A 144,179-nucleotide genomic window follows, 5' to 3' on the forward strand; every position below is an offset into this window, starting at 1 on the left:
TAAGTTAGCTCTGACAACAACCCATGATATTAGAAAAGCGTACCTAATGAACTGACTGGTGAGTGTATATCATTATAGTTGATTGATAGTGAAATGGATTTTTCAAAACATCACCATCATCAATTTTTGCCCATTATTTTTTTCTTAAAAAAAAAGAAATTCTTTAATTACAAGAGAGAAGTAAAATAGCCACTGGTGAATCTACTAAAGGGAGGTGATAAGAAAGAAAATCTGCCATGTTTGGTGAAGAAATCAACTTCTATTCCAACCTAATTATCAAGCTTCTGAAGTCTGAGTTAATCAAATTATCTTCCTTATTTGTGTTTCCAGTATTAGTGGGACAGAACCACATAGAGGAACTTTCTACAAAAAAGAAGAGGAAGACGGTGTAAAGAGTCTTTTTGCACTTGTAAAAAACGCTTATTTAAGTGTAAAACAAATTGTTACAGGCTTTCACACGGACCAAAGTGGATTTTGTCACCTATTGTCACATTTTTCAAGAATCTCTTCTTGGCTGATAGAGAAAGGGAATAGAAATTTAAAGATAAAACCCAATAAACAAACAAACCCTAAAGAACAAAGTGAAAAAGAAAGCTGCTTCAGCATACCTGCTGGATTTAAGGGAATGAAAAAAGTCAGAATCTGTCCTCTCAACTTACTCTTAATTAATTTCCTGGATATCAATCAAGTGATATTAATTTTAGTTTAATAAAAAAGAACAAAAAAACCCCCAAAACAATTAAGTCTAGTGTGATTCCTTCTCCGTGTTGCAGTACTCTGTTATTGTGTATTAAAGCGCACTCCTGTGCTCTGTTCTACTAAACTATTCCTGACTAAGTGGCAGCAGAAATGGGTTTACAAATCATCTGTAAATGTCACAGATAATTGTTTGCACTTCTCACATCTGTGATGATGCTAGGTTTGTGTTTTTCATTTAACTGCGCATTTCTATGTCAGCACTCATTATGTCCCCAGCCCTGATTGCCGACAGAATTGACGGCTTCCTCTTCTGCAATGAACGCGTAAACAGAGACGTGGCCGTTTATGTAAAATGCATACATCTAACGTGAGTTCCCAGTATGGAAGTGAACACAGCTGCATTTCATACATGTCTGTGTAAATATTTTAGTGGGAAAATGGGAACACGTCATGTGTGTGTGTGTGTGTGTGTGTGTGTGAATACATTAGTAATTAATGTAAGGCTGCACCAGCATATGCGTGAGGTGATCTGTTTACTGTGACAGTGATTAATGTACATGTTCAGTCGTAAGTGGCGCGTATGAGCTTTTATGCATATGAAAGGATTGGATTGAGTTATGATCCGCATACTCTACAGGCGTTTTCTCTCAGAAGATGATCCTAATATGGCTGACCTGTATACAAGATTATATAATTCTGCTCTTGAGTGAGCTAACAGCTCTACGCTCACATTTCCTGTGCCAAAAACTTGAGTACTCTCACATTCTCAAAGTTCTGATTCTTCTGGTGCAAATAATGAAAAGTGTAGGCCCAGACAGAAGAAGAAAAAAATCAGTCACAAGAAAACAGCATAATATTCATGCTCATTATGTAAATGAGGAGAAAATATATATCTTAAAACCAAAAGAAAAGAACCCTTTCATTGCCCGTGCAACACCCACACATGCACAAAGGCACACGCACTTACACATGCTGTTAAAAATATATCATGCTAGGAGTAGCAAAGAGAGAAAAAACCTCTCCCCATGGACGAGCTTGAATACTGAGAGCATTTCCACTCATGTACATCCACAAACCTCCATTATAATAGTCTTTTAACAAGACTTGAGAAAGCACTCACCCATAAATATGTCGTCTCCATCCTGCTGTGTTGCTGAGCTTAAAGTCTTTTGGATCTATGGTGTGCCTCTGACAAAAAAAGTAGGCCAAGGACAAGCACTGGTCATCTAAACAGGCTAAACCCAGGCAGAACATCCAGATCATGGGGCTGCTGCGTTGGACACTCGCCAGATCTACTTGTAGTCACAGGGAGATGGAATATTTTCATGGGGTCATCTTTATTCAAGCTAAAGGATATTGCTCATGCAATATAGTGGAGTGTTTTTTTCCTGAATAATAATATTCTTATTGTAATGTCAAATATTTCACATTCAAAAATCTATAAAGAGGCTCTTTTAAACATTAATATCAGTTAAGTAATGTAAGTTATATTCCAGTGTGAAACACAAGACTACATTTGCTGGATTTTCTCTTGCCAAATTTCTTTTCTCTGTCCAAAAAATTCAGCTGATTTAAAAACCGACACCCTGGCTGTCAAAGACAGGAGACACCTACAAGTGGATCAAGACTCACTTGGGGAAGTGTCACTTTTTGGGCTTATTTGTGGGCATCATTATGACTGCTGGGCCTGTCTGCTCTCACTTTTACTGCAACTTCCCTGAAATAAACTATCTGTACCCCAGTTGACATGTACAATGCGCCATGTGTGCTTCCTCGGGAAGCAGGCTGCAGTTTGGATTCTGGGATTTTTGCATGTCCCAAGGCAGATGTTCAACAATTTGCCTGATGTATGCAGCATTTGCTTCTGATGGAAACTGTCACACTCAGATTGCTACTGCATGGTCTGAGTAGGTACACGACAGCAGGTTTTAGGGTTCAGGTACTTTACAGCTTTCAAGCTTCAACAGAGGTGAAAATGAAAGCATAAGTATATATTTCTGCGCTCACGGGAAGCAGATATAATTCTACCTGGTTTTATTACAAAAATTTCATTATGCAAACTATATTTTTCAAAAGCTAGTGGCTTTATAAAACACAGTATACCTCATGTTTTTTTGCTGGTTATGACATTTTGAAAAAGCCAAATAAAAGACTTAATGAATAATGATTTGAAAAAGGTGCTTCCTGTGGCAAAGAATCACATAATGTCTTTGAGATCCAAGTTTCAAGATTTAAGTCAGTCTTCTTTGTTAGGATGTACAGCATCTGCCAAACACATAGAAAGTAAATATCATGACTACAGCTTCCAGAATGGAAAAAAATTAAGCCAGTACAGACAGAAGTGCCTTAAACTTCCATTTGATCTAACGGCCACCAGAGGGCAGTAGCTGTGGTTACACAAAGACTTCCTGTTTTATAGCAGCTTATGGAAAAACAGCTTCGTAAATACTTTCTTGGTGAGTTTCTCAATCATTCATTTTGGTTCTTATAGAAAAAAAATGTCTATTTTATAAACATCAGTCATGCTGTTTCAAAAATACAGGATTATCTGAAGTATTCTCATTGGCTAACCACTTGTGATTGACAAGTTGACAACTAGAAAGCATGCAGTTTCAAGGTCAGACGCACCCTCCTCATCATATCTAGTTTTTTAAAAACCAACACGGTCCTGGAGGAAACACTGGAAGACATCACAATAGCTATGTCCACCGTTTATGTCGATGATCAAACATCAATTTAATTTGAGCAATACTTCTAAATTCTGATTGGTGCACAAATACCCTTAAAGTGAGCCTAGTACGCATTTTCCTTATTTCTCTATATCAGGGGTCTCCAACTCTCAATCCTGAAAAGCTACTGATGCAGCTGTACTCCAACACAGCTGAATTACCTCTTCAGCATGCCATCAAGTTCGGCAAAGACTTGGTAACAAGCCATTCATTTGATTCAGGTGTGCTGGAACAAGGAGCTCTTGAGGACTGGCGTTGGAGACCCCTTCTTTATATATACATTTACAATGATGGATGCTCAGATTATGTTTCAGCCAGAGGTTTCTTCCTGTTAAAAGGGAATTTTTACTTCCCACTGTCACCAAGTTTGATTGTTTTTGGCTTTCTCTTCATTATCACCTTACGAGATGAGGCAACTGTTGTTGTGATTCTGCGCTATGTAAATAAAACCGAACAAGGTCTGGTATAAGACAAATAAGGATTAACATGAAATGTGACAGATGCAAAGCTACTCTAGTATAGTCCAGCAATAAAGATCTAATGAAAAAGTTAGAAATGAGCATAACAGGTCCTCTGTAAGCTCACCAGTAATTAAACACCATTAAATAAAACTTTTGTAAAACTTTGGCTGAAGAGGTGTTCATGTAGGTCACCAGTGGTCAGAGTCAGCTTATTGTAGAAATGAGTTTCACAGCCTTTAACAGTGACAATTTAAGGAAAACACTGCTGCTAATTATGTGGACACACTGTACCATAGTCTTTGTACTGCTGAGGGTACAGTATAATGAAATGCACACTATAATTTGCCATACTAACAGAGAATTGTTTGTTCTACCGCTCAGTCTGTCTCACACTGCCTACATGTACCAGCATGCCTCACACTTTAGTGAGGAGTCAGCTGTGATTCACCATACTTTTCTCATTTTTTAAAAAACTTTAATTCATTAACGTTGCTTGCCATATTTCGGGATGTATAATTAAGTGATGTGGACGTGTGTGCGTGATTCTAATTCCTCATTGTGTTAAGTTGAGTTGTGTTGGTGAGAAAACACTTCATTGTGATCTTGTTGATTTACTTACTCAGCCTAAGTAGTTCAAGAGAAACACTCTTGATCATCATTGCTTACTTAGCACAGCTCATAGTGCCACTGAGTGGCAGAAGGGCTCTCATCTCCTCTTTATTGCATTTTCTCAAATGTGGATCCACTACTTTGACAGCACGTTATATAATTTCCTATAATTTTCTCTCGTGCAGATAGGCAGAGGAGCTGTCTGACCATCAAAACCGCTCTGTGATACCACCAGGCGGAATGAAAATGAAACTCAAACCGTCCCTGTAGTCCTTGAGACATCAGTGGATGGCGGAAGTAAACCAGGCTGCTACAGAGAACATTGGCACACTGTTGTGGGCGTTATACGCATGCCAGCACCATGACTAATACATGAAAATAAGGCTGAAAAATCACTGAAAGAATTTATCATTTATCATACGTTTCAGGGTCTTTGCTCCTCTGGATGTGAAATACGCCCAGCAGATAACAAACAAAACAATTAGACGTGCATTCACAATTTGAAGGCAGATAGACAGCTCAGTAAACACACAGCACATTTCAAATACCTCACAACAACACTGCTGTATGATTAGCCAACTCACTTCCACTTGTCAGTGCATGCCGTCTGCTTAGCGGCCAGCCTGGTTAAATGGCATTTGGCACACCGATAAAGCAAAACCACACACACGTCGAATAAGGCACTTCCCTGACTAACACTAACGTAGCTTGCTAGCTTGCAGTAACCTTTCCTTGCTGATAATTCCCACCAACCCACAGCGTGTTAATTAATAAGCAGCTGGGGAATTCTAGGGGTGCTAATGCATTCACTTGTCCACTGCACCATGTAATGATATAGCTCACATTCACCCCCCTTGGCATATGAGCCTGAGTAACAGAGCTGGTGGTGGGAGTAAAACCCTGATGTTAAGCTGAAAAATACTGTACACATGACAGTAGAAAGTGACTGGGATTATAGAGCCTTGTGGGAAAAAATGAATTTAGGTTTGATGTGGGAAGCTCGGAAGCATTAATTATACCCACAAAGTTAGGATAGATAGATAGATAGATAGATAGATAGATAGATAGATAGATAGATAGATAGATAGATAGATAGATAGATAGATAGATAGATAGATAGATAGATAGACAGATAGACAGATCAGATGATAGATATTAGAGTTGTTCTTCAATCTGGATAATAAATTACAGTTAAAGGGTCATTAAAATGTTACCTAACACCCAGTTGTGTTTGATTTTAAAAAGTGGTGGTGTCTGATTACGCGGAGTTGTACACCCTCTGCTGGTAAAATTCTGTAGTACTACTACCTCAAGTAGATGTTACATATTAGTATTATTCTTTTCATGTTTTAAGCATATAATACTGCTCATTTGAGAGAAACAAACACATGTTTTTGAAAAAAATTACTTAAAATGCTGATATGGTGTCACATTATCAAGGGCTGGAGTTACAAAGACAAATAGCCCTCATGGTACACATTTGAACAGGTAAATAAATAATAAATAAATCATCTGATTCTGCTGTTACAGTTTTAGGGTCCTTGTGTTGAGCATGCTGGTTCTCCACATCGCACTATAATGGCTTTTTAGAGCAATTAATCAGAATAGAGTGATGCGAATGGCTTTTCCCTGAAAAAGTGTCCTGGTGGAAGAAGTGCCTATTTGAGCCTAAAAACACAGTGATATTTGAAGTGTTTGCTCTGATTGTGTCAGTGGGCGGGACCAAAATCAGTAAAGAAAGAAAGAAAGAACAGTACAATTTACTGTACCCTGCAGAAGAAATCCCATTTTATTTCTTATTTTACCCTTAGTTATCAGTTGGCTGCTCGTGCCCGTGTGAAAGTTGCAGTCAGATTTTATGCTTGGACTGTCTGTGTGCAGAAATAGAAAACAGTCTCCCTTTCAAAGCCCCCAGCAGTTGACAGCAGGACAAATGGGGGATGTCAGAGTCTGGGCTTTGAGAGCTCTGACATTCCTTCTTGTGCCCACTACCACCTGCCATGGCTTTGACTGCCAGTCGGTCACCTGTATGGTCATTCAAGGTCTTGGCCAAGCTTCTGACGGAGCAGTCATTGAAGGATGAATGTCCGTGCCTCCTAGGAAGAGCCCAAATTGCTCAGACACGTTTTTCGCGCCAACACTTGAAATTCGGTCACTCGAAAAATAGTTGTGTCCAGCTAAGGAGCTTCCCAAGGCCTTCGGGGACTCAGTTGCAGCTCTGTATTGGAGCACTTATCATCAATCAGCTCATCTGTGAAAGCTTTAAAGAGACTGCTGGAAGACAGACATTGTTGTGATATTTTGGAGGGGCAAAACTGAGAACTCAAATGTCTTTTCGGTTCAAAAACGAGTTAAGATTCATGCATGTGCATTCATGCATGCACAACTGGTGATGAAATTTCCCATGGCATACCATTAACACCCATGAATGAAAACAAATTAACACAACAACTGATCTCGCTTGACCTGACATTTTGTCTCAGGTACATACAAGTAAAGTTGCCGATGTGCCTCCGGGCATTTTAAAACACCCTGTGCGTTATAATCAGGGGAGAGAAGTACTTTTCAACATAACAGAAGGGCTAAAGTCGTCACTATCTCATAACATTTTTGAGTCACTACTTTGCTCCGCTTGTGGCAAATAGAGGTGAGATGAAATATGAATCACAAAGCAGAGAGTTGAGGGAGAATCTGTGGAGACCAGTGGCACGTTATTCTTATATCTCAGCTACAAGGCTGACACAGAGAGGGGCCCTTGAGAGCTGAAAGACAAGTGAAGAAGCCTATTAATCATTTATACCACTTGGACTGTGTTCTCGAAAAGACAGCATTGTGGTAACTCATTTATGTTACCTCAATTGCCTTTGTGAGGCAAAAAAGAGACATGTACTAGGCAGAGGTTTAATATGTTGTCTCTCGTTGGAGTTTCCTGCAGATTCGAGGTGAGAGTAAGAAGAAATTTGAAGGATGATAATAGTGTTTGATTTTCCTTTACTGCTACATTATTTTTGCTTTGGAATGACTAATACTCTACAAGCAGTGCTTGTTTTGGAAAGCCTGTGCCGCATCAGTGATCCCCACAGTTCTATCCAAACATGTAAATCTTAACAGCATGGTGTAGCACAGCACTGTCTATGCATGCGTTGTGAGTGCACAAATATTTCCCCGCTTGTTCTGTCAAAGAAGAACAACTGCAGTGCTAGCGGCACTCCAGCAAGCGAGGCTAAATCGTGCCGGTTAAAGGGTTAAACCAGAGGATCAATCTACTGATTTTAGACATTCATCTTTTTCCCCTTTTGTTTGATTTCGTTTTTTCTTCTCTCTGGAATCCTTAACCTCAAATGTTGCGTCACTCATGGAAGACTTGGTGCTTGCAAAGAGCAAAGAGATACAGTATTTGCCTTGCCTCACACATGCAGCACAACCTGAATAGGTGCCGTTTTACAGTTTCTGCTGAATCTAGTAACACCAAGCCAGAATCAGAGAGAAGCCCCGACCAAAAGGGAGTGAGAAAAGAAAAAAAAAAGCCACACTTGTTGTGATGTGAAGAGTCTTACTTTGTGTCGCATCTGGCTTATCTCTGATCATATCTTGTGAGTTTCAGTAAGACATGTAATACTAATGTTGTCAGTGACATACTGGACTACTGAAAAAAGTTATTTTAGGCCCAGTAATTGACAAATTAAGACCAAAGACCAAATAACCAAAAGAAGAAGAGAAGAACAGCTAACAAAGAGATTTTATCGTCTGTACTTGTCAACAATCTGCCTGCAGCCAGTTTTGAAGATAAGAGGCAAGAAGCTTTCTGCAGTGCAAACTTACTGTGCATTACAAAATGATGCAAGCTTTGGGTAGCTTGTAAGTTATTTTAATTTTAATGGCCATTCGTTCTCTCTCCCAGAAACATGAAAAACATCACAAAAAGACCAGACAAAGAGATTGTCTTTGCTGCTGTTTTTTTTTATAGCAGAAAATCTGTGAAGTATGGGGAAATGGCAAAAGAAAAAGCCAATGACGACCACAACTTGTGTGAAATTTGTCTAATACATCTGATGTTACAGTGTGCAACTATTAAGAGGGCAAACTAGGTCACACTATGGCTGGAAATGAAGTGCATTTCTATCACATTGCAACAGCGGCAATGAACAGCGCACATTCATAAATACTATATGATTTCCCAATAACTTGGAGTGATGCTACTGATTAAGAGACAAAGTGTGACTGAGTGTTCAAGTGGGCCTCACATCCATGCATGGATGGTAGGCTGGCATTCACAGATGGACCATGGCACAATCTAGATTTTCAAGTAGCTTTACACACCAGACATAAAACAAATCTAATGTGGATTTCCCACATGATGACACAGAACAATGATGTTCTGTGGTGGCACTCTGCTAAGATGGCGGTGTGGTGCAGCATGACCTTGTTGACTAGTTTAAACCAGCAGCTCATGCTTGACACTGAAAAGGTTCAGCAGCCGTATTACACACAAAGGACTTCAATCTTTGCTGCACTTGTAAGAAGAAAAAAGGGTTCATATACGTGGTGCACTCACCGGTCAGTCTGTTCGGCTGCTCCTCAAAAGCAAATGTCTAATCAGCCGTTCATGTGGCAGAAAGCCGGTGGATTTAAGAATGTAGACATGGTCAAGAGGATCCGCTCAAGTGCAAATCAATCATTGGGATAGGGTGGAACGTCTATTTAAGTGACTTTGAACATGGCATAGTTGTTGCTGCCACTTGGGCTGGTTTGATTATTTCACAAATTGCAGAGCTATTATGATTTTCACACACAACCAACTCAAGGAGGGGCCCAAAAAAGAAAGTGCTAAGTGCTAAATGGCAGAGAAGAATGGCCAGACTGGTTGAAGGTGATTGAGAAACAACAATAACTTAAATAACCAGTTATTACAACTGAGGTTAAGAATACCTCTGAATGCACAACAAGACTTTTTCAAACATGAACTCTGGAAAATTCATGAAAAACCATTAAGAACATGACGGTGGCATGATGCAAGATGACTGCTAGCTGTGAAAAGTCTGTCAATTGTCGCAGTTGGATATCACTCAGACTTTGAACTGAAGTCGGGAACAGGAAAGTTAAAGATAGTTTAATTCGAATTTGATTGTGCCGTTTATTTGCATTTTGGTGTTGGGTAGGGTAATGCCCAGGAAAAGCTCAAAGCTGCAGTGTGTGTGAAGCAGATGAGCTAGCAGCAGAAGACAACGCCTATATTTGCTACTCCTTTCACCACAGGCCACATGAAGAATGGACCAATGTTATCTTGTGCGATGTCTCTCGCTTTCTGCACCGACATTTATATGGCAGGGTCAAACTCTGGCGCAAGCAACAAGAAAGTGTGGATCCATCTTTGCTAATATGTCATGTTAAAAAGCCTTAACAGCTCAGACTTGTTTTTGAACATGACAATGACTTTACTGTTCTATACCTGTTCTATAAGCGGTAGAGCAGGAAGTTTTCATGGCTGAGGTGCTACCAGCAAAAATGCCACAACATGATAATATCACCTCAGTATAGACCGAAACATTCTGAGGAATGTTTACCACACCCTTTTGAATCTATGCCACAGAGCATTGAGGCACAGCAATTCTGAGGACACAAGGAGTGTGAGTGTGAGTGGTGAATGACGAAGGGCCATGCTGAAAATATTTCATAAATGTTGGTGCCACTTAAATGCTTTGTTAGCGTTAGCATTTTGAAATATCTACGGCTAACTAAAACTGAATTTTACCAAAGTGGTTTGTAGCGCTTGCAGATTGTTCAGTTTACAGTTGACGTAAACAAAGTAATGAGAAAGATTGCTGAGATGATGAGCCATTAACCTGTTTCTACTAAGATGGGTTTAAATGGAATGGATTGGGAAGGTAATAATATTTTTAATTGGACCACAACTAATTCAAAATCAGTTTGCACATTGTAAGTTGAGATACAAGCCATAATGAGTTGTCTAGACTGTCTGTAAAATGAATAGCCCGTGGTCCATTCATTTAGTGGAATGTATTAATGGGAGAGCAAAAGATGCAAGGACAAGACTTGTGAGTGGACTTGCACAGTAACGTTTCTTAAAGCACACAAAGAAGCGTGGGAAATACTGATGTGTTTCTATGTGTTTCTAGAGCGATAATAGCCTACCATGCCATATTTCTAGTTGCACATCCTGAGTCCAAACTTGTAGGATCAGTTGTCGGTTAACTGATTACCAAAAGCTGGTTTGTTGAAGCTCGCAGTGGCATCATTGTCTGACTACACGGCTGTATGTAAGGCCAAGCAGGCTCTCAGAGGTCATGTGCAAATGAAGTGAAAGCTAAGGCTTAACTTGTATTTGAATATGGGGAAAAGCACAAGAGACAAATAAATAAATTAATGAATAACCAAATAATTGTCAAGTCGCAGAGCTGCTGTGTGAGGTTTGCCCTGACCTGCCATTGTGAGATTATACACATGTATACTCCTATTTTACCTCCAGATATGGATTTTACTTGTAAGAATTCAGAAGGATCCCAAAAATCTAATAGAGAAGTGATTTGTAGTACAATATTTTATTTTTATTTTACATTTATTTTATTAATTCCAGACTTTTGTAAAAAAAAAAAATAAATAAAAAATCTGTGGATTTTCTCTGGAAATTGATGAGGACTCATTAGAAATGAACAAAGGTATTTAGGGGCTCAGCAGATGTATTTATCTTATTTAGTTGTAAAAATTGGTCAAATTTCTTAAATATTGCTATTAACAAGGCTAAGTTAAGAGGTTTGGGAATAAAAAAAAAACAGTTCCAGGCTATTCATAATCCTCAGGGAAGCTCTAACAAACCAAATATTTTTATTTATTTATTTATTGCATTTTCATGTATTTATATATTTATTTATTTTTTTAAAAGATTTTCACTATTGTAATATATATATAATATATATAAATTTGCTATTTTCTTGTCATGAGGTATTCATTTAATATCAGCCATATTTTCAATCATTTTTTCCACACCGTCCTTGATTTCTTTTTAAATTCACTTTTAAATAGCATAGCTTAATTTGTTAATAAACCGGCACAATAAGGGAAAATAGGCATGCAATTGTACTGCAATTTAAATTTCATTTTTAGATGCATTGCACAAAATTTTAAGTTAAAAGCATGTGTTTTAGCAAGCTTTACAAAATAACTGCTTTGCCCTCAGTCCCTTCACTTAATGCCTGATACTGTATTAATAGCACAAATAGGCAGATAACTACAAATAAACTAAGCACGTTTCTCATTAAATTTCTAATGGTGTCAACAACCCGTTGCCATAAAGGCAAGTCCGGTAAAATATGCAAAGCACTTAAGAGCTACCACAGAAACACAATGTTCTCGATGGTGAATCCTTCCTGCACGTGGTGCCGGCTGAGCCATCGTGTTAATAACGCGAAGTATCCTAAATACTGTTCCGGGAAAGGCGTTCACCGCACTGATGTGCAATTTTTTTCTGTATGTGATCTAAGATTGTGATCATTCTGATTTTGAACGAGTATTAAAGGCATTTTTTGGTTTTCGTAATTCGTTGTCGGATTGCAACCGATCGCATTAAGGCCGGTAGTGGTGTTCCTACACTGTTCCTGGTTAATGTAGGTCAAAGCAGTGACGGAAGGGTGTCCTCCGTTGAACCCGCGGTATTAATCCACATCGCAGTCCTGCAGATGGCGCGCACAGTCAACTGAGAGTGCCCTGGGTGCTCACCGCGGTGCTCGCACAACAATATCCGTAAGGAGCCTACCCAGCTTCCGAGATGGCGATTGTCTGAAGCAGCACCTCTGTCTCTCCTGTACAGCTGGAGGGTTTTGCACGCAAAGTTCAAGAGTACAGCTTTGCTTAAAGAGAGTTTTTATTTATTTATTTATTCGTTTGAACATCCCTCTTTCACCCAGCAGCTCAGCTCGGGACGCAGGACGGTTTGTCACATGGGGCTAACCTTAGTTGACCTCTTTGTCAAGTAAAAAGCTTGTCTTTCAAGAAGCAGGGAAGCTTACACTGAACACTCCGTCCACTGCACACCCTAATCACACACATACATATTTTATTTAAAGTATCTGTTATACACTACCTTCTACGTGGTTCATTATTCCGATGTGAACTACAGACAAGAGTGTGCGCACACACGCACACCTGTCACTGTCTAGACAGGGAGGGGGGCATTAAGGCGGTGGGTGCGGGGAGGTTGGGGGTGGGGGGGGGGATCCCACATGACCCATTACTGCTTTTTTTTCTAAGGCAGCCAGAATATATCTCAAGGCACTGGATAATGACAAAAAAATCAACAACAACAAAAGGGGAAAAGCAGCGGCTCAACCAAATCTGATTGGCCGGCTGAACCGACACCGTTTTTTCCCCCTGCTCGCAAACCCGAGGTCAGCTCGGGACGTTAAAAAATAAATAAATGAGAAAATAGAAATGCGTAGAAAGTAGAAGACACGGCAGACAATCTAGCTTGTTGGCTCTGGAAGTGAGCGACGGCGCCGGCGTCCAATGGGAGGCGTCGGCGCAGCTGGCTCGCGGTACAGGCAGAGGCGGCGTCCAATCAGAAGTTCAGACGCGTGATGGACGTGTAACCGACAATTCCCCCTGTCCTTCTTCATCCCAAAGTGGGGGATTGATTTCGGAGTTCATTCACATTTGCGAGCGCAGAGATTTTAAAACTGTTGGCGCTGAAAGCCACGTAATAAAAATGAGTGAATTACATAAAAAAGAAGAAGAAGAAGAAGAAGTGGGGGGATTTATGGGTTCAGGAAGAGATTCGCCTGCTTTTTATCGTCACTGCGAGCCTGTTTAACCCTCATCCTTTTACAGGCACCGCTCACTTTCACAGCCCGACTTCCACTTATATAAACTGCCGTGCTGCTGCTTAGGCAGTGGCAAATGAGTAGGTTGAGCGCTATTAGCCCGCTACAACTACTATTACTACAACTCCTACCACTTCCAGAGAGCCATAATGGAGCCGGTTTGACCGTCCCACCGCGCTCCCTGCGATTGGGGCGCAATAATGTTGACGGATTTCTGATCCAACCCAAGACAGTGCACTGTTCTTCCAATAGCAGCTTTAAGTGAAAAGGCGTGCCTGCCCGTTCACTCCCCCCCCCTCCCTCCTCCTCCTCCTCCACCACCCCTCAAAGTACTCGATGTATAGTTAAAAAATGGGAGGGCACACTTGAACCGAGCTGCTCTATGAAGGTAGGCTGCAGCGTGTGTTTATTGATGAGATGAAAAGAAGATGGAAGTGAGAAATGAAACAAAGTAAGGGAACATATTAAAAGAAGAAGGAAAAAAAAGACATCAACTCAGCGCGCTTCGTCAGGGGGGGGAACGCCGTGGAAACGCTGTCGCCACTTTTTTTTTCTTCTTGTGAACGAGCTTCGAAGTGCAGGTAAGAAATTGAGAGAAAAGTAGGAAAAGGGATGGGTCTTTACAACATCTCTGCCGCTATTATTAGAGAGAGAGGGAGCGGGAGAGAGAGAGAAGGGGGGGAATACAAGGAATTTCCTCTATCGGGGATTAAAACATGCTCGCTGACTTTCGGGTGAAATGCATGAAAATGCCACTCACTTCCCATGTAGTTGTGGCTGGCTTTACCAGCCCCCCCAGAAATCTCCGCAAACATTGGAAACTTCATTCTTTGGAGGGTCACGAACGTTCAATAAACGTGATGCCAGCGTCCGAAATGTAGCCTAATGAAACGAGCCCCTTGCGTTAGATTAGAGGAGGAAGGGGTGGTGGTGGTAGGGTAGGTAGGTAGGTAGGGGTGAGGGTATTCAGTTTTGGCTGCCAGGGGGTTTTGTTGTCCATCTATATTCGACTACCAAAAAACGCGCTGCCCTGGCGTGACGCAAGTTTGCCATCTGTCATTATTCTGACTGTGCCCCCTTTACTTTTAGATTTACCCATGAGCCGGACAGTGGAGAGGTGGTGGTGGTTGTGGTGGGGGGGACACTTGAGAACAATACTACTCCGGTCAAAGTGTGTTCACAGGTCTGTTTCTCTCAATCAGCGAAAGCCTGAGCGATGCTCGCGGGCTGCCTGCTCACATTTTACACACTGTGAGCCCGGAACAACTGTGGCAGGCGACGTGCGCATTTGGCTTTTAGGTCAGTTATTTGAGTCAGAGGAAACACGTTTCCTTATTGCATTTTTTTCCTTCTTCTTCTCCTTCCTACCGCTCTTATATACTCTCACTAGAAAACTGTCTTAAATGCATTTCAGTTTGTTAAACTTACCGGGAGAGGTGTTTTTGGTTTTTTTTTTTTGGTTTTTTTTTTTGGTTTTTTTGTGCACGCGTGAAATCTATCCTTGGAGCGAAGCGGCTCACACTGAGACAGATGTCTAGCCTACATTTTTTTGTGAATTAATATCATTACGCCGTTGCATTTATGAGATGGGGTTACGTTCAGATGTGCTCAGCAGGCGAGGGGAGGCTGGCTAATATTGTGTCTGTAGGTAAAGCAATACTGCAGGTCCAGTTTCTGGGATAAATAAGAACTGGATCTGGTGGGACTCTTTTGGTCTGGATTTTGGTGCCATGTTTCTCCCAAAAATAAAAGCTCACTTTAAACTGTCGCAATCGCTCCCTCCCCCCACGTTTTAAATTCATACCCTACAGTAGATTAAAAAAAATGTTTACCATGTGAGGCTGGCCTAGATACGAAGCCATGCTCTGGTGTAATTAAAGTTGCAAGAGAGGCTCTCTGTGTTCCTTTTGAGACATTTTGTTGCAAAATATTAATGGGCAACTCGTGATTCCTTCGCTCTTCCTTGTTACATGGCAGCACAGCGGCGCTTCGCCTCTTGATTAAAGTCAAAATATGTGTATTGTTTGCGCAATTAAAAAAAAATTAAATATATATATATATAGATGCGTGCATATGTGTGTATATAGATTAATATACGCGGATGAATTTACTGAAAGGGCCACAGAGAGTTCATCCCGAGCAACATGTCAGTTCTCTCTCCGTGCTCGATCGCGCGCGTGCACGCGCGCGCGCGTGACTGAGAGATGGACAGGGGCAGAGAGCGTGCGTGTATGCGTGTGTGTGCGTGTGTGTGCGTGCATGCGTGTGTGTGTGTGGCAAACAGATGTTGTCCCAAAGCGCTCGGCTTTGTCAGATAAAGAGAGTAATACGGCGTGTCCTTGTGTCTAACGCGAGCGCCGCTGATAGGTTTCTATAATACAGCACGTTCCTTGTCTGATTAATAGCCACACACCCGGCTGGAGCCCGGGAGTTGTTCCCAGGTATAAAGCTTTGCGTCAACGCATTAGTCATGTCACAGAGGTTGGTGTTGGTTTGGTCAGTGAATAGCCCCAAACAAGAGACCGGTCCCGGGTTTGACAGGCACGAGAGAAACGCCGCGTCCACGTCCTTAAAGCGCAGACTCGATCTGTGGATGTGCACCTGTGTGTGTGTGTGTCAGAGCGTGTGTAGGTTTTTTTCTTTCTTTCTCTCTTCCTTTTTTTTAAAATTTTTTTTACGATTCTGCGTTTGCCTCTGGTTTTTTTTTTTTTTTCACTTTTGTTGTGATCACTTCCTCCTGCCCGCCTTCATTCAGAATATGCCTCCACAACGTAAACGACTTGCTTGTCTATAGGCTCGGTTACGTAATTGGTGGCAGCACTGGATCGTTTGTTTTCTGAATGGACACATTTGGAAAACACGGAGCTGAGCGTGCAGCATGTTTGTAGGAGAAATGCAACATTTCCTTCACCCCCTCCACACACCCACCCACCCCACCCTCCTCCCTTCTCCTTGATGTGAGACTTCAGCCAGGCATAATTGCAATTCTGTCCCATGAATTAGAGCACGCTGATTTGACAGGTTGCATGTGGGTGAGGAAATAATGAGAAAGTAAAAATTATATTGTCACAATGTGTACACTGAATCGAACGCCCTTCATCTGAAAAGAAACTCAAAAATTATAGTAACCCCCCCCCCAAAAAAAAGGCGTAGCACCTGCATTTGTGGACATTTTATTGTTTTGATGAATTGGAGGGTACTTGTCTTGGCTGTAAGTGAGCTCTCGCCATGGCTTGATGTCAAAAACTCTTGTTTTATCACCACAGAGGTGTACAGGAGCTGCTGAGCGAGGGTAAGCCATTATGTGCTTTGGGAGTGTTTGTAGTCCGTGGATCAGGTGCCCGGTTTCATCTCAGTTAAGTCAGGAACGGGTATTTACATGTATAAATTCCACACACATTAATATTCACAGGGTTTGAGCCATTGCCATTTGCCCACTTTCTGTGTCACGGCTCAAACCCACCCATGACTAATGAATATTTAAGAGTACGTCTGCACATCAAGGAAAGTGGTTATTGTGTGAGGAAACCCAGCAGATAAACTGTACACCTATACTCACATGGAAGAAAGAGGCTGTGTGTGAGTGTGTGTGTGGAAGGGGTGGGGGGTGATCAGTTAATCCACATGCGGCAATCAATCCCAATTTTCTTTTGGCTTCAGCATCCTTCACTCGTCCGCTGTAGCTTGTCACCGTCTCTTCACATTTGCCAGTTTATTATTATTGACCAGAAAACTGGCGCAATGTGTGCCCAGCATTCAGTTTTGAAGTGTTTTTGACTGATTTAGTCACGCTTTCACACATTTTCTCCCACCTGATTATTTGGGTTTACTCAAGTGAAAATGTGTAAGGGTACCATGCTGTACTAATGTAATAAGTGCTTCTTTGTAAGACACATATAACCAGGAAAAAAAAAAACAATCATCTTGTACTGTACATGGACGCAGATGGTAGGTCAGATTTCCAAAAAATAAAAAATAAAAAAAGAAATAAGTGAAATAAGGCACTGATGCCCAAAAAGACAAGATAGAGACATCTTTCTGAAGCCTCCGCAGTGCTTCATTGGTTGTTGGTATTCCCACGCCATTCAGCTATCTTCACCAGGCTGTTACCAGGTAAGCGTGGTGGTCCCGAACTTACATGATTATATTTATAAATATTTGAAAGGATCATATTGTTGCAGTGCAGTTGCCCTGAAATGTTTTTTTTGGCCTTGGGAGCTACACTATGTAGTGAAACGGACTGGAGAGGTGTGGGAGGGCGTGTAGCGCTGGTCATGAGAGGAATTCACCTCACTCGTTCTGCCATGTGTACTCTGTATTTATAATTTTATTTTGGAAAGTCTACATTTGGCTGAAAATTCTGGCATGTGCTGGCAATACAACGGCAAAGAAACGAACCAAATAAAATTCCTCCTCGCGGTAATGGCGAGCCTTTACAGATGAAGTAAAATCAATAACTAAAATTTCAAGTCAGGTCTTTACCATCGTATGACAGCAGACTTGCACTTGAGTCCATTGTGGCACTTTGTCTGGCTCAGTTGAACATATTTGGCAGCCATTTTGGGAATGCAGCAGAGATCCATCGATATAACAAGCCACTTTGTGGATTGCATCCAGAATGTCACAGTGCTTGTTAACTGCTTGGCCTTTTTGTCTCAGGCAGAGTTTATCTTTTCCCAGCTTTTTATTTTTTTTCCCCCTCCCTGTATGATACTCGTTAGATGAATATTCCCCCCTTTGGAGTAAGGCTCATCTTTGATGTGATTGCCAACAGAGACTGTTTTCAGGTGCACATCTTAAAGTTAATAAGTCTTGTAATTAACTACAGAGTAGCCTTTAAGCCTTTAATAGACTTTAAGCTTCAGGATTTGGTTTTGTTTAAGAAGAATGAATAAAGTTTCTCACCTTCTGTTTATTGGTAAGACTCCTGTTTTACAGCATTTGCAGCTGTAACGCAACATTTGAGTCTCTAGCTGCCATGGTAACCCCCCAAAAAACTCAGGTGCCTCTAAAGTATCAGTGATTAAATTATTTTCCATTTCTATTTTCCTTGTATCCCTTGATCCTAGTAAAATATAATGATAGTTCTTCCTTGCTGGATCGTTGGATTACGCTTTGCAAACTAGAAATTGTTGGCAGGCTAGCTACCTCCTGGCTAACTGGCTTGGATCCTTCTACCCACAAATCACCCTTTCCACACATTACATGCTTCTCTTTATATTACATTATTTTTATCCCTGAATATACAAATCAATCACAAAACCTATTGACAATCTGCACAGGTTGCCTTTGTCAGTAAGGAATGAATTTCCCCGTTAGCTGCATAATGCAACACAAAACCACTGTTACAGTGTGTTATGGGGATTTCCTTCCAGCTATAAAGCAAGGACTGAACACAAAATCACTTGTTTAAAGGGAGGAAAATTGTGTTTTGTTATTGAAGATGTGGAGAAGAAAGCATAAAAAATATGTTGGAATCAACTGAGAGGCTTTTATTTATTTATTTATTTTTTAAAAAGAAACCCAATCAGGGTATATTATCCATAAATAATATTTCAGGAATATTTACAGCTCCAGACTTTTTCTTCTCCTTCTTTTAAAATTCATTGAGTTGTTTTTTTGTCTTGTTTTTTTTAATATGTGCCCTTTTAGTTCAGAACTTTTATTAAACCTTAACTGAACCTGGTGTGACTATAAGATCGTGCAGCATAAAAACTTTATGACGCGTTTTTCAGTTTTCAAAGGACTTTTGTTTTGGAATCTTCCCTCCCTGCAAGTATCACAGGAATGCATAATGAAAGCACAAATTGAGCCTGAATAAGTATTTGCCAGTGTTACAGCCGGTCGTCAGTAAGCTTTTGTTCGGCTATAAAACTTTATAAAGTCTCATGAAACCCGCTTACTATCCTTACTTCCTGCATAGCTTCATAGTATATGGTTTTAGATTTGAATGTTTACTTTCTCCAAAATAAAGCAAAATCTAAAAGGAGCGTCCCACATGGGAGAAACTCATCACACACTTGCCGTCGGATAAGAAGGTTTTATTTTAATGTTTACACATGAGCTTGGTACAGGACCAGAATTAATATTAGCCTGCTCACACGATAAGAAATATGTTTATTAGTCTTAAGATTTTTTTTTTTTTAATTTTGTCATTTAAAGTGCAATGCCAGCTGCTTTGTTTTTGCAGTTGCGGTCTCCTTGTGTCACATGTATACAGTATATACATTACAAACACGGTGGGTATGATCATGTGTTTCCATTACACTCTCTTGGTTCATGCAGTTGTTATCAAAGCTTTTATATTTGTGCTGCAGGAGCCAAATCTCATGTAAGAACTTGATCAGAAGTTATTTCACAACAATTTCACAACGGAAGAGTTTCTTTTTTTTTCTTCCTTTATTGAAGATGTTTAAACTTCTTTAGAACTCATTTTAATAACGTGTCTTAGAAACATTTATTTTGTCGGTCGCATGGAAGGAGCATTTAAACCTAATTAATGTTCTTTCTCTTTAAACACACAAGCAGGCCTAGGTATTCAACTGATGTGAAAAATGTATCCTGGATTCTAATAGCAAAGTTGTATGTTTGCCAAGGTGCATGTGTGTCCTCAGTTCACCCTGCTACCCATATGGTTTTCTACAAGTCATGGTGAGCTCACTGCCTAGCTGAAGGGGAGAGTATCTAAAGAGAGTATGAGGAAACTGCAAAGAGCAGTAGTGTCCTTTGTAAGTTTTTCAGCTTTTCACAATAAATATAAGCGCTGTAAGTTCCCGGCTTCATTCTTGGCATCGAGGAGACTTTTTAAGCCTCATTCCACTAAACTGTACTCACACCAGCCAAAATGTTAAGATTGTGCACACTCTCGCTCGAGGTACATTGGTATGCACTGTGCTTTGGGTAAACTAAGGGGGAATTATTTTATTTACACAATAGTATTTGTGTTGTGGTTTTATCAAATATTACGTTTGCTGAAACCTTAGAGTATTTTCACATAATCTAAAACTGTATTTTCTTTCTTTTTTTATTGAGTAAGTCATTAGTTGGTTTTTTTTTTCTCGTCTTTTCTTTTTTTTAAATACAGCCTTAGGAAATCACTGTCAGGTATTTTTCTTATTGAAAGAAAATCTTTAACAAGGGAATTTTTCTCTTGCATTTTCATCTTGAAAAGGCATATCTGTTCTTATACCATCCATGTTATTTATTGCCCTGAATTGTATCTATATCAAGACACGTTTAGGTTTTGAAGAGTCTGAAAATAATAGTTAATTTGTCTAACAGCTTCTTGTTTTAATGAATAGTAAAGTATAGATTGTCTTTTATTATTATTATTATTATTAGGACTGTTGGTATAGGTGACAAAGAAAATGCATGCCTATCCTGTTCAATGACAACCAGATGGCAAGGCAAATGTTCAGTTTTATCCGAGTTGCCAGGTTTGTTGACAATAAGTTTGACATTTATCAAGTGACCCAGTGGGATCGTTCTAGTGACGTTCGTAACACCTGCATTACATTTTTATTGTAGATGCAGTCCATGTGTCTCCATGAGATAGCTGGGCGGCTTGAAATCCAATGCAATGGTTGCTGGTTGTGGCAGCAGTGGGACGCTGCACGTGAAAACGTCCATACATGACCTTGTGGCAGCTGCTATGTAAACTCACTTTAAGCTCTTTTTAAAAAAAAATTTCTGTGAGCAGATTAAACAACATGAATCCAATTTAGAGTCTTTCACTAGAGTGAGCTGTGCTGCTGGCTAGTGTCTAAACAATCATTCATTCATTCACAAAGCATGTTTCTTATTCCCACTTCTCTTTAGGCTCACTTCCAACATGCATTTATAGGAAGGAAAGTCACACAAATAGACAAAGACACACATAGCTATTGTACGTACCCTGTTAACTTCACCTAACACAGTCACATGACCAGGAATAAAGGCATATGGATTCCTGAGCCTCTCCATCAAACCGTGGCACCACAAATGACTTAGAAGTGGCACATTTGTTACATGACCTGCCGAAAATACTCACAGGCCTGTGGCATGATTTTTATAGTAATATTACCAGAAACAGCTGATCAGCTTAGGTTACACTCTGGGGCTTATGAGCTATAGATTGTTAGCATCAACGATAATAATTCTGCTGCATTCAAAACACCACACTGACCAACAATTCATGAGCATTAGCAAGGCCAAAGGGCCAGAGGATTATCATAAACGGAGCTGATATTATCGGCGCTTTGTGCTGAGGTGACCCTGTGGTCTCTCTGCTTTTTTGCTTTTTTTTTTGCATTAAAACAGATCAGAGAGGACAACCTGGGCTACACTAAAATGCACAAGGAACAATAGGAAGTGTAGCAATGGTGAACACGCAAATATCTTGTTGTGTTGACGGTGACACATTGCACAGCAACAAACAACGCAAGCCATGTAAGGTAATGGAAATTCGTTACAAAGCAAGTGCGGTTTGCTCTGTAATTACAAATTACAGCATTGTACAGCTCCACCAGTTGTTGTCTTTGGAAAACATAAGGAAGTCCAGTAAGAAACGCAACATTGTCAGCATCACTTAAACGCCTTTTAAATCAATTTCCCTACTTTAAATATGATCGATCTTGGAGAAGACTTCACTGCTAATGGCATTTTTTTTGTTTTTTTGGGCACCAACAAAGCAAACAGGAAATGGAAAGACCAGAAATTAATGAGCGTGTTAACAGCTAACACATCGGGTGGTAAAAATCTATTTTAAAAAAACAGCCAAACAGCTACCATCAGCTCATCTGACATCATTTTAAAAACATATAGTCATCCTCACAGTCACACAAGGACACAAGAAGTTGTTATGTATATGCAACCTCTGATATGCTATAGAACTTGTATAACCACACTAACTGGTGTTGCTTACATAGTTTTTCCTGATGTAATTGCTAGGAAAACAACAAGCACAAACAACAGACTTTCCAGGCAATGCATTTTGAGATTAGACTGTCCAAAGGTTTGACACTAAATTGGACTGTGTTAGTAGAAGCCTTACATGTGATTCCCATGAAGCTCATAAGCTTTGTTTTGTCACATGTCCAAGTTTGCATATTTTTCTTTAAACTTCTCCATTTACTCCTTTGTTTCCTCCAAAAGGTGTATTTACTGAGTAAGAGGGTGTGGCTTACAGTGTTGGCAGTAGTTTCTTAAAACGTACTCATCATAAATGCCCGACGAGAGCTGATTTCCTCTTTACATGAATGATCTTATTGTCCTTATGCGAGCGCCGTTTCCACGAGGGACCGATGACTTATCTGTACTTTGAGTGTGCTGCTGTGAAATTTCAGTCAGCTCAAATGTCTAAATAACATCTAGAGATTAACACAAGGCCGAAAGAGTGGAAATCTTTAGTTTTTGGCCTTTCCCTGAGCGCTTGTGAAATTCTGTAGTTGGCTTGCTTAACAAGTTAATCTTGCAACACGCTATTGTATGGATGAAATTTCTTAATGTGGTTAGATTGCCACCCCTTGATGGATTACCAGAAAACCTTACCTATGTGCCAATTTTTGTTTAAGTCATTAGCTCTAAATCACATTGCTCAGCCTGCAGACCAGTGGATCAGACCAGCGCTTGGTCAAAGCGTGTTTAGGGCACGGTTGTGGTCGGCAGTGTTTCAGTGCGTCAGCATTGCACTTTTAGATGGGTCATATGTCAAATGATCTGATGAGACATATATAATCATCTGTATTTACTACACAACAGCTTGCCAAACTAAAAATAAACTAAACACTGCTAACATCCATATGGCTTCAAATAAGGACAGCATGCTTCCATTAAGTCTTCTGGATTTACCATCTTATTCACATAATGAGAAAAATCTGTGTTTGAAGACATCATATTGAAGATATCACCAGTTCACCTGAATAATGAGTCCGTTTTATTTCATCCCAATGCCATTTGTATTTTTGTTACCGTAGCTACAGGCTGAAGAAATATGTTGCATCATGAAACTATTTTTTCTTTTGCAATGACCATTTTTCTCTTTTTTTTCCTGCTAGCATGTTAGCAGTTTTGTACCATGTCTTTTTTAAACGGCAAACATTGTGCTTGTGCTTGCCAGAGAGAGAGGGTAGGCTGCTGACCCTTGAAGCAAAAGCAGCTAGCGGAGCAGCTGACCTGCTTAAAGCACCCTTGTGCATTTGTGAAAGTTCAGCTCTGTGCTGGACCATCACCGCGCTGGCTCGTGCACCCTTGTGCAGCTGCTGTGAAACCTCATGGTACACAACTTCTGAAGTTGCTGACTATTCCACGCACGCACGGTCGAGTAGTGATTTAAAGTCACTGCTAGCAGTTAAATCATTAGTCAGGTTAACTTAAAGGTTTAAATTTTACAGAGCAAAGTGCCATTGTGGAGGCACTAACCATGACTGATGAAAGAAGGCTTTACTGTTTAACCACAGCACGTATGTGTGCTGTCTTTGAGAGGCAGGACACCTTGAAAGCGCTGCATGTGAAACCCGGCTTTACATAAAACTTATGCGAGCATCTTTTTTTCTGTTTTTCTAGCTCTAAATACAGATGAGACTGTGGTTTCATTCTGTTTGGCCTCGCTATAGTGACAAACATAGTGTACTCTTAACCCTAAACACATTCAGAGCCTGCTTTGTTCGTTATTGTGTTAGAGCTGCGCGCTTCTTCACAAAGGTCCCGCACAGTCCCCTCGAAATTCAGCACAAACGCCTGTTTTCCCCCCCTTGTTTACATCTCAAGGATAGAAAGTCAGGAGATGCTTTATTTTCTTTGAAGATACAAAACTGTTCCTCATAGCTACACAGTCCAATTTTTGAGAATAGAAATATGAATAGAGGCATACACGCTGATATTTCTTGATGAGCTGAATGTATTAACTGCTCTTTATCATGATACACTAGTAATAGACAGAGAGGTCCTATATGAGCAGCTGTGTAGGTTCGTGAAGATCTCTTAATGGCCTGTGAGGTCCTTATTTGGAGAGGCAAAATGTCCTTGACGTGTGTAGTAGCTGTAGAGAGGCAGTTGCATTGGACACTTGTGCCTAAATGATAACTCTTGAATTTAGCATTATCTGCTTCGGGGGTTAGAGGTGTTTTGGAGACTATCATATGAGTAGTCAGATGGTTCTTTATGGTCAAATGCTCATTAACAAAAGCAGAGCCATTTGCCAATTCTGAGATTTTTTTTCTTTTCTGTTCCATCACCAAAGTGACTGCCGTCTTTAATTTTAATGGCCGTAAGCCAGCAGTGGCTGTTTGTCCCCCTCCCACCTCCCCCACTCCCCACCCCATCCTCTTCATAAAATACAGTATGAACAAAAAAAATACTGATAGCACTAATTCACAAGTGTTTGTGTGGACTTTGTGTGAAAAAAAAAAAGTATATTAGAAGTAGATTATCCTCCCATCTGTAAGTGTACAATGGATCTGCTATGGATAACGGGTGGCGGTGGGTGTGTTTTTGACAGAAAGTGACGAAGTTGAACAAGCTGTCCTGTCAAAAAATACTTTAACTGTCCTCCACTTGAATTGCAGTGTTTATTGTTATTTATGTGCTAGAGGAATTTATTTGAAAGCCGCACATCCTGTCACATTGAGTGGCTTTCTGTTGGGCTGAATATGTTAACACATTAATATGCTGCGCTACTGGAGACATTTCAGTGGAACTAAAGATTCGCGGCGTGATTAAATTAAGGGGACCGTAAAGAGTTAACAGTGGCTGCAGTTAGCGTATGATGCACACAAATGCATGAACACAATACAGTCATTGAAGCAATTTCAACTGAAGAGAGGCTATAACATTATAGTGGTGTAATTACTTTACAATGCTTTGACCAAGAAGGAAGGAATTTGAGAAAGGAAAAGTGTTGTAAATTTAGATATTTTCATGTTTTGAAACCGTTCCTGGTCTTGAGTTTAAAATCGAAAGTACAGTTTTGAAGGAGGGATCTCTGGTACGCCTCCGTTTTGAGGTGAAATGGCAGTTCAAAGTTCAAAAGGCGTTTCATGTTTCATAATAATAGTTGCGTATCCAGTCTATTTTAAACACGCTATAATTATCAATGATTTGCACTCGAAATCATTCAAACTATTTCACCGGTTCTGACATGTCGCGCCGTACAGTTTCAGTCCAGGGAGAAGTAGAAATTGGAAGGAAAAAAAAAAATGTTGTGTGAAAAATCTTGGCTCAACTTGTCAACAGTCTCCGTGTGCTTGTTGATGATTTTCAGTGACTGCAATAAAGCCAAATCAATTAAATCCTGAGACTGAGGATGTGGTTTTTCTGCAGCTTTTCTTGGAGTGTATGGGAGTTGGGCGCATTACTTACCTGTTAAGTGCTCAAAGGTAACGAGAGAAACGCAGCGCTCCAAATTGCTCCGATTTAATTAGCTGACACAGCTGTCGTTGGCCAGACTTTTTCATTTATTTCTTTTTTCAAAGCGTGCAGCGGCAAAATAGTACTGGCTAACGTTTGATTTTTAAGTTTGAGGCGTTAACTGATGACGCCGAGTTGCGTGTGCGCACCCATTTTGTCAAAGAAGTGAGCTGAACGCACTCTGTCTTTAACAAACGCGCCCCCTTCACTTACCTCACGAATATTGCTTCATTCCCCCCCACCCCAGTGTTCTGGCTACATATTTACATTGTGAACGGAATTACATTAGATCCCATATCCAAAACGTACTATTACAGCCTGATTTCTGGCAGTTTATATGCTAATGTGCTTGGATGATTGAAATTAATAATTACAACGTCGGACGGTGATTGTTAAGCAGCGGAGGTTTTAGACAGACTTACTGTTAATAAGGTGTAACACAAAAACACTCTCGATAAGTGCAGATCTGCATCACATCCATCAAGATGCTACGTGCGCGTGCATGGACATGAGCTTTTTCATCATGCCCCGCGGCCCTTTTGTCTCCACACTGAATCGTACCAAGGGCCTTGAATGTATGCTTGTAGTGTGTGTTGTAAGCAGTATTTGCATATTCAAGATGTACATTATTCAAATGGCTGATACTGCTCCTTTCATAACCATGCCTCTTATGTCTGTTCTCAACCCCATCCCCCATTCTCACCATTCTAACCCCCCTCACACCCACCCCAAAACCCTCCCACCCCACCCCACCCCACCTTGATTAACTAATGTCCAATTCGGTGCAGCGTGTTCCACGAGCTCGCCTCCTCACGCAGTCAGCTGATTAACCTGGAGCCTGCCTGGTGAAGTTGCAACCCTCGTCTTCCCGTCTTAATTCCTCCTTTTTTTCCCCTTTTTTTTTTTTAATGCCCCCTTCTTCCTCCTCCTCCTCCACCCCTCCCTAGTCTTTGTTGTGGCGGCAGCAGCAGAGCATGCGTTGCATTGGCGGTCTGAAGCATTGTGTCTGATTTCCAGCAGACAAACTGACCTCTGGGGATTTATTGACAGCAAACTCCACAGAGGCAGACACAGAGCTGGGGGCATGGAGGCAGCCAGAGAGTGGGGGGGGGCGGAGGGTGTTGGGGAAGGTTTGTAAGGAGAGAGGAGGGAGGAAGAAGAGTGGGGGCATAGACGGATGGAGAGATAGACGGGTAGGAAGGGAAGACGGGGAGAGGTTCAACGTGATGAAACAGGAAACAGGTAGAGGCGCAGAAAGAAAGAAACCAATATGGGGGAGGTGGGGTACGAATGCTGAATTTAGTTTGATTTAAATTTTTTTCCTCCCCATGGAGTATTAGCAAGTGAAAGAAAATGGCCGCCTCCTACAAGGATCTAATTAATTTTGAAGGATCATCAGCCCCTTTAGTCCAAGGCAGGGTACAGGAGGGAGGGAGGGAGACAGACCCCTGGGCTGATTAGAATTCACTGCAGGTAGGCGCTGGCTGCTGCTCACCCACTGTGTCACGGCTAAAATGGAATCACTGTTGTGAGTGGCAGTCTGGGCAACTGAAGCCCGCTTCCCTTGGCCTACTCCTTTGTTGCCAGCGTTCACCTCAGTTTCCCCATTAGGCAGGTGGATTTACATGTCTGGACTGGTAGAAGCAACATATATGTGCGCATTGTCGAGCAGTAGCCACAAAACCCAACCATGGCACCTGGATAACATTTGCATGTCAAGCTAACCCCAGCAGGAAAAAGGAAAAAAAGTCAAATATTTGACATTATAATGGATAAAGAAATTTGACATGTGGGTGTGCGGTCTAGTAAAAAACAGTGGTCTCGCTATTGTTTTTTAGGTGGTGAAACAATATATATATATATATATATATATATATATATATATATATATATATATATATATATATATATATATATATATATACGTTCCATAGTATTTGTCAGTCAGGGAATTATTTAAGGAGGGTTCATTCCACCACGCAACAGGTCGCAGTTATACATAGTTTCTAACTTAGCAGCTACGCCAGCGCTCAGTTTAGACTTATATAAATATATATATTTATAGTAAACCATCTGTATGTGTTATTTTAGGTCACTCACATAACTTTATAGTTAATAGAAAATGGCTAAAGTTATATTTCATATGTAGGAGGTTCATTTTATAATAATTTTTTTTTTTAATCCAGATCAAAACTGAAAAACAACCAACTGTTTGCGTTTGGTTGAAAGCATGATCCATCTGAGTATTGTGTGATCACCATCTGCTCCTAAACATGTTATTACATGCCTATATCTAATCATCAAATTTGTAAGTTGTTACGAACATGTCTGGAAAACAAGCACTGAGCGTCCCACAGAGTGCGGCGCTCCTCGAAGGGAGGCCCGAGACCCAAGCAGTCCGTCAACTCAGCCATTTCTACTCAGTTACACTTTAACTGTACTTTTTCAGCCCAGATTTTCTGCTTCAGCGTGCTCAATTATAACGACAATGATCATCTTCGGGCCACATTTACACATTAACGCGTGTCTGTTACCTTGGCATAGAAGAGCAGAACCGAATGCAGCCAATGATCCTTCCACACGAGTGTGTAAGGAAAAAAAAAAAAAAAAAAAAGGGAGGTCACTGCTTAAAATCTCATAGTTTCTGTAGGCAGGCTTTACTTCAGTGTCTCAAAGTAGGTGTGCTGTTGGAAAGTACTCGAGAGCCGTAAAAGAATAATTTGCTCCAACATTAATGCACACGTCTGGTCAAATCCTGGCCCTGTTCTGTTCATTCAGCAGCACAGAGTAGTTAGTGGCGTTTTACAGAGCACTTCATGTTCCTGTTGTAGCAAGCGTGGCTGCTGCTGAACGTCTTTTACAAAAGAAAAAAAAATTGAGTGTCAGAAATATCATCCACCCTCAAATTAATGATAAATATTCACATCCAAACATGCCGTGAAAATTTCCAGGTACTTTAAAAGCTTCACTGGTTGCATTACCTGATGGCACTTTGGAACAATGTGGGTCTAATTTGTTTGGTGGAGGCATTTTTTCACCGATTCAGTGCATTTTTTAAACCCTCCTTTTCCAGTTTCCCTGCTCTTGAACGATAGCACGAGTGTGCGACTTGAGTCTGATGAGTTTTATGTGATTTTGTGATTTTTTTTTTTTGTCTTCTTTTTTGGGGTCAAACATTTGCATACTAAATGTGTTTGTACAGTGTGAGAGCAGTTGTGTCAGACTTCCTTAGCATCACCAAAGCAGCTCATCACATGCTTAATGTTGTTGAATGCCTTTCTTGTGTTTTCAATGAAAGCCTTGTGTGTTTAATATTTGACTCTTTTCTATTATTACAGCTGAAAACGTTGCTTTACATCTGTGTGAGACATTGTGCCGTTTCATTTGTGGATTTGAAAATGACAAGGGGAACAGATACGCACACGCGCGCACACACACACACACACACACACACACGGATGGTGAATATGACTGAGACCTTTTCCAAAATATTCAAACAAAAACAAAGCTCCTTACGAAAAAAAGTAGATCATTTTTTTCTTTGGAAGGGTGTGGTTTTATTGCCCAAAAGCTCAGGCAACTGTGTGCGTGGGTGTGTGTGTGTTTGTGTGTGCGGGGGGGGGAGCCAATACCAAAATTATTTTCAACCTTGATTTGTAGTTTTCAGTCATGTGAACTCACCGACGTCCATTCATCTTGCTTTTTAAAAACTCTTCACACATCTGTTGCAGCAAACACTCCTGCTAATGTGGCTCCTGGTTCATTAAGGGAGTGGCAGTATCGACGAGGCTGTATGTGGCATTAAGATTTGTCTTTGTCTTTTTCCCTCTCTCTCACTCTCACTCTCTCTCTCCCTCTGTCTCCCCCCCCCCTCCAAACACTGTGGCAGAGCAACACATGATTTGGACAGAGAGGACTGACAGCCTTGCCTAGCACCAGGCCTCTGATCAGCCATCTCCACCAGCAAACTGAAGCTTGACCCGCACTTCATCACCAGCCACACAAGCATCTTCGTAACAAAACGTCATCTAACTGTGAGTACTATACTCCTTTCATTTTTTTTAAAATAACGTATTCTTCCTTCACGTTTCATTCACTGAGCTGGGAATTAGCACTAAAGGGTTGTGTTGACACTTTTGTACTGCCTCTTGCAGTAATTTTTACCTAAATTCAACTTCACTGGTTAAAACGAAAATCGAGTTTTTATCATTTGACCCCCCAACATTAATTTTACTTCTACTCTCTATATAATAACATTTTAAATTATAAAGTGTTTCTTCAAACGTTCCCCTGTGTATTCAGCAGTAATTTGTTCGATTCTGCCTCATATTTTCATTAGCACTATTTTTTAAATAAATTAATTCACTGACAGATGAAGTGTAAAAACCAAAAAAAAAAAAAAAAATCAGTATAATATTCCACTTGGTTTTGAAGGGCAATTTTCTTGGTTTCAGTACAAGTTGTGTTTAATGATCCTTCAAATAAGGTCAGCAGCTGTACTTTAAAGCAGAAATTATACTTAAGTATGTTTCTGTGCTAAATAAATACATTTTTAAAGCAGTTGTAGAACAAAACAGACAATTCGTATACTTACTACCTTTCTCATTTTTATTCCTTCAGCTGAGGACATGGAAGAAAAGCACTTTCATTTATCTCTCACACTGATCAGCCGGGTCACGTTTTAGCGGATCCCTAGGATAGTTAGGAAGCGCCATCACAGTGAACACATGGCTAACAAAAGAGGCCTGTTTGTCCTTTAAGCCCAGTGCACCACCTAATGGTGTTCGGAGGAATTTCAGAAATACACACTGATAGAAACTTGGAGTAATTAGATGGGAACCATCTTAATTGTCCTTCAGTTTGGCGATGTGGAAGAAAAATGTAGCTTAGAAGCTGGAATTACTGGATTGTCTCCTAATACTATGAGACTGAACTGAAAGACCCCCCCCCCCTCAGAATGAACACATTTGTCTTATTGTTTTAGACATTCTCCAAAGAATTGTATTATTTTTATTATTTATAACAGGCAGTTGTATTGAATTCGTATTCAAACTGATTGCTGTGTCATGGTTGATGACATTTTTACACACAGTTTAGAAAGGCAATTTCCTTGAATGGATAAAGAGCTTCTTATCATATTGCCTTTGGTCATAACTGTTGTATTCCATTGTGCACGATTTTATTAATCCTAATTTATCAGCGACGCTGGGAACAATGACGATGTTTTGTTGTTACATGTGAAAAAAAAAAGTGCCGGGACTTTTAGTGTTGTGTTCAGTCAGGCATGTTGCTTCCTGCTTGCAGGTGACATCAGTTGCAAGGGGATGACCGAGCGCATTCATAACATCAATCTCCACAACTTCAGCAATTCTGTACTTGAGACCCTCAATGAGCAGCGCAACCGTGGGCACTTCTGTGACGTGACTGTTCGGATCCATGGAAGTATGCTGCGAGCTCACCGGTGCGTGCTGGCTGCTGGAAGCCCCTTCTTTCAGGACAAGCTGCTCTTGGGCTACAGCGACATTGAGATCCCTTCTGTGGTCTCGGTACAATCCATCCAAAAGCTGATAGACTTTATGTACAGTGGGATTCTGCGAGTGTCTCAATCAGAGGCTCTGCAGATCCTCACTGCTGCCAGCATCCTTCAGATTAAGACCGTCATTGATGAGTGCACACGGATCGTGTCCCAGAACGTGGGCCTGGCTGGGCCAGGGGGGTTCCCTGTTATACCGGGAGATTCTGGTCAGGAAACACCCCGCGGCACTCCAGAGTCTGGCACCTCTGGGCCCAGCAGTGACGCAGAGTCAGGTTATATGCAAGCAACATCACAGCAAAATGTGGATCGTGCATACACATCTCTGTACTCCTACCCTGGCCTGTCTCTGCAGAACGGCACCCGCGAGCGCTCCCTTTACATTAACCCTCTGTCGACGAATTACGATCCGAATCTTAGCACTCAGAAGGACCAGCAATCTCAAGATCCACCCTGGATGAACCGCATCCAGGAAAGATCTCAGCAGGTTGATCGCTTCATCTCCACAGCTGAGTCCACTCACTGCCGCAAGCAACCACGACCGGTACGCATACAAACAGGAGGCGTGAAAGTAAAGCAGGAAGAGGATGATGAGTACAGCTGCTATGAAACTATGGGGGACTGCCAGGACGACACTGACCAGATTGAGGGTGTAGAGAGTGAATCCAAGGTTGAAAGTTTTGACTCAGGGGTGAGCTCCTCCATTAGTACTGAACCAGATACAATGGAGCAGCAGCCATACCTGACTGGCTTTAGCCGAGACGGTGGCGGGGAAGGAGTTCCAGTGCAGATAGAGGTCAATGACTCGTCCCCAGAGCAAGTGCAAAAGACAGAGGACGGGGACACATCCCACAGCACTAGTGATAGTAGCATGATGCATACCCTGCAAAACTCAGTCAAACTCAGCCCTTTGTCCCAGTACATGCGCCAGCCAGACACCAGCAATCTAAGGATGCCGCTCACCGTGACCAGCAATTCCCAAGTGATGGGCACTGCTGGAAGCACCTTCCTGCCCACACTCTTTCCTACACAGCCGGCTAGAGACCACAAGCCTTTCCTTTACCTTCCTGGCCAGCAGCAACCCCAGTTTGTGGCAGTGCCGCCCCCTGCAATGCCATCATTCCCCAACCCTATTTCGGTACCGCAATCGCCAGCTCAGCAGCAACAGGCTGCAGGAGGAATTGGTCAGGGGGAAAAGAAGCCCTATGAATGCACTCTCTGCAGTAAAACCTTTACTGCCAAACAGAACTACGTCAAACACATGTTTGTCCATACTGGTAAGCGAAAAATATTTTTAATCAGTTGAATTTTCTTAGTGAAGCAATAATAATTCATCACTTCTCTAGGTAATGCCTCTGCTTGTGAATGCTGAAAGCTTTTCGGTTCGCCACACTCTTTTTCATCTGAAATTCATTCTGATTACGATGTTTCGTGACAGTACCCGAGCTCGCTAATCATAAACTATTCAGACAAATTTTGTTAGTGCAGGAGCAATATGCCAATGCGGAAGAGCTGGAAAAATCCAAGGTTACCACACATGTGAGGTTGTAGTTTGTTCACACTGGGGAAACAACCAAATGAATACTGTACATATTGATATCTGATTTCCTGTCTTCGGTTTTCTGCAAAACATGTGGGTGTCATAGAAATGACTGTTTGAATGTAGGAGCAAGTGTAGGTCAAGTTTAGATTAAAGCAGAAAAACGAGATCTCGACCATAAAAAGTGAAGTTTTAGGTATTTGCAAAGTTACTCTTTAGAAAGTTCATCTTTACTATTTACATACAGTATAAATCAGTATGTAGATTTGTTGCACAAAGATAGTTGCCAAGTTCTAGCGTTGCACTGCACTGTGGATTGTAGTTCCAGTGTAAAGCTGAGGCCTGTCGACACATGTCTGTCATCTTATTGCTTCCAGCATAATAAATAATAAACCAGTACCCATCCTAGCAATTTAACTAAATTACTAACTGATGAAAAAACAGCCCAAATCGCATTCGTTAGGTCACGGTTGATTATTATCTTTGCCATCATTTCTGTTTAACTTGCAATGCCAGCAGAGTGCTCGTGCAGCACATCGTTTCACTGTGCACCGCTTTCCTCCAGCACTTAGAACCTTATCAATCACATGCTGTAGAAATCATCATCACAGAAAGAAAGAATAAAATATCGTATATAATTAGATGATCTTGTTAAAATTGCGTACTCAAATAGCCATTATTATTCATTACAATCCATCGCTTGGCCAGAACCACTTGTCATATGAAAGCTATTTGAAACTAAATTTCCTGTTTTACTCGCATAATTGTGAGCAGCAGAGTGATGACAGATTGAGAAGGAAAATAAATCAGCGATCGATTAATCCCCCTGGACTAGATCTGAACAAGTCGTGGCTGCCGATGATGGATCGCCTTTGTTAATCTCGTAAAAATTATATTTTTCAGAATCCACAAGGATGCCAGCGTGATTTAGTATAACATGCCGCTGCTGTCCATATGAGAATACATCTAACGCATACACAAGATAACATCTTTTGTTTGTTTATTAAGCAGGAGTTACAAAGTACCCCAGAAAATGTAATATATCACATCTTCACAGGGCACGTTGACGCGGCGCACTCAAAATAGCTAAAAAGATAATGATAACACGTGCAGCAGAGGTAGTGTGTCATTTTTCTGCAATCAAAAACCTGTCAGAGACATAGAGAATGCTTTTCAGCGGTATGAATCACTGTACTGCGAGTACACCGCCCCCCGGGCAACACAGTAAAATACCTGTTATGTATGTGCTGCTCATGTGTTGTGACCCTGAAACCTGACCTCTGCAAGGGCCTGGGTCGGGTCAAGTGGAAACAAACAAAAAAAGACAAAGCAAAAGCAGAATTTATTAGCTTCGTTAAATGAAAGCAGGTGGCAACACATTCATTTATTCGGCGCAGCAGAAAAGCAGTCGATACACAGAACTTCATTAACTTGCGTGGTACAACTTGTGTTATCAGTCTCCTTCTCCGCCTGTTCATTTTACGTTATTATTGATATGTTAATATTTTACAGCCCATAATGTCAGCAGAGACAATTATGGAAAATGATCTTAACGTCGCGACAAAGTGGCAGAAATGCCAAATAGATGCATAAAATATTGCTTTCTCAGTCCTGACATTTTAGCCCCACTTTTCTGCGCCGTCATTACAGCGTTATTACATTTTTGTAAACTACTTCAAATGTATCGTTTTCTCGCTTTTTATGTGTTTTTTGTGTTTTTTTTTTTTAAATTTGCGCATGTTGTATCAGAGCAACTGTGACGAAACCTAAACCTTTCCCACGGCGCTGTAGCGTGCAGCGCAGCGTGAAAGCAGCATCACAATACAGCAAACACAGGTTTAAATAATTCTAGCCAGAGGTGTGTTCCTATACTGGAAAAGTAACCCCTGTGGCTTTGGGCGTCTGATGTTGCCGTACAAGTTGAAGTCAGCTCATCCTGCCATGTTTTTTTTTCTATGTAGGGCTTAAGAGTCAGCTGGCTGTGTTTCAGGAGCGTTTAGCGTCAAAATTTGCCTTGATTCAATTTCCAACTACTAATTTGGTCCAATTTTTTTGTAATTAATAAATCAGACACGTGCCTTCGTAATGGCTGATTTACCCACAGCAGCGTGCGCACCCTGAAATCTTTCATTAAAAATGACCGCGCCACACAGACCTCAGTGAATGTCCCTATCGAGGTGGATGTTTATGTGATAAACAGATGGAGCTAAATTAACCTCAGAGAAAGAAACCAGAGAAAGGGTGAGAAGGGTTATAAGAATTTTCCCTTGAATAAATTTTTCTTTCACCGTTCAGTAATTGCACGTCCACCTGGTCTGGAGATACATTGTGAGATTTTAATCATTTAAAATGTTTAGTAGTGATTTTTTGACACCCATCTTGTCCATATTCCTAACCTAATCCACAACTTTCTTCCCCCTTTTTCCCCCCACCCTCCTTAATGCTTTTGTCTTTCATGCACATCCAGGTGAGAAGCCTCATCAATGCAGCATCTGCTGGCGCTCTTTCTCCCTGAAGGATTACTTAATAAAACATATGGTGACACACACGGGGGTGCGGGCCTACCAGTGCAGCATCTGCAACAAGCGCTTCACCCAGAAGAGCTCTCTCAACGTCCACATGCGGCTGCACCGTGGAGAGAAGTCCTATGAGTGCTACATCTGCAAGAAGAAGTTCTCACACAAGACCCTGCTGGAGAGGCACATGGCCCTGCACAGCACAGCCAGCGCCATCACTGGGCTGTCAGGGAGTGCAGTTGCCCCGGGTCCTGTCTCCATTCCCATGCCTATGGCCGTCCCTGAGCCCGGAGCTGGAGTGGTTGCCCTCGCCATGCCAGTAAGTGGAGGTGCTGGAGTAGGGGCTGGGGTTGGAACAGGAGTGGGTGTAGCTGCAGAAGCGAGCTGCCAAGAAGGGACCACCTACGTATGCTCCGTCTGCCCTGCCAAGTTTGACCAAATGGAGCACTTCAATGACCACATGCGAATGCATGTCTCCGATGGATAAGTACAACTAGATAAACTTCTTTCAAAAAGAATGACAAATAAAATGGCACTAGATTTTCCTTTTCTTATTTTGAGGTATGAAGAGTAATGAGTATAGACACTGGCACATTAAGTTTCCCAAAAAAAAAAAGATTTTTTTTTTCTGTTATTCTAAAAGAAAAAAAAAGATGGTGGCCTTAAGGCTTAGTAGTTTGATATTGATCTACTGGATGGATCCTAACTACAGGCCTCTAAATGTATGCTTTCCTAAAATACTGATTTATGTGTTGAACACTACCGAAAGGCCTACGAAAGAAACACATACACACAAACACACCTTTTGTGTCGACATGTCTGAATGAATATACCTGTTTGAACGTTCGTGCATTTGCATGTGTCTGTCTGTTTATCCAAGTGTGTGCGTGTGTGTGCGTTACCGTGTGTGTGTGTGTGTGTGTGTATGTGTGTGTGTGTGTGTACATTGCCATGAAATATCTATCATGGCAGTTGTGAACCCATATTGACCAGTTTGGAAACTTTAGATGTCCAAGCTTACTGTGGTATAATTTACAACAACAATAATAAGAAAAAAAAAAAAACACCTGGGGTTGGGCTACATATTCCCTCTAAAAATACTGATGGTCACAAGATTGCCTTCTTATATGAAATAAAAAAAAAGGAGAGTAGTTAATTTGACACTGGGTTTTATTTATTCCTATTGTATTAAGGGATTATAATGCAGCCATTGTCAAGGTACCAATTTCAATCATTGTCCTGAAATGTAACACCCTCGTCAGCGGTGACGGGGGCAGATATTTCTCACATGCTTTATAATTATTGTCCATGCATTCTGATGGTAAAGATGACTAAATTACGGTGTGTTGATGAGACAGTATTTGAGCAAAAATCTGTTTCTTTTTTTCTGAAGTTTGGAGTTTAACTCATTTGCATACACTGCCACTAATATCTTCAAAAGACTGTTAAGGCTATTAGACCTCTTCCATGTCAAAACATAAGAAAAAAAGAAAGATTGTTTTTGCTGACGGTTTTTATTTAGCCTTTCACGCTCATAGTTTTGGCAGGTTGGAATATGCGACTAAACTCTCTCCTTCATAATTGCTGCTCCTCAACTTGCACCTGACTGTTATGGGATATAGATTAAAAAAAAAACAAACCCGAACAAAACAAAGATTTGTCACTTCAACTATTGTTGTTATTAAGTAGCCGATGTGGTTTTAATTTGATAATTGAATTTGAATATCGGGGAGGGGTTAGGCTAGTTGTTGATTGAAACAGTGTTGTTTAGGAGTGGATCATTTAATTTGAATCAAATTTGAAATTAAAGGAAACGTCACCCCTGATCACAGAGCACCTGTATAACCTGTTTAATGGTATTGCAAAGCTATTTCAGCAGATGGGAGCTAAATGCATTGCTTTTCATGTCCTAGCTCTCCCTGAAGGCTCAAATAGCGTGCAGTGTTTTGAAAGGAAATACAGTCTGAAAGCAAAACAAGTAGCTCCACTGACTGATTGCTATCACACTGTTTCATGGTATACCACAAGTTGCAAATGGACTTTGTAGACAATAGCATACATTCCTAATTTTTCTAAAACCTAGACAACAGCATGTACAGAATAGATTTGGAAGCTAGTGTGTGCAAGTTGTCATCCCTGCATCACATCACTTAAGGCTCATTTCTGATATTTCAATTCTTTTTTTTTTTTTTTGTTTTATTGCTTTTTAATCCAAAATAGGACACACACAGACACACGCACACATACACTCGGACACACACACACACACAGACGCACGCACGTAACTGCCTGCAACTGCAATCTGAAGGATTTGCTCATTTATGTGAGCAAACACTTTCGTAGTTGTATTATTAAAAGAATAACTAACTGCATACGGGGGTCTTAAAAAGACCCGCTGTCGATTTAAAAAAAAAAAAAAAGTGCTACTTTGCACATTTTCTTAAAATGCCTGTGCTTGATATTTAATCATTTTCCTTAAATGAACTATGATTTTCTTTTATTCAATTTCAAAGGAAAAAAACAACAACTTTTTTTAAAAAAATCTTGATAAGTGGACTGCATTATTTTCTTGCATATATGTTGCACTGCTTAAACCAATAAGTGCACTACTGTTAACAGAGATATTATAGTTTTAGAAAAGAGGATTTTTTTTTTTTAAATCTAACATTTGGTTGTAGAGTTCACATGTAATAGAATAGCTTTGTTTCAATTTCTTCATTAAGTACTTCAGCGATTCTTGGCTTTTGTTATTGCTTGCAGTTACCTACAGTATATATACTTGTGCCGTGTTAATGCAAGCACCTGTTTTTATTTAAACCTGTACCATTATGTGTGCTCATCTATGTTTTAACCTTTGAATTCACTCTTCTATGGAGTCAGCTCCCTGTAACAGTTTTATTCAACTGCATTTCTTTAGTAAAAGAGCAGAATTTTCCTATGAGAAACATCCAAGCCAAACAACATTAACAGTGCAACAATGACAGTAATAATAAACAAACTCCCGTCCGACGCTGTTGGCGGAGGTAAAAAAATAATAATAACTATTATTATATTATTAATAATAAAACATTTATAAAGTGTGTGTGTGTAACATAAATGGTATGTGTCCTAGAACAACTTTTTTCTGTGGGGTTTAAAGGTGTAGGGGAGGTGATGGAATGCGGCTTCTTTGATATCTGTCCGTCAGTCGTACACAGTTGTGTCCCTTCCTTAGTGTCCGTATGTCTGTGAGTGTCTGTGTGGTATATAGCCTAATCAAAATGTTGATAAGTGGAATATCTGAACTGTAGGGCTTCCTTTGCAATATGCAGCGCAGGTACTATGAGAAGCAGCTCTCCAAACCTTTTGGGCTAATAAGGCACCTGTAACAGTTGTTCGGAGGATTTTACTCAAGCTTAGGTCAAGTACTGTTGACTTCACTGTACCAGATTGGAGAAGTTGTGTCAAGCATTTTTGATGCTAAATTTCATATAATTGCTACTAGATTTCACATCACTGCCGAGTCGGTTTCAGATGAAGTCAAGTGACGAACACGTGAGACCCGGTGATGTCGGGATTCTGGATTCTCCTGGTCTGAAACTGAAATAAAAATAAATCGGCCACACTTTAGAAATACACTGAAAAGCCGTGAGGTTGGTCCTCAGTAAAAGTAGCACATTATTTAACATTTGATTGGGCCCGTCTCTTACGGTGTGCATATAAGCCTAAACTATATGGTTCCTGTTTGTAGCTGTTGTTGCCAGGATGGCAATATTGCTGCATGCTAGTGCTATATTTGTCTCTACACAGCACGTGGAGGGTAATCTCATGCCTTAACAGACAATGCACTAAATAGAAATATGTAAGCAACTGCCGAGATCTCTTTCCAACAGTATTGCCACACGTATGGCGCACAGCTCATGATGTTGGTGTTTGTTGTCTGTTCAGTACCAAATAAACACTGCCAAACTAACATCATCACTTCTTTAACAGCAAAGGCAGAGACATTAATGAAATCGTTTCAGTGTAACGTGTGTATTCAGTAATCTAGCATTCCTTCATGGCACCGAAATTTTTACATATTTTGTGTAAACACGTATATCAAATGCACTATTGACTGTAGCTAGATGAGTACAACCAGCTTTGTGGTATCATTGGTCTAAATAGTAGGTTAAGTAGCTCGATGTTGGTTTTCTTTTTCTTTTCTCCTCCAAATATTTGATTTCACAAGTTCACTATCAATCGTTTCTCTCTATCACTTCTTTTGGAATAACAAAAGTAGCCAATCTCAACGTTATCTGGATGAGGGCTAAATAACTCGTCCCGTCGTCAGTTGACTTCTTGTATCATAAGGTGTTTGATAGCAGACCAGGCTCGGAAGGGGAAGCACCTTCTCTCCAGTGTGTCATAACGTGCTCAGAGCATACCCAGGCTTCCTCCCCCTCTGTCCCCTGTCGCATTAGCATCACACGCTCTTCACTGTCCATAGTTATATATTCCTTATACTGCTTCAGATACTCGTGGTGGTGCTTAATTCTCTTTTCTCAGTGTTGCAAAAAAAAAAAAACAAAAAAAAACCCCAAGTCAAAAATTGTTGAAAAGTTGCAACATTATCCAGAAAAAAAAAGTCCTTATCTCAATCGTGCTTCTTCTAGTTGTTAGACTAGACTTTATGTTTGCAAAGTGTACGCATATTTTCCTGAACAAAACATATTGAAAAGTAGATACTAGTCTTGAGCCTGCAGCTGTTTGTATTGTGTTTCAGATATATTCCTGTTTATGTTTTGTTTATCGTAGTGTAGAGACACAGGGTCTACAGTACATTGTTGTCCTTCTTGCAGTAAGTTTAATTCATTGTTATACTTCTTTATTTCGGAGTTCCTTCTGCTTTTTTCTGGTGGTCATAGTGGTGTTGTTTATACATACATAGCTTCGCGCGACTGAATAAAGAATAGTCGGTTATTTTTCACAGTGTATTATATATATATGCATATACGCTTTGCATTTAGTTGAAAACAAGGAAATGGAAGATAGTAATGGTGAGGGTGATACTGAGTAAGGAACAGGTTCATTTTATTCTGATAAGCATGTGTCTGTCTTCCTGTTTGTCTTTAAGTCTGTCTCCACACATTTTAAGTCAGATTTCTTTTATTTAGGCGCGAAGAAAGTCACAAAAGTAGAAAACACATGAACGCATTCATATAATACTTAACAGCTTTTTTATTTTTTTCGTTGCTTTTTTCGTCCTTCTACAGTACACATAAGAATGAAATAGATAACTTCTTACAAATAAACTATATATATTTTAAGTATCACCATCTCCACACAGATAAAGAATACATTTTCAGATAGTTTGATAAAATTGCAGCTAGAATATACAATACCTTGTGTGATATAGGGAGTACGCCTATCAAGTGCCTATCAGTACATACAGCAACTATACAGAATATTCATAGTTTTTCTCTCCTACGTTGCACAAATACAGAATATACACAGTGGACTAATGAAAAATAGACTATTTATACTATTACTGCTAAAAACCTGGTGGTTGTGAGTGCATAAGAGAACCCTTTAAATACCTGAAATGTTCTATTCATATACAGTAAAGACTACATCAGCTAGTTTTATTTTTTAAACATACATGTATACAGTTTGGAGGATGAAAAGATTTAAAATGCAATCACGCACGCCTTTGATTGGTTGGTTTAGATGGCAGTTGGAAATCAAAATATGAAATCCTAATACTGGATAGCCATTTTGTTTTCCTGTCACATTGCTCTCTGTCATAGATGAGGCTTTTTTTTTTTCCAGTTTTTCACATTTGCAAACAAGCCATATACTGTACTGTACTGTATGTTTGGGGAGAAAGGGCAGTGGCATTTTGTGAACAGCAGGGGGAGCCACACATCAGCCAGAAGAGGTGAAGTTTAAACGAACAAAACAAAAACAAGTAGAATCGTTGAATATTTTTGATTCTCTTTGTTGGTCATTATGGCCGTTGCGTTTTTTCATATTACAATAACATCTGTGGAAATGCCACTAGTTGCCTCCTCTGAGACTACATGAATGAAATGGTTTGCAGTCTGTAGGATCTGAAAGCTGCTTTAAGGTTCTTAGTTGGCTCCAAAGTACACTGTGCGCAAATCACACCAGGCGTGCTTTGACCTTGATGGCAGGCCCGTCCAAATGCAAGCCAATGCCCAATTTCCCCACAATGATCATTAAAGTTTTATCTTATCTTACAGCCTTGTTATTTATGTGCAGCTTGGAATCGTAAAGGGCAAGCAACGAGCAATGTGGTTAAAAAAAAAGAGAAAAGAAAATGGTTATTAAACATTAGACTGGCCGGTTTTTATCACCGCAATTTGGAAATAAAAAGTGGGATGCCAAATTGAAAGTTTTGGCTACAGATAAACAGCTCTTCCCTGAACAGCAGTCTTTAGGTGCTTGGATGAACAAAAACTAAGAGAGAAATACGGCAGAATGAAAAACCACAAATCAAGTTTCAGGACCGAGTGGCTCTGAGATAAAAGGTTTTGTGATGGCTTATTATTTTGTCCCCTGTGGACTAATTACCACAGTTTTCTCTCTAACCTTCTCCAGCCTAGTTACGGTGCCAAATTTGGGGAGGATGAGGGGAGACTTTAAATTATAAGAGTAAGAGGGAAGCAGACAAATATAAAGAAGAAGAAAAAAATCTTCATTTTTTTTCTTAAATGCAAAACATTTTATAACATTAAATGCAGCATGCCAAAAGAAAGTGATTGCCTTTATTTTGAATCTTTGAATCCTCCATAATGCATAGTTTTCAATTAAATTAGGAGAAAACAGCTATGATTAACAAATATACACTTAGTTTCATAGACATTTACTGTTAAAAGGAAGCATCACAAATATAGGCAATGTGATATAGCTAGTCCCTGTCATTCAACCGTCACACTATGACATCCTCAGAAACAGTTCTGTTTGAAATTTAAGGGTTTTACAGACATAATGAAGCAGCTGTTCAGATTTTCAAGTAGACACAGCTATACTAAGCTATTACAATATCTAGATTATATTTACTATTCTCCGAACATGCAGTTATTACTCTACCCCAGATGTGTTGTTTTAAAAATAAAACACCATCTTCAGGTAACTACCATCGAACAGTCCAAATAAAGCATGCAGTCCTGTCTACACAGCTTTTTTTTTTTTTTTCAGTGGAGGAGTACTTTGTTATCGAGTCCCTGGATAACACGCATTCAGTATCTTTTCTTTATCACACTGATGAGGGGACTTGGACTCTGAAGAGCTGAGCCTCTTTGTATTCTCAGTCACTCAAGTCTTTTTGGCTTAGTTCAGCTGGATGAGACGATTAGGTTAAAGGTGTGCAGCAGCGTCAACTAAAAACATGCATTCCTGTTCAAGAGCAGCACATTCCAACTCAAACCAAACATTAAGGAGAATTCCCAGCACTTAATCGTTTTTACAAACCCGTGTGGTAGCAGACTTGCTTATCACAAGTTTAGCAAAAATTTACATTTCCCTAAAAATGATCCCATTTCGTTTTTTTTTTAATTTCTTAAAAAAATTTTTTAGATCTCATCTCGACATTTATTTCAAACTTTGCCATGAGATCACAAACCCTTATAAGCTCTGACCACAGCTAACGCTTGTGCGGACTGGTTTTATAGACAACATATACACTATGCTATCGTTCTGCCTCTCTCTCTGTGTAGGTCACTCTTTAATAGTGCAGAGACATTAGAAAAAGTCGAGGTTCCTCGCCGTGACGTTGGCCGTGGTCTGGGCCAACTCGTGGTCTGCCATCACTGAAGACTTAGATGAAAAATTTCAGCACTGTGTCTTCATAAAACGGGCAGGTTGGGGTAATTAGCAAAACGGGGCCATGGTAATCATTAGAAGTTAAATAAAACAAACAAACAAACCAAAGAAAAGGTTAGGACAATTTTAAGTTTTTGAAAAAATGAATATTTCTTTATAATGTGTGTGGGGTTCCTACAATTGGGCTAGATTGCCACCGTTATTATTATTATTACTATTATTAATATTAATATGATTGATTTTCTTTGTTTTTAATCTCATGGCAGGGTGCTTGTGAAAATGCGTATACGTTATGTCACTTGTTTATAGTTTTGTGGTTGTGTTAATTTGCCTATTGTAGACCAAAATAGATTTTCTTTTTTTAAAAATAAGAAATGCAACAAAACATAAAAATGAATCTGACACAATAGCTGTGATGTAAACTATTGCATGTTAAAACATGTATAAGATTGTAAATGTTGCATTGTTCCTCTGGCAAAACATAATAATCATTGGTTACGTCTTCTATACACACATTTAGCAAATCGGTGTACACTTTCACCTTCACATTGGATTGTGTTTAATATATATTTAAGGCTGTCCCTAGTAACTAATCGGACATTGTAACTTAAGAGTACATTCAGCCATTTATACTTGAGATGGACCAAGATGTTAAGTTTGCACATATTTGTAAGTTGTTTATTAAGCCAAAAAAAAAAAATGGAAAAAAAAAATTATACACAACTTTAAGTCTCAGCAACTCAAATCTAGTTTAGGTGCTCGTCACCTATTAACAAATCGACCTTAATGTTCGCTGAAAGAAAGGCAACAAAGCCGGTTGTCACTGCGCAACAAAAGTAAATTCAAACCAAACTGTACGATGGATTTCAACATCGCGACGTGATTAGGTATTATTTATCAAAGTGATTCAAATAAGAGTATATTTTTGTAATAGCGAATGTAAATCATTTGGCAACAATTAGTTTTATAACTATAAGGTCCAAATCTGGGTAAAATCTGCTGTATTTGTTCATCCTGTGTATTCAAAATAGAAAATTGAATTACTGTAATTCAGGCAGGGTTTTTTTTTTTTTTTTAATCAAAACCCGGGCCGAAGATATTAACATTTAAAATCCAAAATTACACGCACCCTTTTTAAAAAGCAGCTTAGGTTTGATTTTGATTTTTCTTCTTCTTCTTCTTCCATCGTGCTTTCAGGCTTTTTGCTGCCATATCATGTACCTAGATGCTTTTGTAAACATGCACATGAGTTGAAATTTGAGATGTGGTTATAAATATGTGTATATTTTGTCAGGCTTTTTTTTTTTTTTTTTGCCTATGTCAGCTTTTGATTTTACTATTTCCCTTCATAAAAAAAGAAAAAAAATGACATCTCTTATATAGTTATGAACTTGGCAGAAGTGGAGCTGTTGTAGTAAAGTTAGTTAACATCACAACTAAGCAACCCTGAAATATATGCTGCAGTAATGTGTTCAGTTTGTTTTTGATAATTTATGCTCCAAGTTGGTTTGTATGTTGTTATTATTGCTGTTATGAAACAAGCTTGTATGAAATGTATTGACTGCTGTTTTGAAATAGGGGATAAAGTTTTTTCTTTTCTTTTTTCTTTTTTTAAATGTATGTGCAAGGATGTTTTTATAATATGATTTGTCAAACACTGGACTGGAGTGAGTTTTCCAACATTTCCAAGTTGAGAGATGTATTTGACAGACATAACTGCACAGGCAACACCCGTTAGCACCGATGTGAGCTGACAGACAAAGCACACCCTCCCCCCGCTGTACACGGGAGGGTGAGTAACATGGCCGCCATCCTCCCGATCAAAATAGGAGTTATTTGGATAGAAGGAGTTACCATATTTCCTTTTGTGCTGGTTAATTGCATTCAGTAGGTGATGGGTTATATATAAAAATATATATATATATTTAATAGGAACTATTTATTAGGGATGTCCTTCAAAATTGTTGTTATGGCATAGACTGGTGACAGATTTGTTTTTCTTTTCTGGAAAAGAAAATTCATAAAGGGATACCACTTCACAGCTAAGTAGTTGTCAGAATCACCCGATATGTTCTTTCTAGAGCAGATTTAACAGTTGCCTCTCATTACACCTACCACCACTTCTCAAACCAGATAAGAGATTTGCACTAGACTGATTTTGGTCTTATTCTATCAAAAGCAATATAATTCACACGACACATATTTGAACCATAGTATGGGACGCTTGTCCTCACCATGGGAATGCTGAGTAAATGGTGATATTTGACGTGTTTTACTTTGTTTTGTTTTTTTTGTATTCAAAGGTACAGAATTGGTTTTTTAAATGCACATGACATCCATATATTGCTGTTTGTAGCAGGGTTCTTTTTTTTCTCCCCTCGCCCCTTTTTCCTTCTTCTTCTTCTTCTTCTTCTTCTTTTTTTTATGTTAAATTTACCCAGCAGTACCCTGAGTATTAGTGTCCAGATTTGAGGGGCATTAAAACTGTTGTTTCCTCCTGTGATTGTTTTGGACAAATCAAGCAGCTCTTACAGATCCGAAGTGAGAGTAGGGATGTTATGAGGGATGGAATCGTTCACCACGAGTCAGTCGTCTTCATCACACAAGCCAACATGTTTAGAAATAAACACAAATGCCAAAAGAGAAACCCAGCTGTCCGCCGTCATGCACACCTTTCCCTTAAAAACTTTGAGTGATATTTTTCTGGGATGTTCCAGGAAAAAAAATGCTTTAAAACGAAACAATAATGAAAAAACGAAAATCCAAAATGCATCTTTTTTTCTTTTTTTTTGTTCTTCTTTTCGTCAATGAACGCACCATCATTGGCTGCTTATGTAGAGAAGCCACCAAAATGTATCATACGTCATTTTCAATTAGGGTCATTTACCGGCAGCATTAGCGATCGGCCCGAACGTCACTATATTTTTCTGATAAATAAGTGTAAATTTTTCAAAAATTCACAAAGAGCAAAACGTCACCATTTTATCTGGATGTAGTAGCTTTCCTGTTTTCACCGCTTTGTGGTGTTGTTGAAAGATGTTGCGGTTTGTCTAAATTTGTTGCGTGTTAGAGGAAGCATAAGTATGTGCCTTCTTGTAATCTCCTTGGTGAGCTTGTTATTATTGAGAAGCTGAAGCCAGCCAATTGTGTTTGCACTAAAACCAAATTGCTTTTTGTGATGTAGACTATTTAAGCAAGCTTGTTGCGTCACTTTAACCGTACAGTATGCATGAGGGTGAAATTGGTAAGTCTAGGGCTAGAGCTCTCATCTGTTGACCTGTAAACCAGTGCAGCTTAGAGGATCTTGTGAATATATCTTGGCTTAGTTTCGCATTTAGTTTTCAAATTCCATCTCCTTACTCATCCAGTTTTTCACGACAGTTAAAGGTAAAACGAAACAAAAACAGAAAAAACAACACAAAAAAAAAAATCAAATAACACATACCATTGTACCGATACAATACAGCTTTTACTTTCACATGCCACAGTTAGAGTTACACAACTGCAGAAGAGATTTTCATTTTTCTGAATCCATGGGAACGCATGAGTATACGAGGTCGCCTCGAGACTATTGGTCAAATTCATTTAGGTCGTTTTTGAAGACTTGTATTTATTGCATATTTCGTTGACATCTAAGAAAGGCCTACATCATGCTTTTGAGTCTTACAAATGCACCTTATTCATGTCAGTCCATGTGGGGTAAAAAAGGAAAGAAAAAAAAAAGGCTGGCAGTGTAATATCTCTGATTTTAGCACCTTACTACACAGCATGTTTTCACTTTATGCCAGTTTAACTATTCTTCCATATGTATGATTTCAAAAATAAATCTCATTCTTTGTGAAATTGTTTCATGGGATGTGCCAAAGTTTGGAGGCGATCTCCCAAGTGTTTATGCTTATCATATTTTTTTTTTCTCCTCCTCCTTCAGTTATAGCAAGGGTATGTCAGAACTTTCCTATAACAGTGTGTGGAATCAATTTATCTCAGCAAACAGTATCATTACTTGCCATTTTACAATAAGCCCTGTATTTCACATATATTTACCAGTGATGTGTATTTGTTATTATAAAGAAAATAGCCGTAAAAGCTTCATTATGTTACATAATATTGTGACTTTTTTCGAAAAACTGTGAAGACTTATCTTGCATATACTTTATACAGAAGTATTAAGCCTTAATACAAAAGACTAAAAAAAGTGTGGAAGAATAAACTGATTGTTGCTAAGTAAGGATGATTTTTGTAAATGTTACCAGCACTTTTTTTGTAATTTTCACTCTCTGAGGTATTGTACAAGTTCAAGCTGTTTGTGAAGTTTGATTATGAAGGAATAAAAACTAGTACTTTCCTGTACTTCACAGAAAGTCTTGTTGCTGTTTTCTTTTTGTGCTCTTTTGTCTTTGGATCAATGAATGCCTGTGTAGTAATAATAATGATAATAATAATAGGACTCACATTTCCCAACTGCGCTGCCGCAAAGTACTAACATCCAGTTAATCCTTAAAACCAGATAAACATATAGATGAAATGCTCGGAGTCAATTTATTCGAATAAATTACCCGTCGTAGCTAAAATTAAGCTCATAAATAATATTAGCCTGGTGTGTTGTGGTGCGTGTTGATTCCAAACACAGTTGGAAGTGACGAGATAATGAACAACAGGCTGGAATGTATCCCAGAATGCACTGTGCAGGAGGCAGGGAACACCCCGGACAAGCTGTCAGTTGGTTACAAATCTAACAATGATTAATAAACAGTCGCAGTCGTACTTCACACCTACAGACAATTCAAGAGTACAGTCCACTTGACTCACAAGTGTTTAGACTGTGGGAGGAAACTGGCACGACCAATGTGGAAAGAGCTACAGAAATGATTTCAGCAGGAACCAAAGAGCAGGTGTGTCCCGTTGTTAGGTGTGCGTTTTTACCCCCGAGCTGCTGCAAAGTACAGCACGTGGCTGCGCAAGGCCGCAGATGATTCTCAGATATGGCCATATCAAACGTGGTTTGCTCTGGGGCTTTTTACACTGATTAACATACTGTGTGTGTGGACGGAGAACAACCCGAGCAAGATCAATACGAGCTTTTATTGATATTCAGATTAGAGCTATGTGCTGTAAACAGTGCTCCTTATTTCCACAAGCAAAGTTAAAGAAAAAACAAATGCCAACCATGCGCTTCAATAATACTCATTAACAGATTAGATGTCTAAAGAATGGATAATATGACAGGTGTGATTTGGCAAAAACATTAACCAGCAAGAGCAGACAGGGAGAAGGCAAAGAAGATAATGTGTACTGTATGCATTTTATTCAGATGCATATGTTATTGGTGTTTATGACTGCAAATTAAACTTGTATAAGACAAACATAGCTCTACTGCCTTGGCAAATCATTCCCTTTCTTTATATGGCTACACCCACGCTCTCAGTACAAACAGGAAAGTGATTTGCCGGTTTTTTAATTCATATTTCCAAACAATTTAAAGGTGAATCTCTCGTCAAAGCAAAGTAAAATGCAAAGGGTTTCATTTAAATCGATGTAAGACACTGAGCAAACAGTTCTGTATCTGTCCACTTTATTAGCAACTTTATAAACACTTTAACATTTGTCATTTTAAATGCACTGGACAAATATTCTTCCTTTACTTTGTCAGGCTCTCGGTGCTTTATTGTAAGGTGTATTACTTTTTTTTCTTTTTTACAATGTAATAGAGGAACAACAACATTTAAGTTACAGTGTTACAGTACAGGCTACAGTTACACAGCATCACTCTGGAATGCATCAACACCTCTTTAACCTTCTGAAACGAGTTATACAGGCAGGAGGTTTCGCTGTATTGAAGTAATAAGTTCAACATAGCAAACACTGCCTGGCTGTTTGTGATGATTGTTTATCTCGGTTGGGTCAGGGTGAGCCTTTGTTTTGTTGTCATAATATTCTGATAAGATTTAAAGCCTGTTTGAGCTTTAGACACTCCTCATTAAGAAACTCTCAGTGGGAGCAGTTTAGCAGAGCCGATCTAGTTTCACGCTGTATGCAACTGGCGCCCCCTGCTGACCACATTCAGTATCTCGGGTTAAGTAGACCGAAACCAGATTGTACTTTGAAACTTGTGTGTAAGGGCCTCTTAATCGCTGCTTTATCTTTAATCTGACTTTTCATTAGGTTTAAAAAAAGAAGAAAAAAAAGCCATGCCATTTTTTTACATACCTGCCAAGTTTACCTTAAACTCTCTCTCTCTCATAATTTATATCTATATAATCAAATTACACCTATGTTAATTTACACTATGTCATATAGGCTTTATTACTTATGAAAAATGTAGAAAGTATGTAGGAAGTATTTCTCCCATAACACTCTGCCTGGCTACAGATATGACTAATAAAGCAAGTGTTCACCTAGCCAGTCGTTTGCAGCTCACTTAACATGCGCCACACCTTATAATCATGTTTGCTATTTAGGTTGACAAAGCAAAACCAAACTTCTTACATCGCCAAAGCAATTTATGATGGATGTGAGAATAGATTTGAATTCAGTTGGTGTCTTGGATGCGTGGTAGTCATTCTGTTCTTCTAAATTTAAGAGCTATATTTATTCAGACACTGAATATCCAATGAGAGGGATATCTTGAACTACATATATTCTATTTTATATATTTCTCTTAAGATTTACATTTTCCAGCTGTTTGAATAACTAAAACTGCAATACTGTCAATTTACATGTGCTGTGAAAGATAACCTAGAAACAGAACCTCAGTAAGGTCAGTATACAAGCTATAGATTGTGCTACTAACAATCTGAGTGGCACAACAAAGGAGGTGACACTCGAGTATTCTACTCTACAATCCTAGAAGTGGCCACGGTCAAATGCAGAAAGGCTCAGGGAGAGATAAGCATGAGTAAATATAGCCATTGGGTGTAATCCACTTCGTGCATTTCATTATCCAAGTGAGTGTTCATCCCATGCTATAACAGTATTGGAGACAGTAGACATAAATTGTTTAGTTTGTTCCCCAGAATAAATTTATTCAAGTTGGGACCATACAAACCTAGTGAATGACAGGAGGAGGTATCATATTTCTTTTTAAACAGGAATGACATTGGTAAACAGGGTGTGGAACGTTTTAAAATCAAAGATGCACAACGTACAGCCATCTCTCACTATTGGTGAGAAGTTTGTTCCCATAAATAAGGCAGAACGCAGAGTCCGTAGAAATGGAAAGTTATTACATTTAGCCAAATTGGACAGTGATGTGACAATGAAGATTTAGAGGACCTTCTTCAGCTCATCGTACAACACCAGCACAAAGGCGCCGCCCATGCCTCTGAGCACGTTGGACCAGGCTCCCTTGAAGAAAGCCTTACCACCCTCATCGCGTGCGATCTTGCGCCAGCAATCAATGGTCCCGGTGTACATGATTTCAGCTAAGGAAGGAAAAAAAAGAAAGAAAAAAAAAAAGAGTTAGTTACGAAATAAAACTCAATATAGAACAGATCAACTGTAACTTCTGGGTTCATGTCTAGGTGACGCGTGTTACAAATACACTCACCTCCTTTACGTCCGGACTGCATCATCATACGTCTACGGACAGTATCGAAGGGGTATGAGGTCAGGCCAGCAACGGCTGTCACAGTCTGTGCAATCATCCAGCTCACCACAATGTGGGTGTTTTTGGGGTCTGGAAGCATTCCTGCAAGCACAAAAGGAAAGGTAAATTATTTACAACACCAATAGATGCAGATGAATCGCTTTATGATCAGTGCGAAATAAACATACCCTTAGCTGTATCATAGATGCCGAAGTATGCAGCCCTGTAGATAATGATGCCCTGCACAGACACATTGAAGCCCTGGTACAATCCTTTCAAGCCGTCAGACTTGAAGATCTTAACCAGGCAGTCACCCAGACCTGAGAACTCTCTCCCAGCTCCTGCCTTTCCCACATCAGCTGCCAGGCGGGTACGGGCGAAGTCAAGGGGGTACACGAAACAGAGGGAGGTGGCTCCAGCAGCACCACCAGAGGCCAGGTTGCCAGCAAAGTACCTCCAGAACTGCGTGCGCTTGTCGACGCCATCAAGGAAGACCTTCTTGTACTTGTCCTTGAAGGCAAAGTTGAGGGCCTGGGTGGGGAAATATCTGATGACATTGGCAAGGTTACCTCTCCAGAAGGAAAGGAATCCCTGCTCCTTGGGAATACGGACAACGCAGTCCATGATACCCTTGTACTGCTTATCAGCTGTGATCTGCTTACTGGCATGCTGGACCTGGATTAAGAGAAAAGGAGAATCACACAGACTGAGGTTAAAAATCAGGAAGCTAAGGAACCACTTTACTGCGACAAGGTCCCTTTGTTGTGACCTTGAAGCTATAAAAATTGCAGGAACCACAAGAGAAATTCTTAAACAGATATCAGTAATTAATGATAATGACTACCGTGTTGAATTGTAATCTGACTAGTTAATTCGGACGTGGTTAACCATCTATTAATTTAATCATGCTCACACAGACAGACACTAAGCCTCAAATAACACAAATGTCACTAAAGGGTGTAATATAATGTCGTTGTGCGGGTTGAACAAGAAGGGATGTAAAACTTGCTGATCTGGCTGTGATTGACTACCGCCCGGGCTTTAGCTTAGCAGTCGTGCTAAACGCTGCCTAACATCCGGGGGTACATGGGCCACCACAATGATACGCCGCCAAATTTTACCGAGAATACTATAATCATGTTATCCCCGTGTAACTATAGTTGGGATACCAGCGCTTTAAATAATCCAGACGAGTTGCCGGCTGTTCGTACAGAGTGTTCCCGTGTTTGTCCTTTGTTAGCTATGCCGGCTAAGGTTAACGTGTAATAAAGCTAGCGTTAGCAACCGGGCTCGTGTAGGTCATTTCCCCATCCTGTGGTGACCTCAAATCATTGAAGCAGTCCCTCTTTATAGTTTAACCGTTTCCGGATAAACATTATAATAAGCAAGCTGCAATTAGTTTAAGTACAAGCTACTCAATTAGTATTCAATTAATACTTTTAAATGGCAGTGAGTAAGATTACACAAGCTAGCCGGCTAACGGCTTTCCGCCAGTCAAAGAGTTTTACCTGAAGGAGAAGCTTCACTCTCTCAATAGGGGCGACGGCTGTTTTGGAGATGGCAGCAGAAATACCACCGGCCAAGAAATCCTTGGCGAATGAAACAAGTGTATCGTTCATATTGCGATGTTCTTGATGTGTCTTCCAGGTAACTAGTAAAGACTATACGCCCCTCTGCCCTCTGCGGCTGATGGCCTGCACCGACAAAATGGCCGATTGTGTAGCTGCGCCGGGGATTTATTTCACATATCGGATCGCGATACTACACGAGAACTAGCCTCCACGTCACGCGCTGCTCCGCCAATAAAACGGTCCAATTTGTCTTGTCGTCACTTTACGTAGTTGTCTCGACCCCAGGCGAGTAATTCCTGAATTATAATTAAATTCACGTGAAGTGCCTTAATTTAGACCGAAAACCAAAATGAGACAGAACGTGTTCTCGTTCCTTTTTGGCTTCCTGCTCAGAATCACTATCGTGGGTAACGAGACAGTTTCAAATTCGTGGTGTGAATCATACCGTGAGGTTCATCTATCAAGGACCTTAAAGATGCGTAATCCCTACAATTATTAACGGCATATTACCTGTTATGAAACAACTCTGGCACAGCCTGTACTCATTTTCAGTGTTACGTGTGACTCTATTAACATAGGTTTCGCATTCTAGTTTTGCCCTGATCTGCATATTTACACTAAACGGTTAAATCACTGCAGCAGCCTGCAGATAATTCTTCACGTACTACGCAGAGTCAGCTAGGATGATATTAGATGCTTGTTCATTTCTGCACCTGCACTGCTGGTACCACAACTACCCTCTGAAAGCCACCTTTAGGTGTGTGTGAGTCACCATTGTGACAATGCTGCAAATAGATATTTTATCTATCTAGTAGACTTAAGCACATATGTACACCAGAGGGCGGCAGAAGACTTGGCCTCAGTTTTATCTATCTATCTATCTATCTATCTATCTATCTATCTATCTATCTATCTATCTATCTATCTATCTATCTATCTATCTATCTATCTATCTATCTATCTATGTTAATGGATTTTCTGCTTGTCTGACTATTTATAAAAGCCATTGATTTTCTTTCAAACCACAGATCATCGAATAATATACTTGTTGACTTTGTTTTATTGATTTTTTGACATTATTATGTAAAACCATAACATCACTAACACTGAACATATATTTTTAACTGTATTTGAGCGTTTGGATCTGCGAGCTGCACGTTTCTTGGCTCATGCGCAGTGTTGACCACAGGGAGGTGCTGCTGTCATGCCATGTACAGCAGTCAGTGTCTAGCCATCTCTAAGAAATCCTACCACAGACCAGCTTCTGAAGGTGAAGGGGCTAACAGCGTATTAAATGAACCCCCTTGGCACTGCTGTGAGAAAATATTTGCCTATTCAAAATTTAAAAGCACCCTGGAAAAATGTTTAGTTTTTTCTCAAAATCTTGCGTTGCCCTCTGATATTTACAGTTCCTTATGAAATGCCCTGTGTGGTTGGTCTTGTTTGTCTGCATGTGCATTTTAAGGCCAGTCACTGTCCACTTGTATTTCTTGCTGCCACTTGAGAATACATTTAAACAGGATGTGTAAATTAATCCATTAATCCCTCTGCTTTTAATTACAGTGAGGACAGCAGGTCAATTGCACGCACTTTGCAATTTTAAATTGCTTTTGTTCGCCTTTATTGAGAGGCAGCTGTGGGTGTATTTAATCATGTTTTTGAGTGGAGCATTATTTTAAACAGATAGGCTTGTGAACTCCACGAAACCACAAACAAACACCTTAAAGTAAAAAAAGAAGAAGAAGAAAGCAATTTATTAAAAAAGTGGATGCTATACTTGAAAGCTTTGCAACGATGCTACAAATCTTTGTAAAATACTGAAAGTGAGAGAAGTTGAGGAAATAATGAAAGACGGAATCAATCGTGCAATAACAAACACAAGGGAGTGAAATCACCTTAGCGTTACAGGTGAGCAGTCTTATTTTAGTATTTCTGAATTCATTCCTCTGTGGATAACCACATTCCCCCCACAGATCAGCCACAGCACTGGAACAAATTAAGATCTCACAGTTCCACTCCTGCTATAAACTGATATGAATGGGAAAAGCCTGAACTGCAGACCAGTCTCGATGGAAAGGATGAGAGCTGTTTAATTTAAGGCAGCTGTGGAGGAAACAAAAAACCCAAAACGATTTATAACCGTGGACATATAGTCCAAACGGAAACAAAGGGTCGTCTTCCTCAGATTTCCTCTGAATGCAGCCTGGCATGGCACAAAAGCCTATTATAAGCGTCAAGGTCGAAAGCATTCATGTTCATTCACTGGAGCTATGCTTTGAACACAACCGACCATCAAAAACTAAACACAACACGTGAAGAGTTGAGTAGATTCACAGTAATGGTGCTAACTTTTTTCCCCCGTGTAACCTCAATAACAGATGCACGTTGTCCATAAAGTTGATGCCCATATTTTCCTTCTGGGACCCAGCTGTTCTCCCACTGGAAACATTTTCACGTCCCTTTGGCCACAATCGCTCGTTGCATTGGGCCAATCACATTGCGCCTTTAACAAGAGTTGCACCGTGCAGTCTCAGTCTGCTCTCAACTCTGGCTGGACAACTGTGGAGCTGCCAGGGAAGCAGAAGCGCAAAAGCCACACAGCTCGCGCTCGGGAGGTTACGGTACGGTGTGTGACTGATGGGAGCTTTGTCGCGATCAGCTGCAGAGAAACTTTCTTCTCTCTCTCTTTCTTCTTTTGTGGATAAATGATTTTGGAATTGGCGTCCGACAGAGATCAATATAACCGGGATCCGAAAAATAAATGGAACAACAAAAATCGCGAGAACTTGAATCGCTCCTGTTCAGTTTTTGCCAACTTTGTATAGGCTGCTAGACCATCCGATCAGCCTCAGTCAGTCAGTCCGTGAGGGCGCAGCGGCAGGGGAGGCTGGATGTGGCAGGAGACGGGTCACTGAGCTGCAGTGAGCCGGGTGCGAGTTTCCTAATCCCTAACTATCCAATGTCACCGGGCAGGATGATAATCGTTGGACTTCTGCTCAATGTTTTCTCTCATGGTAAGCATCATCTTTCTGATTTTGAAGTGAGATTTTAATCACCCGTTTAGACTGCCATATCGCGGTGTATAATGCAAAGCTGGGATCTTTTGGAAGAGATATTTTCTGACAGTACCGGCAACTTTAATAAGAAAGTGCATGTGTGTGCGGGTACGTGCGTGCGTGTTTTTCATGCAAATGTATGAATGAATAGCAGCATATTAGAGAGTAAGAAGCCCCAAGCCGAGATACACACGAAGACACCGGAGCTAAATTTGTTTTGCTGATGTTCTGTTATTATTTTTGTATATTGCCTACATCTGTGTGACCCGAGCGGTAGCTGGCTTGATATTGAAATTCATAAAGGGAGAAAGACTTTTTGTCCACGCATGAGAAGGAGAATAAACGTTGGCTGGACGCAGGTTCATAAATAGTCTTGCATTGTATTCCAGGTTTAAGAGAAACTTTTGGGACAGCCTTCAGAATAAAACTACACAGGTCCACGAAATAATACAAAATCTAGCAGAAGTTCAGATATTACATGTGGATGATGTGTTCAGGTCTGAGACAATAGACCTTTCTTCCTTTATTTCATAAAATGTGCAATGGAAGTGAATTTGCTGTAGGATTAAATCTGACATCCACAACTTAATAGAAGTAACAAAAGAGAGCATTTAGTGTCACAGCACTAGCAGTCATTGTCTTTTGTGAAGATCGACTCAAGAGAGACCTCTCAGCAATATCTGACATTTCAGCAGGCTCCGTGAATTTGCAGTGTGAACACACATTAAGCTTCTGCCAAGTGCCTTTATATTGTCTAATGTCAATAATGTGGAGCGTAAAGCTTGTTGGTCTGTGGTTGCTGGTTTAGAGTTATATCCATTTTGATCTTTCTTTTGAAAAATGTGACATGTACATCAGAGCTTGTGGCTCTTTACATGTCATGTATCTTGATCTATTGTTCTTGATCTAATGTAACACAGACCGCAGGACACACAGCCACCGCCCACCCTCTGCTTTTCACTGCACAAATGCATGCAAATAATGTAATTGTTGGATTATGCTCCAAGTACAGGAGGTTCATCCTTCTCGGCATCCGGGAATGTTCAGATAACATCAGGTGAGGCTGCCCATTAGAGATTTGTATCATTAGATGATGAATGCTTTCTCGTGAATGTCAGAGCCTTCAGACACGCAGAACATCATAGTGTTTCAAGCCCACCTGCCACGCACTTAGGTGGAATCACACCAAGAAAAGCAGCTACTTTCAAGTGCTAATTAATCGAGATACGAATCATTACACATGCAAATTAGTCTGCACTGATGTTCACTTCTGACATTATACCTGATTGCAAGAGAAATTATTGGATTTTAATTTTGTTAATCAATGTCATTAAAAAAAAAGTGTAATCGGTGCAGAATCTGGTCTCAGTGTTAATGTCGTTTTGGTCAAATCTGTTGTGGAGCTACTTTGTTTCAAAACGGCTGTTTGGCCAGACTTGCTGTTTAAATAGTCTGGCCCCTACGAACTGTATTCCATTTCATGCAATGTTATTTTTACCTTGGAATATATCCGACTTTGTGCAACTCGGTGGCCTCAACAATGGCAGCGCCAACAAGATGATGACAGTGGCCTTCTCAAAAGGTTTGTCACCAAGACTGAAGAGGAGAAAAACATCTATAGGTATAGATTAAGAATTTTCACGCCTTTGAACAAAAGTCCCGACTTTTAAAAGCTGACTTTAAAATCTATCATCTGTTGGGTCAAAGATATGATCTGATTCTCATTCTCTGGGTTATTTTTTGTATATGTTGTTGAATCCACGGTTCTTTCCTCAAATGAATAGTGCAATGGAACGAAAGCCCACAAATAATGCATGCAATCACTTTGAATGTGGAAACACTGCATGTTTGCCAGCTATATAAACTGAAAGCTGGCTATTGTTGAGTGACATTTAACCCGACTTTGACCCTTTGCTGCCAGGCCCCTGAGGATTATCGCTAAAGTCCCAGTAGAGGCTGCAACTGCTGATTGAGCACTGCTATTTTGGTAGTTCATTTAGTGGATGTGATTGAGCCATAACACGGTTGTCACAAATTTATTAGGGCTTATTTTCAGGCTGTGTAAAGTTACCCACTTCTTAGGTGGACTAGTCTCCCTGGAGTTTCTATTTGGCTATTTGACTTCACCTCATGCACGCAGGTTTATCCAATTCTCAGCCTCTTTATCCTTCTCTCCGTGCCATAGGCATTTCTTTGTCTTCCCCTCTGAATGCTCAGGCATTGTCTTGATGTTCCCTGTGCCTGTAATTCTGTTTTGTTTAGGACGACAGCACACAAAAATTAAACTGGCAAGAAGCCCATTGAATATTCCTTAGATAAAAAATATGAAATTCCTCTGAATATGCATCTATTTGACATTTTGCATTAAAGGAGTCATTTTAATTAAAAGGATCACATCAAGGATAGCAATTAAATGTAGGTCTGAATGACACCTGGTTTCTCACTGTCAAGCTAAAAGCATAAAAAAGCCCCACTTTCTTAAACGTTAAATTGTGTCACTTATGTATGACTGGCTGTAATAGTCAATTTGTTCACGTGTGCACTGCATCTTGATTGCCGCTCGCACACACTTGATGGCACAAACAAAAAATCCACAGCCCGATGGAAACTGTCAGTGCTCGTGTGTGTGTCTGGCCAAGAAATGTCTTGGCACGTTGGAATTTAGAACTACATCAGGCAGCAGAAGGCAGAAGCCTGAAATATTCACACAGATCCAGACACCCTAGCTGGCTGATGCAGCACCTGATGCGTTTTACCTGGTGTACAGCGGAGGGATGCTGCCTGCGTGATGTGGCTGCACAATCCGCTGGCACGGCTCATTAAGTGAGACATTATCCATGTACTAGATGCACTGGGTAGCTGTTGATATCGAACATGAAATGATTATTCTTGTCCTCACCAGCAGAACTGTCGCCTCTGGATTCAGACAGCTTTACCTGCTGCTCAACAACTCACTGTCGAGCAGCTAATGCTGCTTTGCTTACTCCTGACTCACTTACTGAGGGCCCCCCAGGCCTGGAGTCTTTCTTTGGGTTGGTACATCAAAAGTGGTTAAGCAAGTGGCTCCGTATGGAAGTTTTCAGCACTAGTGTTGTTATGTTGCACAAACTGAGGCAAAATGAAAGGTGAGGTGTTTGCCCATACATGCGAGGTAATTTAAACAAGGTGTGTTTTTTATTTAAGGAGGTGTGAAGAGTTGTTCCACAAACAGCTTTTTGAAAAGAAGTTGGCAAATGATCAGATTTTTTGAAGACTGCACATTTTTTTTTTTTTTAAAGTCAATGTAACATGTTACTAAACCAATCAGTGTTGTCCTCATGTGGCCACAGCTGTGAGAGCTGCTGGAAAAAAGATGGGGCTTGTACACTTTAGGTGTGGAAAAATTTGATGACTTGATAGGTTGTAGAGAATAAATAAATGCAGCAGGTAGAACTGCATGAAGTGACTGAAGGGGAAGAAGCTACAATGCAGAACAGAGAGGCCACAAAAGCATGTAAGCACAATGACGAGGGAGAAAAAGATAACGCAGTGTACTGTGGTTGCTTGGCTAATGTATGGTTGTTGTTGTGTTTCCTTGATAAATAATAACTTTGTTTTCAGCTTCTTTTGAAATGTTTTTCTTTGAGCACTAATAAGTCCCAAATACCCAGCGACATCTAAAGGAAATGCATATGCTTTGAAATAGCATGTTAAATAAGAGTCATCTCAGCACGAGTTCACATACTAAATAAGTCAGCTTTCCATTACAGACAAAGAAAACCAACTTTTGCCATTTCTTTAAGAGGAACTGCTCGACCGAGGCTGCCCAGGGCAGTAGCGAAACTTTGCTCGTAACAAAGAGAATATGTGCAAACTGTTAAGCATATGTTTAATGTTAAAAGAAGGCTTAATGTTAGAAGAGGCTGAGCCGAGTGTTTGAATTTGCATAATTCTCAGTGGAAACGATTGTGTCAATAAGGAGCCACTGAAGCCTTAATCAGCACTGATCAACCATCTGTGTCCTTCCTGAGGAAGCAGCTCTGACCACACTGCACAGGGAACAGTGTTCAAATTACACATCATGATTTGAGCATAATGTTCTGCGGGGTATCCGCTCCCATTTATTAGTCCCATGTTTTTTGTTTTTAGCATGACGTCTTGTGGTCTTGTGATGGGTTAATTTCATAGAAATACAATATCCCAGCATAGTTGTGGGTCAGCCCTAGCATGCCAACACTGTCGTCCTTTTAATGTGCCGCTAATGAACAAAACAGGGCTATAGAGATATTGAACATTAGCCTCATCGTTGTCATTGCAGCTATAAAACCACGGTTGAATATGTGGTTTAACTGCTACTAATAATTACCTAAACACAAGCTGACATCTTCAAGCTGCTATTTTTTTGTTTGTTTAAAGTCCAATCCTAATCTATATTTATTTAATGTACTCACTAGAAGGTCAAGAAGAGCAGTAAGTGTTTGTGTTTTTATGGTGGAATAAGTGCATTTTAATTATAGCTCTACTTTCCCTGACACAAAACTGTAGCTGCTGATTGTCAACAATTCCAGTTACAACAAGTAAAATCTTTTACGTGCACGCAGAAATGCATGAACAGGTCAGACAGGAATCCCACTGGTGTGCTTGTGAATGAGTGCACGTAGTAACACTTCGTGGCAGCCGTGAGCGTGTTTCTCCTTTTTCTCCATCTTGTTGCTGTGCTTCCATTTGCTCCTTGAGTCTGTGACTTCCTTCCAAGAAGTCCCTTCTGTCACAATCTCTGAGCAGATTTCACATCAGAGTCGCACTCTCCCGCCACGGTCTCCTCTCAAGTCAAATTACTGCCCAACAATCTGGACGCTCTACAGCCCATCCCATGTGTTTGAAAGGACGGAAGAGAAAATTGCCAACCCAGTTGGTCCCTCTGTGAATGTCGGTATGTGGTGTATGGTTTGACGTTTATGGCTTCAACCTTCATCAGCTCACAAATTCTATTAATCAGCCCAGTGAGAAATCAATAGAGTGCATTATGGCTCACATATCGCAGTAATTAATCTCCCGCTTACTTTTCTTTCTATTTTTCTTTTTTCCTGAAAAACATAAACCCCGTGCTTACACCAACAATTCCCTTAATGCAGAAGTTTACTGTAGCAATTTGTCGTCCCAAAAAAAAACCCATAATGTGAGCCTAGTGCTTCTTTATCAGTATAGCGTTAAATAATGCTAAAAATGAACTTCTGACCTGCACGCTGGACGAGGCATAAAAGAGCTGGTCTGGACTCCATAGAGGTTTTTGTTATCTCTGATGTATATATGTGTTGGTATGCGCATGTGTGAGCTTACACCATGAAAGGTTCTCACAAAGTAAAACTGCTGATAGTCTGTCTTTATCGAATGTAAGCCCGAAGGAGCAAACACTGAGAAAGAATAATGAATAAACTGGAGATTATACAAAGCCTGCTAAAATTGCAGCTAAAAGTGCTGGGATGTAATACTTTGGTAGGATTATCGAGACGTCACGATACACAGATAGACAGGTAATCATCACCTTTGCTGTAACCGTGAATATGACTGATTGGCCTGTGTGTTACTATCCCCCACCCCCACCTCACCCTATGGAGTCCCAGCAGTCGCTTTGGAAGTTTTCCTGCTGCGGCGATGAAGCATAGCTTCTGTTTATGATATGTCTCATGCCAAAGTGAGACGTGGACCTCATGTGGCGCCTGAGATTGCAAAACATGCAGCAGCAGAATTGGATTGCAGCCGCGCTTTGGGCCGCCAGTCAGCAGGAGCTTAATCGAAGTGTGTGACCAATCTAACACAATGCTGCGTGTGTTTGCATACGAGCTTATGTGATGTAAATGTTAATGTACTGAATCACAAGTATACGTGTGTATGAAACAGGTACAGATATTTGTTAGCAGGCATGCATTAAGTTTTAAACATGATGATTTACTCTATGTGCAACCCAGTTTTATATATCTGCCAGCCTATTCATTACATGCACTTACAAAGTGACAGGATATAGAAAATTAATGAGCTAAAGTGGGAAAAGTGAGTGCATATTGCCTATCCAAGCTATTTTCCTTATAAGTCTCGAATGACTGTATATCAAGTGTAATTTGTGGGGACAATAATGTGTCACATTTGAGAAAATTAATTTCCTGAAATGCTCCTTCAGATACATTTTTTTGAAGACTGCTTTTTCTTTTCTTTTTTTTTAAACAAATGTTTTTACTCTCTCTCGTCTCACTCGGCCTGCCTCTGGCCTTCCTGCATTGTGTTTTTTTTTTTTTTTACTGAGCAGCAATCAGCATTATGAAATGATTTGTAGTTTATCACTCGCAGTCATTCGAGGCAGAACATTGCCAATCAAAATATGCTTCATGCCTAATCACAATGGAGCCACGTGTTTTTTGTTCTGACATGTAGAGGAAATGTGGTTGGCGATATTCAGCATGTTTCTACAAATACATATACAGCTGATGCAAATCTTTAGCGTCCTTAAGTAGCATGTTTTGCAGGAGCAGCTGTATGAATGCGCACATAAGCTGGGGGAACATCCTGATAGTGGATGTTTCAATTCAGTCAGTGTCTGAGTGTGATATCCAGATTGAGTCTCAGTGTGAAGGTAAAACTGGAAGTGACGTGCTGCATAGTGCTGAAGAAATTGGTTTTGTCTCTGGCATTACATGTGGAGACGGTGTCTGGCATCGGTAAAAGCTTGTTCCAAATGGAAGGAACTCTGCTGCAAAAGGATTTGCCCTAAGCTGTTTAAGTGTCTTATAATAATAACAACAGCAGCGCAAGACATTCACACGTACACATATCTGAACATAGCCTAATAAATACCAGTGTGACACATGTAAGAGGATGATAGTCAGGTTTGTATAATCTTTTATGTAATTTAAACTTATACATTTTTACACTGCTTTCACTGCCTCTCATAAACTTTTTTTTAATGATATTTCTATGCATGCTTGTTTATAGAAAGCTACTTTCACTTTTTGGCCAATTACTGTCACATAGGAGGGGCCAATTCCGGAAATACTCTCTTGGTGGTGGTTCAAGTATTTGCAGAGCAAAAACGCATCCAAGACTTGAGGGCTGGCTGTTGAATGGCATCCCTTCTGATCCAGGAAACTAGCAGATTTTTTTTTTCTCACCACATGCCCGGTTGTCTTTTAGAGTTTCTTCTTAGTGTCTGAATGCAATGCAGTTAGGAAGCTGACTCCCAAACCCTCAAAGAAGCACTTGAACAGAAAAGTGTGGACAGATTTCTAAACGGACAATAACATTGATTTGACCCCAAAAATAAAAGAGACAAAACTTTAACTGTGTGAACATCCGGCGAAATCAGAAACCAAGGTGGGGAATCAATCTTGAAATTACGCTTCGGAAAGTTGTCAGCAGTAGTAATGTTGCATTTAATGGGATACATCATGGGTGTATGAAGAGGTAGTTAATAGGATGAATCATCAAAAACATCAGTAGGATCCTCCACTAAGTAGTTTAATCAAACAGTATGGCAATGTTAATTTAGAGAGCAAAATCCTTTTGGTGTTGTTGGGAATGTAGAAGCTGAGGAAATATATGACTAACAGAAGTGGTTACTAAAGATTTGGCTAAGTTCTCTTTGCTCACTTAAAGCAAAGATGGTTAACTCTTAAGAGAAGCTAACTCATAGTATATGAGCTCCATCGTATTACAATTTGAGGCGAAGCATACTAAACAGCTTAAGAGGACATGCTGTAACTCCCACTGGTGCAAATATTGTGCTGAACAATAAACTGATAAAAAAGTCAAAGACTTACTTTTAAGTTGTGTGGGAAAAAAAAGAAACCAGAAGAAGAAAATTCAACTACGATGCCCACTGGGAAGACGAGGAAATAATTTGAAAATGATCATAGCCATAACATACTCCTGTAGTGTTGGTAAATTATTCTCCTTAGTCTCTTTGATTAGATCTGAGGTTTTGCTCTATTGCTCTTGTGTAGTTTCAATTTTATCTTCCTTTTTGGATATTATCATAACCTGCTGAGTGCCTATGGAGTGCACTCACCTGGCTCTGCTGCCTTAATTAAAGCCTATTTAGTACTGGATGGTGGGACAATAAACCCAGTAATGTTGGCAACATGCAGCTTTCACCACTTACGACATTAACCTTTCTTGCAGGTAGCGTGACAGTATCTGCATCCGTAGACTGTTTGGTGGCCGAGCAGGGATGCATCCAGGAGCAGTCCTGCATGGCCATCTATCGATTGCTGGAGTACTGCGCGGCCGAGGAAGCCGTGGCGCCCCTCAGGGCAGACGCGCGGTTGGAGTGCCTGGAGGCCCAGAACTCCTTGCAGCGCTATCGCCCCCTCCAAGTTTGCAAGTGTCAGCGTGGCTCTCGTAGGGAAGAGCACTGCCTCAAGGTCTACTGGACTGTGAGATTCGCAGGTGGGTTTGATGCTAGCATTTAATGTCTGTATGTGCTGAATTCTCAGCTGGGTCATAGATGTGGTCTTTGTTCTGCTTTTTTAGCATATGATGAGTATGAAGTGTCTCCATACGAAGAACTGAAGTTAAACCTGGTGAGAAACATCGAGATGTCGCGTATGGCCTCCATCATGTCAGGTAGAGATGAACGTTTTTGTGATTTTGCTCCCAAAATTAGATTTAGATGCCATTTTTGATTTTCCTGGGTATACATTGCTCTGTTTTCCTCCCAAATCCCTCCCCCCAGCTTCCTCTAATACTATGGATGGTCAAAACCAGTGCTTGAAGGCGGCACAGGACTGTGGCCTGTACGAGAAATGTGGCTCTCTGCGGTCAGAATATGTTGTAGCCTGCACCAAGCGAGCAACAGTCTCTGACAACAGCTGTAACCGCCAGAAATGCCACAAAGCCCTGCGGCGCTTCCTGGAGCGCGTGCCAGAGGAGTACAGCTTCGCTTTGCTCTTCTGTCCCTGCTCTGACACACTGTGTGGGGAGCGCCGGAGGAAAACCATCGTCCCGTCATGCTCTTATGAGGAGAATGTGAGAGGGGAGGAGAGGGCGGGCAAGCCGAACTGCCTCAGCCTTCAGAACTACTGCTCCAAAGATGAGCTGTGTAGGTAAGATGGCTGTTTGAGTAGACTGATGCAGAACATTAAGGGCTCGTCGTATGGACACAGAACAGAAAAAGCATTGAAAAATGAGTCAGAAATATTTGCAAAGTTAACCGCAAAGTAATGATTCGACACAGTCCTCAAACATGGATGCATCAAACACACGGTGCTGTCTTTTTAAACACTAGTGGCACCAGTGAGCTGCATTCTGATGAGCATCTCCCATTTTGTTAGTATCAACAGAACTGCTGCAAATAAAATTTCCCCTTCACTGATGAATGAGTTAATTAAATAATCTCTCCCCTAAAGCACAAACATGCAGTCCTTCAAGGGTGATATGTATGAGATACACCTCCCGGATTACTAGTGAGGGGAATAAATGTAACTAAATGTAAAGTGAATGGAAGCTGTAAATGCTTTTTTGATTGACAAAATTCATCCATCAGGTCCGCTTTTCCCAGATGTGATTTAGCATGTCATTCAGATGATACAATCCAAGATGTCCTGAACATACCAGACCCACTGCACGACCCTTGCTTTTGGACTTAAAGTGGAATTAAAAGCTAATGTTGTCCATGTCCACTTGTGCCACTAAATAAGCTCTGACCTGTTGGTGCATGGACACAAGATATTTTGAAGTGTCCCGTGGTGCCTTTGAGTCCTGTTCTGGCCTGTGGTAAGACTTGATGCGGTGCATCTTTAGATCCCAATTTTGATGCTTGTTTGAATTTGAATGTGGGAGGTTTGGAGGCTGTGCCGTTGATTTCAGCTCTTTGTATTATTCTGGGATTTTCCTGAGCAGTTTTTGTGGTTTTTGGGGAATATTGTCATGCTGCCAACAGAGAGTGGTATTGGCATGGGGGTGCTTAGTCTGCAACGGTGCTCAGGCAGGGGGTAGATATGAATGTTACATCCATATTAATGCCAGGACCCGTGGGTTTTCAGCACATTGTTGCATTGTAACTCAAAGATTAAAGTCTCGGAATATAAATATTTTACGCCTTGAATGTACCGTATCCTTTCTTGTCTGCTCGTAGGGAAATATAAGCAGGTGACAGGTCCTGTGGGGCCATAACCACTGAGGAAGCTTTTTACAGATACAGAAGTGGGAGCAAAAGATTGGACCAGTTTACTTCCAGTGACTCAGAATTCAAAGCTACATCGCTGCTCATCAGGATAATTTGTGAGGGCAGTTTTTGTTCAAGCGCTGTCTACTTATTATTCTTAAATGGATATAACAACACTCACCAGACGCATTGTTAGGTCCACTTGTTCACCTGCTTGTAAACACGAGGATGTAATCAGCCATTCACACGGAAGCAGCTCAGAGAAAAAATGTTGGATGCTCTGATTAGTCTCAGTGCTGCAAAATTCACATGACATAGAATAAAAGCATGATTCTATCCTGACTTATATCAACAGTTCAAACTGGTTCAGTTCTCAAACTGGTTTCTTGAACATGACATCACTGTATTTATATGACCCATCCGTGGTGGAACAGAAGAGTCAAATCATGGATGCGCAGCTGACAAATCTGCAGCAACTGTGTGACGCTTTCATGCCAATATGGACCAAAATCTCTGAGGAAAGCTTCCAGCACCTTGTTGAATCTGTGCCATGAAAGATTAAGGCAGCAGTGAAGACAAAAAGGGGGGTACTACCGAATACTAGCAAGGTGTACCTAACAAAGTGTCCATAGAGTAAACTACTTGAGACTTTGAAAGTAAGACGGTGACGCAACACTCACACTTTCAATATACAGCATTATGAGGAACAAAGAGATATGAGGTTCTCAGGGGCATAATTTTCAGGGGGGTTAGGGGGGGTAATGACCCCCCCAATAATCAGACCCAACCAATATAACCCCCCCAATAAAATTATGAATTATCTTGCATAAATAGGCTGTTGATTTCCTTTACTCATTTCAGTTATTACCAGCAAAATAGCTGCATGTTTAATCATATGGGAATTTACCCAGATTTATTTATTTATTTAGACCGAGATCTTGACCCCCCCAATGTTCAGCACAAAGTTACGCCGACGGAGGTTCTCCTGTTTCATTCCTGCTCACATGTGTTACTATACTGCAGAGTGTGGAAACGGCACCAAAACACACCTCACATCATTTAATGTACAGTCTTATAGATCTGCTGTTGATTATTGATAAAAGCTTTGAATGATGCAGCTGCAAATGACTGTATCTGTGCACATTTAATACATTAACTTCATTAGCCCGGCGATACTTTTTATATGAATGAATGAAAGCTGAAAAAGAAGATTAAGTAAAAGAACAACTGCAAGGCCAAACAGCACAAAGTGCATAAGAGAGAGTCGTGGGAATTTTGAACTCAAGAAGTTGTCATCAGCAAAAGTTTTAAATTGAACTCCAGCTTTAAATCAGTGAGTCAATAGACTCACTCAGATTTTTATACAAAAGTAATGAAGCACAACAATGCTTCATTACTTTTAATTGCGGTAGCATCAAGCAGTCTCTTTGTCTAGCGTGCTAACCTATGCAGCATTCTGAAAACGAGCAGCGGGTTATGTTTCAGTAATGCACACGGCATATGGGCTGCACCTCCATTGTGGAAAGGGTTGATTGCAAACCTAAAAGACATCATCTACCTGCAAAATGTATGGTTTGCACACCTTTCAAATTATCTGTCAGCACTGACAATAACAGTGTGTGCATTTTTGCAGAAAAGAAGGTGGTGTCAGAGTGCTAGAAAGCTACATTTTTTTGAAGCTTTACTAAAGTACCAGGCAGTTTTCATGTATCCCTTTCTCTAGTGGGTTGAGCTCCTATACTATGTCGTTGTTTGTGTTGCTTTTGTTGTTTCCATTCAGCACAACCCTGAATCCCGAAATGAAATTGTCAAAACACTTTTAAAATGCACACTCTGTTTCTCTGTGCTGACACATGGAAAAACTGTTTTCTCTTCTTGTGTGTGTGTACGCGTGTGTGTTTCAGATCCCGCTTTGCTGATTTCCAGCATAACTGCCAGCCCTCCCCTCTCTCTGCCTCTGGCTGTATGCGAGAACGCAGAACCATGTGCCTGAAGGCTTATGCTGGACTCATAGGTGAGACGGAGGAAAACAAATTAAAGAGGTGGAAGAGGCTGAAAGAGTGTATAGCTCAGAAAAAAAACAGACAGAATCTGACAAACAGAACTTCCTCCAATAGGTGTTTAGCAGCGATATTCGGTATGTGTAATTTTCATTATGCAAAATAAATCTACAGGGGTTCACAAATGGTCCTTAGCTGCTACTCTTTATAGCATCACTTATAACAGCAGCAGCAGATTCAAAAACAGTGTTTCCAGCAGTTCACCAAAATAATGTGGGAAATATTATTTTCACTCATTCCTCACACTCAAAATGTAATTTTGTGTACCTGAAATGATCAATATCTAGAGCTGGGAACCTGGTGACACCATACCTGCAGGGCATCTAATACCGTTAGTAGTCTGTGTCTTACCTTTCATAGAGGTGTGTGCTGAAAATAAAATTCTTGGTCTGAAGGAAATATGATTTTAAAAGTTTATAAAGTTGTGCCTGCAGTATGACTTTGGTCTTCTTTCTATAACCAGGAACCATCATGACTCCCAACTACGTGAGCAACAGCAGTACAGAGGTGTCCCAGTGGTGCACATGCGAAGGCAGTGGGAATGAATGGCAGGGCTGTCAGCGCATCCTGCAGATGTTCACCAACAATATTTGTCTGCGTGAGTACGATGTAATAAGGCTGGGAAGGGAAGGCAGCACAGCACAGTTTTACAGCTTTTTATCCAAAGGAAAAAAATTGATACCAGAAATGTTTTAACAAAAGCAGTGCTCACAACAGTTTGTGAGAACCAAACAGTTCAAGACAAATAAAATTTAAGATCTGGGTTTTTCCTCTAGTACACAAAATCTCCGTCTCTGTGTCTCTGTCTTTCTCTGCCCACTCCTCCTACATGATCAGGAGTTAAGCATCCAAACGTGGCGCACAGGAACCTCTTAGGCACCTTAAGGTTCTTATCTATCTCAGAAATTATGATGTCATCATGTTATCTAGCAATCAGCTAGAAATGGGCTAAAATGACCTGTGTTTAGTATTTATGCATTTATAAAAATTTATAAAAGCATTACATCATTTTTACTTTATGACAGCAATAACTAATTCAAATCCACAAAACTTAAATTATTATATATTATGACACCATGCTAAAAACCACCTAGCAACTGCCCAAAATGACCTGTATTTAACATTCAAATTCAAATTCAAATTCAAATTCAAATTCAAATTTTATTTGTCACGTACACAGTCATACACAGTACGATATGTAGTGAAATGCTTGGACAACTGCTCGTGACCTAAAGAAAACAAAAAAAGGAAAAGGCTATGAATAAGATAGGAAATAAATATGAAAAATTAAAAAGGGTAAATTTAACTAGGAAGGAATAAAATATAAATTAAGGTTAAAAATGAAATAACTGTACAACACAAATTAGAATGAAGGGTAAATTTAACTGGGAAAGAATAAGATAAAATATATAAATTAAAGTTGAAAATAAAATAACTGTACAACAAAATACACAATATAGAACTATATAAGAATGTATGAAGAAATCTATAAATAAATATATACACAATAATAGCAGCTGTACAAGTATTAACCGGAAATGAAGAATATAGTGACCAGTGTTGTGCAAAAACAAAGTCCAGAAAGTCCAGTGTGTGTGTAAGAACATGTATGTGTGGGTCAGTACTGTGTGGTGGTGTGATTGAGAGACCGTATCGCCTGCGGGAAGAAGCTCCTCCTAGTCTCTCTGTGTTGGTCTTCAGGGAGCGGAATCGCTTTCCTGACCTCAACAGAGAGAACAGTCTGTTGTTGGGATGGCTGAGGTCCTTCACGATCTTCCTGGCCTTGGTCCAGCACCGCCTGCTGTAGATTGAGTGCAGGTCAGGGAGCTCGGAGCGGATGGTGCGCTCAGCTGACCGCACAACCCTCTGTAGAGCTCGTCTGTCCTGCATGGTGCTGTTCGACAACACCGCAACACACACCCACACACACCAACAACAACAACACCCACACAGACACAAAACACCCGAACCAGGGTTTAAGATAGTTTGCCCCGCACAGCGCATGCTCTCTACTGAGTGCACGAAAAAGGTAAAAGTTCCACACCCTAGAGCACCCTTGGCAGGCAGTGCACAGTCTCTCACAGCGTTCTATGAAAGGTGGTAGAGACGCGTCCGAGGACATTTCTATCACCACATCAGGCTGTTGATGTGACAGCGAAACGCATGACAGGGTCCCGCAATGTGAACTCCGACCCCGGTCATTTTGAAGCTGTCCACTCTCTCCACTGGGCACTCGTTGATGACGAAGTTGGGTTCTCTCACTAAGGCCATCAGCCGTAAGAACGAAAGATCCACACCTCTCCTGCTTAGTGCTGAAGTCCACTATCAGCTCCTTTGTCTTACTGACGTTTAGAAGGAGGTTGTTCCTCTGGCACCAGTTCTCCAGATTCCTAATCTCCTTCAGGTAGGCCGTCTCGTTGTTATCAGAGATCAGGCCCACCACGACGGTGTCGTCAGCAAACTTGATGATGGTGGTGGAGCTGGTAGTGGCCACACAGTCATATGTGTACAAAGAGTACAGCAGGGGGCTCAGAACACACCCCTGGGGGGCTCCAGTGCTGAGAGTGGTGGAGGCTGAGACATGTCCGCCCATCCTTACTGCCTGTGGTCTGCCAGTTAGGAAGTTGGAGATCCACTGACACATAGATGAGCTGAGTCCCAGATGCTCCAGCTTGGTGGTGAGTGTGGAGGGAATTATGGTGTTAAATGCAGAGCTGTAGTCTATGAAGAGCATTTTAACATAATTCCCCCTTCTAGTGTCCAAGTGAGTGAGTGATGTGTGGAGGAGATGAGAGATGGCATCGTCTGTGGAACGATTTGGACGGTAAGCGAACTGTAGTGGGTCCAGTGTGTCTGGTAGTGAAGAAATGATGAAGTCTCTGACCAGGCGTTCAAAGCACTTCATCACTACTGAGGTGAGGGCTACAGGGCGATAGTCATTGAGAGAAGCAGGGTGGGGTTTCTTCGGGACAGGAACAATGATGGACTCTTTGAAGCATGTGGGGATCACCGACTGAGATAAAGAGATGTTGAATATCTCAGTGAACACAGGAGCTAGCTGGTATGCGCAGTCTCTTAGGATACGACCTGGGATGCCGTCTGGTCCTGCTGCTTTCCTGGTGTTCACTCTCTTGAAGGCTCTCCTTACTTCATGCTCGGAGATGACGAGCACGTTTCCGGTGCTGGCAGTATCTTCCGGAAACGTGCTCGTCATTTATGCACCACATTTATGCACCTATAACACCTTATGTAAGCTTCATGTCATTTTAACTTTAACATCTCATTTATATCCACAAAAATTCAGTTATGTAATATATATTGTGACACCATGAGGTTGCAAGACAACCGCCTAGCAACAGGGTATTGCTGTCTATGCTAAGAAAATATTGTTTTTAGCATTTATACACCTATAACACCTTATGCAAGCATTATGTCATTTTAACTTCACAGCAGTGATATTTCATTTATATCCACAAAACATCAGTTATGTATTATATATTGTAACACCATGAGGTTGCCTGGTAACCAGCTAGCAAAGGTCTAAAAGGACCTGTTTTTAGCATTTATGCACCTATAACACCTTATGCAAGCATCCTGTCATTTTAATTTCACAATAACATTTGTATATATCTGTAAAAACTGAATTATACATTTATGTATTATAGTGTCATGATGTTGCCTAGCAACCACCTTGCAATGGGCTACAATGACCCATATTTTGTTTGTATTTATGCAACTACAACTCCTTATGGAAGCATCGTGTCATTATCATTTCACAGCCATCAGGAATAGGCTAAACAAAGCTGTGGCATGAGTATGTCCTGGTCATTCTGAGAAAATAAAAGTGTGCATGAACATTCAGAGAGTCAGGTGTGTTTCAAAGTTTCAGTTTCAGGAAGTTTAAACTTAACTAAGGAGACTGTAAAAACACAACTTGAAGAAACAGTGTACCTTTTTGATCATTTACTGTACGCTTATTGACATTCACATTTGAGGATTTGGTAATATATGTTGATTTTATTTTTAATAGTATTTTTTTTCTACATTTTGTGTTATTTGAAGGAGTTCTTGTAAATTTAAGTGGAAGCACAAGTAGCTGATGCATCTTACAAATCAAAATTTAAACACACTGCTCATCTTTACGCTAAGTATCTTGTATCTGACAAATCACCCTGTGTCAGCATAATGACCGAGGAAATGTTACTTTTTAGAGTATTATTTAAACGAATGTAGGCATGCTGATCTAAGTGAGCATTTTAAATGTGCATGAACACAGAATTCAAATTAGGTGGGTCATAATTGATGATTGAAATGGCAAACCATTGAACCATAATGTTTTCTTCTAAATAAATCAGTGGCAAGAGACATCATCCCTGGTGTGTGGCTGGCTGCCAAATGTGAATCTGATTTCCAAGCTTTGTGGAGTCAATAAATCCTTTCACCAAATCTGATAAATATAATGTGGCTTCTTGTTGAACTGTTGCCAAATCAGAATGGCTGGAAGGGTATTATCTCATTTTGCTGCTGTGTAAGTATAAAGAAAACTGTAAAAAGTAAAAAAAATAAAATTGCAGTACAATACAGTAGAAACAATTTTTACTGATGTACTGTACTCTAATAAGAGAGCAAGAATAATTGTTAGAGGCCAGACACGTTCTCTTAAGTAAAATATGATCAAACATTAAGTGCTGTCCAGCCAAGAATCAGTCAATACATGTCTAGTATACACAGCAGTCATTGGTCACCTGCATCCAATTATTTGGGCTTAAGATAAAAGTAGCTGAGTGAACATGCAAAAGAAAGAAACCAAATGCAGCATATACCAAATATTACAATGACTAGTTTCAAGGATGTGCATTTTATATATCCCACCCTGTAGCCAATGCATGACAGGTTGAAGCTAGAATATCCCACAGCAAAAAATATTCGTGTTTATATAAATATAAATTTAAAACATTACACCGGTAATATTTTTAGTGCAAAAAGCAGCATAAGAAATGACTTAAAACTGTTTAAGCAATAACTGCAGTCATGTGAAAAAGAAAGTTTTCTTAGCACTCTGTGTATTACTGTGAAAAACGAACTACACTATCATTTTCTCCATAGGAATTAACAGGATAAGTAGCACCTGGGTGTTGCTAATCTTGATTAATTCCTCATCAGCACATGTGAGCACCTCTAAAAAAGGTTTTGGTGGTTTGCTGGTGTGGAGCATTCAGGTGTGTGTTTATCTTCCCAGGAGTGGACATCCAATAAATTCACCCGAAGGTCAGACTGTGCAGCGCTCACAGAAACTGCACAAAATCAAAGAGCTACATCTTTTACTCTACGGGGCTCATACTAAATGTTAAAGTTCATGACAGTACTATTAGAAAAAGCCTGAACGAGTGTGGCTTGTTTGGAGGGGTTACCAGCAGCAAGCCGCTTTTTTAAAAAGAGAGACTGACAAAGTCATACAGAAAACAATTACTTTAAGTTACTACTGCTACAGTTATCCCTACAAGCTATTGGATCACAGCATACCATGCAGTCCTGTGAAAACCTTCTCTTTCACATGAATATACTTACATATACGTACAAGTATTTGTACAACCACTAATGACTTCACCACAAATACAAACAGTTGCAATATTAATTTGAATATTTTAGTATTTTATTTACTGTCCTTCAACTATCAGTGTGTGAATGTGTGTGTGAATGGGTGGACGACTGGATGTGTAAAGCGCTATACAAATACAGGCCATTTACCATTTATCATTTATCAGAACTGCTTGGTAACATGTGGCATGGACCCAGCTAATTTCTGGAATAATTGTTCACACCAAAGCAGATATTTTCTTGTCTTTGGCAGCCAGGAGGTTCTCTGTGGGATTTAGCTAAAATAACATTTGGAATGTGTAGAAGAGATGTGAAATTAGATTATTTTCATCCCATTTTATATGTAGGGAGCCAACAGAAATATTGTACAAGGTTTTGACTTAAAGGTGGCATTAAATGAAAAGTCAGGAAATTTCAGTTATCAGAACTCATGCCAAGGGATATGTGGGTATATGTACCAATTTCACAGCAATCCATCCGATGGCTGATGGAAGAGGCTGAAGCACGCGGAGAAAGTTCAAGTAGCCACAGGTAGAACTTTACACGCAGAGGTCTCAGAGTAGCAGGTTTGAAAACAGAACCTTCATGATTTGAGGTGAATGTGCTAAACGGTGCACTACCGTGCCACAAAAACAAAAAGCAAAAAAGAGAGGCTCATATCTCATGCACAGTTTTGCACAGTGTTTTCAGAGCTAATGGCTCTAACTATGCTTAGAAAAGTCACAGAAATTTTTTTGGGTGATGCTTCAGGGATGAATAATGATGTGAAGCTAAAGAAGATTTCCCCTGCTGCTTTTGTTTTTAGGCAGTGCCATCAGCTCCATGGGAATCTCCGCACCTCCTCCTGTGGAAAACTCTCCCATGCCAACTTCTCAGCCCTCCCCACACGTCTACCAGGAGAAGGTCCACGTCAGTATTAACACTCTTCCTGAATTCGACAGTGTAAGTTGTCTGTGCTCCCTGCGCCATATGCTGGTGGTACCAGTTCAGCTAAAGAGGCAGTCGCCTGTGTATCAGGTGATAACACCTAAGTGGGACTATCGCAGTTTTCCGGGCTCCGGAGCTCCTTGTATAAACTCAGATTACTTCCCTCCCTCTCTCTCCTATCCACACCTCTTATTGTGGCCTAGGATTAGCCGTAGGTGTTTGCAGCAGTAGACTCAGCCCTTACTTTTAATATTCATGTATGCACACCCATCTGCTTCATAGTCTCCATTCTCTCACTAGTTTAATCCTTCTAATTCCTCATTTTCTTTTCCTCCTATCCCAAGCCACCCACCCTCGTAGCACAGAAACTCCACCGCTAGTAGATTTAGAAGACATCGAGATGCACAGTTCATTTCTGGAGTTTCACTGAAAAAGGTCAGATTATGAATTCTCGTGGATACACCAAAGTGAAACTCTGCAGCATCACTCCACACCTTCTTTGATGCTTTTATCAATGCACTGATTTGAGAAAACCTGAATGAAAAAATGGATAGATGACTGTGCTACAAGTTTCCTTCCGTACTTTTAATGCAGTGAAATGCCAAGACCAAAAGTAAAACCCAAACTAAAGTAAGGATCTGAGGTGAGGACTCAGTCTCTTTCCATTCAGTGTGCCCTCACAGCCCTCTGTGGCTGTGTTTGAATGGAGGCTTCGCTGTAACGCAGGGCTTTCTCAAAGGAAAAATATATAGCACAGAAAGTCATACAGCAGTGAGAGATTGTTGAATGTGAACTCTCGAAGGAGAAGTCGTGTAAAATGTTATCTGGGTTATTAATATTAAGCTCGGCTTCTTTCGTATTTGTACAAATAGCTTTAAACAATCCACTGAGAGCAACATTTTGTGAATAACCTAATATTTTACTGAAAAAAGATCACACCCAGGTCATCAGTAGATGTTGCTCTATGGTCAAAAAGTGAAAACCACTGCTTCTGTATGCTGCTTCACATCAAAAGCATAGAACAGAGAAAGCCCAGCATACATTTATGTACTAATACTGAGCTAATGTGGGAGTTTTCTGCCTGCTGACTTGTCCTGACTGTGTAAATTTTCACTTTCACGTTTTATATTCTTATCCATCACATAGTTCCATGGTGTGACATCTCATTTGTCCCAAATTTTCCTGCGGCATAAGGCAACGACCCCAAACATACAGCCAGACTTTTAAAGAACTATCTTCAATGAAATGATGAAACAAAAGCCTGGGCAGAGCTGATATAGCTCCCCGGGGACCTGAAATACAAATACAGTCAAAAACACATTACATGAGGAAACAGAAGACATTGGAAAAGCCTAAATAGCAAGATCCCTCATCCCAAGTGTTGGGCAAAATGTGCACATTTACCTCAGAGAAGTGATGCTTTTGACTTTTTAAATCTTTTGCACGACAAATTGGAGATTACTGGTGGGACTCCTAAATGTGATTTTATAGAATTTCATTAATATTAATAATGGACCAGGCTTACTAGAAGTCTTGGGTTCTTATGATCCTCATTTTTACATTTAAATTGTAATTTTTGGAGTGTTACTAATCTGTCAAGGACAGCTGGGTTATGTGCTTCATCGTAGTTTAACTGCCTATTTGTACTTTAGGTCATAGAATTTGAGTAGAAAGCCTTACAGGTTGTAGCGCACCTTATATACATGCTATATGCTATGTATCAGCAATGATCATCTTTACAGATTCGACTCTGTGTGTAGACTCCCTCGCTGTGGGGAGGGGCTGAAAGGCAAAAGAGGGCAAAGGTCAGTTCTTTTGCATACCCCAAATATCTTTTCCTCCTCTGGTTTAACTCCAACATCGACAATCAGGCTAAGCAGTCACATGAAGGTGTTTGTTAACTCAGTGAGACAATCTGCAGTTTCCTAATTTAGCAATGAGAGGCAGTGTTAGCAGCATGTGACCAATCAGCCAATGACAAACATGGAAAGATTTACTTGCACAAACCTTTGAAAAATATGGATGAAAACAGAATTTGGTTTTTGTATAAAAACAGCGGTTCAACCAGTAATTATATTCAGCCTACACCTGCCAATCTTTATATATGCTGACAGCCCTGTCTTGCTATAGTGGAAAAGGCAGGACTTACCTTGGACAGTGCGAACACAGAGAGACAGTGAACCATACACTTGCACATTTTACGTCATGTGAAGGACAAATATATTACAACTGCAATTCTCCCAACTTCCTATTAGCAAAAGTAGAAGTTAAAGTTTACTTTTATGGTCTGATGGTCTTGGTGTGTTCCATTTTTCTATTGCAGCAAACTGAAAACTGTCAACAGTTGTACTCTAACTATTATTAGGTTTCATTAAGGATCCACAGATCAGCACCACACATCTCCTTTTTTCTTTTGATACTGAGTGGAGCAGACAAGAGAGTGGTAGCTTAAAGAGTAGATAAAAATCATTTATTCACAATAAAAAATGGATCATCCCAAAAACATTAACGATAAAAAAGATAAAACATTCAAATTTACTTCAAGCTCATGGATGTAATAGCAAAAATATGGAAATACAGGACATAAAAATATAAAATCTTACCAAATCAAATGGTGAGCAGAATAAAGCTGTCAGGCAATTCAGTAGATATAAAAACTCCAAATCATAAAACAGTATTTGCAACCACAGAAGAAGAAAAGTTTCCCCGGCTACAGCAAAGGAAGTTGTTTTGGAAGCTAGTGCAGCACTTGTTAGTCCTTTGGCATGGGTCTCCACTCTGGGGGAGGTGATTGCTCTGAGGTGATCAAGTCGCTTACTGCAGATTTTTTTGTTGCTTCTTCCATTTTTGACCTCGTTCTACCTCTTAAGCACTCACTATGCTCAGGGCGACAGTGGCTCACCAGTGGCCGTTCCCTCACTGTGGCTTCCTAGTTGCTAATTTTCATTCCTGTCTGTGGTTCTCTCTTCTCAGCTCCTCCTATAACTGTGTATCTGTTGCCCTGCCCGTTTCACTTCTCTGACATCCTATAGGTCCCGTCCTGGGGGTTGACCTTTTTTTTAAATTTAAAATAGTGTACAAATAGCATTGAGAACTGACAACAAAAACACACATCTATATATACACATATAGATAGATAGTTTCAAGTTGCACAAACAAAATGTACTTTCTGTCTTTTGTTAACCTAAAAGTCATGTCTTAGCTTCCAGGTTTTTTGCCTTTAGGATATTTTTACATGTGCTTTAGATTCTGGGTTAATGTAGACTTTCTCTTCCTGACCTCTCCTCCATGCTCCAGCACACGTTAATTGAAAGAATCGCTCTTCCTGTGCTTCCCGCAGATGGAGGACAGCGAAGAAGAGGAGCAGGAGGAAGAGGCGAGCGAAGAATTCAACGTCATTCCGCCGTATTCCGAGAAGGACTCTGACACAGAATCGGGTGCTAGAGGGAGCCAGCGGGGAGCAGCTAACCAAGCAGTGCCCGTGTATCCATTACTGCTGCTGCCTGCGCTCATCATAGACTGGAAGTGTTGGAGCTACTGAAGCCTCCATCTCATTCTCCACTTACATTTTACACTCGCTACTTCTGTCAAATCCATCTCAGCACTCAGAATGGACCTCAGAGGACTGTCATCAAGAAGAAATGTAAATACTCATAACACTTTTTCTTTCCTTTTTTCTAGTTTTGTATCCCAGCATTTTTTTCTATCTGTTTTTTCCTCTTGAGCCTCCTCAGATGTTAAAAGATATCTGTAGCCCCGCTGTATCCATGTTGTCTGTGCTCAAGTTGTCTCAAATGAAAGGAAGGCAACAGCACGAGCAGATACATGAGAGCATGGGTGAATTGAGAGGTTTTCTCTGGGCAAATGCTCCATCTAGAGCTGGCTTCACACTGAAACCCCTCTTTTACCAAGAAGCACATTGCCCAAGGCCACATTCACTTTACTTGCTCCCAAAAACCATAACCAGTCTACTCCACTGCAACCAGGCATGAGCATGGCTTTTGATTTCTTTTTCATGACCCATGTCGCATCCGTTTCTCTGCTGCCCCTTCGGCTCTTCCTCTCCCTCCTTCGTACTGTGGTAGAGTAAGATAATCCACTTCACAACGAGCTAATAGGGAGCCGCACCACACTTAATCTGCTTTGTACCACTAAAAACGAAACACTTTTGGCAATGGCTTCATTTAAAAAAGTGATGAAATGTAAAACCAACGCGTTGTCGCATCGCATACAGTTCTTTGCGTTTGGCGCACCGAGTCACTCTGCTCCCTTTCTTTTGTTAACACGCCACTTAGTATTATTCCTACCGCAGTGAGTGGCTGCGAATTCAACCACAGGCAAAAGTAATGAGATCAAATTCTTTTGTAGAAATGACGAGGAGAGAAAAGCAACATAAGCAATTACAGCACAATTCAAATTGCTCAGCATGCAGGGGAAGTCTAGAGTAGGGCTCAGGGGAGGAAAAAGCCAATTTACTGCTGTCATACCCTCTCACTTCTTTTATCCTTAGGAGATGTGTTTTTAGTGCGCCTTCACCATCATGCACTGTAGATGCTGCGAGAGCGAGATGCAGCGATAGAGACGGACACAGGAGGCTGTAAAGCCTGCTGGCTGCTCTGATCATTGAGCAGCACATTGAGCCATTCTCTCTGCCTGAAATATCTTTTGCTGATGTTAATGATTTTTCCTCTTATGGCTCATTTTCTTGTGAAATTATGCAGCTGCAGGGGTGTAGGTAAAGAGAAGGATAGTGAAGCTTTTTAAGAGGGGTAAACTTCTCTGATTTGATGATGGGTTTCCAAGAAGTAGCTCTGCAAAGAAAATCGCTCCATGGTTTCTCACTAGTCATAAACCGCTATAGCACCAATTCATTGTAATTATGAATTCATGTTTTTAAGAAAATAATATGTATTGGAGTAATTGCATTGATGGGTGACTCGAGACTGCGTCACCAACATCTGCTGGAGTTGTTTATTAATATGAAGACTGAACTTTGGATATGTCTCGACAGTGTGAAGGCGTAAAGGAGACGCTGGAAGCATATAAGCCCTGTTTCCCTGAGTGCCAGTCTATCCTATTTCAAAGTTTGGGGAAGTTAAAGTTGGACTTTGAATGGATGTTGTAAGGCTAGTGCACCTGCAGTGACTATTACTGACTGTAGGGCGAAATGACATCATGCAAGTTTTTTGACCACTTACTTGTTGAGAGCAAAGTTTTGAAGTATGACTTCATGCTTAGCTGGTGTCAAGAGAACATAACCGGACAGAAGAAGTGAAGTAATAGTCTGATTTGACAACCAGCAGGCATTCACATTTATGAAGCAGACCGTGGAGGAGGCGTGCCGCTAATGACAGAGAAACATCACCCATCACAGCGTTTACGCTGCAGAATCAGCCGCAGCGAGCTCTTAAGCATCCAATGACAAGTGTCAGTAATTGCATCCCGTGCACTCTGGCCTTAACGACTTAATGTGAGTTTACATGTGTGTCCGCAGGTTTGTTTATATTTGTAAACTATGTAAAGTAAACGTTTACATCAGCTTACTTTCCATGCATAAAACTGAGATATTAAAGAAACTGTAACTATTCCCCAGAAAGTTTGTATGTTATATCATGGATGTGGTGAGGCTATGTACAGTACTGTTTCAATGCTTGTAAAAACATACCAGACATGCTGAATAATGCTGACCTTAGTGTGTATTAACTGTGTAATTTTGTGACATAGCATAAAGTGTTCCAGTTTGTTAAAAAAATCAAAATAAAAGTCATGTTGGAAATTGAAAAAAGTGCTTTTAAACGACCGAGGAACGACTGCTGTGGAAGGGCTTTTTGGTCATTTATAATGTAAGCGAACATTAAATCAATTAGTTGGAAAAAATAAAAATAAAAAAGAGTGTTAAAGTATCCAGTTATTATGAGAAAGCTCTGAGGTTTTACTTATTGTGAAACCATCAAAAAATAATCTGGTCGTTAACAAGTCTTCAAATTAGGGAACTACAACCTCATAAGAACTACAAAATCATGTTATTATTTATTTAACAAAACCTAAGCCAAAATGCATTGTGTGAAAATTAAGTATTCCCTTGCTGCTTCCACAGGAATTAAGAGGCTAAGTAGCAGCCAGGTGATGCTAATAAAATGCACTTGACTGATCATCAGCTAGTGTGAGCACCTCTATAAAAGCAAGTTTTGGCAGTTTTCGGGAGCATTAACGTGTGTGGTAACACAACGCCAATAAGGAAAGAAGCAATTGTTGCCGCCCATTAATCTTGTATGGGTTATGAGGATATTTCCCAATCATTTAAAGTTCATTATTGTACAGTGAGAAAATTCACCCTAAGGTCAGATTGTGCAATCCTCACAGAAACTGGAAAGAAACCAAGGGTTGCATCTTAGATCCTAACGGGGCCTCAGTTAGCATGTTAAATGCTAAAGTTCATGACAGTACAATTAGAGAAAGACTGAACAACTGCAGTTTGTTTGGAAGTGTTGAAAGCCTCTTCACCCTAGAAAGAAGAAAAAGCTTAGGTTCGCAAAGTTGCAACTAACCGCAAGACCTCTAGAATAATGACTCTTTGGACATGCAAGACCAAAGTGGAGATGTGTGGCCATAATACAGTGCTACATTTGATAAAAACACAAACTCAGCAAATAAGCACAAACGCCTCATACCAACTGTCAAGCACGGTGGTAGAGGGTTAATGATTTGGGTTTGTTTTGCAACCACAGGACCTGGACACATCGGAGTCATTAAGTTGACCACAAAGTCCTTTGTATATCAAAGTAGGTTGTCTGTCTTACAGCTAAAGGATTTGCCAAAACATTGTGAGGAAACAAGACGATGATCCCAAGCACAGCAGCAAATCTACAACAGAATGGCTAAAAATGAAAAAAATATTGTTAAATGAATAATGACAGGATGTAATATGCCATGTTTTTTTCATCTCAGGCTATATTTACTTTATTTTTAGACCTGCTAAGGATATGTAAAGCTTTTTATTTGATGACTGTATAAATACTATTTGTAGATTAATTAGCTCTAATTGAAAGTCAAATGTTCAGGCTAATAAGTCACTTTAATTTCCCCCCAGCTTATATATTGACTCTGGACAAATTGAGCCAGGACTCTCATTTTTACATTTCACTCCTGACTGACAGAGGTGATTACAGGGTCTGGGGGTGTCTACATACAAAATGAAGCCGCTGTGACATGAACAAGCTACAGTGAAATGATTTTTAGGCAGCAATGGAAACTTTAATTACAAAAAAGTGCAGCACAAGGGCTCTGGGCCTTTGTTGTTTATGTCCAAACTCAGCCAAGTGTCCCCAAAGTTAAGTTATACTTTATTAATCCCCCTGAGGTAAAAATATCTTCTACGTTTTGTTATTTATGACCAGTGGGAGCTCTCAAGTTCTGAGTGGTTTCTCACATTTTAACCCATTTACTAGAAACCATCACGGGTAAACATTTCATACACAGCGTTGCTGTTGTTATTTTTAGAGCCTCGGGCATTATTGTAGGGAAGTGGCTGTGAGACAGCTGCAGCCAGGAGTGCAGCATAGTACAAATACAATTAGGTTTCTTTTTTTATTTTATTAATTCATTTTAGGCGATCTATGATTTGAAAAAAGAAAAAGAAAAACAAATCTGAGAAAAGCAGCTGAGCGTCCTCGATTATAATATTTATCCTGCTATTGTATTGTTTTTTTTTTTTCTTTTAAGCTGTACTACTCTACACTTGGGGATAGTTTATCAATAAATCAACATCCTTTAGTATGCATGCATACGTCAAACACAGCAGTCTAGAAGACCAGATACATGTTCTGTTGTCTAGTTTAAAAGTTCTTTTTGAACACTGCTGTCTGCAGAAGAAAAGCCACGGAGAGTTCAAAACTCACTGCTGAAATAAATTAATCTTTTATAATGTAATAACAAATATTACATTGAGGTTTTCAAGGACTGTCAACATTACGGTTCTAAACCACACCACTTCTTACCTTTTACAGGTACCGGTCATGCTGCTGTTAACACCAAAAGATTATTTGGTCAAATTTTTATTCCAGTACCACAATGCTGAAGTAGCCAAAGGGAATTAAGCTGTTTAAACATTATTTATGACTGAGTGTTTGCTACTGTGCTTCATGGAATGAGCCTGTTAATGGCCTGTCAATGTCTGCCCTCGTGTTCACTATAGATTACAGACGTCAATCATTTGATTTTTAGTTATGCCATCAGTGTGACGCTAGCGTAGTTGTTTCTGACTTTTCCCCCAACTATCGCAGCCCTCAACTGAAAGTGTGAAGCTAACAACGTTTTGCTAAAGCTTTTCTAGTAAATCCTGCCTCCATATAGTCTCTTAAAAATGGAAAATGGAAGCCAGTGGCTACAAGGAAAACAAAAGTATATCATGATATGGAGAAAACATATGTTTTCAGACTGTCTGCGAAAAACACGAGGCATTTAAGGGTAGAAAGAGCAGCAATCTGTGAGGAAAGAGCAGGAACGATGGGAATTTAACGCCGCATGCAGTGCAGCTCCATTTGGATTCAAACTCAGGACCCTCTCACTGTGTGGTGACAGTAATCACAGCTGAGCCACTGTTCTGCCCCGGGAGGCTGTCGAACTGCTTAATATCCCAGCGCTGTGCTTATAATATATAAAAGATAAGCAGTTATGTTAATGTGGTTATTAATTAGGTAAATCAGTGCATGCATTTGAAGGTAATCCTATGCCCACATACAACACTTATCTTCCTATATTAAGTAACATGTATTAGTAATAATCTATAACTCAGGCATGAACCCAAAATCTTACAGCAGTAAGCAAAAATTGTCCTTTCTTATTAATATGATAATATGTCCAGCAAAGAAATATAAAAAGTCTACTGAGACTATCCCATTAGCTTCTCTCTCATATCCACTATTGTGTGATGTTGTTGCATTTTTTTTTCCAAGACTCATTCTGCACACAAACACAGTCAGATACCTGTCAGCACTGTAAACAAGAATTACCCGAAAAGCTGGCAGATCAGAGGTGCGCAAAGGTGACACATTGCCTGTGATTCCACCACCCCAGTGATGCAGCCTGCAAGTTCACTACTGTACATCACCCTGTGAGCAGTAATGAAGAAAGAAAAAATCGTTAGATTCTTTACTTTAAGGCCTGCAGTCAGAAATGTAGTTTGATTAATGTTGTTCCTCTCGAATGTTTCAGCTTCACTGCACAGAATTATTCATGTGTAGAGTTTGACATTAGAAGACTGATTTTGAATTCTTCCACTGAAATGGAAAGTTCCCCTGAGTCCTTAATTCTGAGTGTAAGGCAAAAAAAAGTGCAGTGTGGAAGGTTGCATTGCACATTGTGAGTGATTTTTCACTGATGTGAGATCTTCAACCCAACAATTAACCCTTTGAAATGAAATATATGTTTGCATAGTTACAGACAAAGGATATTCAATAACTTTAAGAGAACTATAGGAAAAAATATCAGACACACTTATTCAAAACAGAGCATTTTATATGTCATCTGAAATCAAACAGAAAAGCATCAGTACCAGAAAGTAACAAAAACAACCTGCAAGGGACACTGAGATTTACCGAAATGTTCTAAACTATCTGATTATCCAGTGAATTATTAAATGTAACATTATTAGATAATTGCACTGATGCTCTGGTACATCACTGTTTCTCAAGTTTTGTCTGCCAAGACAAAAAAAAAGTTCACACTCCAAGCATGTGCGAATGGATCCAAGTTGAATTGAAGTCAGTGCAATAGCATCACCAAAGTGCTGTTTATTTTCCCTTTAAAAAAATCACTACTACCCCTTGTAGGCTACGTCCACACTAATTCGTTTTCTCTCGGTTTTGGTCTCCTGTCCGCACTGAGACGGCGTTTTCGCTCATGGAAAACACAGTGTTTTCAAAGCGCTCTAGAAAACGGATACGTTTGAAAATAATGGCTTCGGAGTTGACGGTGTGGACATCAAAAAAACGCAGACTTTAAAACGATGTTAGTCATTGGTCACATGTGACCAATTAAACAAAGATAGCGGAGGGCATAATACAGCAGTTGTTTTGTTTGCGCTCAATGTTGACAGCCCTAATAAAGATTAATATCAGTCTGTACAAGATAGCTTTTCTTCATATTCTTTAATTCTCACTCGCTTTTGCAACTTTGTACTTTTGTGTTACTCACAGCAACAACTCCGCCTCATTGTTAGTCCATTTAAAAAAGTCGGTGCTTTTCCTCAACATTTTTGCTGCAACCTTTCAAAGAGCTGGAAAGTAAATAAGTGGCATCTTCTTGCGTTTCACGCATGCGCAGTACTGGAACGTAACGTTTTCGGTTGTTTCAGTGTGGAGCGTTTTCAGGCAAAAACGCCGTTTTCAGATCTATCCGGGCTAGTGTGTCTCCCTGTCACACTTTGAGAACCACCAGCTTCATGTTTCTGCATTTTGCTGTTTTACTACTCCACATGTGTTTAGTCCTAACAATTTAGTTTTCTGCAGTAGTTACCACACTACTGTGGACGGCCACCATGCAAAATATAAATGAAAGAGACTTTTTAATGGTGAATAACAAGCAAAGCTTTTAAAAATATTAGACTTACATCTAGTCTTTTATTTTGGGTAAAAGCTAAAAAAATAACTTAAATTAAGCTAGATGTTTTCAGGGGAAATCTCTCAAGTGGAACTAAATATTTTATTCAAAGACTGGTTCTTACTGCTTTAATTTTTTTAAATTATGTTTATATTGCTTTTCTCAATTACAACTTGATTTTTTAATGTAAAACCTTACTCTGAAGAGCAAGTCTTCACAATTATTTGATACCCCAAACTGTAGTTAAATACCATGCTTGAGCAGATCTAATTAGTTACTTTTTATCAGTGCCTGTGTGGAAGAAACATTATGCAGTTATCATATGGGCACTACAGAGATTTGGTGCAAAAACCTATTTTGACCTTGTAGATTTTTGCCTACAGGGTAAAATACTACAAGGTAACTTCCCAGTCGGGAACTGTGCGAAGCTGATATGATTCATCATATCAGCGCTCACTTCCTTTGGGCATGTTAGGATTTTAATACAATTAAGATTTCATACTCTTCTAACTTCCCTTTTACTTCAAATATTAACCATGAAACAGTGCTGTGAACAAACACTGAAAGGGCAGCTCTTTATTGTAGAAATGCTAAGGTGGTGCATTTTCTCATGAGTCTGTTTTCTTCCACTTGATGGGACATTAATGAATGAAAACAGATGGAAATTTTGAAAGTAGCGACTTGTGTATAGTACATGGCATTCTGCTCACATCATGGACACTGCAGATGTCACTGAGGCACTGGAAGTCTGCTTACAGCAGGAGCGTTGTTTATACAGTACACCATTTTTTAAGTTCCAAAATTTTACATAATAAAAAAAATCAAAAAGTCTTGAAATCAGGTGAGTACAATGTAAGATGAACAGCATGTCACACTACACCATGTCATTATTTACAAGAAGTAAGGCAAAATGCAGAAACAGTATGTGAAAAACTAAGTATACCTTTATTGCTGCCATAGGAATTAAGAGGTTAAATAGCAGCCAGGTCCTGCTAATCAAATGCACTTAATTATATACATCATCAGCAAGTGCGAGCACCTCTATAAGAGCAGACATTTTGGCGTTTTGTTGGTCTGGAGCATTCGGCTAAGTGTTAACGCAATGCCAAGGAGGGAAGATATCAGCAGCAGCAGCATCATCATCTTAGAGAAGCAATTGCTGCTGCCCATCAATCTGGGAAGGGTTACAAGGCCATTTCCAAACAATTTGAACTCCATCATTCTACAGTGAGCAAGATTATTCGGGAACATTCAAGACACTCCCCAGGAGCAGCTGTCCCAGCAAATTCACCCCAAGGTCAGAGCATGAAACTGCAAAAAACCCAAGAGCTACATCTCAGACTCTACATGCCTCAGTTAGCTAGCTAAATGTTGAAGTGCATGACAGTGCAATTAGAAGAAGACTGAACAAGTGTGTCTTAGAAGGGTTGCCAGCAGAAAGCCTATTCTCTCTAAAAGAGCGTGGCAGTTTGCAATATTACATTTGAAAAAGCCCCATAAGAACAGACTAAAGTGGAGGTGTTTGTGCAGATACCTCTATGCTCCTTTTCTTCCTTTGTCTTAAATCAACAGCAACACAGTTTTAACCTCACCAGTCTGGTACATAATCTCATTCTTAATTATCTCCAAGTTTGATTTGGTAAAGATTTTGCAAAGGATGCCCTTCCCATTTTCCAGCCTTGGGGTTGGTACTACAAATACATTTGGTTGTGGGTTAGGTGATTTTATTATTGTGTCCTGATACATAAAAAGAGCCCGTGCCTTCTTCTGAACATTTTAAATAAAAAATAACTAATGTTTTTATTATTTATGGTGCTATTTTCTCTTTGTCATGTAAGAACTCTCCTGATTTCATCTGTTTTGTCAGTTTACAGCTGCCACAGTCCAGTTGCCGTGTTCTATTATTGTTGGAGAAGATAAAATAAAATCACAGGTGTTAAAACAAACTCAACAATAACCCAAATCCATTTTAGCTGCTGCAGCTTGGAATCCCATTGTTCAGGATGGCTCAATGCCGTGGCTTTATCAGACACTTGAACATAAGAGCACGGCGGTTGAAGTTATTACTGTGTTATTCCACGGTTGAGAAGTCAAAGTGAAGACTAATCTGTCAGACTTGTTGCTTTGGGGCCTCCAGATGTAGCCATCTGCCTGTCTTTGTTTACAAATGCAGATAAAGGCAATAAAAAAGTTAAGTCATTTCAGAGCCATGATGTGGTTTTGAGATTTCATTTCTTCACATGCAGTCACTGTTTTGCTCTCCACAATTACTCTTTGTTCGCAAGCAGAAAATGCCTGCTCAAACATGATTGGTCATTGGCTTCCAGTACAAAAATTCTTGCTCCTTTCCTACTGATTCTACGTATTTTTGTGCATAAATCTGCCACCTTTGCATGTCCTTTGCTCCCAGCATCTGGATGTAAATGCTATTTTATCCAAAATATGTAGTATGTGTTCTGAAGAAAAATGACCCTAAATGCTGATGCAGTTCATTATCACTGGCTGTTAAAGCAATGATTAGAAGGAGCCTCTCATTTTTCACTGATATAAAGGAGAGAAAGCCCATTTAAAAAATTCACATTATTAAACAGTTTTTTAACCCAAAGCTTGTGTAACCCAACAGAATGTTAATTTTGAACATGGTCATTAAAGAAAAGAAAAAAAAAAGCTATTGGTGCATTACACAATTAAGCAGCCATATCCAGAAGGATCACATATCTGCAACCTTTAATCACCATAAAACAAAACTTTACTGATGAGTACATGTCTGATAAGGAAAAGGTAAAACAAACAAAAACAACCCCCATAATTTCAGCTCTGTTTTTTCTGCAGCCATGCTCACATTTTGGATTTTTGTTTTTAGCTACAGGTGAACTGTGCTTCAAAAATTGTGGTTCTCCTTTGGTGTAGGAGATGGACATTTTTTGTTGTGATGTGGTGCAAATGGCCTCAGAAACAAGGAGTTTCTGGAGTGATGTTTGCCAAAGGGATACACTGGGATGCATATAATGATAGTGCTCTTAGGGCAGCAGCTGAATGTCATTTTGTTTTTACTTTCTTTTTCTCTCTTGCCACTTTAGGTTATTTAAAGGAATAGCTTCACAGTTTGTGAAATACTTGCTTTCAGAAGAAAAACGTGACATCAGTACATCTGTGTGCTAAATATGGAGCTATCGACAAAGAGACTGCAGGTGACTGGAGTCTGCTGGTTTGCAACAAGATTTCTTATTCCTAAATTCCTTTCTCTTCACTTAGCTTAAACTTCACTGATTGGGAAGGTTTTTGCTTCGCTGAATTTGAAAGGTTTACAGGGGAGTAAACAATAAGCCTTCCCTGCATGTTTTTGTGCTGTTGCTCATCATGATTTTCCCTTCAAAACAGGTTCAGAGTTGTTATTATGGTAATTTTCCAAACCAGAGCAACTCACCTGACATTCTGCCTCCTACCAGTTTACAGAGCTGGTTCACCTGCTGACTCCAGAGTGCCGCACGCAGAGAGCAACACAGATGCTGATACTCACGCAGTCGCACTCTTTTTTGTGCAAATTAGGAAAAAAAGTAATGTGAGGAAATCGTGAGGAAATCACAGCGTTCTTTTCTCTTGCCAAAGACTAGATGATGTACAGTCTGACTGATGTTGTTTTCGGGATTTTTAAAAAATTTTTTCAAATGCCCCGTGATGTTGGATATTACCGATAATTAGATCGGGAAAAAAACTCCACTCGCCTTCGGTGGCCTTATTACTTTATGCAAAAATAACAACAGACACCACACTTGAACAAATAGTACTTCTGGAGCAGCTTTCTTTCATGCAAATATTGAATGATAATAGGCAATAATTTTCTTCCATGTGATGAAGACCTGATTGTAATGTGCTTTGGCATTTTGCAAAGAAAATAGGCCTACTCAAAGTTTATGGTGATTGAATGTGATAAAGAGGGAAGGTCTCCCTGATTTGTCAGAGAAGCTTATGTGAGATGATTACTCATCACCTACTGACAAACACTTGAGATTCAGTCAACTGTTTCCAATTGCGAGCAATTTGTGTGCCCTCCAGCCACAAACTAGCAACATTACGTTAATAGTAAATCAACATATGGTCAAGGCGACCCGCTGAAGTTCAAACCGAGCATCAGAATGCGGAAGAAAAGAAAGGAAATTTAGGTGACGTTCAATGTGAGAAGATAGACTGGGATTTTTACCACAAAACCATCTCTGGAGAATGGTGTGAAAAGGTGAAAATATCGAGTGAGCAGCTTTTCTCGGGATGAGAATGCCACTCCTGTCAGCTAACAACAGGAAACTGAGGAGACGATTCACACAAGACAATAGAAGACTGGAAAATGTTTACCAGTCTGATGAGTCTCTATTTCCTGCTTTAACACTAAGATGGTAGGGTACAAATTTGATGTAAACAACATGAAAGCATGCCACCACTCCCATTGAATACAGTACAACAGTAATAACTGTAACAATTAAAAGAAGAAGAAATAAGAGGGAAAAACAGGATAGATTTTCCAAAAAATTTGATGAGTCTGTCAAAAGGAAATGCAGTCTAAATTAACCATCCAAAAAAAAAATCGAGCATTTAGCTAAAATGACAAGTGGGCCCTATACTGTGAAGCAATGTGAATCTCCTCAGGATATTTTTTAGTGTCTGGTTTCATTTACCTTAACACAGGCAGTCAGGATAAACGATCACATGAAAGTGATTATCAACTCCATAAATTAAACCAGGGTTTATCAATCTAGCTACAAGTGTGTTCACATGAAAAGTGGCCATTAGCAGCATATAACCAAACCTTAACATGCATAAATCAACTGGCAGCAGTGCATTGATTCTGCAATAGAAGCTTAGAGTATACTATTAGAAAAACATGCAGCCGTTACACACATAATACATGGTGAAACCAATACAGCTGCTGCAGACAAATCAGCATCATGAGTGACAGCAAAAGCACTGTACAGTTGTATAATATTAAAAGCGGTTTATCATTGTGTGTACTTCTGTCGGTTAGACTTGAAAAGACCTGCTATATTAATAAAGTTTAGCATTAATGCTCTGTCATTAAGATATTAGAGAATCAGGTGGATGGAGAATCAAACTGACATAAATGTACTGAAGCAAACGAAAGTCGCAATTGAAGACAATAATTTGAGTTTCCAGTCAATAGCAGGGAAATATAGAGAGTGAATAAATGACACGTTCAGAGTAATTTCATGTATTTATTGTACATTAAAGCAGTTTCAATTGATCTGCAAGTCAACAATAAGTGCTCTTGACCTTTACTATCTGCAGTAAAATCTATATTGGAAAAAAAAGAAGAAAGAATAGACTGATTCCAACCCTTTGCAGCATATTCTCTTCATTTTCTTTTGGTAATGGCAGTTTTATTTCTATAGCACATTTCATGACACGTAAACTCAATGTGCTTAACATAAAAGATAAAAACAAAAAAACCTAAGTTGGTATACCTTAAGGAAATAAACACAACAAAACAAACTTTACAAAGAAATAAAATACAAGTTAACACACACACACATGCACACACACACACACACACATGTACACACACACAGAGTTATTAAGTGTAAGCCTGTGAGAATAAAAAGGTTTGGAGTTTGTTTTTGAATCTAGACACAATTCTAATTGACTTCAGGCGAGCAGGCAGCTTCTTCCAAAGAACAGGACCACAATAGCTGAAAGCACCTTCAGCACACATAGATGTAATTGTCAGAACATTTAAAAGATCACCACCTGATGACCTGAGAGGTCTAATTGAGTTATAGACATGACACACATATACTGAGAACTTTATAAGCTAATAGAACCATTTTAAAGCTAATTCTCTAATTGAACTGGGAGCAAGTGAAGTGAAATACTGGGGAAATATTTCCTTGTGGAAATTTAAGGCTGTTGTATTCTGAACTAACTGAAGTCATCCTGCTGAAGACTGCTAATAAATACAGCCTTAAAATAGTCTAACCTGTGTGTAATAGACCAATTTCTCAGAGTCAATTTGAGATAAGATTTTCCTGACTTTTGATATTTTTTTAAAGTGACTGAAAGCATTTCTGGTGGCCTTATTAAAACGATTATCAAGGCAAGGTTTGCAACTTGCTCATTGTGATAAATATGAACAATTTTCCTGCCTTTGAACTTTTGAATCAACAACAAATATTTAAAAAAAAAAAAAAAGAGATTGTTTGTAAGAATTTAAAATGATTTCTTGTGATACAGACGTTATTTAATCTGTCTGGTGAAAGAATAGAGTCCAGCGATGATAGAATTTAGGACAGAGCCTAGACACTGTTGGTGATGAAGATGGAGACAACGGCTTTGATGGGTCCTGAGTGACCAGAGTGAAGTGGAGATGGAGAGGAGGTGGGAGACAGACTGAAAGAGCAGCACTGAGATTTAAAGCACACAGGTTGGAGGCTGACTGGCTCACTGAAGGCGGGCAAGAGAATCATTGGACTAGAGTAATGATGTCAGTATTAACTTTGACAGCGTGGGAAACTGGAAGTCATGTAAAAAAAGGACTAACAGGAAACAGGCAGATGAGTGATTACAGATCTTCCTTATCAAACTTATGCATAAACTTCATTTCTGTTTTCTCTGTATTTAGTTCTAAAAGGTTTCCAGACATCCAGCATTTAATTTCATCAGTGTGGTTTATTATTATATGACCAGCAATTAGATCATGAGAGGAAAATGATAAATACAACGGAGTTGTGCAAGAATGATAGATTTCTTACTCCACAGGGATTGTTTGCAGGTATAACGGTTTCACCTCTACTGGGAAGGCTTTCCACGAGGTTTAGGAGTGTGTTTGTGGGAATTTTTTTCCCATTCCTCCTGAAGCTCCTTTGTGAGGTCAGACACTGATGTTGGAGGCTCGCAGTTTCTGCTCTAACTCATCCCAAAGGTGTTCTGGCAGGTTGAGATCGAGACTGTGCAGGTCAGTCAAGTTCTTCCACACCAAACTTGCTCATCCATGTCTTTATGGATCTTGCTTTGTGCACTGCCGTGCTGTCATGTTGGTACAGGAAGCGGCATCCTCAAGCTGCTCCCATAAAGTTGGTAGCATGAAATTGTCCAAAATGTCTTGATGTGTTGAAGCAGAGTTCCTTTCACTAGAACTAAGGAGCCAAGTCCATCTCCTGATTAACAACCTCACACCATAATCCCCGCTCCAACAAACTTTGCACTTGGCACAGTGCGGTCAAACAAGTACCGCTCTCATCAGTCAGACTGCCAGATAGAGAAGCATGATTCATCACTCCAGAGAACACGTCTCCACTGCTCAAGAGTCCAGTGGTGACCTACTATACAATGACTGCAACGGATGCTTTGCATTGAACTTGGTGATGTATGGCTTGGATGCAGCTGCTCTGCCATGAAAACTCACTCCATGAAGCTGTCTTCACACTGTTCTTAAGCTAATCTGAAGGCCACATGAAGTTTGGACATTCGTAGCAACTGACTCTGCAGAAAGTTGATGACCTCTCCGCACTGAGCACCTCAGCATCCACTGACTTACCACTTTATGGCTGAGTGGCTGTCATTCCCAATCGCTTCCACTTTGTTATAATACCACTAACAGCTGACTGGTGGAATATTCACTAGAGAGGAAATTTCACGCCTGGACTTGTTGCACAGGTGGCATCCTATCATGGTAACAAGCTGGAATTCACTGACCTCGTGAGAGACACACATTCTTTCACAAACGTTTGTAGAAGCAGTCTGCATGCCTAGGTGCTTATTTTTATACACCTGTGGCCATGGAAGTGATTGGAGCACCTGAATTCAATCATTTCGATGGGTGAGTGAATACTTTCGGCAATATACTAAACAACGGTGATCTCCCCACCCCTCCTGTTTGGATGGGTGCAATATTCAAACCTATAATTAGTGGGCGGTGTTTCAGTCACCTCTGTGCTACCACTGTTATCAAGCTTGATTTCAGCTTGAAGCAAAAAAGTCCAGTTTATTACGAATAATGATGCCATTAAAAATAAGTATAGAACTAACATTGGAGCAAGTTATAGTGGCATTAGTGGATCGAGACCAGATGAGTTTAGTGTATACAGAGGTGTGGATCTTTGAGGTTTGCTTACTGGCTCGTCGCTGGTGTCTGGTCTGTTGTTAGTCATTACCTACATATGAGAAAACTACTTGGGATTTGCAGAATGTCATAGGGTTAAGGCTTTGTAGCTCCTCGGGTTCTCCTGAGATTTTTTTATTGTTCAAAATTCTGACATGCATTTGAAAATGTGCTTAAAATATATACACACACATGTATAAATAAATCATCAAGAGAGAAAAACACAACTTTATGTTTTTTTTAAACTGTGGGTTTTGAAGAGAAGCTCTTGTACTTGTGGACGGTCCAGATAGTTTCACCTCAGATGAACAGAGAGAAAATGCCTGCGGTTACAGTTCTACCAATCTAATGTTTTAGCTCAGCACAGTACTTTCCATTAGGCTATCCTCTCTGCCAATAAAATGTGTTCATCTGTTCTGTTCTTTTCATTTTCCACACTGCTCCCAAGACCGACTATGTTGTTACAAGAACCTTTATCTTATTACTGCAGTGAAAAAAGCTGTGGTGGATTGAGCCTGTTATGACAGTCACATAGTGTCCAAATTATTTAATTATGGCCCTTCTTGTTTGATTATTTGGGGCTGATGAGCTCAGCTGGGTGTTGTTTAAGATTGACGTGTCACGTCTCTGTTTTTAGCACGTATAGTGCTACACAGTTGTCTTTTACAACAATGGGTTTATGCGCTATTCATTATGTCACTGGGACACAAATACTGAATGTTAACTTGGTCTCATAGCTGGTGACGTCCTCCCACTGAGAGACACGATGACCTATTTAAGGGTTCAGACTTGTATTAGGTTACAGTTATGATTAAAGATTAAAGGGTTAAGGTCAGAAATAAAATGATATTTTGAGAATGAATGTTCATCATTAATTATTAATTATCATCAGTTAATATTCATCAATCTTTGAGATCTGTGGAAATATATGAAAGTTTCTCAAGACAGTAACAGAAGGGGTGCATTTCACAGTCAACCTGCTATGAAGATACTTTTTTTTTTTTTTACAAAAAAAATAACTTTACATAAAAGCCAGCTACAATTTGGGAGAGAAGATCAATGCTGCGATCGTGTGCTAGAGCCATAAGCTTAACTGCACTTATGACAAAGGCTAGAAACTGGATAGCTCGGTGCAAACTCAACAGCAACTGGATACTGTCACCTCACTTATTGATATGTTTTGCCTTATTTTTTAATCTCCCATAAATCACAGTGTAAAATCAGCAATTTGTGGTGTTGCACGGCTTTGTGTGCATGATATTTTTCTTGTTTAGCCCAAAAAAATAAAAACAGAAGAAAAAGAAACACTCTCTAATAAACCCTCCACTGAAGCAAGAAAGGGTTTGTTTTTACACGGATTTTCAGTGATGTTTTCCAAAAGTAACGCTGGGAAAACAACCTTTCATGCAAGAGTGCATCAGAAAATGTTCCGCACATTTTCTATCAGATCATTTCTTAACATCCTAATTGAAAGTGCTGCATGTAGAGCTGTCATTTATGGCCGAGACCCTTGCACTGATTTTTATGTGACAAACACTATTTGCTGCTGTTTGGAAAATGAAATCCAGCAAACAATATTCAAATGCTGACAAAGAATCTCTCATTGACGCTGCTGTATGGGTAGATGCTAAAAAATGTGACAGATTACACATTTTCTTCCACACAGACAGTTGTAACCATCATTTTAGTGACTTGGCATATAAACATTGCCCTGCAGTGATACACATCTGCTGCCAAGTATCCACTATGACAGTGCTGCGGCTTCAGGTCTGCCAGGCAGACATATACTGCTGCAGAAGACAAAAATATCATGAGAAATGAATCTTCCTGATGACTTGGAAATGCAGATTTTGTTCTGTGAACATCATCTTCACCTACCATAGAAGGATTATGTGATAATACCTATGAACTGGACTTTGTGATAATGGCACGCTTCTAAGAGAAGGACTGGTATGATTTTATTGGCCATATAGTCTCTATCTGCAATAACACAGGTCATTGAATTTGTGGTGCACTGGATAGTTTTCAGTGATGTCAGCATGAAGATGGCTGCTGCATGCAGAAGGTTTGGCAAATGATCTGTGATGTTTTGATAGCTCTATATTAAAATATGTACAACTAATTTTAACAGTTGTTGACATTATCTTCCCAGTAACCTGTTTTGTTTTCATCTCTTCCTCATTTCCTCACAGATTAGTCTCCGATAGAGCTTTGGTTAAAACCTTGCATTGATGACACTTGGCTACCTCCGTCTGTATTTGTTTCATAACCACATCTTTTTCCCTCTTGCCCATGTTGCACCTGCCCTACAATATCCCATCACGTCTGAGCTCCGACTCTGCCTGCTGGCTGTGTCTTCTCAGTTTCATTTGCTTCACGCTGAAACTGTTCTGTAGCTCTGGCTGTTAAATCTTTACACTCTCAAGTTTAGTTTCATTTTGCATTTTACATTTTCACATTAACCTTTCGGTTCTGTTATTTTGTATAGATTTATTCCCCCCTGCCAATACAAAGCCACAATAGGAAGGCTTTAACTAGCTGTACATTTGTTTTTTAGTGGCTGTGGTTCCCTAAACTGGGGGATTATAAGGCTTATAATGCCTGACATTAATTATTTAAATCTATGTTGGGCTCCTAAATTAAAAAAAACTAGGTAAACAAGCAGAAGACTTACATTTAATGATATACTAACAGCCACTGCTAATTGTCTATTGTGCTGCTTAAACAAACTCTATACAGGTCAAAAAAAAAATCCTGCTATTAAAACACAAGATTTGGTTGGAAAAAACTGTGACAGAGTCCTTTAATGTGAATCTGGTTGTGTGTGGGGAAAAAATCTGAGCTCAACACATCTATCAAATCTGACATTTCAGGTGACATTTCACACACAACAACCTTGATTTGATAAGGGATGATGCATCGTTATATTCTTTTGTGTCCTTGTCAGGCCGCTGTAATTAAGGACACACAAACACATTCATGTACTACTGCACATAACAGAGTATGTTTTTGGAGACTTTGTCTTGCGACCATAACCCCTGACTTGTCTAAGTCTGACCTTAAACCTTAAAACCCTTGTAGTAAAATTTACACACATTCTGTCCATTGATTATTTTGTGTGAACATAAAGTAGATTTGAGTCAACATTTAAGCTGCCTGCAATACTCACAATATAAATGTTATATTATATTTGCCTGTTGTTAGGTGATGTGCTGATACCATTAAACATGATGCATAATTCAAGTTTTGTGTGTATAATTGAAATGTTATTTTTCAGAAATACAGATGTTATAAAGTGTTATAAGTTGAAAAAATATGCCACAGTTGGGCTATTTTAGCCTGTAGGTTATGTTTGCAGACACACACAGACAGAGATTTTTAGCAATTTGAAAGTTTACATATTAGGTATGACTGGTAATTTGTATTTGGCAAATTACAGAACTATCACAATTAAATTGGTATTTAATTAACAAATTTTGATACAGGGAAACTATATGGTTATTACATATGAACTGCCCCTCGTTTCTTTATATTTGGCTTCCAAGGAGCCAGAGTTGTGTAATTTTTTAAAGCATTTTGGAGTACAAATTCTCCAGGGTTGCTGAAGGCCTTTTTTAAAAAAAACTTATTTTTATCTTTAGTCGGGCACTTGCTTGCTTACTAGCTGTCTGTTGCATAAACACATAATTTGTTCCGATTTATTTAGTAGAATGGATTAAAAATGTCAAAGATAACACAGACCAGCAATGCCCTGACACAGGACCTCAGAGATGCATCTGGCTCTTCGGTTGATGTTTCACTGAAGAAACATCAGGAATGGTCTCAGTGGAAGGCTGGCTGACAAGAAAGCAAACTTAAGGATGGGAAACAGGGAGAAAAGGCCGAGGTATGTGAAGTTACATAAGAACTGGACTCAAAGTCAGTGGTCAAACAGAGTAACAAATCCAGATTTGACTGGTTATAACAAAATCTTTGTTTCCTTATGTGGAACTTAGCCTTTAATTTAGACATTAGCTTTAGGGCTCACTCCAAATATTGCTGCAACTTGGTTTTGTGGAATGCAGCATTCTTGGAACAAACACCAACTGACTGCTGTAGCAGGGTCCATGCTCACAGGTGATGTTAATCAGGGGCATGATTGTCAGCACCTGTGGTACCAGAAGCTGACGATTTGGCAAGTTTTTCATGGGTGTAACCCACAGATCCAACTCTGCTGCTTAACACATGTTGCTCCATTTAAGGTGAAATCAATAACAGTGTAGGATTTATTGCCAAGAAATAATAATGAACCAAACACAAATCTCCTTACTTTATGTGCTAAGTTAGTAAAGAAATGAGGGGTGGGCTCAATAGTTTGACACAGTGCTGTAATTAAAGTATGGCAGTATGAATGCTGACCCGTGGATGCTTATCTGGAAACGGAGTTACTGAGCATGATCACACTTCTTGAAAACACAGACTTTCACAAAACAAATATTCTCAGACTTAACATTTTCACAAATTCAGCCTGTATCACTGCACTCCACAGGGGGAACATAGTGTAAACCAAGACAAGAATGAAGACTAACTACATTTGGCACTTTAGAGTTGTTAAAGAATATATATAAGGTAGAATAAAGATACTTGACCTCCAATAAGAAAGCACAGATACAAGATTGAAACAAGTTAATCATGGATTATTAAAGGCAATCTAAGCTTTGCATGTTGACCTGTTGCTCTGACCATGTGGAAATGTTTGTATGAAGATAGATAAGAGTATAGAAAAGCTCAGGAAACAACACACAGGCAGAGAGAGAAAGGCAGCGAGGGGTAGATGAGCCTCTGCCAAAACACAGCTGCTGGCTGAATAAGTAAAACCACCTAGGAGGAACAGAATGATGAGAGGAAGCAAGACAGAGGAGCAATTCCCACAGACCCTTTCATAAACACAAAGATGAAAAAAAAAAATAGGTGTATGGAAAAGGTGCGAGAGCTGCAACAAAAACCTTCCCTTATTTTCCTCACAGTACTCCATCACAGACAGATATATATCAAGATTGAGAAGCACAGACCTTTTATAATGGACTCTGTTTGAAGAGAAAGTAAAAAGGACCAAGAGAGACTATAATGCCTTAGTTTATTTTGTGACAAATATGGGATAGCAATATTGCAGATCATGTTTGCAAGGACACAGAGTGTCTGCTATCGGAGGGAGTTTTGCTTAATGGGGTGGTGCAGGAGATATTTCTGTGAGAGAGAGAGAGCACATAGTGAGAGACACAAGGCAACAGATGGAGGAAAGAGGCGCAGTGTGGCCGACAGCAGTACAAGTACTCCAAAGAGAGAAGACAGTGGGGGGTGAAGCCCTGCGTCCGCTTGATAACCAGGAGAACTTTTAGAAGCAATGTTGTGCTTAAAAATGAGACAAAGTATTGATTGGTAGCAGCCTATTAAACTTACAATGGTGATTGTGGATGTGGGCTTCAGCAAAAAATAATTATAATGATTATTTAATGTACTAACCACTAGCATTCATTAATTTTTTTTATTTTTTGTATTTAGTACCAAGAAAATGAATGTCATTATACCAAACTGGCTATCCCATTCCATAACAATGTAAAAGCATAATGTGCTTGCTGGAGGCCAGGAGAGATAGAAAAAGTGGGGGAGGAGGAGGGAAATGAAGATGAAGTGTCTGATGTATGGCTCGAGAACAAGAGTGGCATTAATGATAAAACGCTGCCAATGAATAAGTCGGCCAGTGGACAGCACAGGCCTGTCAGCGTAAGCATAAAAGGTGATGAGTGAGTGCTTTGCACTGTTAAACCTTCATGCTCCAAGATGCACGGTGCTGAAGGCACAAGAGGAAGACGATGAATATATAACGCAGCCATAATTAAGTGCAGGAATGAAAGTGACAGTGCACACTCTGTTTAGCAACACGTGAAAAATATTGCACGATTAAACAAACTATATTCTACTTTAACCAATCAAAGCTGTACTAACAATCCCACTCAATAAAACACAGGGTATTTAATCTGTTTTTTGTTTTACCGTGGATGCAAAATAACTGCTATCTTAGAATATCTGCAAGAGAAAATGAAATAAGGATTTGAGTTTACTGATGAGTAATGTACTGAAAAACACTTATGCAAAGCTCTGTTGCTCCAGAGGGAGCTGATAATTTGAAACAAGCTGGAAATTAAAAAGAAATCTATTGATGAGGATTTAGAGTGAAGAGCGCATACTAAAACCCTGTAGCCTGCTCATGATCACTGCTTGAGCTTAGTTGTTTACGTCTACACATCATTTCTATATGAAGAGGTTTTTTTTGACATTTAATGGCTTTAAGAACTTTAAAGGTACAGTCAGTCATTTTGTGAGGTCATTAATAGAAAAAATGTTGCTAATGTTGTTAATTACTGTGTAATTATATCTTCCAACAAATGCGTTCTCATAAAAATTCCATTTAAAAGTGACAGGAGTGGGCACCAGTTTGATGGACATCGCTGCATTTTATGTATGCGGCTAGACGTTGGCCACATATAACATACAGCAGAAGCAGAAGAGAATAGAACTTGAAAGGTTTTTTGTGCTGTGAAGGCAAATTTTAATTCATGTTTGTACCTTCAGACTCAACATATGAGGAATCATACCCAGGGGCGATTCTAGGATCAGAGCTTTGGGGGTCAGGAGAGCTGCCCAGCCAGGCAAGATAAACTTTACTTGTCACAATGAGACTTCTTCCCTGTCTCTGTCAGTCCCTGCATCCCTAAATGCCTCCAGTTGTCCCGAGTTCTCTCTGACTGTCTCCTTGGTGCATTTAAACCCCTGTTCCTCCCTGTCCTCGTTGACTGTTGTCTTCGTCTCCGTTATCAGTCATCATAATTTTACCATCTCTGTGCAAGTCTGCAAATTTCTTTATTAAATCGTAAGATTCTTAAATTCATCAAGTCTCTCTGTGCATGGGTCCTCGTCTCAAAACATGAGATCACTGTTTTGTACATTTTAACACAATTTAATAAGCATATGCTTCAGCCCAATACCTTTTGATTAGCCTTGTCTCTTGTTTCTTACTTTGTGGTAGATCTTTATTCAGTTTTCACTGAGATATTTGAATGCTAATCAATAAATCAATATTCAATTCTAAAAAAAATTTCTAATCCCCACATTTGTGAAAGAAAAGCAAAACACTTTTTTGAGAAGTTTGTAACAAAACCATCAAATCTGTATAATATAATACAGATACATAAAAAATACACTCCAAAAATTTCAATGGGAGCAACAGGACGGTCAAATGTCGCTGATTTTACTAGAGAGCAGGACGGATTGTAGGGTAGCAAACATCGTCGGAAAACAAGTTTTCAGCAGATTACCTGGTGTAATGTTTTTCAGCTAAAAAGAAACATGGTCTGACTCTTACCTAACTATATAAACAGTAACTGAAGGTTAAATGCAGCAAATATGTCCTGTTTTAAGCCAGGCACTTAGACCTCCGCTCCGCTACGTCTCAGCGACCATCGGTCTGGCACAAAGGGCACCAGAGCCAGAGTAGGGGAGAGGCGAGCTGGAACAAACCATTTTGGGAGGGGGGGTATCTATGCTTTTGTTGTTAAAATATTACATCTCAACCAAGTACTGTGTGCCTTCTATATTTTTTTGTAGTGTATCACACACAAAAAAATATGACAATATCATGTACCAAATATTGTCAAAAAAGTAAGAAATCTTTGGGGGGAGCTTTGGCACCCCCAAAAATGGGCTAAAAATGCCCCTGATCATACCTATGTTTTATCATGGGAGGAAGGGTCCCATTCACCAAAGAAGCGATAAAGCAAAGCAAAAAAGTCAACGCAACCAGCATCTGAATAAAATGCCATCCTCTTCATCCTCACCTCAAGCCTTACCTCCTGAACTGAAGTAAAAGCTCTAAAACACAAACATTTTCAGAAATATGCCTATTTATTCCCAATGTTGTCAAAATTAATTATTATTAGGAGATTAGACATGTAACCCTCCCGTCTCTGGACAATTGATAGCGAGTTGGCTAAACAGCAACAATAGCTAGTTAATAGCTGTAGAAATCATGCCAGCTAATGTTAGGCTAGAGTGACCTATAAATCACACTTTCCCTCTGATAAATAGTGATTACATTCTCATATAGTATGAGAGTTTTTTTCACTAAATGTCTGAGTCTAACTATGCTGCATCCACTTCAAAGACAGTTTCACTAAGGCTAGCTAACACCAGCTAACACCAGCTAACAGAGACTAACAGCAGCAAAAACAGCAGCACTTAAAAACAAAACTGTTGAGGGTATCCTCAAAAACTCATCTCAGTATTGCTGTCATCGAACAGACGTGAGCTTCACCGAGTCGTATCAGACTCTTTACCTAAAGTTTTACAGCCTGGACACTTGTGATACCACTGATTTCCTTTTTGATCTGGTATCGATGACTGATCGACTGATTGGGTTATACTTTGTACAAAAACCTAAAGTGTTTGGAAAATCAAAAACATTGTATTTCAAACCATACCTTTAAATGGATACAAGACATCAGCCTACTTCTTCTTATTGTTTAATTATGAAGAATTGTCATATAAAAAATGAAAAACCTGAAAAGTCAGTGACTGCATTTTTCAATCAAAACAAATATGACTAATTGAAAATAATAATAAAGCTGAGAAACACTTTATAAGTATATTTTAAAGATGCATATTTATATAATTTATGATAATTTGAGTTGTATTATTATTTTTAAAAGGTCTAAAATGGCTGTTTTACTGCAAGTATGCAGTATATTTTAATGACACCTAGCCTATATAATCTACTTTAAACGCTCTACTCTACAGCCTTTCCTGGCTAAAACTAGGCCAACTCACATTGATGCGAGTGATCCCTGGTGCACACATAATACTCCAAGCTAAACTGTAGCTTGCATTTATTTCATTACTTATTTAATAACTATATTTATTATTGTAAATCTGAAAAAATGGGATTCCGTAGTTTTAAGGAATTCCCATTGTTTAAACATCAACACAAAAACCTAACTTAGACCTAAGTCACTTCAAAAATTCAGAAACAGTGCTACACGTCGCTAACAGCACCACCTTTTCTCACTCTGTACATGGATAGCGCCTGCCTACAGCGCCAAATGACTCCGCAAGCTGTCTTGCCCTAGCAGCACCTGTCCCTCTCGTCCTCTTCAGTTCGCATCATCATATACTCATCATCAGGTTCTGTGCCACAATTTACTTTTCTATGTGTTTGACAAGGTTTGTGGTCTTGCCACGTGTGTCACAAACCACGTCTTGGCTGTTTGTAAAGCTGAAATAGTTTTGCACATGACTCTGCTTACGATCAGCCATTATTGTCAACTAAGTCATTGAGTACACGTGAGTCGCTGCACCATCACACAGTCTATCAAATCATGTCAATCATGTGCCTTTTCTTTCATGTCTGCATATTGTTTTTGATTCAGATCATGGAAAAACAATTCCTCCTCCACCCACTAGCTGCTGCCAGCATAACTCAGATCTCAGACGATAACTACTGTTGGTCTGGTTCACATAGATCAAATTATTTAAATTACTGAGAACTCTGGTGTTTTACTCTTAAAACCAAAAGATGAAGCACTGAAAAGAAATAATGTGCTTTAGCCACTAATTCTGTGGACCAACATAATATTTCACTCTCATAATTTTTTATTCTGCAGTGCTTTTACAAAGTCTGCAATTTATCAAAACATATTCTCATTTCAGGAAACAGCAATTTTTAACGAGATGCAAAAGATTTTGACACAGGATAAAGTCAGTGTTTTAAAAAGAGTTAACGTGTTTTTCATTAGGCCTAACAGTTGCCTTCAGTTTGATTCAAAACCGAACAGACTGAAGAAGTTCATGGTTTTGTTTGTGTGGGCTTACTGTTATTGTTTTTTTCTTTTTGTACATGTTGTACCTTTGCTTTTACATTTTAGTACACCACACTTTTATTTACTGCGCCTGAGTGTTCACAGTGCTTTGAAATATGCTTAGGAAAGAGATGACATTTGATGTAACCAGTGTCTCATATAATTATTATGCGAGCAGCTCTGAGCATGATGAAAGTAGTCTGTGAATCTATTTCATCCTTTGTCCATCACTTTGTTCCAGACTGAAATGTATCAACTATTAGTGTCCATGAGGCTAAATTTTGTTATTTTCTAACCCCCTAAATTCAAATTCTAAGCTTTGATTTATCCAGTTATTACCTCAACATACTGGTTGCATTGACAAATGTTTTGCAGGGACATACAAAACTTAAGACCTTGTCATTATTTTCCTCTTCCGTCATCATGAGGCTTATGTTTTTGTTTTCTAGTGCAACTTCCTAACTCCACATTCATATTCCTTAAGAACTGTAATCACCTCCTAATATAGCAGTGAGATCTTTCTACTGATTTATGACTAAATATCTGTAAACAGCATTTCTAGTCACCCTCAGCTTTACTTTGTATCAGGTTCTAATTAGCGAGCATGAAACACGAAGCAAAGATGGTAGCAGTGATAATTGCTCAGCGTCAGTATGTTCACATTGCCACTGGGGGCATGTTGGCCTGCTAATATTTAGCTGAAAGCACAGCTATCCATTATTAGAGTCTCACAGAGCTACTCGCATGGCTGTAAAGTGTTTTTCGAGATAGTCGACTCTTCGCCTTGAGATTTAAACCCTAACGTGATTTTTTAAGTCGTGCAAGAACATCACACGCATACGCACAAAGAAGAAAAAGCAAACACACTAAAGCAGTTACCCTTGCATGTAAACACAAAACGTGACCGTTACGAGATTGTAAATGTCAGCCACAGAGTGCCTCTGATGATGTCATTGCATTTACTTTTGCTGACTGATGACAGCTCTTTGTTCCCTGAGATACAGGCACACTTGCCCATAGATCCAGAATAAGAAACCGCAGGCACAACCAAGACACTTTCCCACGAGAAGCCAAGAAAGATACACAAACACTGTGGAGCTTAAATGCATTTCTATGTCTGTGTTTTCAGCATTTAATAAAAGTCATGTCAGGGCAGATGTCAGCTGACTCCTCATTGAAGATTTAGACCTTCTGAGTACATAGGAGCCAGTGGTCAGACTTTAAAAGCCTACAGTCTGGTCGGGTGAGGCTTACACAAAAGCGCTTCCTCTCTATTGAAAGACACACAATGGCAGAGGCCCTTTTTGAGACTTTTGCTTTGAGGGTAAATTATGCAACTTAATGGATTCATCTCTGGTCCTGTTTGCTGAGATAGAAGGAATGGAAGGAGCACAGCAAAATGTCTCTGAATGTGGAGAATTACAAGTGGGATGAAGGGATGTAAGAATCGGAGTGAACGAGAGGAAGGAAAAAGGGGGAGATGGGATATCTCAGAGGTGAAGCTACAGCCACAGGCTTTAAAGCTGTAAATCCACCTTTCTTGCAGAGATGTGGGTTTTTCATTTTTGTTCTAGCTACCTTCCCATTGCACCTCCCCGATTTTCCCTGATCACACACACACGCACATAAGCATGAACACTAACATAAATGCTGAATCACACTCCTAACAGCCTTTCTGCTGCACTATCAATACAATCCAGCAAATTATGTGGAATAGCCTGCAGTAAAACAGCAGAAGAAAACATGCTCACAGGCTCATCACAAGGGAACTATTTAATATCAGTGAAGGTTCATTAAAATGACCTGTGAATAAATACCTTTCATCTTCTACTTCATTCCATTTCCACTTTGAAATATGAAATTTCAGCATTCATGGCAAATTTCATAAACATTTGTAACGTGCAGAAGAATTTCTGAAAGTCTAGAGAGACAAATGTTGAAATCCTTGATTTTTGCTCCCTGTGAAAAACAATAGTAAATCTTCTTTTGACTTAAAAAAAATAATCTTAAACGCAACAGAAGACTTCTTCCTTTGGGCATGCTACACCTCTCCAACAAGTAGCTTCTGTGTAAGCATTCTCACTAAAAACCAAACACACAAAAAGCACTAAACAAATACCTTTGCCTTGAGTCTGCTTTGATGCAGGAACAAACTAGAAAGGCACACAGAGAGCACATCCTTTCCCAAAGCCAAAGTTCTGTATCACAGTTTTAAAAAAGAAATAGATCTGCACCAAAATTTGTCCTGTGGCCTACAACACGTTTCCACTATGTGTAAATTTGATAGTTTTGCATAATAACTAAGTAGATTTTGCTTAGTTACTATGCAAGTAGATTTTATCAATATGAGGAGAGGGTGTCTGTATCCTGAGTCCAAACTGGGGTCTGGTTTCAGAGAAGAGGGGCCTGAAAGCTGAAGGCTCTGCCTCCCATTTCAGTTTTAAATATCCTAGCAACCATACAGTAATACGAGTAATATGACATCTTTAAGTTGAAATGTGGCCTGATTAATCAACACTTTGTATGTGAGGATTTGATTTTAAATTTAACAGGGAACCAACAAAAAGAAGCCAATATGGGACAAATGTGGTCTCTCCTGTCTGTACTCTCCCCGCAGCATTATAGATCAACAAAATCAGTGCTGTATTGTAAAACACAAAAAACAAAACAAAAAAACAACAACATACAGATCAAGTAAGAGGAAGAAAGTTGATGTCTGTGCACATTTGATGGAAGAACGAGTGATCAAACTATTGTGTTTATTAAACTGGCATTGAATCAAGACGCTAAAGACAGCGGATAAGAGCAGATAGACGGAGTTGGAGAGGAGTGTACAGATTAAGAGTGGTATTAATTCTGACCCATAATCTCTCTGCCTCTGTAATTGAGGTCACACACCAGGGGAGGCTGAGTTAGGAGAGAGACTGGCTCTCTGCTTTACTGAGCTCTATGGACGGAGCACACAGCTACAGAAATGAACTAGGGTGATGCAATCCTCCCCAGACCTTGAGACAGTAGAGTTTGGGTTTAGAGACAAAGTAAAGGGAGACAGTCAGGGACACACTGAGGACAGTCACAGCAAAGACCTGAAAACTACTCGAAACCACGGAATTCATTAAAAAATACAGGAGAGCCCTGCAGAGTTGAGTCTGAGTATAATCTTGAGATCAAAGATATTCAGAAGGCCAGATAATACGATGTGATCATCATGATACGTAGTTGCATTTTCAGTATGAAATGCTATACTGTCACTTCCACAACTGTGCATACACAAGAGACAGCCAGTGAATGTTTCACTGATTAAACAGGGGTGGAAATTTCATGATTATTGTAAACCAGTGCTAACATTAACTAGCTATATTTGCTAGCTTGCACCAGACTAATGGAATAGACACATAATAGAGGAGTATGTCCTCCTCACTGTCAAGTGTTTTAAAAGGTCAGGCATTATATCCTGTGATATACAACCAATGGTGACGCGATCTTGTGTCAGTTCCCAGCTTGTAGAATGAGAAGTTAAAGAATGTGTATTAGCGTGTGCAGTTTCATTTCACGTAAAATGCCAACTCAGAAGTTTAGATTCTTTTCAACAAAAATGTCCCAAATGGTTTTGCCGTATATGATGTCGCTCAGAGATCAACATGCAACCAAAAAAAGTCAAAACACACATCAAAGAAATAAAGTTAATGCACAAAAGGCTCCATGGTTAAAAGCAAATATCTACAAGAGTAGACCCTGATGTACAGACGGCATCAGGAACTTCATGAGTCACCCACCATGACATCACCCACTGATCTGTGGACTGCTGCTACAAACACTCGAGTTGAGCGTTGAGGCCATTGCTCTGTTGGATTTCTTAAAGCTGCCTGTGAGTGTGTTTGGACAGACAAATACAATGTAGCTGCCAGAGAAACTGAACAACTGACTCATTCAAGCATATGTCACCATAACCGAATGCTGAACTAGATAAAACAGAACCCACTCCTCACTCGAAGAAGCCTATCACTTGTAATTGTGTCAAACTTTGCCTTAATACAATTTAAACAAGTTGGTAATACAATAAAATACACCCATCTACAGTCACCACAGAGAAGGAAATTATCTATTAATTGTCAATCAGTTTTTTCTACCAGGAGGTAAAAATGTGTGTTTCTGCTCTAAAATGAGTCATTTTAAAACCTAAGTGTAGATAGATTGAATGACTCACATTGGTAAACAGCCTAAAACGGCTGTTTGAGAAACTGTAGTCTTTGACACTTTTAGATGCCTTGAAAAAAGTTGTGTCTAAAAGCTGTTAGTCACCTAGGGCGTTGTGAAAAAGTGACACTTAATTCAAAATTTTTCAGATGTGAACCTGCCGTGTAATGTATATACCAGGGGTCCCCAATCCCAGTCCACGAGGGCCGGTGTCCCTGCAGGTTTTAGACGTGTCCTCCATCACAGCTGATTTAAACGGATAAATTACCTTCTCAACATGTCTTGAAGTTCCCCAGAGGCCATGAACTAATCATGTGATTCAGGTGTTTTGACCCAGGGTGAGATCTAAAACCTGCAGGGACACCGGCCCTTGTGGACTGGGATCGGGGACCCCTGGTATTTACAGACTTAAAGAAGAAGGAAAATTCTCAAAAAATGCACAGTGAAATATATGAAGTCAACAACAAGCGATGATGAGGTGGTTCTGATAGTTCTGAACAAGAAAAAGGAAGAAATGGAGATTCTGCTTTCGTACATATTTCAGGACGTCACTGTGAAATATTGTTGGCAGAGTTGAGATCTCGTCTGAGGAGGCAGAGAAACATTTTCAGAGAGCTGAGCAGCATCTAGCTCTGTGACTGAGCAAAGTAGCATTAATTTATTATTTTCATATCATTGTATATTCAGTACTGGTGCATGTTTGAGCTACGAGTGCACTTGTTGCCAAATGCTGTGGTCTGATTGGTCAGATCTGTTTGTTCACATTTGTGAGTTGTTGCATTAAGAATAAATTAGTCTGAAAAATATTTTAAAGCACAAAATATTTGCACAAATTTTAGGCATGTAACTTTTGACACAATTTTATGAGTAAAAGCCTTAAAACCTTAAGGGTGTTTTCACACCTGTCCTGTTTAGTCCATTCAACTGAAGAAGTCTGTTTCATTCTACCCCTTTGTCCAGATGTGAGCATATTCATTGTACTCAAGTATGGACCAGAGCATCTGTACCAAGAAGCTTTGAAGAAGACAGCCTTGCTTCGATTCCAAACCAATGATACGGCACAACGTGATCTGATGTTTGGACTAAACCACTTCCTGTAGGATGCAGCAGAACACTCCCAACCCAAACACATCTAGCCAATAACCAAAAACAAAATGTCCTCAAGTTACACATTTAGTTCTTTTTGATTTCCTAGAAATCAAAAGAAATCACACCAACAATAACAACAACAAAAAAAGCTATAAATATAAAAATTCCTCAGCTGATTCATACCATAATTTTGAAGCTCTTTTTTGCTGTAGCTAACAGTTGCTAGCTACAACAAAAACAGTACTAGCTAACCATTAGCTGGCATACTTGATGGTTCCAAAAACTATTTTAGCCAGTGAGTACAAAAACAGACAAGCAATAGCTGATCTTATGAGAAAATCTGAGATTAAGCTTGTACAAAAATAAAATAAATGACTAATTGATTTCCATACCTAACAAGATAAATAAATACACATATAAATGAATAAAATAAAATACAATAGAGTTTTGTTGATAAGGCCAAACTTTAGAGTAACCAATCCTGGTGTGTCGCCTCCCATAATAAAGACCTCAGAACAAAATAAAACAAGCAAACAAATAATTGAATAGCTTTGGATTGATCTCTACGAAATATCAAAATTAGCTTAGTGTGCTGGTATGTGCTCTATCCATCAATTCTTTTTGCTGCCTCTGCTCTTAGTTTCTCAGCCTCTGAAACTTCCCTGGTCTATTCACTCTGTTCTTCTGCATTTGTCTGAGATCAATATTGTAATAACTGGAGGAGAAAGTCTCATCATAATCAATAAGAGCAATGTATAGCTAGGCAGACCCAGACAGAGAGAAATCATTCTGCCCAACAGCAGAGCTTAATGTTTGTGACACCTCATTCATTATAGTATTGAATAATCCATCGGCTTGTCACCGCCGAAGAACAGAATGAGCTCTGGTGCGAGCACATAGGTGCTCACAGCAGGAGGATGATCTGACAGAACTTGATAGGATTCACACAATTTTGAGAGTATTTACATATCCACAAGTCTGAGACGAGTTGTGAGATCACCAGGGCAAAACCAAAAAAACCTTGAGGCCAAGCCAAGTTACAAGTTTAAACTGGAAGTAACTTTTATGAAATCTACAAAATCTTTTTGTATAAGTTTTTAAATTATTACAACAACATTTTTGAATTTCATATTTTCATACAGTTATGTCCATATATATTTGGAGACTGTCCCAGTTTTTTTTTTGTTTTTTTTTTTACCTTTTTACTGAAACATATTCCAGTTATAGTTATATAATAAGCATGGACATAATGTGTGGACTCTCAGCTTTTATTTAAGGGCATCCACATTCAAATTGGATGAAGGATTTAGGAGTTTCTGCTCATTAACATGTACCACCCTCTTTTTAAAGGGACCAGAAGTAATTGGACATCTGACTCAAAGGCAATTTTATGGGCGTGTGTGGACAATTCCTTTGTTATATCATTATCAATTAAGCAGATAAAAGGGCTGGAGTTGATTTGAGGTGTGGTGCTTGCAATTGGAAGATTTTGCTTTGAACAGACAACATGCGGTCAAAGGAGCTCTCCATTCAGGTGAAACAAGCCATCCTTAAGCAGCAAAAACAGAAAAAAACATCTGAGAAATGACTACAACATAGGAGTGACAAAATCTACAGTTTGGTAGTCCTGATCCAAACATACCATATTATCTGTAAAGCACGGTGGAGGCAGTGTGGGCATGCATGGGTGCCAGTAGCCCTGGGACACTAGTTTTTATGGATGATGTGACACAGGACAGAAGCAGCTGAATGAATTCTGAGTTTTTCAGAGACATAATTTCTGCTCAAATCCAGCTAAATGCAGTCAAATTGATAGGGCAGAATTTCATAATACAGATGGACAATGACCCAAAACATATAGGCAAAGCAACCCAGAAGTTAAAGCAAAGAAGTGGAATAATTTTGAATGGCCAAGTCAGTCACCTGATCTTAACCCGACTGAGCATGCATCTCACTTAAGACTAAACTTCGGACACAAAGGCCCTCAAACAAGCAGCAACTGAAAGCTGCTGCAGTAAAAGCCTGGCAGAGCATTAAAAAGGAAGAAACCCAGCATCTGGTGATATCTATGAGTTCAAGACCTCAGGCTGTCATTGCCAGTAAAAGGTTTCCAACCAAGTTGAAATGAAATGAACATTAAATTTTTTTTTTAATTTAAATTGTCCAATTCCTTTTGAGCCCTTGAAATGAAGGATTTGCGTAAAACAACAACAACGCTTTAGTTCCTCAGATTTTTATGCAATATCGTCTCTGTCTAAGCTAACTGTATATCTGCCTAAGTACAGTTTTTCAGCTCATGCTTTCAGTCTTTCAGGGATCTTTCAGTGGCTTATTCTAATGAGCACCTGCTTAAAAATTAGGGACCACTCTTCAAATGTAAAATTATAAATAAAACCAGTACCCCCCCCCCGCAGATGTTTGCAGCAGGTTATGCTTTCCTCCCACAGCTTGAGATGGCAACAGCATACAGGGATTTTAAAGTTTGGAGTTCCTGCTGTCAAGAGAGCCATTTCATTCTTTAGAAGATTATCCATTTACAGCACCATCAGTTCACTTAAACCCTGAGGTAAGAAAAAAAAAAACATGCACCTCAGTGGCTTATCACCTGCCACCAAAAAACAGAAACATGGATCTAGTTTCGGGGCAGAAGTAGGACACTCGGTGGTGATCTTATCAAAAATGACTGTGAACATTTTTGTTTGATCTTCAGCTCAAATTTGACCTTGCTTGGGTCAAAGCTATTATAGCTGCCATAAAAAGTAGCTGACATCCACCTCCAGTAAAATTATTACACCATGAATACGTATGCCAAGGTGGGAGGAGGAGCGCTCAGACACAAGATGCAAAGTCATCAACTCAGATTCACATGTGTCTGACAGACACAGAATGAAACACTTCTTAAGAATTGCTCTTGTGGGGCCTGGAGGGCCTGTCAGTTGACTTTGGTGCGCTTTAAACTCAGGGCTAATAAGGATGTGCTGTTGGGAATTTGTGTGCATGACAGCCAAGCAGAAAGAGAGGCTTTGATTAGCTACGGGGCCCGTGCAAAGGGAATCATTGCACGGGGAGACCAGCCACAAACCTGAGCTGAGAGAGAAAAAAAAGTTCAAATACTGCTGAAGTTCAAGGCTGTTTGAGAAAATAAAAGCATGCACGCCACACAATCTATGATTTGACATTTTAAGGTCAAATAGGGAAATATCTCAAGGTCTTACTAAACAAACTACATTAAAAAAAAACACACACAAAAAAAAATCAGTTGATTGTTGTCATCAGCAGTGCAGACATGTCAAACATGATGACAGAGACCTTTTTGGCATTTCAGGCAATCACAACACGTGAAATTGATTTAGGGTGTCGAACTGAAGAGCAATGAACAAGTGATTGTTACTGTCAGTGTATCATAGGATCAGCTTGTTCTTCTGCTGGTAAACAAGCTTTCAACGTACAGAGGAGACTGTCGTAACACATTAAATGACATGTGAAATTTGGCAGCCAATAATTAGAAAAATGGGGAGGCTCCCTGGGGGAGCCGTTCTTAACCTGCTGGGTGTTATTTCTGTCTTTTTCACACTGTGAGGAAACCATTAAGGTCTTCTGAGTTGTTTTGATTGAGAGCCGCAAGGTTTAAACTGTGACCATTCTAGTAAATAAAAAAACAAAAAACAAAGTAATAACAGCAGCTCAAGACTGCGATTCCAACAGTGAGTTTAAGATTATGAATTATACAGCAATAATTTTTTTAAAGTTCATGTTATATTTGATGTGCATGCTTGAATTTAATATCACTGGTTTAGATATAATAGCAAATTAACAAGCAAGCCTTTACCTCTTGGATTCAAGTGCATTCAACTGCATATATGTATGTATACATATACTCCATGGTAGGGTGTAGTTTGCAGCTTAGCTATAGGGGAGGGGTGGAGCAGTGGGTTCAGGGTATGGTGTCAAGGGAGGCTGACCAACACAGCAGATTTTCATCATCTTATCATGCCTGTCCTATTTGAGTAGGGTGCCGTGACCTGACAAGAGAGCTGGCTGGTGTGTTGCCCTGGAGAAAAAGGTGGAGAAAAAACACTGTCAATAAACATTCATCCATATTGCAACACTGTGTGTTGGTCCTTTTGTATCACAAGAGGTGCTGCAACCCAGTCATGGGATGATGGATCCATGACCAAAAAAGTGGTAAAAGTAGTGTCGGAGCTGTGCATCAGGAACAGGCAATGGTACAACAGCAATAGCTTGACCGTCTGCAGGGTTAAGGTGTGCTAGTTGAAGCTGTTTGAGGACCTAGTTGCTCCGCACCAACATCACTGTCCCACCAGTGTCCCTTTCCCCAGAGACTCTCTGCTACTCACACAACCAAACCAGGGCTCCTAAATTCACACCATGCCACTGTAAATTGTAGTAGTAAAAGTAAAAGTAGTGAAAAGGTATTCTTGCCTCACCACTGAGTCTTGCATTTAGGTCCACGCTGCCTTCCAGCCACCTGGACGTAACACCCTCAACTTTTTTGGGGGACATCCGCTGGGCGATACCGGACTGTCCCCTCCTGGACCCATCAGCACCACCATGGGCCATTGCTGCAGAGCGACTGGGACATGTCCACCAGGAATGCCCACGGATGGGGGTGGGACAGTGTTGTCAACCCTCCAACATACATTGTCTCTGTAAGGCATCAAGGGTGTATACGCAGCTTTGTTGGACTCAGGCTACACAAAGTCCTGATCCACCCAACCCTGCGTTGCCCAGGGGCATTGTGAAAGGGCAAAGAGGTCGTCTGACGGTGACTCTGGGGAGGATTAGATAGGTGGGCCTTCCTGGGAGGCCTCACTGTCTCCAGCGGTTCACACAATGGGAGGTTTCCCACCAGAGCAGTCTCAAGACGATACTCTAAGCTCAGCCTTTGACCAGGTGATGAAAATCATTGGTCAAATGGTGTGCCCTGATGTAGCGCTAACCTACTCGCATTTTGCGATGGTGACAGACAGATTGCATCTAGTGATCTGTGACACTTGAATGGAAAAGGAACACATCCAGTTGTTGGTGCTAAAAAGCTGCCTCTACGAGGTGGTGCGGTCAGACAGGGGAGTAGCCACAAAAGTTTAACACCTTAACCTGCTCAAAGCATGGAGAGGCTTAGGCCTCTTCTTCGGTGAAGGAAAGAGATGAGTTGGGGCCGGAGGTGCCAAATTCCACCATTCCTATCTCCCTCCATTGTGATGACCATGTCACACAGGTTCAGAGAGTGGATGGTGCTGGACTGCAGCAGTGTTTTGCACATGTGTTACCTCCCACCTACCTAGTCATACTTCGCTCATAGAGCACCATTTTGAAATGCGCCCTGATGTGATGGTGCATTCAGGACTCGACCAGCTTCCTGGACAGAAGACAAAAAAGGGAAAAAAGAGAAAATGTTAGGAGGAAATGGGGGAACTGCTGAAGATGGGAGTAACAGAACAGTCCCACAGTGCGTGGTGTAGCCCCACAGTTCTTGTGGTGAAGAAAGGTGGGTCTATAACATTGTGCTGACAACCACAAAGTGAAAGAGATGCCACGATTTTATGCCATGCTCAGGTCGATGGTTCATGGGCCAGTTAGGGACTGGTCATTTCTTCATGACAATGGATTTAACTAAGGGCTACCAACTGATTCTCTTGTCTCAAGAGCTGTTGCAGAGCTGACTCGACCTTTGACTGACCTCCCCTGAAAAGTCACCCCAGATCTGGTCCAGTCGACAGAGCAGTGCCAGGCAGCATTCGTGCAGGTAAAGAAGGCTCTCTGTAGGGAAATGCTGCTCCACAATCCTAACTTCTCCCTCCCCTTCAGTCTGCATTCTGATCTTGAACGGAAGGCAGGTGGCTGTTTTATCCCAGCAGGTAAGCGGGGGTCAATTGCCCTCTGAAATATATCAGTGGGGGATTTGTTAGAGCTGAGAGAGGCCAGGTACAGTACAGTAGAGAAGGAGTTCCTGGCCATCTGGTGAGAGCACTTGGCTCTCTTTGATAATACTTGCTGTACTTCCTGGAACGTCCATTCACCCTCTGTTCGGACCATGCCCCACTCCAGTGGCTCCATCGCATCCAAACATTCTCCCGCTTCTGGGTTGGGGTCGGGGTTCAAGGTGTGGTGTCAGTTGAGGCTGACACCGACTCTGCAGATTTCCATATTTCCAGCATGTAATCATGCCTCCCTTATTTGAATAGAATGCCAGGACCTGACGAGTGAGCTGTGTGGTGTGCTGAACTGGAGGAGGCAGCTGGAAAGCTGTGCAAACGCAAAGTGGCAAAAACACTGTAAATAAACATTCATCTATGCTGCAACGCTGTGTGTCAGGTCCTTTTGTATTACATACCCTGTTGCTTTTGTTCTCCCTTTATTTGCAGCTGGCAGATTGAATAGAGTTGTTGACACCCATGGAACACACAGTTTACTCTTTTTAATGTTTATACACCCCGTTCACACTCTCAAATCATCACAGACTGATGCTTGGTCAATACATTATAGCCTTCACATTTTAAAGACAGTCTGACAGAGTTCAGGGACATGACTGTTGCTGTGCATTCAGCCAAAGTAATAAAGAAATATCTGTGGGAAATACTGCCCTTTAACATGTGTTACGGTGGGTGAATGCCTGTGTTTGGACTCTGACTTTAGTGACTTACCCTAAATAAAGAGCAATGGAAAAAGGAAAATCAAAAACAAAAACAGAGGTGACTTGAAAAACAAAGGATTCTCTGAAATTACTGGAGTCTGTGTGTTAGTGATTGTGCTATCCACTACCCCAAATGTCTCCTAACATGTATTTTTGTTTTGGTCTGCAAGTGTTCTGTCTCCTGTCTTACCAGTCATTTATCACTCTGGTGCATATTTTTTTATTTTAATTTTTGAGCGTTAATTTTTCTTTTGTTTTTTTCAGTCAGACTCTCTCTCATTAGAGTACTTTTATAATGACAGTTTCAGTGATAATGTTTGATGGAACGGAGTTCTTTTACTACATTGCAGCTGTAATAGTTGCTAGTTTAGCATCAACCACATGGCAGCTACAGTAACTGTTTGTTTTTTGCTGGCCTGCATTATCAAACGTGAATTGACAAGCTTCCCTTTGTAGATCAGCAACATTAACAGTGGTTGAGTTGCAAGATTAATAAGTTAAGTTGGTAGGCAGCCTGCATTTTTGTCTCCATTGTCATCCAGCTGAACTTTTTCCCCTGCAAGTTTAGCAAGGCTGACCTTAGGAGAGAATGGACTGTAGCCTCCTCCAATTACAGCAGAAAGCACGAGGATGGTCTTTATCAGGTCACACTCACTGGGAGTGAGTGGATGTGTTGACACAGCTTCTCCAGCTGCATGCCTTAATAATGAGTAAGAGTTCCTCTATATCTTTTTTTTCTGTATCTTACGAGCAAAACTGTTCTATTGAAATACAACATTTTAGTAAAGTAAGTTTCTGCCTCTGTCAGTCTGCATGCCAAAGTACCCGTGGGCAAGATACTGGACCCCAAGTTGCTCAGGATGTATCCAAATGTTAGAAAGCACTTAGACAAAGATAAAAATGTTATATGATTGAGTGAATGACACTTGCAAAAGCATTTTGAGTCTTCAACTAAATGTAAGTATTAGTCTGTTTCCATTTCGTCAATTCAGTCCACATTGAAATAGTTGGTTTTCAGTTTCCAAAATGGGAGTGCTTTTGAATTTAAATCAACAGCTTGTCAATCAAATCTCAACCACAACCACACGAAAAGCTTCTTGAATTCTTGCAATTTAAACTATTAAAGATGCATCGTTTTTTAGAATCAGCTTTGATTTAGCATGTCTATTTAAAACAGATTTTTTTACAAAGTCTTTTGGGAGCTTACACATGTATAGCAACACATTTTTCTGGCACAACTTCACCTACTTCCAAAATGCATGGAGAGGACAAAGATCTGATGACGTGAAGACTCCAGCAACACAGTTTTTGTTTAAATAAAAAACAGGACCAGTCACACCTTCACAAATAAACAAACTCACCAATTAACATTTAACGAGCTGGTACTGGCTAATTGGTTAATTGGTTAAGCTACAGCCCAAATAGATTCTGGACTGAACCACTACAGATTAAAAGGGGGAAAAATAATAAAAGAAAACTTCCCTGCAGGTCTAAAAGAAATACATACTCAAAATTACACTGACAAATGCAAATAAGTTTATATAAAACTAAAGTACAGGGACGTTAAAAGAGGGAGAAACAATACAAAAATCTATGTTTTTGACTAAATTTTTGTATTTAGTTAAATGACCCTGATGATTAAATGACCCATTTAGTTAAATTATGTATTTAGCAATGACCCTGATGAAGGCCACAAGCCAAAAGCTGTTTGTTTAAATGTCTTCATGTCATCAGCTTATGCAAGTAGACATCTGTCCATTGAGTACAGTGTTTGGAGTCCATCCACAGCCTCTAATATAAACACTCAACTTACAAAGCTATGCTGTCACTACTAAAACTACCTGTCTTATTTTATAGATTTAGACTTTCCAGACACAAACAGCATAATTTAATGAATGGCAACAAATCAGATAGTATTTTATTCATTTTCCCTCCCCCCTTGTGTCTTGTTTGTGATGCATTACCTTTTCATTTTCAGGTCCCTTTAGATTTGCTGCTTTGTGTATTTTTGGTACAAAAAGCAAATGAGTTTTACACTTTTATCTATTATTTTTTGCTGCAGTTACTTCAGTGATACAAAGAGGAAAAATAAGGCATTCAAAGATTAGGATGTGGTGTTTATACCTTATTAGAGCAGGAAAGCCAGAGTGAATGCACTGTAAAGGTCATGTTTTGTATTTAAATCAACTGTCTGCACCTGGCTGACTGTTCTGTTTTATTTTTGCTTTGTATTCTTTCTACTCCTTGCTTCTGCATCATTTATTCTGAGTCTGTTTTTTCTTAATACATCATGTTAGTTTGATTTAAGAGCTCCTGACAGACCAAGTGACAAAATGACAGTCTTGGGAAACAGTAGAAAGACAGTGAGAGATTCTTCTGGACAACATCATATTGCTTGATATTCCTCTAATGCATAATGATTCCAAAGCTGTTTACGCCCTGAACTTTAATTGGCACCGCTCGTGTAGATGTGCAGTGATTTACAATAAGTATCAAGAATGCAAATAAAGTAAAACTGGGACATGTTTCAAAGGCTGTACTCTTCTGACAGCCCGACACAGCTACAAATGGTGAAATTGTACTAAAAGCATAGCATGCAATTTTGAGCTTTATAGCGCTGCTTTTCCGATATAAGAGGAATGCATAACTGTCTCTTTTGACATGGAAATATAATATTTTCAAGCAGCTGTCAATCACAAATTCTTTTCAGCTATCAAGAGACGCCCCGCTGGCCGAGTCTGTTACCTTAAAATCAGTTGAAAACCCCAAAGTGCAAAGGCGACAAAATAAGTCAGAGGAAAGAGAAAATTACAGAGAGCAGCTGTGATTTAGCCCTGCAAAATTGTGAAGAAGATGTACAAATAATACAAAGCGCAGTCAGGCCAGAGGATGCAGACATATGGCAGCATCTCAAGGCAAAGCAAAATGAGAGGAAGAAAAATGAGCGCACATACACCAAAGAAAGATGATGCAAGAAAGCTCTGACACTACTGAGAAGGATGGAAGTAGAAGGAGATGGATGAATGGATGGAAGAATGAATGGATGGACGGATGAATGGACGGATGGAAGGGTGAGAAGAAACTTGAAATCAGTGATTTTCTTTTATGTTATATATATTTATGTTATATATATATATATATATATATATATATATATACATACATAAAAAAGCGCTGAATGTCAAGCAGCCATTCACAGAACAGACAGTTACATGGGGCAGTAGTAGAAGAGAGGTACAGGCACAGGAGTGGGTGGCTAGCCATCAGTGCACAAGCCTGAAGCAATGAAACATTACGCCAGGATAATGAAGATGGTTCTGCTCGGTCACACTCCACATTAGCCCAGAGTCAGACCGACCCCAAAGTGTCAACAAGTTAATAGACTGGGTATCAGTGACTCTTTCACACTGCTGCTCTCCACCACAAACACCAATTATTTACAGGAATTTTGTGGATAGATATACATAGATCCCTCTTCATAGAAATTAATAATATGATCACAGCCTGAGGTACAGCCAGGGGTGTAAGCATTAATGAGTGTGTAGAATTTCTTGCCATGTCGAATGTGTGGCCAATGGTGTGAAGCAGTTTAATGGTATTTCTGTGTAGGCGTAATGCTAAGAGAGACATGATGTCAGCTCTGGATCTCGGTTTATCTTCAGCCTTTCTTCTAATGGAAAATCAAAGTAAAGTCACAGTATAATTTAGAAAAAATATAAATAATTAAAAGGAAGAAAAAATCACAAACACTTTCTCAAGCCAGGGCGTCACATACAGCTGTTGTTCTGTGCATGCTCTATTCATACAGGGTTGTTTTTTTAATGTAACAATGATGACCTTTCAAGTGAATTAAGCACTTATTTTAATCCTAAACCAAGATTATTTTCAAATGTTGCATAAGTAACATTGCTGGCTTTCTCAATTTTTTATTAATTTATTTTTTGGTAGCAGCACATTTATGTAAATGTTTCTTGCAGATTCAATTAGACATACCCAAGACCATAACTTCTTTAGAGTGCATCTGCTCTAAACCGCACTTTTGAGCATTTAGCTCTCTCGCTGTCAGTAAAAGAAAGCGTAAAAGAGGGATGTAATTACTATGACGTCACCCCCTGGTTTGTAAAGTCCTGTTTTTGCCTTCAGCATCTTGATATTTTCAAACCAGATGAGGGAATGGTCTGACTAACCTGCCATCATTGGCTAGTGATTTGTCGATCGCAAGCGGTTAGCAAAATTACAACATAGCATTCATAAAATGGTCTCAGTGTGAGTCCATTTTATAAATGAGTGACTGAGACCATAAGCTTGGCAGGATATCATTCACAGAGGGCTGTCTTCCCATAAATGTCTGTACATGTACAACCGAAACTCCTGTTTCAACCGAAGCTATCGCTCCCTGGTGGACTTTAAAAAGAATGCAGGTTTAAAGGTTTAGGGCAGGGATGTGAAACTCATTTGCTACATGCAACACAGATTGATCTTAAGTGGGCCAGATGACTAAAACTTCACTTTCTGTTAGTGTAACTATACATTTAATCCCCGAGGTATCCTAATATAAGATAAATAAGTTCAATTTTAAATGTAAATTTGATAAATGTACACATAAAAGTTCTTGTAGCTCACACATTTGACACCCCTGGTTAAAGGCATTTCCAGATATCTAAACTGATTGAGGTTAGCATTAGCATTTTCTAGAGAAAGCATGAAGAACAGGGTTGGTTTTAGTTCATAGCAAGGTAGAACTTATCATGGATATAACTTGGTCAGTTATAAAGTGCTCCATCTTTGCATATTTACAAATATACAACAGTGGCAGGGGAAATTAAAAGTTTTACGGCTGTTTACATTCACTTCAACCATCTTTTGATTGTTAGCTTATGGTTGCTGAGGCAGCTCTGACTTTCTGACTAGGAAATTAGAATTAAAGGTGGTAGTCTAGATTAAAATTCTGGCTGGGAGCTCAGAAATTCCAACGTCCAACTTATTCAGGAACGCACCATCAATTTCCAGACCCAGAAGCTTTTCACAGTCTTTTATACTGTGAGTGGTAATAATGAGTCTCTCTGAATTTATGGGCGTGGTTATTTTGAGGTGCTAGCCCTTGCACATGGGTTTGGAAACCGTCAAAATCTTATTATTTGAATTTTATTACTGTTTAGGACAGTCTTGAATCCTGTTTTCTAAGGTGTTGAGCACCCACACGAGAAACATGCTAATCCATAATCCAATTCAAACTTTCAAACATTACTAACTGTGATGCAGGAATCTTGTAAATATATAGATCTACACAGAAATTATTAACATGGTCACAGCCTCAGGTACAGCCAGGGGTGTAAGCATTAATGAGTGTGCAGAATTTCTTACCATGTCGAATGTGCGGTCAATGGTGTGAAGCAGTTTAATGGTATTTCTGTGTAGGCGTAATCAAAGAGAGAGACATGATGTCAGCTCTGGATCTCGGTTTATCTTCAGCCTTTCTACTGCCATAGCAACTCTTAAGCAAGGAGGAGCTTATCATTTAGACAAAAAAAATGTTCAGATCCTTTCTTTCAAGTTAGCCAAACCTTTACTATGGCATTGTTCATAAAAGGCATCTACTGGCATCTGCATGCTTCTATATAAACACTGTCTTTGCATATAAAGCAAAAACACAGCACATTTTTATATTTTTGAGGGACCACGCTGCGCAATAATCACAACGTCATTGGATCAAACACGTGCCTATATGGGGCACATGCACAGGCTTGTTTTATTTATCAGTGTAAAATAACTACCAAGTACTAGCCTATATTTGTTGTTCTGAATGTGGCTCTGTCCTTGAACATTATAACCTCACTCAGCCTCAATTATGCTAAAATAATGAGGTTTCTGCCTTCAAATTCTCAAAAAGCATTTTCTACAGTAGCATCCTACAGCCTGTGTCTCCATAGACTGTATAAATTACCTTTAAACAATGAATAAGCTGCACTTGAACACAGTCATGTTTTAACACTACTATCAAGATACTAACGTGCTCCAAATGGGAACCCTAATATGGAGCTGTTTATCGCTTTATGTTGCTTTCTTTCTCACCTTATTTGAGAGTGTTAGCAGCTTTTCCTAGCTCCCACCAAACACAAAGTACAGCCGAGGCTCATGGGAATGTAATTAATAATATGATGTAATTGATACTCACTAAAGCCATCGCTAGGGGAATATCAATTCCCATAGCACTTCATTCAGCAGCTGTATTTTACTCCAAGCCACAAATGCCAGCCTCACGGCCATGCATCACCAAAGGGATCACTGAAGTCCGCTCACAATGAGAGCGATTTTGTCTGAAGCATTCCAACGACATTACGATAAAGGCTAGCTGACTGATGTTCTGTCTTTTAAGCCACTGTTAACACAGAGCCTCGAAGCCATGAATTTGAATTCAAATCACTGATGAAGCACACTATTCTCCTGGCTTGGATGCTTCAAATGCCACACAAATGACACACGGACAAAAAGCTTCTCTTCTGCCGTTTGATGACAGCCAAAAGTAAACCTTCTCAAACAATAACTGCAAGAGCAACTCGGCTTCAGAAATCTATGGTACTCGAAATTGTTGTTTATTTTGATTCCACAGAAGTAAACATTCAAAGCAGACAGGCATAAACAAGCCAGGCATCTCAAACTTTTTATTGGATGCAAATTAAATAGAGAGGGAGCTCTTTAAGACCATTTGCAATCCTCTATCTCAAGCAATTAGGCAAGGGTACGATTGACAGCAGCAGAAAGCAGATGCAGAGATGTGACAGGCAGCCAGACGCACTCCAGTGTGCTACACCGAACTCCCCTAATGCTTTGGCTTGTAGATAACTTTACAGATCAGCCATGATTATGTTGCTTATTAATTCAATCAGTCAGCTCTGGATGGCTGCTCTTTTATTAGTGCCGTCTTTTTACTTATGCACTCTACAAAGGCAGATGTGAGTGATGCAAGCAAAGGAGCGAGAGACAGAGAGAGGGAAGAGAGAGGAGACCTTTGACAAACTCTGAAGTAATTGCCTCTAGTCATTTGAAAAAGAGGTTTTAGGATGAAAAATTGATCCATAGATCTATTTAATCAAGAGCTGACTCAAGAATTGTCCTTTAGAGTACCTCTGCTTTCTGACACAAGCGAAATAAAAAATGAGACACTATGTTTTGGATTTTACACTTTTGACATTTAGAGTATTGTAACATTAATTGACCGTATCACGAGTCTCTGCCTAGCTCAGTGGGTTTCTAAGGATCTGGTATCATGGTGCTAGAGCAGATCAAATGCAGCTTCTGCGAGGCATCAGAGATCCAGCCCAGTATTCCTTTCTCCTCTCTTTTGCCACTTTCTATAATTACTTGCAATGCCAAACCTCCCAAGTTGAAAAAATAATAATTACATCAGATGTTAAAACTTCATGAGGGTGACATGGTGAGTGTGATTAATGTAATTATTCCTTCGGGTTATGTAGTTCTCTGTTCCACAGTCAAAGAAAAGCAGTGAAGTCAGATGCATCAAAGAAAAGTTACATAATATAACCGAGTTTCCTCCAAAATAGTCAATTATAAACAAAATGTAATTATTTTCATATAATTTGTACTTAACTGCGAATTGCCAATATTAATTGAAAATGAGAAAACGAATTGCTTAAAAAAGTGCTCAGTTTCAATTTAATGCATGTTTCAAAAACGTTGTGATAGGGGCATGTTTACCACTGTGTTGCATCACCTTTTCTTTTTAAAATAACACTCTGCATGTGTTTGGGAACTGAGGAGACCTATTGCTGTAGATTTGAAGGCAAACTGTTTTCCCATTCTTGCCTGATAGCTGCTCAACTGTCTTGGTCCTTCATTTCACACTGTGCAGCAGGATTTCAGTGGATGACAAGTCTGGGCTTCAGAAAGGCAGGGCTTAAAGTTTCAGTATTTGGTGTCCTTTACAAAGGAATACATGAAGAATGGGGTTTAATTTTGCGTTAGTGAAGCAAGAAAGGTGTTTTTGGAAAACGTTGCTCCAAAACTTCATCATTCAAGCGTCTTTTAGCATTAATGGTGCCTTTGCTGAGCAAGTTACCTACATCATATGAAGTAATGGCCTGGTCTCAGAGTCAGTTAGGTTACAGGTGAAACAGTGATCTGCATGTTTGATTTGGCATGGATGCCTTTCTTGATGTAACCTTCTGCCTTTATCTGGGCCGGGGACTACATAGTGGCTTGTGGCAGGCTGAGGTGAAGAGAGTGTCGGGCAGAATCTGAAGCTAGAAATTGAAGGGGTGAAACTGAATGTTGTGATTGTGTATGACTCACATGTTGGGTGTCAGTTAAAGTAGGAAAAAGAACTATGGCGTAAGCTGGATGAAGTCCGGTCACCACTGGTGATTGATAGACTTCAGAGGACATATGTAGGTCAAGTAAACAGAGGTGATGAGGATGTGATGGGTTACTATGGTGTTCAGGAGAGAAATGTGGAAGGACAGATGGTTTTGGACTGTGAAAAAACTGATGAAATGATTGTGGTGAATACACATTTATGGAAGAGTGAGGAACATAGGGTAACATATAAAAGTGTACATAGTTGTCAAGGAGGGGTTTGGTGTGTCCTTGGGCAGAGAACAAGGAGACTTGGTGATGGGATGAGGAAATACTGGAAAGTATTCATGGGAAGAGGCTGGCAAAGAAAAAGTGGGATAGTCAGGGAGATTAAGAAAGTAAACAGTACTGGGAAGTTCCTCCTGTCTAATAGAGAGGTGGCAAATCCAAAGGCTTAAGGTGAGTTGTACATGAGGCTGGACACTCAAGTAAAGGGGAAAAAAGGCTTTATCAACTGGACAGGCAGAAAGATTGGACTGCAAAAGATTTGAAGCAGGTCAGGGTAAGGATAGAGATGGAAATGTACTAACAAGGGAAGAGAGTGTGCTGGGAAGGTGGAAGGAATTCTTTGAGGAGCTCACGAATGAAGAAAATGAGAGAGAGAGGAGGTCGGATAGAGGACAGTTAGTGAATCAGTGAGTGCAGAGGATTAGTTAGAAGGAACTGAAGGCAACTATCAAGAAAATATAGAGTGCTCCTGACATACCTGTGGAGGAACTGAGCTGTTAAGGAGGGCAATGGACTTTTTAATCAGTTTGTTTAACGCAATTTTGCAGAGTGAGAAGATCCATGAGAAATGGAGAATAAGTGTACTGGTACAGATTTTCAAGAACAAGTGCTGAGCTGCTGTAACTACGGAAGGATAAAACTGATGAGCCACATAATGATGCTATGGCAACGAGTTGTTGAAGAGAGAACTGATGATCAGCAAGAAGCGGTATGGCTACATGCTGAGAACAACCACGAGAGATGCAATGTTTACTTTGAGACTACTGATGAAGAAAGAGCAGGACAGAAGGAGTTGCACTATGTCTTTGATGATCTAGAGAAAGCATATGATAGGGTAACAAGAGAGGAACTGTATCATGAGGAAGTCAGGAGTTGAAGAGAAGAATGTGAAGGTGGTGCCAGACATTAATGAAGGACAGAAAGAAAGTGGAGATTTGTATGGTAGGAGCCACAGATGGGTTTACATCAGGGATCAGCTCAGGGCCCCTTCTTCTTTGCACAGGTGATGGACAGGTTGACAGATGAGGTCAGGGAGGAGTCTCCGTGGACTATGATGTTTGCAGATGACATTGAGATCTGTAGTGAAAGGGAGCAGCTAGAAGAGAGTTTTGGAGGTATACTCAGGAGAGAAGAGCAAGACAGAATAAATCTGTGTGAATGGGAGGGAGACAGGTGTAACGGTGAAGCAGCAAGGTGTAGAGATACTGAAAGCAGTTGAGTTTAAATACATGGGGTCAACCATCCAAGGCAACAGACAGTGTACAAGACAGGTGAAGAACAGAGCAAAAGCATGGTGCAGTAGATGGAATCAAGTTTCAGTGATTTGTGAAATATTGCAGCATGAGTGAAGGAGAAGGTTTACACGATACTGAGACCTGCTACGATTTGTGTGTTTGAATATGATGGCACAAAGTTACAATAAAACGTCTTTAAAAGAAAGAGGTTAATATAAGTTAGGAAAGTGCAAAATCAGTCAGGATGACTGGTGAGACTTGAGGTCTTATTCGGGCAAAAATCCCCTGTCCTTCCAAGACAGGAGGGCGAGCTGGAGGTGACAGAGTTGAAGATGTAAAAACATTTTTTATTTTTTGGGGGAAGTGGCAGAAGGGACAGGACTAGAACTGAATATATCAGAGGGACAGCTCAGGTTAAGTAATTCCAAGACAAAGATAGAGAGGCAAAGGTGGTTTGGACATGAGCAGAGGAGAGATGGTGGATATATTAAACAAGGATGCTGACTGTGGAGCTGCCAGACTGGAGAAAAAGAGGAAGAGCACTGAGAAGATTCACGATGTAGGAAAGGAGGACATACAGAGATCTGATGGATGCAAGGGATGGGGTCAGACGGAGGTAGATAATCCCATGTGGCAGCTGCTAAAGGGAGCTGCTGCAAGAAGAAAAAACTGAGATTTACTAGGATTTTTTCTTTTTTTTTCTTTTTTGAATTAGACAACTTCCTCGGGTTTTTGTTTCCCTGTTCAAACTGTTTCAAAACATGTTGCTAGCATCAGTTTCAAAATAAGTATACATTTTTAGTTTTGATGACTGAGAGCCAACATATGATTGCAGGTCACACAGTGAGTTTCGCTTGTGTAATGATGACAGCATGTCTTCATATCTTACAGCCACTTTTAGCACTTGTTTGTAATTTAAGACAATGAACTTGGCAGTAGTACAGTATTGCATTGTATTTCCTTGCTGGAGTCAAAGACCTGTCTTTTAAGCCATGGGATGTAAATGGACGGCAGCACAGTGGTTAGCACTGTTGCCGCACAGCAAGAAGGTCCTGAGTTCAATTCCACCATCTTTCTGTGTGGAGCTTGCGTGGGTTCCCTCCAGGTACTCCGGCTTCCTCCTACTGTCCAAAAGACATGCAGTTTGTGGGGATAGGTTAATTGATTGATCTAAATTGCCTATAGGTGTGAATGTGGGTGCAAAAGGTTGTCTGTCTCTGCGACAGACTGGCGACCTGTCCAGGGTGTACCCTGCCTCTCACCCTATGACAGTTGGGATAGGCTCCAGCGCCCCCTGTGACCCTGAAAAGGATAAGCGAATGGATGGATGGACTTAAATGGACCTCTGCTTACATATATATTTACTAATTTCAAGTAGATGTGGTACATAATACTACGTTTTAACCCAAAGTTGGAGGCGTAGCATCATTCTCCAGTGTTACAAGGTAATCAGCATTATTAACTTAATTAATCAAATCTTACTCTTTAACAAATAAAAATCAGCATGTAGATGATGGACAAGAACCTCAGCTCATTTGACTGACAAGTTCTACATGCATAATGTTAAAATGAATACAATTCTCTCTCTCTCACTCACGCCCTACCAAAAAACCCTGCAAGTCATTATTGAACAATAATTAAATCAGAATTTACAACAAAAGCTCAGTCTTGTGCTGTCGATTCATCTTGAGTAACAATAACACATTGTAAATGCAGAAAACAGAAACAGGAGAATAGAAATTTCCCCTTCCCGATAGTACTGCATAGGTTTGTTAATAACCACATCATTGTGAAGAAGACCTGCAATTAATTTTAACTCCCTTAATAAATGAAAGATGCCATTCAAAATAATAAAAAAAAGACTTTATGTGCAGTTGTAGATCAAATGCTTTTTGAAAAAATTTAAAAACACACACATACATAGAAGTGCGTCGTCTGTGAAATCAGCTGTTTGGTCATCTTAATGATTCTTTTTGTCCTCATTCACATCAGTTTTCAATTGTTCTGCTAAGTTTTTAATTAATTTGTTTCAAGGCCACTGTGTGCATTTAAGAAAATGAAACAAAGTGTGAAACGCAGAGAGAAAAAGAAAGTGGGAGAGAGATAGAAAGAGGGATGGGTGTTCTTTTGATTTCTAAATGAAGAAAACTTCCTCAGCCTTTAAAAGCTCAGTGGCTCACCATGTACCCACATTACAAACCCCAGCAGCAGTCTGAATTTGAGGGATAAAATAGTGGCATAATGGGGACTCTGCGATGTTTCTGTTCTCCTTGAACCTTGATGAGGTCTACACCATGCTGCTACTTCTGGACTTCTTCTTCTTAAAAAAAAAGAGCAGTTCACTGTCAGCGGCGGTGCACATATCTTCACGCACAACAATGTGCAATTTGACGCCTTGTTGCCAAAGAACTCATCAGAAGTGTCCCAGTTGAGCCGCAGTGAACATAACCCATTTTATACACTTAAAATAGTCCCCGCGAGGAGTAGCCTGACATGGTCAGACAGTCCCAGTAGAGTTTGCTGAAGCGAGCTTGAGTGTTTTGTCCACAGGGACATGTCATCTGTGGCTTGCCAGGGAACTTAAAAGGCGGGTTGGGGTGCTTAATATGACTACGTATGTTAACAGTAACTGCAACTGAGGACATGAGGTGAGTCATTTCACAAAAGTAGGCAGCGGCTTCCAGTATGATGTATACAAAGGTCACGACAATGGGAATGAACCACAAAGGAAGAATGGACTTTGTTTGTGCTTCCAGTCAAGGGAATAAAATTGTAAAAGGCAGGAAAGAGAGAAACGGCAGCAGCAGTGCATAACCACGAAGCAAATAACCTCACCTTTAAAATTAAAGTCACTTGTCAACATGAAAAATAGTGTGGAATGGCGGAGTGTAAGCTCTGGTACAGGTTTTCAGTCCTAATAGTTTGCAAGTAGTCCTGCTTACACTTGTTGGATGTTAAATGTTTTTCCTTTCGTGTTTAATTCTCACTGTATTATCGTCACTCTCGTCTATTTGGGGCTTTGCCAAAATTTTGAGGAAAGCCTTGTCGATTTGAACAATGTTTGGGAGCGTCCAGCTTAGGATCGCTAATGAGTGGCACACCAGCAGTGAGGTTGAAGGGGTCAAAGACGCAGCTGCTGAAACAAGAAAAGTCAGATCTCTAACAACACCGAGTGCCTCAGGAGGAGATGAAAAAACAAAACTTTAAGCTCTTCGTTTACTGATGTTTGGTGATTTCACATACTGGTTCGAACATTATGTTTATTATCAGCTGAGATCCTCATCGGTGTCTAGTTCAGCACTGGAAAAGGAACACTTAAACATTCAAATTAACAGATAATCTGTTAATTTTGTAGCTTTTAACCAGCAAGAAAAGGGCTGGTGATCATATTAATAGTAATAATATTATTGTTGATCTCTTTTTATTAATTATAAGCACTGTGCCACTTAGTGGAGGGAAGAGAGAGAGAGAGAGAGCATAGCCCAATTATAAATTAGTAATATTTCTTCTGGGTTTTATGGAGGAAAGAGAATTGATATCAGAATTCATGTATAAAGTCATGCGTCATAAAATATTAAATAATGTATATACATAGCCTTGGGCACAGCAACCCATCATCTCATCCACATTCTGTGCTGCCATTTCTGAATTACATCTGCTGATAATTATATTTGAGGGGCTTATTACATGTCTAGATTCATCTGCACAACATAATCCTTGAGTTGACCAAGGACCCCTTCATGTAAAATTATTAAAACCCGAATATATAAAACCGTTACTCACTGAAGAGGAGCACAGTTGTTCTTCTGTGTGGTTAAAAAATGAGGTAGCGTGTGGTTTAAATCAGGGGTGACTCAGACTGGTTTAGTATAATTTGTGGAGACCATCTGGCTATGTCGGTGCCACCAGCTAAAGTAGAGTTCCTCACAGACCACGAGAACAAATGGTATCACGTTACAGGATGTAATAACAGCAGTGTAAAAGCCCATTACTGACAGAGACTTTCCATATGAATTTTGTCAGTTACATGTTCCCAGTGGCCTTGTGGAGTTGTTTAAATGGGAAGGGGGCGGGACTTGGGAGGGACTTTAGAGGTGGTTGCATGTAACACTAGAGTTATTGTGTCTGTTCCTGGCCCTCACAGCACCTGTCCCAAAAGGCAAATTAATCCCACAACCAAAACATATCCCTCTCTCTCTTGCTGTGCACAGACATGACACATCTGTCTCAGCCATTATCCGTGGCGTGACATGTTGCTGGGATACATCACATGACACCTTCACATGGAGGATATAGTTACTGCAGCATTTGGTCTCACATCTTATGCATGATGCTTCTTTCATTCCCCCCCCCCCCCCCCCACACACACACACACCAGTTATCTCCTCATATGACCTCACTCAAAACACTTTCTTCATAGAAAAATGTTGTTGAGAGTTGTTCATGACACGGCACTTGAAGACGGAACAAGGGGGGAGAAATAAGACCTTGAAATTGCTTTAGTATCATGAAGTGAATAGCACTCTTTTTCTTTCTTTGGAAAGTGTGCATTTCACTATCTCGTGGAAAGAAAAAAAAAGACCCAGAGCAAAACCAGTGCGTGACTATATCCATGTGGTGCAGTGCCCAGTGCTCAGGTGGTGGCTGCCCTGATGAGACATGGCTGTTGGCTGTTCTCAGTCCAGTGAAACAGCATCATCAGTGGCCAATCACAAGGTCCTGCACACGACCCTGAAGATCAAAACCACAGGGACTGAGCGTGTCTGTAAAGCCGCTTTTCACGCTTACTTACATAAATGTAACAGATGTACAAAAGTGTAGAAATGTTGCCTCTTTTTTTTCACCCAGCAATATGTTGTCTTTTTTTGCCTCAGACATTCTTGGCTGATAATATTTTCAAGTTCCTATTTCTCTTCTGTACCGCTGGAGACAAATCTACTCCACCATCTCCTTTGATATACTGCCTGCTGAAAAGAAAAATAGGAGTGAGAAATAAGTAATAGATTCTTTCCTGGGGAAGAATACATAGCTCGTGAGTGGGAACACATAAAGAACTTCACATTAATTGGAACTCTTTGAACTTTACATTTTGAAGGCAGTAGGCTATTTGTTTTATTTATTTTATTTATTCTTTTTTTTTTTTTGCAAATAGAAAATTGGTACTTTTCAGCTCTAAATAAAAAGACTTGCATATTATGTATATTTTAGGTTAGATAAGCGTGTATTATATGGATAAATAAATGACTAGTCTCAATGTGAAGGTGCACAAACAACTAACAAACCAGTCATTATTGCCATATATTCCCTTTCAAATATCATCCTCACTGCCCCATACCTGCAGCTAAGGTGTTTTGGATGTTTAGGTAAAGTAGGATCGAGGCAAGGAGGCAGGGAAAAGACTTCGGAGATGGTTGTGTGCATAACTGTGGAAGCAGGGAAAAGCTGAGTAGAAGGAACAGACTATACGGACTGTCTCTGCACCTATTTCAACCTGCTCAGTGAGCCATGTGCTCAGTCCTGTAAACTGCAGTGCTGCTTTATTACTTTGTCAGTCTCCTTAAGTGGCTTTTGCACTGTGGAAAAAAATAGGGAGACATGTCTGACAGAGGATGTCCAACAGAGAGTGTAGAGATTACTGGAGACACTGCACCGGGAAAAAAAAAAGGGAAATTATATTTTGCTGTTTTGTGAGCACCGTATCTTCAGCCTTGCCAAGTTTTTTTTCTTCTTCTTAATGTGCTATAAGTGTTGTATCAATCCGAGCAACCAGAATCACGCGGCACTCCTGTGGAGGGCTTTAATCTCACTTTACTGTGCCCATAGTTAAAACTGTTCTGTCATCTTCTCATCCCCCTAAGGAGTCCTGAGGGAGCGGAGACAATTTATTTCTCATACCAAATCCCAGTTCAGTTCTTTTAATAAAATTCAAGCAAGTAATAAAAGACATCTCAAACACACCACTCTTAAGCTACCTTTCAGAAAAGGGAGGGTTTGGATGGCTACGGTCGCTGTCTGAATTGCAGGAGAATAATGATGATACAGGGAGATAATTTCACTCCAGCACTTTCCTGGAAACTCAAATCAAAATAAAACGTATTTTTCATTCCTTTGTGTGATTTCCGTAACGATTAAACATCACAGTTTTGCAGTGAGTGAGTGAAAATTTGGGAATTTGGGAATCCAGTTAGACAGTGCCACCTCTTGGCAAAAACAGGCACACTTTTCTTCATGCGGTCCGTACAACTGCCAGAATTATGCTCACTGTACAATTTATCCATGCAAAACCAACTGACTCAGTGTATTTGTGAAGGAAAGAACATAGAGGGGAAAAGGTTTCATCATAAAAACAACCACGACACACAAAAAACATTCACACGTTCTACTGGGACAAAGGTGTGGATGTATATATGTTTAATATTTATATAATATTTCTATATATTAAGCTTTTATGTATTTAATAACAACAATGCAAGGACTAAGATCTACACTCAACTTAAAGATAGAAACTAAACTACTGCAGTGAAACATCATTTTGCTGCAGAAATGATTGCCTTGTCTACTTTACCCTGCAATACACTGGCGTCCCATTCAGTTTGTACCCTTTCTCTCCTCCTGCAGGAGGGCTGCAATAGACGCCAGCCCTCCTGCGAGCCCTGGATTTTTTTCTGTCCATCCATCCATTCATTTTTTTTTGAGCAGTAAAGTTGTGTATTGGCTACTACTGTTGTCTTACAGCAGGCAAGTCCTGGGTTCAAATCCATCATCCCACCAGGGCCAGTTTGCGTGCTTTCCCTGTGTCTGTGATGAATGGTTCCTTTTCATTTCAAACTGAAATACGAGCTGTTTATAAATACCAGATCTATTTATTCATTACAGCGTAACAAATGTTAAAGAGGAACATGTGAAAGTTTATCGATCCCTCCTTGCCCACTGTTGATGCATCAGCCTGTGTGAGGTCTGTCGTGAGACTGCATCTTTTCGTCTCCGTGTGCACAAAGCATGGCATGAGAAAAATCTTAGCGCTTGAAGAATGACCTTTCTTTATGAACAAAGGGCAGTTGGCAGGTTTCATGTTGGTTTTAGCAGCTGCTCAGAGTTGGTGTACTATTTCAAGGGTGCATGCTGGTCATGGATTTATTGATGGTGCTCAAAACTCTGTCATTAGTTAAGTCTTTGGAAAAAGTGGCTTTAGATTTCCACTAACTTACAACCTTTGAGCTTCAGCATGAGGCAAGCCACACTGCATTTGTAGTTGAAAAAGCTTCCATTTTTATTTTGTGAGTCTCCGTGTAATACCTCAACCATTATGTGAATCGTTAGATTTTAAATTAGGAAAAAAGAGTAGTATAGATAAAAATTCTGCGCCAGTACTCGTGTGCAGCGTGGTGGAAATCCCAAAGCCAGTGACACTGCTGATTTTGACAGACAAGGACATGATGAGCTATGTCAGCTCTGCACCAGTGAAGCGGGGTTGAGCACAGATGCCAGTGACAGGAGCTGGGCAGGCAATCAAGTAACATTCATTATTGGTACAAGAAAGAACCATAATGATTCTGTTCTTTTCAAACTCACTGCTGACTTAGATATTGCTGCAATAAGTAGCTATTGTTTCTCTATAATAAATTGCAGATTTTAACAGAGCAGTGACAGGATTCACTGGAGCATGAACTTGGCATTAATATCCCCATCAAAGTCTTCAATACAACTGATGCACAGCAAATTAATCTGAGATTGATCCTGATTTCTATCAAAGCTTTAATTTTTTTCATTATAATGTTACTGTCTGTGTAGTAGAAGAAAGTCTAACCAACATCATCCTGTCATTCTCAGGGGAAAGCAGACACAAAAGAAAGAAAGATTTTTTTAAAAAGCCTTCAGGTGTGCAATCAGGTCATCATTAAGCAGAGAAATTAGTGGTTAAACCACTGTTGTGCAAATGGCCTAAACTCTCACTGTGACTTGATGAAAATATTTAAAAGAGATGGAAAAGCATAAAGGTATGCTTCTACTCAGAGACTTTTAGGATTAAGCTGAACTCTAGTGTTCAGTCCATATTAGTAAAGAAAGGCATTGCACGCTCACATTTGAAAACACAGAGCTCATCATAATGATTTGATTGGACAACAAACATCCCAGTGTTTTATTCTAATTTCCCCTCGCATCAGTTGCTTTAACTCTGATCCTCTGGGGATGCTACCCTGTAGAAATCGGGGATCAATCCACTTCATAGCAGGGTTAAGCCTGGGTTGGTGGTGGGGATATTTGAAGTTCTGAGTGTGAAGTAGTAGTAAGCTGTGGGCCAACAGAGCTGTAAGCCTTGAGCTAACAGGCGTCTCAACCAACAGCTAAATATAGAGTGAAAAGTCCTGATGATGCTGCGATGTCTTCATCCAGTATTTGATTGCAGACATGAAAGCAGGGTGGTACTTCTCCCAATTATATTTAAAAAACCAATGAGCATACTGGACAGCAGTACTCAATGTGATTGCTACAAAACAGTTGTGAGATGGGCCTTTATTAGTTTAAATACCTCATTTTTTATTATCTTTATTTCTATTACAAACAGCCTTATTTATTTAGACAAAAAAGAAACTGCCTCGAAGCTTCCTATAAGACGAGGTAGCCCTTACAGAGCTGCACTGGCTCGGAAAATAAGTTACTGTGTTTAAAATAACAGCTGCCGTGCACTGAGTTGCTGAGGTAACGCAGTTAAGGTCCTATTCAGACTGCCATGACTCCGGTGCATGCGTTGGCAAGATGATATTTATGGATCTTGACATTATTAATATTATTTAAATGGCTTAAGAGATTTATAAAATGATGCATTGCCCTTTCGAACAAATAATAATTGACTGTTTAATCATTTCACCTGCAGAGCAATCATTCAAAATAATATTACCGCTGTTATGTACAGTGTCATTAGAGGACCACGAATAAATTGTTGCCCTGGGGTCTTTCGGGAGGTAAATGGAGTCATAATTTTTTTATTAAATTAATTGATCGAACACATTTTTCTTTAGACAGGGCCTTTAGTGATTTTTTTGTTGGTGTATCATTCTTTACTAAAAAAGAACATCTTGTCCCTCATTATAGCCCACAGGGTTTTCTTGATGTCATCAGCTGCTATGAAAAATACAAAACATTTGATCATCACAGAGATTCAAACTTCAGACATATTGATCTGTCCAGGTAGAAAGCAGAAACAATAGTGGCTTTATTTCACTTGCTTTGATGGAAATGAATGTGCGGGTGCACTTGAGAGGCAATAACAGAACAACATGCTAAAAGGAAAGTTTTTATTTGTTTTTTTAAGGTAGTAGCCACAGACCATCCCCCTCTCTTTATCCATCCTGGGTGATTTTTCTCTAGTTTTGCTTTTTCTGTCAATACTGTGAGCATGAGAGCGGCATTCTTGTTGCACAGATAGCCTCACTCCTCCAGGATATGTGCCATCACAAAAAGGTTTGCTGTTTCTCCTAGTGCAGTGTCAAGAGTGTGGAGGATACAAGAGACGGGCCACTACATGAGGAGAGCTGGGCAGAGCATCAGCTTAGCTCCTTTGTGCAAGATGGAACAGAATTAGCACCACCAGAGACCTACGAAATGACCTCCAGTGGCCCTCACGTGTGCATGTTTCAAACTGAACTGTCTGAAACAGACTCCATAAGGGTAAAATTAGTTCCCGGTGTCCTTTGGTGGGACCTGTGCTCGCAGCCGAGCACCATACAGCTTGACTGACGTTTTCCAGAGAACATCAGAGCTTCAAGGTCCCACCATGCTCACACTGCCCTCGTGTGACAGATGTGAAATGGTCTTGAGAAAGTGTGTAAACTTTATGCTGCCTGCACCATTTAACCTCAATCCATGCATGTTTTTGGACTGTGGGAGGAGTACTGGGGAGAAATCATGCAGACATGGGGAAAATATGCATCTCCACACAGAAAGGTCCCAAAAATGGACTTGAACCCAAAACCTTCTTGTCTGGCATTAGGTCTAGTGGTGGTCTCGTATTCTTGGAAGGTCACATACACCACCACATGTTAGCCAGCAATATCCTCACAGTTTCTAGGTGCTGGGATTAAATCCTCATATCCATTGTCAGTGAGCCCTGGGGTCCTGCTGGTACAAGACAATGCCAGGATTCATGTGGCCAGAATATGTAGGCAGTTCCAGGACAGTGAAGGTGTTCAAGCCACTGACTAGTCTTCATATTCATCAGACAAGAATCCAGCTGAGAACCTCTGATATTACTTATCGATGCCTCCAACACATTAAAATAGTCCCACAAACTGTCCAGGAATGGAGAGACCTCAGAACACCATCCACGTTTTCAACCAGACCATGCTCTGATGTTGTGAGGAGTGGTGATATGTGTATGATTACTGAGACGGATTGTGAAACAAGTTGAAGGGCCATGTGATTTCAATTTTTGGTAAACCTCCAGTACGTAAGCAGGAAATAGAACCTGAAATGAACTACATAACATGACATGTAACAGCATTTCTTTATTTGTTTGACAAAAATGTTGCCAAAATGCAGAAATATTGTATGTCTAGGTACAGAGTAAATGATCTTCCACAGAAATTAAGAGATTAAATAGCATCCAGGTGCTTCTAATCAGCTCTTGATTAACTCTTGATTAATCATCAGCAAGTGTGAGCACCTTTATAAAAATCAAGTCTTGGCAGTTTGCTGTGGAGCATTCAGTGTGTGTTAACAGAATGCCAAGGAGGGAAAATCTCCGCAGTGATTTTAGCGAAGCAATTGTTACTGCCCATCAATTTGGGAAAGGTCATAAGGCCATTTCCAAACAATCTGAACTCCATCATTCTACATTGAAAAAGATTATTCACAAGTGGAAAACATTCGAGACAGATGGCAATGTTCCCAGGACTAAATGTTCCAGCAAATTCGGGATCAGACCATGAAATGGTCAGAGAAATTGTAAAAAACAAAATTGCAAAAATTAAAAAACAAAAAAACAAGAGCTACACCTCAGACTCTACAGCAGGCTACAGCTAAAACCATTAGCTTTAAAGTTCATGACAGTACAATTAGAAAAAGACTGAACAAGTATGGTTTTGATTGCGAAAGAACATGAAAGCACAGCTTAGGTTTGCCAAATTGCATTCTGAAATGCTTGACCATAATACAGTGCAAAGTCTGATGAAAACCAAACACAGCATATCAGCACAAACATCTCATAACAACTCCACGGTGGTGGAAGAGTGATGATTTGGAATTGTTTTGCAACCACAGGACCTGTGTGCCTTGTAGTCACTGTGTCAACCATGAACTCCTCTGTATACCAAAGTATTCTAGTGTCAACTGTGAGGTCATCTGACTGAATGGCAGAAAATGATAAGAATCAAGGTGTTGCAATGGCGCAGGAAAATGTTGTGGTGAGACAGTAAGGGTGGTCTTTGTGCATAAACAAATGCCTGCAAACCTCAATGAACTCAAACAGTGGTGGAACGAGTGTGCTAAAACTCCTTCAAAATAATGTGAGAGACTGATTAAGTCATACCGAAAAAGATTTCTTCAAGTTAATTTGCTATTGCTGCTAAAAGTTGAACTACAAACTATAAAACCATGGTGTGTAATTAGTTTTTCAAATACCGCTTTGCATTTAGCATTTTATTTTGTTATCATTAATCTTTCACTCTCTTCCACAGAGTGCCTTTTATCCTGCCTTCCTCAACTCACCGGTGGAGACAGATGGCTGTCCCTCCCTGAGATTTTTTCCTGTTAAAAGGAAGTTTTTCCTTCCCACTGTCGCCAAGAGCTGGCTTACTGGGGGTAGTATGTTTGTTAAGGGTTTCTCTCTATAATTTCAATTCTTCTTTGCCTTGCACTATAAAGACTATATGTTGTTGTGATTGTTGTGAAGCCATATAAATAAAACTGAATTGAATTTTTCTCATTTTAAAATCCAGGACAGATCCATTTTTTATGTCCTGTAACGTGCGGTGGAGATGAAGCCAGCCGCGGAGGTGTGCAGGTGGATAGCGAATGAGCAACAGCTCTGACTTTCCAAAAAGTACTCATTTATTTACAATATCAAAAATAAAAGTGCTACCTCTACCACACATTACTAAAGAGCACACTAGTCCGCGTACACACGGGAGCATCCATTACAGGAGGAGTGCGAAGAAGAACAAAAAGGGGGTGACACCAGTCGTGAGACAGGAGGCGACGCCATGCGGTGATACACTGCATTACGATAGCAACTGTTACAGTCCTTTTATGCAAAATGAACGAGGGTGTACTTTCCTTTTTACCAAGTTTTTACCTTTTTACTAGTTTTGAGACGGAATAGTGACAGAGAGGGTTTTATTTTGGAGGAAAAGCGGAAGAGGAAGAGGGACAGCCTCTTTGAAACTTCCACCAATAGCGTACTTGCTTGGTAAAATATGAAAATGGCGGCTCTCTGTAGTGAGTTTGGGGATCTGGTACAAATCAAAAAACAGCTAATATCGGTGATATCGCTTTGCAAAGAAAGAGGACTTTTACACAGCGCAAAGTGGTGAGACTCCCAGTGAATAATGTGCCATTAGCCGGCTGTCTTTTTGCTCTTTACAGTAAGCGTTGACGTTTAGTTACGTGTTAGCTGCGTTAGCACTGATAAAAAAAACCAGTCTCTGTATTAGCTAGCTGTTTATTGCCGTTAACTTTGCTGTCAGTGTCACCTTAAACATAAGCAGACCGTATATGTAGATTTACTAGTTGTGTTGACAAAGTCCACTATGTGTAACGTCAGTGTTGCCTGTGCCTGAGGCATAACTTGGTTCAGGTCGTCTCTCTAGTCAGTTGTTTTTGATCAGTAAATTAAAACTGGGGAGTTTAGATGAATGGAAATAAACGAACTGATGTCAGATGAGGAAGAAATCTAATGCTAAATGTTGCACTTAGGTGTTAAGATTAAAACTGCGGTTGTTCCTTTACATTTTAGGGCTTCTGAATTGGCATTTGCTTTGGAACCTCTGCCAAAGGATGGACTGCCACCAACATCCGCTTTAACAGAGGTTTGTAAAACTGTCATGACTGAGGACCCTTCTGGGTTTCAGTTGTTACTGATGTTTCTTTTTCTTATTTCTTCGTTCTTTCACATGCAGTACAGTTTGTTCCAGTTCTTCATTCGTGTCTGTGAAACGGTGCAAAATTGTCACTTGTAAACACGTGTTTTATAGCTCCATTATTACTGCATTACATTGGAATCTGATATGTTACCTGTGGCATGACTCCCGTCTTGTGGAGGACAACCCTTAATGTTTAATGGCTCAGGTCTAGTTTTATGTTTGGACTCCTCCAGAAATACTAGTGCAAGTGAACTGCAGATCCAGAGTGCTTAAGGTTTTGCACAAACCGGTCCGATGTTGTGCAAACCTCCCTGGAGTATTATTTTCATAGAGAAACCGACACCCTGGTTGTGCAAGAAAATTGAACTCTAGGCTCATCAGTGAGTTTTAATGCAACTGGAGTATAATCGAGATTTTAACTGGGTGTTAAAAGGTTAGTACATTTACTAAAATGGATTGAAATACACTGAACAAAAATATAAACGCAACACTTTTGTTTTTGCTCCCATTCCCCATGGGATGGACGTAGAGACCTAAAATTCATTCCAGATACACAATATAACCATCCCTCCCAAACAGTGGTCACAAATCAGTCCAAATGTGTGGTAGTGGGCACATCTGCTATATTGAGATAATCCATCCCACCTCACAGGTGTGCCACATCAGGATGCTGATCTGACATCATGAGTAGTGCACAGGTGTACCTCAGACTGCCCACAACAAAAGGCCACCCTGGAATGTGCAGTTTTGTCTCACAGCAAAATGCCACAGATGCCACAAGCAATGAGGGAGCGTGCAATTGGCATGCTGACATCAGGAATGTCAACCAGATCTGTCGCCCATGCATTGAATGTTCATTTCTCAACCATAAGCCGTCTCCACAGGCGTTTCAGAGAATATGGCAGCACATCCAACCGGCCTCACAACCGCAGACCTCGTGTAACCACACCAGCCCAGGACCTCCACATCCAGCAGGTTCACCTCCAAGATCGTCTGAGACCAGCCACCCAGACAGCTGCTGGAACAATTGGTTTGCACAACCAAACAATTTCTGCACAAACTGTCAGAAACCGTCTCAGGGACGCTCAACTGCATGCCCGTCGTCCTCATCGGGGTCTTGACCTGACTCCAGCTCGTCGCCGTAACAGACTTGTGTGGGCAAATGCTCACATTCGATGGCGTCTGGCACGTTGGAGAGGTGTGCGCTTCACGGATGAATCATGGTTCACATTGTTCAGGGCAGATGGCAGCTGAGAATGTCCCAGTTCTTGCATGGCCAGCATACTCACCGGACATGTCACCTATTGAGCATGTTCGGGATGTGCTTGACCGGCGTATACGACAGCGTGTACCAGTTCCCACGAATATCCAACAACCTCGCACAGCCATTGAAGTGGAGTGGACCAACATTCCACAGGCCACAATTGACAATCTGATAGACTCCATGCGATGATGTGTTGCACTGCATGAGGCAAATGGTGGTCACACCAGATACTGACCGGTTCTGGGTCCCCACACCCCCAATAGCGCAAAAAACTGCACATTCCAGGGTGGCCTTTTGTTGTGGGCAGTCTGAGGTACACCTGTGCACTACTCATGATGTCAGATCAGCATCCTGATGTGGCACACCTGTGAGGTGGGATGGATTATCTCAATATAGCAGATGTGCCCACTACCACACATTTGGACTGATTTGTGACCACTGTTTGGGAGGGATGGTTATATTGTGCATCTGGAATGAATTTTAGGTCTCTACGTCCATCCCATGGGGAATGGGAGCAAAAACAAAAGTGTTGCGTTTATATTTTTGTTCAGTGTAGCAATTAGTAATTAAAGTGCCATATTTGTTGTATTTTCATTAATGACACTTGCGTGTTTGTGTATACACTTGAAGGATGTTGTGTAGAATCTCCAAATAAACCCCAGTGCCAGTGTCTATTGTGATAAAGGAAGAAGTCACTCAGTGGCATTGTGGGAACGCTGATGTTTTACTGTTTAGTTAACAGGTGTGTAGAACAGGAATTGGCTATATCAAGATTTGTCTGCGCACACAATCTTTTCAAAATGTGTTTGTCTTTAATTTTGATCGTTTAGGATATGTGGATATGGGTGTGGTGATAATTTTCATACTATAATATAATATGAATAAATAATGATCTGGAATTTATCTAAAGTTTGATAAGAATTAAAAGACAATAAAGACAGACAGATTTTCTGGCAGGTGGCAGAATATTATTTTTCACATGTGTATATTGCCCCCTGTTGACAGTTCTTGCAATGTAGATATTAAGATGATCTTGTAATAACTTAATGATGTTATTCAAATGGCTCTAATTTGTCATCATGCAGGAAGATGCACAAGACCTGGATGCACTTACACTGGCCAAATCATACTTTGACCTGAAAGAATATGATCGTGCTGCTTACTTTCTGAAAGGCTGTCGCAGTCAGAAAGCTTATTTCCTCTATATGTATTCTCGCTATCTGGTAAGATTCTGTAGATGTCGAGCATGCCCACGTCCTTTTGATCCTTCCTTTTTATTTCATAGGAAGCCCGATTTTACTTTGATCGTTGCATTTGTAACACATTTTGTCATTATCCTTCTGTTTTTTCTTTTTTCAGTCGGGCGAGAAAAAGAAGGATGATGAGACTGTGGACAGCCTGGGTGAGGAATTCTTCTTTTAGACCCATGAAAGATAAAAATGAGGAATTGTATTCGTCTTTATAGCGTATTTGTATATTTTCTGTGTTTTAGGCCCTCTGGAGAAGGGTCAGGTGCGCAATGAAGCTTTGCGCGAGCTAAGGGTCGAACTCAGTAAGAAGCATACTGCAGGAGAGTTGGACGGCTTCACCCTCTATCTGTAAGATTGCTCCTCCATAGTGAAACACATTACTGCCATTATGCAGAAGTATACAGTGGATTACTTACAGATGATATCATGTTTGTGTCTGTGTGAACACACAGGTATGGGGTGGTTCTAAGAAAGCTGGATCTTCCGAAAGAGGCCGTGGACGTGTTTGTTGAGGGAATACATGCACTTCCACTGCACTGGGGCGCATGGCTGGAGCTCAGTAACCTTGTCACCAATATTGAAATGGTAACAAGCCTTATGTTCTGACACACAAACTGTGGACACTGATAGCATTTATTTCCATAAGCTAACTCACCAAATTCCACAGCAACAGTTTCAATTAAAAAAATCAGTCCTTTTTTAAAAATAATTTTAAAATACAGGGTCCACATATTCAGTAAATGTTCAGAAATATTTACACCTTGAAGTGACTCTGTCTGCTTCTACCGCTTCCCCTCAGCTGAAGTCACTGTCTCTGCCAGACTGCTGGATTAAAGACTTCTTCATGGCCCACATGTACACAGAGCTGCAGATGATCAAAGAAGCATTGCAAAAATACCAGAACCTAATAGAGGCTGGCTTTTCGAAAAGTACCTACATCATCTCACAGATTGCTGTGGCCTACCACAATATCAGAGGTTTGTTTTTTTTCTCTACTTTTTCAGTGGAAATTTTGAATTTCTGATGAATGGCATGTAAGCGGGCCTAGTCTTACAGCACGCTGTCTCCCCTTCTTTCAGATATTGATCAAGCTTTGGCTCTGTTCAATGAGCTGAGGGAGCAGGATCCGTATCGTATCGACAACATGGACACATTCTCAAATCTGCTTTATGTCAAAGTAAGTGTATGCCAATTGCAATGTGAGATCTGAAGAACATTAGTCAATAATCAGTAGGACTGATGTGGTTTGCACAAAGACATGGGGGCCAGTTTCTGTATTATTTCAGTGAGGGGTCAAAGGAAAAAAAATTGTAGAAAATAGGAAAGTCAGTATCATAACTGAAATTTTGTAGTGTTGCTGATTGTAATCATGTTTCCACAGAGCATGAAGCCAGAGTTGAGCTATTTGGCCCACAACCTGGTGGAGATTGACAAGTACAGAGTGGAGACGTGCTGCGTTATCGGTAAGCATTGAACTAATGAGATTAGAGGTCACCGGCTGCAAGAGGACATTACTTATGCTAGTTTTAAAACAAATGGATCGTTCATTATGTACATGTAATCCATAATATATGTTGTAAAAGAAAACTAGTGTTTCCTGCACTGCAGTAAGTTGTGTGTCTGATCCACAGGTAACTATTACAGCTTACGCTCTCAGCATGAGAAAGCAGCTCTCTACTTCCAGCGGGCCCTCAAACTGAACCCTCGCTGTCTCGGTGCCTGGACACTCATGGGACACGAGTACATGGAAATGAAAAACACTTCAGCTGCCATTCAAGCCTACAGGTCAGTCTGGATATCTCATAGTCGCGCTCAGCATCTGCATCATCAGGATGTATTTATTATCAGGTGACACAGGTCTGGAGGTTTAAACGGATTTATGATTTTAGTCTCGTGTCCTTTTTCTTCCTCAGACATGCCATTGAAGTGAATAAGCGAGACTACCGTGCCTGGTATGGTCTGGGTCAGACATACGAGATCCTCAAGATGCCCTTTTACTGTTTGTACTATTATCGAAAGGCTCACCAGCTCAGGTTTGGATTTAAGCTAAGCAGATGATATTTCATGCTGCTGTTATAAAGAATGGACGGTTTTTGGAAGAAAACTTATACATATATATATAAACACTTGTTGGTTTTTTTCTCAGGCCGAATGACTCTCGCATGTTGGTTGCACTGGGTGAAAGCTACGAAAAACTGTCACAGCAAGCCGAAGCCAAGAAGGTACACATCTACCCATTGCCAGTAATTAACAGTAGTTTCTGTAGTCAGTTCCAAAGCTTTTGGCTTGATTCTAACTTGTGTCATGGATTTATTTTTGTGAAGTGTTACTGGAGAGCATATTCTGTCGGAGATGTAGAGAAAATGGCTCTGCTCAAACTGGCAAAGTAAGTGTTTATCACTATATTGAGCTGAACAACAGTGCTCTGAAGAAACGAGGCTCTGATCTGCTGCTCGATATTTATTTTCCTTTTTTATATATTTATTTTTCTGGTTATTTGTTATTTTTGTCAGGCTCCACGAACAGCTGAATGAGTCTGACGATGCTGCCCAGTGTTACATGCTTTACATTCAAGACATTTTCTCTTGTGGGGTAAGCACTTTAAATTAAGCTCTGACACTCATATTCTCAGGGTCTAGGGTTGCGATGATTTGCTCTTTCAAGTGAGATCACGATGCTTCAGCTTGCTATTATTATGTATTAGTTATTATGCATTATTATTAATTTGTTTCATGTGATAGAGCCTGACTGGCAAGCAAAGATGACTTGGTAAACTGTAATCCAGGTTTTGTCTCCCAGCGTCACTGAATGCAGCATCCTTTCATGTTTCTTCCCAAACTGAAGGGGCTTTAGATCCAGTCTATTAATGCGTGTGGATTTGGAATCGGCAATAATTAATGGGTTTCATTTTATCTACTACAAACAAAAATGGGCCAGCATGTTTCTTTTCCTGGGGACCAGACAGAGTTTTAGACAGTAAACAAAGGCCAGATCTTGAAAAAGGCATTTCACTTTTTTAAACTGTCTGGTTTACAGTGAAAAGGTTCATTAAATAAAATAATCCCTTTAAATGCTATATCAACTTTAGCCTACATCCACACAGTGTCTGTCTGATTATCACCGCTGCGCAGGCAACTGATTTAACACAATGTTTTATGTTGTAAATATTGACTCCAGACAACTGTTCAGCCGTCATCAAAATCCAGCATTACCCTTACAATACATGATCATAAATATGAAGGAAATCCAATTATGCTGTTATTTAGGTGATCTCTATAAACCGATTCTTTAATATAGAGAAACTGTTGCCAGTGTTTTGAACATTTGGACAGGCTTCAGTTGCATGCAACTGAAGCCTGTGTAGAGGAACGTGTCACATGACTAACATAACTTAGCTATTGTTCTGCAACAATTTAGCTTTTAATACTTTGTGTGTATTAATAAATAATGACCAGAGCAATGAAAATCTTGACCCAAGTATTGGTTAAATTATTAGAAGGCCTCCAAAATTAGCTGTTGCCCCCCCAAGGCCAAATCCAGCAGATTGTTTTTGCTTGCAGAGATAACTCAGACTTAAATACCAATGAAATACAGAAATGCATCATTGCATTAGTTCATTTTCTGCTGTTTTACTCGTGTGTTAATTAGCCAAATGGGAACAATTAAGATGATGACATCGGTGGCTGGAGGTTCCAGCCCTCTGGCTCTGTTTTTCCCACTTGTGCTCCAGGTCATGTGTTGCATTAATATAAAGGAATATAGTTCTAACCAAACTAAGTCTTGTCAGGAACAACTGGAGCATGCTGAGGTGAGCACAGCCCTGCGGTACCTGGGCCAGTACTATTTCAAGAACAAGCTCTATGATGAGGCATCCCTTTGCGCTCAGCGCTGTTGCGACTACAATGACGTAAGTGTTCCTGTACGATTTGAGCATCTTGTTTTAGTTGCTGTTGTGTGGTCGGTACTGATCGGTCATGCCTCGTCTTGCAGGCACGTGAGGAAGGAAAGGCTCTGTTGCGGCAGATCTCACAGGTCAGAGATCAAATCGAGACACCTTCAGCAGACCTGTTTGCACCACTCTCAAACAACAACACTCCAGTCAGGAGGGTGTCTCCCCTGAATCTCATCTCATTTACACCCTGACACCAACTCTCTTCTTCATTGGCTTAA

General features: G+C 40.0%; 4 protein-coding genes across 4 annotated transcripts in view; 3 read left to right on the forward strand and 1 right to left on the reverse strand.

The window, feature by feature from the left end:
- Positions 1-13,660: 13,660 nt before the first annotated feature.
- zbtb20 (zinc finger and BTB domain containing 20) lies at positions 13,661-46,823 on the forward strand. Its single transcript, XM_005922214.3, has 4 exons — positions 13,661-13,913; positions 29,606-29,750; positions 31,021-32,526; positions 35,257-46,823. The coding sequence occupies exons 3-4, from the start codon at positions 31,041-31,043 to the stop codon at positions 35,790-35,792; spliced, it is 2,022 nt and encodes a 673-aa protein (XP_005922276.1). The 5' UTR covers positions 13,661-13,913; positions 29,606-29,750; positions 31,021-31,040; the 3' UTR covers positions 35,793-46,823.
- A 3,281-nt stretch (positions 46,824-50,104) lies between these two features.
- si:dkey-251i10.1 (uncharacterized protein LOC100038774 homolog) lies at positions 50,105-52,452 on the reverse strand. The gene is made up of 4 exons (XM_005922215.2): positions 52,205-52,452; positions 50,885-51,371; positions 50,658-50,798; positions 50,105-50,532 (listed from the first exon to the last, which is right to left on the reverse strand). Exons 1-4 carry the CDS (start codon positions 52,313-52,315, stop codon positions 50,375-50,377), a joined length of 897 nt encoding a protein of 298 aa, XP_005922277.1. The 5' UTR covers positions 52,316-52,452; the 3' UTR covers positions 50,105-50,374.
- Positions 52,453-52,634: 182 nt separating this feature from the next.
- LOC102294932 (GDNF family receptor alpha-4) lies at positions 52,635-82,390 on the forward strand. Its single transcript, XM_005922217.3, has 8 exons — positions 52,635-55,281; positions 63,475-63,741; positions 63,826-63,918; positions 64,028-64,397; positions 67,363-67,472; positions 67,982-68,116; positions 73,922-74,058; positions 77,384-82,390. The coding sequence occupies exons 1-8, from the start codon at positions 55,227-55,229 to the stop codon at positions 77,582-77,584; spliced, it is 1,368 nt and encodes a 455-aa protein (XP_005922279.1). The 5' UTR covers positions 52,635-55,226; the 3' UTR covers positions 77,585-82,390.
- Positions 82,391-136,689: 54,299 nt separating this feature from the next.
- Positions 136,690-144,179, forward strand: part of cdc23 (CDC23 (cell division cycle 23, yeast, homolog)) — a 7,596-nt gene continuing 106 nt past the window's right edge. Inside the window, exons 1-16 of the mRNA XM_005922218.3 lie at positions 136,690-136,942; positions 137,369-137,441; positions 139,845-139,982; positions 140,119-140,161; positions 140,252-140,357; positions 140,462-140,594; positions 140,809-140,986; positions 141,089-141,186; positions 141,391-141,472; positions 141,641-141,794; positions 141,923-142,042; positions 142,156-142,231; positions 142,334-142,395; positions 142,523-142,601; positions 143,797-143,916; positions 144,000-144,179. The exon at positions 144,000-144,179 is cut by the window's right edge and continues 106 nt beyond it. Of these exons, the coding sequence (XP_005922280.1) occupies positions 136,830-136,942; positions 137,369-137,441; positions 139,845-139,982; positions 140,119-140,161; positions 140,252-140,357; positions 140,462-140,594; positions 140,809-140,986; positions 141,089-141,186; positions 141,391-141,472; positions 141,641-141,794; positions 141,923-142,042; positions 142,156-142,231; positions 142,334-142,395; positions 142,523-142,601; positions 143,797-143,916; positions 144,000-144,152 (1,728 nt within the window). The 5' untranslated portion in view covers positions 136,690-136,829 and the 3' untranslated portion in view covers positions 144,153-144,179. The remainder of the gene's footprint in view (positions 136,943-137,368; positions 137,442-139,844; positions 139,983-140,118; positions 140,162-140,251; positions 140,358-140,461; positions 140,595-140,808; positions 140,987-141,088; positions 141,187-141,390; positions 141,473-141,640; positions 141,795-141,922; positions 142,043-142,155; positions 142,232-142,333; positions 142,396-142,522; positions 142,602-143,796; positions 143,917-143,999) is intronic.

The sequence above is a fragment of the Haplochromis burtoni genome, unplaced genomic scaffold (genome assembly GCF_018398535.1).
Source record: "Haplochromis burtoni strain Fernald_Lab_line unplaced genomic scaffold, NCSU_Asbu1 Contig_56, whole genome shotgun sequence".
NCBI classification, from domain to species: domain Eukaryota; kingdom Metazoa; phylum Chordata; class Actinopteri; order Cichliformes; family Cichlidae; genus Haplochromis; species Haplochromis burtoni.

Bases quoted from the DNA above. Each gene is read 5' to 3' on its own strand.
- LOC102294932 (XM_005922217.3), top strand. From the start codon at position 55,227: ATGTCACCGGGCAGGATGATAATCGTTGGACTTCTGCTCAATGTTTTC. The intron at 63,742-63,825 runs GTGGGTTTGATG...CTGCTTTTTTAG, and splicing joins CTGGACTGTGAGATTCGCAG to CATATGATGAGTATGAAGTG. The intron at 64,398-67,362 runs GTAAGATGGCTG...TGTGTGTTTCAG, and splicing joins TCCAAAGATGAGCTGTGTAG to ATCCCGCTTTGCTGATTTCC.
- si:dkey-251i10.1 (XM_005922215.2), bottom strand. From the start codon at position 52,315: ATGAACGATACACTTGTTTCATTCGCCAAGGATTTCTTGGCCGGTGGT. The intron at 51,372-52,204 runs GTAAAACTCTTT...CTCTTAATCCAG, and splicing joins GAGTGAAGCTTCTCCTTCAG to GTCCAGCATGCCAGTAAGCA. The intron at 50,799-50,884 runs GTATGTTTATTT...TTGTGCTTGCAG, and splicing joins CATCTATGATACAGCTAAGG to GAATGCTTCCAGACCCCAAA.
- zbtb20 (XM_005922214.3), top strand. From the start codon at position 31,041: ATGACCGAGCGCATTCATAACATCAATCTCCACAACTTCAGCAATTCT. The intron at 32,527-35,256 runs GTAAGCGAAAAA...ATGCACATCCAG, and splicing joins ACACATGTTTGTCCATACTG to GTGAGAAGCCTCATCAATGC.